The 112,021-nt window shown below is 45.7% G+C and overlaps 2 protein-coding genes across 12 annotated transcripts; one reads left to right on the top strand and one right to left on the bottom strand.

Annotated features, from left to right (window-relative positions):
- Positions 1 to 332: 332 nt before the first annotated feature.
- PTPN18 (protein tyrosine phosphatase non-receptor type 18) lies at positions 333 to 63,487 on the bottom strand. Of its 4 annotated transcripts, XM_053295861.1 has the most exons (18): positions 63,251 to 63,487; positions 37,153 to 37,261; positions 35,600 to 35,676; positions 34,159 to 34,254; positions 32,202 to 32,240; positions 31,993 to 32,061; positions 30,069 to 30,131; positions 28,554 to 28,696; positions 27,256 to 27,322; positions 24,675 to 24,788; positions 23,674 to 23,751; positions 21,163 to 21,252; positions 10,670 to 10,749; positions 7,851 to 8,182; positions 6,804 to 6,886; positions 5,145 to 5,172; positions 2,579 to 2,683; positions 333 to 836 (listed from the first exon to the last, which is right to left on the bottom strand). In XM_053295861.1, exons 1-18 carry the CDS (start codon positions 63,341 to 63,343, stop codon positions 769 to 771), a joined length of 1,734 nt encoding a protein of 577 aa, XP_053151836.1. In that variant the 5' UTR covers positions 63,344 to 63,487; the 3' UTR covers positions 333 to 768. The 4 variants fall into 4 exon arrangements, with proteins under 4 accessions (XP_053151836.1, XP_053151834.1, XP_053151832.1 ...); XM_053295859.1 differs by lacking the exon at positions 24,675 to 24,788 and having other exon boundaries at positions 21,163 to 21,246; positions 63,251 to 63,398; XM_053295857.1 differs by lacking the exon at positions 21,163 to 21,252 and having other exon boundaries at positions 63,251 to 63,398.
- A 19,993-nt stretch (positions 63,488 to 83,480) lies between these two features.
- LOC128347881 (vacuolar fusion protein MON1 homolog B-like) lies at positions 83,481 to 110,417 on the top strand. 8 transcript variants are annotated; one of them, XM_053303123.1, is made up of 6 exons: positions 83,481 to 83,841; positions 94,438 to 94,542; positions 99,224 to 99,676; positions 103,351 to 104,149; positions 106,610 to 106,757; positions 107,627 to 110,417. In XM_053303123.1, the coding sequence occupies exons 2-6, from the start codon at positions 94,458 to 94,460 to the stop codon at positions 107,843 to 107,845; spliced, it is 1,704 nt and encodes a 567-aa protein (XP_053159098.1). In that variant the 5' UTR covers positions 83,481 to 83,841; positions 94,438 to 94,457; the 3' UTR covers positions 107,846 to 110,417. The 8 variants fall into 8 exon arrangements, with proteins under 8 accessions (XP_053159098.1, XP_053159104.1, XP_053159101.1 ...); XM_053303129.1 differs by having other exon boundaries at positions 99,224 to 99,556; XM_053303126.1 differs by having other exon boundaries at positions 83,481 to 83,795.
- The last annotated feature ends 1,604 nt before the right edge of the window (positions 110,418 to 112,021 follow it).

The following is a 112,021-nucleotide window of genomic DNA, read 5'->3' on the forward strand; positions in this document are numbered from 1 at the left end:
AGGAAGAAGAAATGAAAGTCTTCCCACTTGACAACTAGAAACTAGGCAATGGGTCAACTTCTTGTACAGTCCTTTGCCAACTGTAAGGGTTCTGTTCCCGGAAATCCTCACAGTTGGGTGAATTTGCAGTAGATGAGCCATTGAAACCAGTGGCAAATGGGGTTAGGGGAATCGTGATCACAGAAATACCAAAAATAAGGTAAAATATAGATAGAATTGCCCCCAGACCCATGACCCCCCCAAAACCCCAGCCAGAGGAGGAGAATGCAGAAAAGGGAAAGATTAGGGAAGCTGAATTTGGTTCAGTGGCTGCCAATTAGAAAACAATTACACAAAGTAGCATAAATTTATTTAACACAGAGTTGGAGGTTTTTGGCCCTGTATACACCTAGCACTGGGCTTAAAAATTTTGTGGGCTAAAATGTTCATGCCAGTCTCATTCTTGGAGCTCCACTGCTGGACCCCATTCAAGATCTGGTGAAAAGGAATGGAATAGTCCTACATCCCAGAATGGGAAGAGAGTGTAAGGTGCCATAGCTGGAGGATTCCAAGTTCTGCAACATCTCCAAGTCCATCTGATCTGGCCAACTAGAGTCCCAGGATGTAGTGATTGCAGCCATCTATTTTGGTTTGTGCTTCCATGGGTGATTTGCATGTTGCACATCCACTTCCTAAGACGGGTTGAGCATGCAGCAGTTTGGTCCAGTCTGTATTGTTTCAAAGTGGAAGCAGTGTCCATATCTGTTCCCTTTCACTCTGAAGTGCTTCTTACACTCTGCTCCATTCAGCAGGAGGATCTCTTGGTCCCTTGGGCTTCCCAATGCGGACGTTAAACCCTATGAGATCAGAGGGGTGGGGGTGACAAAGATGGAGGAAGCATTGAGAGATTTGTGCCCCATTCCTTTTGTGGTACCCCAGGCTCAACTTGCCTGGCTCAACCCTAACCCTGCCACCAGCCAGTCTTACATGGCAAGAATTGCAGTAATGCAAGCTGCTCAAGGGGTTGTGTGTGCGTGTGTGTGTACACATTTTTATACACTTTTTCTCTTAACACAGAACAGAATCTGAAGAACATACTGAAAATCTCTGGTGGCAGATTCTAATTATTCTCGCTCTTCACTGCCCATGTGGTTCCCTTGGGACACAGAAATAATTTTTTCATTTTCCCCCTCTCCTATGTCATGGCGTATGTGACCCTTGCCCATTTGCTTTTTGCTTCTAAGCAGAGTAAAACTCCTGATACAGAAGCACCTTCTCCTCCCTGGCTTCTGCTATGAAGGTAACAGCTTCAGTAAAAAGACAGCAGTCTTAAGCTGTCAACTAAATTCTCCTCACTAGTAACTAGTGAGAGAATTTTTAATAGAGCTATTAAGCTTTGCCCGTGCTAACTGGGCAAAGAGGCACCTTTTACTGTGGTGATTCTCTTTATTTAGCAGGGGGAGAGTAACTGGCCCTATCCACCCCCAGCACAGTACCTCCAGTGACTGCTGCTGGTGTCTATCTTGTGTTTCTTTTTAGAATGTGAGCCCTTTGGGGACAGGGAGCCATCTCATTTGTTTGTTCTCTTTGTAAACCACCCTGAGCCATTTTTGGAAGGGCGGTATAGAAATCGAATTATTATTATTATTATTATTATTATTAGTCCATTTTTAAAAAATCTGGGTTAATAAAACAACATACATACATGTTAACAGATTAAATTTGGATATAGGTAAAAAAAGTTCTGAAGCAAGATATACTTTGTTTTCAGATTATATGTATATCGTTGCAGGTATTAACTGCATTTCTCCACCCTTAGTCTCCTACGTGAGGGGGAAGGAATGCCTCTTAAGAAGGTGCTTCCCATCTGCAGTTCTTATTTGTGTTTTATATGGAATACAAACACATTTGCTTTACTAAAGAGGTGACCCAGTTAAACAGTGATGTCCTTACTTTTAGTTAATAAATTTATGCCTTTTAAAATAAGTTGATGCAATTAAACTGACCTCAAAATCTTTATCAGTGTGGTTTTGAGAGAGCCAGTGTGGTGTAGTGGTTAGAGTGCTGGACTAGGACCGGGGAGACCCAAGTTCAAATCCCCACTCAGCCATGAAACTAGCTGGATGACTCTGGGCCAGTCACTTCTCTCTCAGCCTAACCTACTTCACAGGGTTGTTGTGAAAGAGAAACTCAAGTATGTAGTACACCACTCTGGGCTCCTTGGAGGAAAAGCGGGATATATATAAAATAATAATAATAATAATAATAATAATAATAATAATAATACTGGTGGCAGAATAATGTACAATTTAGAAAACTGCTATTCATTGATAGGCCATGTTAATAATTCTCTCTCATTCCCAATGGCTATAACACACTAGTACAAAAATGTTTTCAATCAATAAACCGAGTGTGCTTTAATGTACAACCTTGATAATTTAACCAACCAAAGCTTTAGTCGGGATTCTGCTCCTGTATTAATATATATAATTAGATCCCAAATATCTGAGTCAAAAACAATTCTTCCCCCTTCCCAATCCCCATACAAATACACCCTTCGATGTTATTCCTGCCTTGGCTCAAATATCCCCTTACTCACCCATTGCATTGGTAGAGGCCCCTGCAGCATTTGGGCCTCCCCTGGGAATGGCATCCCCTACATCCTCGTATGCCTGGGTAGGGACAGTCCGTGATGATGGCGGAGCTGTTTTGAAACAGATGTGCACGTTAACTCTTGACATACAGCAATCCATGACAAATATGGTGGAACAAAATTTCCCTCATACCTGGAACACAGGGAGACCCTCCTCCAAACCTGCTTGAAAGGTGACTTACTGCAAAGTCGACTTTGAAAGTAGGCTGCAGGCTGGCCCCTTTCACTTAAAGCTTTTGTAGTAGCTACAACTGAAACGGTCACTAAGGGAACAGCACAGTTGGAAGCAGCTCAGAATGCATATATTACTTGGGGCTGCCTGTAGAAATTCTGGGCCAAGGTAACCCAATATCTGAACCAAGAGAAGTAGGATTCTGTTACCTATATGGATTAAACTAGTGTGCCTATGTGTGCTTATAATATAGATATTCATCATTCATTGAATACTGCAGAGGTAATTCTGTTTCTGCTAGCATGGGGAAGTGGAAGGAAGGGACTACAACAAATACTTATTTACCGCTCTTCAACCAAAGTTCTCAAAGGGGTTTACATAGAAATACATCTATAAGGTGGTCCCCTGTCCCCAAAGGGCTTGCAATCTGCAAGATATTCCCCTCAGGTGATTGAGCCGCTCTGGGAAGAGCAGAAGGTTTCAAGTTTCCTCCCTGGCTTCTCCAAGATAGGGCGGAGAGATTCTTGCCTGCAACCTTGGAGAAGCCGCTGCCAGTCTGTGAAGACCATACTGAGCTAGATAGACCAATGGTCCGACTCAGTATATGGCAGCTTCCTATGTTCCTAATCTAAAAAGAAACGTAAGGCAGATACCAGCATCAGCCACTGGAGGGATGCGGTGCTGCAGTTGGATCCGGCCAGTTGCTCTCCCGCTGCTAAATATAAGAGAATCACCACACAAAAAGGTGTCTCTTTGTTCAGTTAGGGATCCTATGCACAACACGAAAGCATTCACCTATGGCCACTAGAGAGCACTTGTGCTTCTGAGATGATATAATTCCAGCAGGAATTTCCTACACAGGTTTTAAGTCCATCTTACTAATGGGAATCTTTCTCCTGGCACAACTTGCAGCTGGTTAAAGCATGCAGGCCCTACTCATGTAATAGACTGCCCTTGGCAGTCATAAGGCCTATTATGCTCAACATTTGTACAATCAATGCACAGCACACACACTGGTACAGCTCTTTACACAAGTACAGGCCTTCACTGTATTGTGTTGCATTCAGGTACAGCAGGTCACTTCCTGTTTGGACCATGCATTTGAGGGACCTGTACCCAGGTTCACTTTAAAAATTAAGGCAGGTAGAGTCACACAGACATATGTATGCATGTACAGACACCTTAACACAGGTATAACAATGACTGAATCGGGCTCATGTTTCAGATGGTGGGGGCATGACCAATAAGGCCTCCAAAGAGGATCTTAATGCACCAATAGGTTTGTACAGGAGCAAGGGGTCCTTAAGGTAACTTGGGCCCAGACTGTTTAAGACTTTAACCGTCTCAATCAGCAATTTAAATGAGCCTGGAAGCCAATGACGTTGCTGCAAAAGTGGCATTGCACAGCGGGTAGCATTCAAGCCTTTGAGGGAGTGGTGCCGTCACAAAAACCACCTCCTGTTCGTGGAAAGAGTTGTGCTGAGACAAAGACCTCTCCTGTTCACAGAAGGATCTGTTGGGTGACCACAACTCACATTCTACTGAGTTGTGGTCACAGGAGATTCTAACAGTGTAACTCTGCCTTGCCAAAGGCTTGGGTGTGCCACTTCCTGCAGGGCCAGCACGCCCACCCCCCCGCAGAGCCACGTTCTTGAACCAGTTGTAGTTTCTGCCTTTAATGGTTTCTGCCTTGGATAGAGCATCTTACAAAGGAACATGGGAAGTTGCCTTATATCAAGTCAGACAATTGGTCCATCAAGCTCAGTATTGTCTACACCACGGATTCTCAATGTTAGGTCCCCAGATATTATTGGACTTCAACTCCCATAATCCCCAGCCCGTGGCCTTTAATTAGGGATTATGGGAGTTGAAGTCCAATAACATCTGGGGAACCAATGTTGAGAATCCCTGGTCTACACCAGGCTGCCTCAATTTTGGCAGGGGTGCACTTTCCCTGTCCAGTTCCTGGCTCAAGATTAAGATAACCAAGACAGACTGTGGCAAAACTGAGGTGGAAGCCAGAATAGGGACTAAGCTAAATGAGATGTTAAACATGTCACTGTCTAATTACGAGCTTATTTTTTAAGATAAAACATCAGTTGCACAGGGGTCCAATCTGGATAGGTACAATGATGCGGAGGTAGGGGATGTTAACCCCTGCATCAGCTTCTGCACCATTTTCTTCTTGAATTCTCCCAAAGTTTCTATGGGCCACAGAAGGTGCCATTATAAGAAATTATTATCCAAATTATCTGTTAAGTGGAACTTCGTTCAGAAGGTGGCCAAATCCCACTATATTGAAAAGAGTCTGTATATTATGTAACCCCTTTCCCCTCTCACCTTTCTTCCCAGGTGATGACGTAAAAACCTAAAGCAAGGGAGAGGAGGGAGAAAAGTGTTAAGGAAAGTAAAATCTTATTTCTCCAGGTGCTCAGCACTCTTGATCCCAGACCCAGCCCCTTCACAGAGAATGCAGGAGTCATGGTTAGGACTCTGCGACTCCAGGCTCAACTGTCTCCAGCAACTTGAAAATCCCCTAAACTTTGCAATTTCAAGAGACTGTGCTAAAAATATATTTGAGTGGCACACTTTATTGTTGGGATGGAGAGCTTCCCTATAAGGAAAAGGTAAGAAGGTTGGGGCTTTTAAGTTTAGAAAAATAAAGATAATTAAACAAGGGGCATGGTCCACCAATCATGAATGGTGTGAAGCCTGGAGTGGATAGAGAAGGCAGTTTTCACTTACTAGAACTTGGAGTAATTTAAAAAAAATATTGATTGGCAGGAGGTTCAGAACTGACAAAAGTAGTATTGCATCACACAATGCAGTAGCGTATAATAGAGAATTCACTATCACAGGAGACAGTGATGGCCTTCAGTACAAATGAATTTTAAAAGAGGATTTGACCAGTTCAAAGAGGAGAGCGCTGATCAGCAGCTATTAGCCATAACAACTGAACCCAACCTCCATGTTCTGAGCTGCTCTACCTCTGATGACCAGATGGTGATGGTGGTGGGGAAAGCAGGGCAGGGCCTCTTCCAGGGGTGGCCAGCCTTTTCATGAGGCGAAGTTATTACTGAGCTGTACCAGAGAGTGTCACCTTAAGTGGTGCAGTGGGGAAATGCTTGACTAACAAGCAGAAGGTTGCCAGTTCAAATACCTGCTGCTACTATATCGGGCAGCAGCGATATAGGAAGATGCTGAAAGGCATCCTCTCATACTGTGCGGGAGGAGGCAATGGTAAACCAAAGAAAACCACAGGGCTCTGTGGGTGCCAGGAGTCAAAATCGACTCCATGGAACACTTTACCTTACCAGGAGAGTGGCAGAATGCCCTCCACCACTGCTCCTGCAGTAACTCTTTAGGACCAATCTGACCCTTGCAAGCTTTGCAAGGAGTACAGGGAGAAGAAAGAGGTCTGCCCTCTTCTCTTCAAAAGAAACTCAAGGAGAGAAGAAAAGCCTGCTGCTGGCAACCTCCCCACACCATGTTCAAAGCCTTCAAGGGTCAGTTTTGAGAGAGGGCTGGCCCTCAGCAAGGGCAAGGCAGCATGGGGAACCTTGTCTCTTGCACGGCAATGCCTTGGTCTTCACCAGGCTACTTCTATTGTGGGTTTTTAAGAAAATCAGTCGCCCAGTCTGTGAAACTTTTTGGAGCTTTGTTTCCCCCATCTCTATAGGTCACTAATCTTCCTTTTCTTCAGATGAGCATATTAAGGGCTGAGATTACTTGTTCTAGGGTAAACAATGAGTGCAGACCCCAATGGCCCAACCTCAAGCCAACCTCTAAAGCAGGAGTGGGCAAACTTGGCCTTTCAGTTATTGTCGAACTACAAATCCCATCATCTCTAGCCACATGGGGATGATGGGATTTGTAGTTCGACAATAACTGAAAGGCCAAGTTTGCCCACTCCTGCTCTAAAAGGTTTTCCCAAAGGCTTCTCATTGCTGCTCTGGTGCATTGGGAAATTGGCAGGAAAACACAATACAAATTACGTACTGGAGACATCAGGTTCCTCAGAAGGGTTTTCCCAAGACCGTTGGTATGAGATGGTGAGGTGGTACCTCTGGAACTGACATCAGCTGCAGAAGGGAAGAGGCGGAGCAAAGAGAATAAAACCCATACGTTCCATATATGGGCTTTCTGAGACCTGCAGATCCATCACCTCGCTGGTCCCTCTGCCACCCCTCCCCCCCATCTCCAGTAGTTTGAGAAGTTTGAGACTTGATTGAAAGTTTCTCAGTAGATGGTAGCTACCTTACTGTACAACATTTGATTAGGCTTTTCTTCACAAGAAACATCTACCCTCAGTACATATTTTGAACTTTAAAAAAAAAAATTCTAGACTCCCATAAGAACGTGCTTAGTGTGTGCTAGACTTGTGTGCCAAAGAGAAACCTTCCAAATAACCATCTAATCAAAATCCTGCCATGTGACCCATTTTCTCTAGTTCAACGAGGACTAGACTCTTGTTTACCTGCATTAGAGGCCATATCAATGGAGTATACAGAGCTTCTGTAGCCAAGTGGTTCAAGAAAACAAACACCTAGGACACCCTTGTTTCAAATGTCTCCTCTGCAACAGCCTAGCCTGGGGCATGCTTATGCAGAAGTAAGTATCAACACATTAAACATTTCCAAGCAGACACAGGACTGCAACCTAGGTAACTATAAGCTACCACTATTCTCACAGTGTCATCCCTCCTCTTCAGATCTACACTATCAGATAATAATACCTACTCACTGTCCTACCTACCTACCTAACAAGGCTATTGTACTGAGATAGTGACTGGCATGATGGACAGTGATTCATCAATGGGATCAGAGATGCAGCAAGGCCAGGTACCCGTCAGAATAGTTGCTCTGCAGGTTTGATGGGGAGGCTAGTACATGGAGAAGGAGATGGGGCAGTCCAGGGACAAATTTCTGGCAGGGAACAGCACTTTTACAGGAAGGAAAAGGATGCAGAAATCACTGCCCAATCTCCTTCCCCTCTCCCTCTTTTTACATCAACAACAAATTCTTAAATGCACACCCCAGATATTACCTGGAACAGACGGGGCAATTTGGGTGTATTCACAGGCTAAGCCTGGAGGTGGCCGTCGGACCGGGCTCCCAGGCAGTGAATGGCTGGCTTGCAGTCCAGCAAAGGCGTTGGGGTCGATGGCTGAGATGTCAGGCACATTACTGGCCCGAGGCTTCACGGCAGCATAAAGAGGCGCCTCTCCATCAGGCTTGGTCCCATTGGCAGAAGAAGCTCCTGCTCCACCTCGCCGGGCTTTGTTCACCACAGCGTAGGTATCGCCCATGTCTCTAAGGAGCTTTGGTGGCAACTCTGGAAGTGCTGCAGGGGTGGGGTCAGCTGGCACCGAGATACTTCTAGAGCAAAGAAAACAGAGGTCCAAATGTAAGATTGTGCTCTCTGTGTGGGCATTTCGTTTGATTATGATTTTTAGGGGCCATGAGTCAGGCTAGCCAAGTTTGTAAAACAACTGACATATTTGTAAAACTAATTTTCTTAAGTGATTTCTTTCAGCAACCTTCTGGCAGAATTTTTTTTTTTTTGTAGGGAGGGGGGGTTCAAAATGAGTTGGGAATAAGAGTTGCTTTAAGAAATGTACACCCATAAAGGGTTATTGCTATTTGTCAACTGTAGTCCAGCTTAGGATCAAGTCTAAGGAGCTCCTTTAGAACTGTTTGGGTTTTTCTCAGCTTCTCCAGGAGCTTTCCCCTACACACTGCTTACAGCTTTCAGGGTAAATGTTGAGCAAAGCCACTTCGAATTACACTTGTGGCATGAGAGAGGCAGCCCTTCCCCTCTTCTCTCAGGTTTTCTTTTGGTGCAGGTTCACATTGCATGCCCCGGTGTTTTCCTTCTAGCCAATGCGGGGAGAGAAAGAGACAGAGAGTGAGCTCCTTGGGTAGGAACACAATGTTGCCTTCAAAACCTCGTGTCCTAGACTGGGAACATTTGTATACACTAACAGATTTCTTCCCTTTCCCCCAACACATGCGTGGTGTTTTAACCAGTGAAAACCTGAAGCAAGCAGACTAATATTGTTCCAAAAAGTCAACTTGATCAAACACATAGGATTTACTTTTGTGACTAGAATTTAAAGAGTTTGTTTCCTTCAGCTAGACAAGCCAGTTCGATTTGCATTTCTAAAGAGCTATATCTGCATTCCTAAAGAGTATTGCCCTCTTATCATATTAATGATTCTGCATCAGTGCCTCTCTCTGTTTGCTCCGGTGTTTTCAGAAAAACTCATTTAAAAGCAGCATTTTAAAAACCCAGAAATACATTGAGATAAGCTAGAATTTGGAAGACAAAGCCCGATTTGTCTGAGGAGTGCTTCCAAGGATCTCAAATGGACTTTGGAGTAAGTGCACACACTTTCTTCCGAAGGAGATTCGTGGTAACAGCCCTGTGTGGAAACGCTCCAGGAAGCTTTTCACATGGGGCTTTTGGAACCCTTTAACTCACACCTCCTCCGGAATGGAGGGGGTGAGTTCACATATCGGCTAGATTTACCCTGAAGTCTCTGTGAGTTATCAGAGAGTAGTTCACACACAATTTGGGTTTTTCACTGTGCATTAGAGTGTAACGCAATTGATATTCGGGGTAAAAAAATCCACTATATGTGTCATTTTTTTGGGACAAATACGAGTTTGCAGTAAAGCCTTCCCGTAAACCCACGGTAAAACCTGCTGTGCATAAAAGTCCCAGGTCAGGGAACTGCATTATTTACTTCACCAGCTGGTCCTCCTCCATATCATGGAGATGGAATCATCAGCTGGAAGGGAGCCTGCAACTGTATTTTAATTCTTCCTTAACGGCCAAAAATCAGGTCTGGAAAAATCATGGAAAGGCAACACAAAAATCCTGGAATGCAATAAGCTGGCAAAAACAGTAGCTGGATTCTCTTTAAAAAGTGAGTGGAGAATAGCCATTCCAGACTAAACTGTAGGTGTGAAAGCAACCCCGATTAGTTCACTCCATTCCTAGTCTTGAAGCCTGCCCGATTCAGCCCTACTCTCTGACTCTGCTTCCTGCGCCACTTTCTGTCCTTCTGATCTGTCTGCCTGAAACTAGGTGCAGGCTTCTAGATCCCAAGTATCCCAATTAGACGGGTTCATGGGAATCAGGAAGTGGCAGAGGAAGAGTTGAGGAAAGGCAAGCTAGTTCAATAAGCTCTATTTAAAACATTTATCTTGAGGAGAGTCTTAAGGTGTATGGGGAAAGAAGCACTTACATGGCCATCTAATCTCTAGGGCCTCTTTTACCGATGGAGCAATTCCCGTGTCTCTCGGAGATGCCCAGACCTTAGCTTTATGGTTTACAGGCAGCCTTACCACTGAATACCCAGAACTGAAAGACATTCACTATTCCTCTTCTAACAGCTGCTGTATTAAGTCATTATTACATACTGTACATCATGTCCAGTACGTGTACAGTACATCATGACAGTACAGTATGTGTTGAGTCGACACTGACACGATGGCACAACTTTACTTTACATCTGAAGTCTGCCTTTCCCCACATAATGGACCCATGATGGGCAATAACTTTCCATTAGCATTCAAAGCATAAAACAAGACAATGAACAATTAAAAATTCATTAAATCAACAATCTTAACATACAAAAATGTATAAACATTAAAACCCACAATACAGTATTATTATAAAGGCTTTTTGAGGGGGGAAAGGCCTTTTGACTACTTCCTATCCAACAGGTATAAAGATTGGGCCTTCCTAGGGAGATAATTCCACAACTAAGGTGCCACTACAGGAAAGGCCCCACATTTCTGTACAGCCACAGATGCTGGGCTGCTATTCATAATGATCTATTCCCCAGCCCTCTTTACCGGAGGATGGTGCTTCGTTTGAGCTGGGGCACAGCAGGGTGACGGAGGGAGAGCGCGTCGTCATATAAAGGAAGACGGTTCTGTGCAAAGCAGAAGAAGAAAAGAGAAGTGAGGGATGTTTTAGATCAGTACAGCTGTTTGAGCTTCCTGCTGCCGGAAATTTATCAGTAAGTCACATTATATATTAACTCTATATGATCTAGTGAGAGGGGAGAATGAGAGCTCCAGATTGCAACCCATGAGTGTCATCCATTCATGCTTTAAAACTGCCCATCCATTTTTCAGTCCTCTTGTAAAACCCCAAATTCTCACCATGTGTTTCTGAATGTATGGATTTACCTAGGGCTGTTACTTAACATTGTTGTGCCTGTCAGACCACAAGGGAAGAGTTTTTCCCGACTTCACTATCAAATTCTGCACAAACATCTGAAGGTTTCTTGTCACATGAGTGAATCCACTAACATACAAAACACTTCTCTGCACAAAGAAAATGAGATGGCAGAGAGCAGGGTTCTAGCCTAGCCCTTTCTCTGCCAGCTTTCTTTCTTTCTTTCTTTCTTTCTTTCTTTCTTTCTTTCTTTCTTGTGCAGACTGCAGAGGAGCATTCAATCACGGGAATGCCACCACTGTAGTCTGAAGCAGGGCACCTCACAACCAGGTTTACCACCCCCACATCTGCTGTTTGTGGGAACTCAGACTTAGAGGCTGCCTTTTCCCACAGGAGCTCCACAGCTGTGATTTGTGGGTCAGGCCCTGCTCTGAGGGGACATCCATGGCAAGGAGTAAGGCCTTAACTGCAGCTATTTATTTATTTATTTATTTATTTATTTATTTATTTATTTTATTTTTGCATTTTTATACCGCCTTTCGTTAAAATATAGCCCCAAGGCGGTTTACAAAAGTTAAAAACATACAATAAAAACACAATAAAAACAACATGCTAAGAGTATAAAAACATATAAAAACAGGCATAAAACAATACAACAAATAAAAAACACACAGAAGCAGCAGTAAAAACGATTATGTAAAAGCCTGGGTAAAAAGCCAAGTCTTTACAAGCTTTCTAAAAGCCATGATGGAGTCCGAGGAACGAATGGCCACTGGGAGAGCATTCCAGAGTCTGGGGGCAGCAACAGAGAAGGCCCTGTCCCGAGTGCACGACTCATTGTCGGCACCCGGAGCAGGGCCCCCTCAGATGTCCTCGTCAAGCGGGCAGCAACCCTTGGGAGAAGGTGGTCCCTCAAATACCCCGGGCCCAAACCGTTTAGGGCTTTAAAGGTCAAAACCAGCACCTTGAATTGGACCCGGAAACGAACCGGTAGCCAGTGCAGCTCTTTCAAAATGGGGGTGATATGTTCCCAACGGGCAGCTCTGGATAAAACCCTCGCTGCCGCGTTTTGCACTAGCTGCAGTTTCTGGATATTCTTCAAGGGCAGCCCCACGTAGAGCACGTTACAGTAATCCAGCCGTGACGTGACTAAGGCGTGGGTAACCGTGGCCAGATCTGTCTTCTCGAGAAAGGGACGCAGCTGGCGCACCAGCCGAAGCCGTGCAAAAGCACCCCTGGCCACCGCTTCCACCTGAGCTTCCAAAAGCAGAGCCGGGTCCAGTAGTACCCCCAAGCTGCGTACTTGCTCCTTCAAGGGGAGTGCAACCCCATCCAGAACCGGTAGAATCTCCTCATCCCGATTGGCTCTCCTACTGACCAACAGTACCTCCGTCTTATCCGGATTCAATTTCAGTTTGTTAGCCCACATCCAACCCATCACGGCCTCCAGCCCCCGGTTCAGGACATCCACCGCCTCCCTAGGATCAGATGACAAGGAGAGATAGAGCTGAGTGTCATCCGCATATTGCTGACAACTCAGTCCAAATCCCTGGATGACCTCTCCCAGCGGCTTCATGTAGATGTTAAACAGCATGGGGGACAAGACCGAACCCTGCGGGACCCCACAGGCCAATGGCCACGGGGCCGAGCAGTAGTCCCCCAGCACCACCTTCTGGACCCTCCCCTCAAGAAAGGACCGGAACCACTGCAACGCAGTGCCTCCGATTCCCATACTCGAGAGGCGGCCCAGAAGGATACCATGGTCGATGGTATCGAATGCCGCTGAGAGGTCCAGCAGAACCAACAGGGACACACTCCCCCTGTCTAGTTCCTGGCGTAGGTCATCCACTAGAGCGACCAAGGCAGTCTCAGTCCCATACCCGGGGCGGAAGCCAGATTGAAAAGGGTCTAGATAATCTGTATCATCCAAGACCCTCTGCAGCTGGGACGCCACCACACGCTCTATCACCTTGCCCAAAAAGGGAAGGTTAGACACAGGTCTATAGTTGTCCAGGCTGGAGGGATCAAGGGAGGGCTTTTTTAATAGAGGTCTTATCACCGCCTCCTTGAGGCACGATGGCATCCTGCCCTCCCTTAATGAAGCATTAACGATCACCTCCAGCCATCTGCCTGTCCCCTCCCTGGCAGCTTTTATTAGCCATGAAGGGCAAGGGTCAAGAGCGCACGAAGTCGCCCGCACACTGCCCAGGATCTTGTCCACATCCTCAGGCCGCACCAACCGAAAAGAATCCAACACAATGGGACCAGATGGTACCAAAGGCACGTCTGCCGGAACTGTCAAAACTCTGGAGTCCAGGTCAGCACGGATGCAAGCGACTTTATCTGCAAAGTGACAGGCAAACCGATCACAAAGAGCTGTAGATGGCTCCTCCCCCATTGTCCGGGGGGATGTGTGGAGCAATGTTTTCACCACACGAAACAGCTCTGTTTGCTTGCACTGAGCAGACGCAATGGAGGCGGAGAAAAAACGTTTCTTCGCCGCCCCCACCGCCACGGCGTAGTCCCTAAAATGGGTTCTAGCCCGTGTTCGATCGGATTCGTGACGACTCTTCCTCCAGCGTAGCTCCAGCCGTCGCCCGAGTTCATCGCCCTAAGCTCCGAGGAAAACCAAGGAGCAGAACGGGCTCCACCGAGCCGGAGAGGGCGCTTGGGGGCAACCGTGTCAACAGCCCGGGCCATCTCTCCATTCCAGAGATCAACCAAGGCGTCGACAGGGTCACCATCTCTGGACACTGGAAACTCCCCGAGGGCCGTCTGGAATCCAAGCGGATCCATAAGCCTCCGGGGGCGGACCATCTTAATCGGCCCACCACCCCTGCAGAGGGCAGACGGAGCAGTCAAACTAAACCCCACCAGGTGATGATCTGTCCATGACAAGGGAGTGGTCTCAAATTCCCCCACCTCCAGATCATTTATTTCCCAGTCGGCAAAAACCAGATCCAGAGTGTGTCCCGCCACGTGGGTAGGGCCCGATACCAATTGAGACAGGCCCATGGTTGCCGTGGAGGCCATGAAATCCTGAGCCGCACCCACTAGGGGGGCCTCAGCGTGGACATTGAAATCCCCCAAAACAATAAGCCTGGGGGAACCCAAGGCCACCCCCGCCAGCTCAGGTAGGGAGACTGAAGTGCAGCGGGGTGGTCGGTACACCAACAGAATCCCCAGCCTATCTCGGAGGCCCACCCTCAAGGACAAACACTCGAAATTCTGAGATTGCCTGACCGGGCACCTGGAAACCGGGAGGGTCTCTCGAAAGATGACTGCAACACCTCCTCCCCGACCCTTGAGGCGGGGCTGCTGCACGATCTGGAAACCTGGAGGACAAAGCTGAGAGAGACCGACCCTGCCCAGCGCATCCAACCAGGTCTCCGTCACGCATACCAGGTCAGCACGCTCATCCACAATCAGATCGTGGATGAGAGATGTTTTTGCGTTAACTGACCTGGCATTCAGCAGCAGCACCCTAATCCTCGAAGGAGTGTTCTCAGAGCTCCCTAGGGTCAGAGGGTTGGGAGAAGGGCCGGAAAAAGGAACAGGCCTCAATTGCCTGGACCGTTTTCCCCTGTAACGGCCTGCCCAACTCCCACCGCCATACCTCCCTCTGCCCGCTACCTGTGATATTGCTGCCCCCACTCCAGACCCACTTATTTGCTCCCCCAGACACATCTCCCCAGACTAACCCACCACGGCTTCTTGGCTTAATTAAAAAACAAAACAAAACCAGGCTTGCGTAGTCTCCTGCTGACTTCTTAAGTTGCTCCAAGGCTGTGAAATGACCTTCCAGAGAGGTCCACAGCTGCTCTCTACTAATAGCCTTTTGAAGAGTTTGTGAAATGAATATCTTCTAACAGGGTTTAAAGTAAAGTGTGCTGTCAAGTTGATTCTGACTCCTGGCGACCACAGAGCCCTGTTGTTGTCTTTGGGAGAATACAGGAGGGGTTTACCATTGCCATCTCCCGTGGAGTATGTGATGATGCCTTTCAGCATCTTCCTATATTGCTGCTTCCCGATATAGGTGGTTTTGTTTTGTTTTGTTTTGTTTTTAGTGGACTGATTTTTTAATTGAGGCTCTGCATTGCTGCTGCTATGCATAACTGTCTTCATTGTCTTTTTTTGGGGGGGATGGGGTTGTTACTGTTTATTTTACTATATGTTAATAGATCAAATTATTTTGGTAAGCCACCCTGCACCTTCAGTAGATGAATATAATATCGGCATAGAAAGGTTTTAAATAAATAAACAAATTTACATTGTAAATCATGGTGACTCCATTTTGGGGCCTTGACATAATGTCTGGAAGACTGACCAGGGTTATTTCTGAGAGGTTGCTTAGGGTTAATTAAAAATGGTTAATCAAAGTTCATTATAGTTCAGTTCATTATAGCTCACAGTAAACAACTTTGCAGTTTCCCCCATTGCATTCTCAGTTTTGTTGCAGCTGATTTGTCAACTTCTGTCTTTTACTGTAGGCTTTGCACAAAGGTTTTGCTCATTGATTGATTGACTGATTGCATTTCTAGACTGCCCCATCCAAAGGCTCTCGGAGGTGCACAATAATTTTGTTTTGTTTTTAAACACACACCATTAAAAACAAACACCATTTAAAGACACACTGCTTAAAACAATATAAAACAATTTTAAAACAATTCAGAGCCATTTAAAAACCAATTAAAATACTTAAAAACAACTTAAAAACCTTGGAAGGCTAGGCCAAACAAGTAAGTTTTTAGGGAAAGGCCAACAATGAGCTTAAATTACAGATATCTGCTGGATATAACAGCACTACTCAGAGAGCAGTCAATTTGGCAAGAATTTGGCTGAGTCCTGTAGCACTTCAAAGCATAACCTTTCATGGCTTAGGGAGCTCATTTCTGAGTGGACTAAAGTTCACAAAAGCCCGCAATACAACTGTTAAGTTTTTCATGTCCTTCAGGACTCTTGTTAAAACAGATGAATAGGAGTCCTCTGAAACATATTACTAAGTCTCCAGTGTTCCCTCTCTCATCTGAAGAGAACTAAACCTTACAGCATTGCTTCTGGGCTCCTCATCACTCAGGGGAATGTCTAACAATATGCTCACAGTGCACCGATCTAGATTGAGGTTATTAGCTCCAGAGGAGGAAAAACCCCGACCCTCGATTTTGCTCACAGCCAGCCAGCCAGGGAATATAGTCAAGTGCCTGCAAGAGTGGAAAGAGACTCCAGCCAGTGTTAATAGGTAGGATTTGGGATCTAAAGCTGGGAGAAATTTCTTAAACAGCAAAGTGCACAAGGCAGGAGATGGGTTTGGGCTATAAATAAGTTTGGAGAAGCTAGTCAGCCACCTCTTTCTAGCCGTGAGTCTTGGCCGCAAAAAAGGAAAGTGAATGAGGGACTTTCTGATGGCACCCTCAGGAGCAGTATCTCAACTCTCTCCCTTGCCCACCTCCATGTCCCTGCAAACCCCATAGAAGGTACCTTATAGAAGCAGAGCCACCATATTCTTGCCAAATATCATAATTTTCACCAGGTTCATAATGTTCTTAGTGGGCAGGCATGTGAACGATAGCACAGTGTATATGTGAAGAAGGAAGTATATGAAAAAAGGAACTTCCTCAAAGTTACTGCAGAGTAGCAGAAGGGGTGTGTGTGAGAGAGAGAGCGAGAGCAAGAGTGAGCGCGAGTGCAGCTGCATCTCTCACGTGAAGTTGCATCTCATGTGAGAGAGAAAAACTGAAAGGGGGGGTATGTGTGTGTATGTGTAAGAGTGATGAGACAGACACAGCTGAGTTTTTCCCATGTGATTGATTGATTGATTAAGTGCCATCAAGTCGGTGTCAACTCTTAGCGACCACAGAGATAGATTCTCTCCAGGATGATCTGTCTTCCACTTGGCCTTTAAAGTCTCTCAGTAGTGCATTCATTGCTGTCATAATTGAGTCCATCCACCTTGCTGCCGGTCATCCTCTTCTTCTCTTCCTTTCAACTTTTCCCAGCATTATGGACTTCTCAGGGGAGCTGCATCTTCACATAATGTGTCCGAAGTATGATAGTTTGAGCCTGGTCATTTGTGCCTCAAGTGTGAATTCTGGATTGATTTGTTCTATGCTCCATTTGTTTGTTTTCCTGGCTGTCCATGGTATCCTCAAAAGTCTTCTCCAGCACCGAAGTTCAAAAGGGTCAATACTTTTTCTGTCTTGCTTCTTCAAAGTCCAGCTTTCACATCCATAGAGTGTCATCGGAAAAACCATTGTCCGAACTATTTGAATCTTTGTAGGTACAGACATGTCATGGCATCTAAATATCCTTTCCAAGGCCTTCATTGCAACCCTGCCAAGTCCTAGTCTGCGGCATATTTTTTGACTGCTGGATCCTTTACTGTAGATGGCTGATCTTAAAAGGCAGAAGCTATCCACCCAGGGGCGAAACGATAGGGGGGGCAGGCAGGGCACATGCCCTGGGCGCCACTTGGCAGGGGGCGCAGAAATGCCATGTGGACCCCCCCCGCGCTGCCCCCCCAATTTTTAATTTAGCTTGGGCGGGCCGCAGCGGCGCCCCGGCGAGCTCAGCTCCGGCCGGGCGCCATGCTGTCTGCCCGATGACCGACCTCTTCCTCCTGGCATGCCTGCCCCACCCCCGCCACTCGCGCATGCGTCAAATCACTGGGTGCTGCATTGCACGCTGTGGTGGCTGGCGGGAGTAGAGCGTGTGTTTGCTGCACAGCGCTGCTGGCCTGGCCGAGGGAGCCGGCAATGACTGGAATGGCTACGGGCAGGGGGTGGCCCCGGGGGTGGTGGCGGCTGCTGCCAGCACCATGCATGGACCCGCTGCGGCAGGCTTGGCCTACAGCCCTGCCGGAGACTACCACCCGCACCCGCACCACCATCACCCCGCTCAGGGCCCTCCGGCGCCCTCCTGCAGGGTCCCCCCTTCCGCAGGGCTGATGCAGCCTCTCAACCCGCTGCCCGGCTCGGAGCAGCTCTCGCCTGGTGGCCAGTGGCGAAACATCTGCGAGTGGATTCGGAAACCCACGGTGGGGGGACCCAGTAAGGCAGAAAGGCAGGCGCCGCCGTCGGGGGTTGGGGGCGGCGGCTCTGCTCCAGAGAAGCCCCGAGCAGCTGAGGGTTGCCTGGAGCTTGCACCTTCCCCTGGAGGGTGGGAAGAGCACGCAGATCTGTTCCTTTCATCTGCGGCGGGACGAGGGCAACACGCTCTGCATCTGCAGAGAGACGCGCTTGTCACGCCTTTTCCTTCGTAGGTCCCAGCCAAGGAGAGAGAGCTCCGTTGTAGGGGCTGAGATTTCTGATTGCCGAAGGCTTAAGCGGCCCTCTCCGTAGTGGGGGACTGACAGCAGTCCACTGGGGTCCGTGCAGGGGGACGCAGGGATCTCTTGGGCCAGTCCTTCTGGAGAAGGGGCTGCTGCTGCTTAGACATAACTCTGCCCCACGGACTGAAGAAAGGAGCCCGCGCCGTCGCCTGCGTTGCGCAAGAAAGGGTGACTCAGGCCGACCCTTAACTCTGTGAAGCCGGAGCACGCGGGTCTCGGCAACCCAGTAGCAGGCTATACTTGTGTGTGCTTAGCGTCCGGCTCCCTTGCAACGGTGCAAATATGCCCCATTGAAATGAAATGAATAGGACTCCTTTGCTGCCAAGTCAGCTTGCGGGGTGGGTGGGTGGGTGGCGTTCAGTTTGCCACCAGCCGCCTGATGATCGTATGCTCACTCAGTACAATGTTCAACTGATTAAGATTGAGCTTACTCTCGAGTAAGTGTATGTTTAGGATTGCGTTCCTTCGATTTATAGGAGCCAGTCGGAGCTTCAATTTATACGCCGGTCTCTTGGCATTTCTTGGCGCTTAAGGCAGCAGTCCTATGCACACTTGCATGCAAGTAAGCCCGGTTGAACTCTGTGAGGAGTGGACATGCTTAGAATTGGGCTCTTACATGAACCAGGCTTACACAGTTAATGAGGCTGGTATGCAGGAATGGATCAACCTCTCAACCCTGAAAGATGGGTGTCAGATGTTGGGGGGGCGCAATTTCAGTGCTTGCCCTAGGCACCATTTTCCCTAGTTACGCCTCTGTATCCACCACTTCATTGTCTTCATGGTCAGTTCTGAGGCTGGTTGCTGTACTTGCCCATTTACCTGTATTTCTCACAACCCTCCAGGGAACAGCAAATTTTTTGGGGGGCGGGGGCGTTTAGATTAGGAATGTGGCCCAGGGTATGGTGTTAAAGCCTTCTCCCCCAGCACCACTGCTCAAATGGAATTTGGGGCCCCTTCCTGGTACAGGTGCATTAAAGAAAAGCAGAAAATTATTAGGATATCCAATCATGGGTCTCCCATTTTGTGTGTAGTTTGGCCCACAGAGAGACAGCATGAGGGCTGCAGTCCTGTATACACTTACCTGGAAGTAAGCCTCACTAAACACAAGGGGATGTACTTCTGACTAATGATGCATACAACTACTTTACATGAGAGGAAGGGAACGGGGTCATAATTGTACAGTACTGGCATACTTGCCAATATGTCCCTATTTTCCCATTCACCTGAATGGGAAAATAGGGGCATGTTGGCAGGTATGTACTGGGAATCCAAGACCAGCCTTTCCTTCCTTCTCTGAGAACTTTCATACTTAATGACCATTAAACTATAATGAGTAACATAATCATTACAAGAACATAAGAACAGCCCTGCTGCGTCAGGCCCAAGGCCTATCTAGTCCAACATCCTGTTTCACACAGTGACCCAACAGATGCCTCTGAGAAGCCCACAGGCAAGAGGTTTGTGCATGCCCTCTCTCCTGCTGTCGCTCCCCTGCATCTGGTATTTAGAGGCATCTTGCCTCTGAGGCTGGAGGTGGCCTATAGCCACCAGACTAGTAGCCATTGATAGACCTGTTCTCCGTGAATTTGTCTAAGCCCCTTTTAAAGCCATCCAAGCTAGTGGCCATCACCATATCCCGTGGCAGAGAATTCCACAGATTAATTGCGTGCTGTGTGAAAAAGTACTTCCTTCTGTTGGTCCTAAATTTCTCGGCCTTCAGTTTCATGGGATGACCCCTGGGTCTAGTGTTGTAAGAGGGAGAAAACTGTCTTTCTGACCACTCTCTGTCAGGGCCAGACTGGGGGCACTGAGAGGGCGATGGAATGTATGTGGGGAGGGCGCCGAATTTTGAGAAGAATGGGTAATTAACGGTGGGAGTTGGGGCACAGGGGCACCCTGGGGTGGGGCGCACCGGGAATATGCCCTGTTGCCCAGTCCGAGCCTGCTCTCTGTACTCCATGCATAATTATATACACCTCTATCATGCCTTGCCTCTTTTCTAAACTAAAAATCCCCAGATGCTGTAGCCTTGCCTCATAAGGAGGGTTCTCTAGGCCCCTGAACATCTTGGTTGCCCACTTCTGCACCTTTTCCAGTTCTACAGTGTCCTTCTTAAGGCACAGTGACCAGAACTACATGCAGTACTCCAAATGTGGCTGCACCATGGATTTGTATAAGGGCATTTTCAGTCCCCTTCCTAATGATCCCTAGCATGGAATTGGCCTTTTTCACAGCTGCCGTGCACTCTTGACACTTTCAATGGGCTGTCCACCATGACCCCAAGTTCCCTCTCCGACTCCTGGTCAGTCACTGACAGTTCAGACCCCATCAGTGTATATGTGAAGTTGGGTCCCCCACCCACGGATATGCATCACATTACACTTGCTTACATGCATATATTAAGCTGCAATATCATCTCCAGAAATTTGTTTTAAAACTTAGGAATTCAGCTCAAAAGCACAACGAAATACAATCAGTATACAATGGATATGCTTTAAAGTGTTCTGCTAAGACTGATTACAAATCATGGGAGTTTTAAAAGGTATATTTGTGGCTCTTTTAAAATTAGCCTTTGAGTTTGGACTCCTTTAGGCACATAGTGGAGAACTGATTTTAAGATTACTCAACAGCAGTCAAAGGTAGAAACTGGAAGGGGGGGAACAGCTGAAGGCAAAAACAACCCGAACATTTCAGAGTCACAGAGGGAATTAGCCTAGAGTGGCTCAGGCTGAAGATAAGGCCAGTTTTCACATGTGAATAAGGAAACACTGCCTCTCTGTGGGTGGAACTGCAGCAACACCAGCGCTCCTCTGTGTTCTGTGTCTGTGTGTCTCTTACCTCTTTGAGGTTTTCATAATTTGGGTTGCAAAAGCCCAAGCAAGCTCGGAACATTTCAATGACCGCGTGATATACAAACTCGTACTGCTCCTGCCAAGAAAAGCGGTTGTGGAGATGAGAGGAGAGCTTCTTTTAATCTCTAAATAAAAGTTAGTTTCTAAGGCCCAAAAGGTTCTGCCACCCTCTAGTACAGGCATCCCCAGACTGCAGCCCTCCAGATGTTGCTGAACTACAACTTCCAGCATACCCAGCCACAAAAAATTGTGTCTAGGGATGCGGGGAAGTTGTAACAGCAACATCTGGAGGGCTGCAGTTTGGGGATGTCTGCTCTAGGGTCACATGGAACCCAGGGTCAAGATACTCTATGCAGGTCAAGGGGTGAGATTATGAAGTCAGGAGCTAGCTCAGCTCTCAGAGGCTCCCTCTGAGTTCTATGGAACAAAGTAACCAGGCTGTATGGGAGACAGTTGGTAGGGAGCAAAACCCACAAGGATCTGAGAAGAGTTTTAGTTCCCAGCCAGGTGGAGTCTCTGAGTGCACCTCTTAATTTTCTTCTAAGTGGGTCATTGAGGTCATTCTGTCTAAGTAAGCCATTGAAGCCATTCACACCATCAAAAACTGTGTTCTACCCGGGTTTGGGAGCTTTATATCCTCCCAATTTCCAGTTATATGGAAGCAAGGTAGGCGGAAAACCTGGATAGCTTTTCTTCCTACCTTGCTTCCACACAATCACTTCTACCCATGTTTTCCTCATACCTTGCTTCCACACAACTGAAAATTGGGAGCACATAAAGCTTCCAAACCCGGGTAGAACACAGTTTTTGATGGTGTGAATGGCCTCGTTATTTCATATAGGAAAACTAAAAGACTGCACTTGCAATGACTTTGCTGTTTGAGCAAAACCCTCTCACAGCTCTTGACAATATGTGGCTCATACCCCAGATGCAGGGACCTTCTGTGGGGAGAGCACAGAAACACATTGCACCCTCCATGGAGTCCCTGCAATCCACAGGTCCTTCCTCTACAGAATCATGGCCCTTTGTAGTGACTGGCTTTTCATTAATTGCTGTGGTTCAGTGACAAGCTGTGTGTGAATCAGGTAGTACACATGATGATTAAAAGGGTAGGAGAAGCATCCTACCCTAGCTTGGCTGTTGTGCTCTCATTTTCTGTTTGTGTGTGAGTAAAAAACAAGGTTGGAGGCTCAGGCAGTGATCGTCTGTTAAGCGTCAGCTGGGTAGGGGGGCTCCTGATGATCTAGGAGGAAAAGCCCCCCTACCCAGCTGACGCTTAACAGACGATCACTACATGAGCTTCCGAAAGGTTTTTTTGACTCACACATGAGGAGAAAACAGGAGTGTGCACAGCTCCCAAACTAGAGTAGGATGCTTTCTCCTCCCTTTTTAATCACTGTGTGAACTGTCTTACTGAACTGTCTCAATCTTTTGGTCCTTCCACTCTCACATTCAGTCAGTTTCTCATGCATACCAATAGATGTGGCAGTTATTATTTCTCCTACCTCCCATAAACACCGTGAAGGCACATGTCTGTAGCATGGTTTGACTCTGAACATTTCATGTTTTTCTTAACAACCTCAGCCAAAATCTTCACCCTCTCCCTGTGGTGTGTGTGTTTGTACATGGAATAGTAGTTTGCCACATCTAGAACATATGCACAGATATGTTCTTAGACTTTGTCTGCACTTTTAAACATTCCTGGATTTTAATTAATTAAATTAATTTAGAAATCTGGATCTTGGATGTAGAATAATTTCTGGCAAGAAGCACATGCATGGAAATTGCTGAAAAGCATACATTCCCAGTCACACGTTTTGGGTTGGTCCTGAAGGAAGATCTGGATGTTTTAGTTGTTGGATTTATGGAGCTCTCAAACAACAGCACATTGTGAGTGGGGGTCATCAAGTGTGCAACTGGGGAGTCTCCAGCTCACTGCTGTCTCCCCAAGACAGGGAGCCAAATGAGCCATCAAAATGGAGGGGACACAAAAAGCAATAATGTGGTTTACATGAGAAGCCCTACCTGAGCTTGCAAGGCTTACCCAGGTGGGGCTGCTCATGTGGAGCACCAGAATTGGTCCCAATCTCAGAGCTCTTCACCGGGGGTAGCCGGGGTTTTGTACCCGGGCTTATAGAGCATGCCCTTCAACCCCAGTCCCACTCCCTGGTTGTATGAATGTTTGGGTTGCCTGTAGCCCCGGGTGGCAAGAGCTCTTGGCATCGGATAAATCCCCCAATGCACCACACTCCTCATGCAGTGCATGGTGGGTTTCAGGAGGCTGCAGCCTGCTCCCGCCCCCTTGCCAATTGTGGCCATGTGGCAGGAGTGATCTCAGAGCAGCCAGGATCATGTGGGGGAAGGTAGGTTGCGTCTTGCTTCCCCAGCTTACCAGGAACAGTTGTTTGATGTTTGAATGACCTTACTGTTATATGAACTAGAATGTTATATGAACTAGAATAGGAATAAGGATGGCAGCAATAACTGTGGGACTCACCTGGGTCTGCACAGCTGCCGGTCTCTGTTTCCTCATTTCTAGGACAACATCAAAAATGCTGAAATGTGGAGGGATTCTCTGAAAGACAGGAGAGAACTTGACACCTGGGCATCAAAGCATCCTCAAGTTAAGTACATTAATCTGGATCTGTCCACACATTTGTTACTCTGTCTTGTTACTCCCCTTTCCACTCACAGTTTCCACTCAAAGTTCTCCCTGACCCATATCTTAAAGGCAGGAAAGCTGGCAGGTGTCCTGGAACCACAACCCTAACCATTAAAAAAACCAAACACCTTCCTTGCAAATAATAATCTCAGGCCCTGCTCATGACCCCGCCACTAACAGAGATTTGGTTGGCGGGGACTAGAGACAGGGCCTTTACGGTTGTGGCCCCTCGGCTTTGGAATGTCCTCCCTGAAGAGCTTTGCCATGCTCCCTCCGTCAGTGTTTTTAAAATACATCTTAAAACACACCTTTTAAAGGAGGCTTTTTAATATAATTATTATTTTGTTATATCTGGTAGGTTCTTTAGCTTTTTATAATTTTCAGTTTTAATTTGAACCTAATAATTGTTTTTAATCTGACTTAATTTTTTTTAAAAAATTTTTATTACTTGTATCTGTGTCTATCTTATTGTTGTAAGTCGCCCCGAGCAGAATTGCACTGGAGGGGTGGGGTATAAATATTTCAGATAGATAGATAGATAGATAGATAGATAATCTAGAGATCAGAGAGAAAGTTTTAACAGAAACCTCTTTTTGATGTGCTGTTTATCCATGTAAGAAGCTTTTTTATATGAGGAAGCATTCCAAAAATAGGACACGCTCCATGTCTTTTATCCCCTCTCCTCCCAAAACCTTGCTTCCTTGGCAGGAGCCAAGTCTGAGATGGAGATCTGATACAAAGGCTTGCTGTTGGAGATGGAGTTCCAGTGCATCGACCTTTTGCACCAACTACCTTTTGGCACTGGGAGTAGAGGTAGTTAGTGAGCGTCTCCTTACCTGTCCCTTCTTGCCTCTATGACCCCTGCCTTGACTCCTCAGGTACTTCCTGTGCTGAGTCAGTTCTCTTCCTTTCCTCTTAAAGAGCAGATGGAAGCAGCTCTCTCTTCCTACCTATTCATTAAGGAGTTTATACTTAGGATAGGTCTTTCCTATTTCAAATGTACTTAACCAATAAACCTATTTAGTTAGGAACATAGGAAACTGCCATATACTGAGTCAGACCATTGGTCTATCAAGCTCAGTATTGTCTTCACAGACTGGCAGCGACTTCTCCAAGGTTGCAGGCAGGAATCTCTCTCAGCCCTATCTTGGAGAAGCCAGGGAGGGAACTTGGAGCCTAGATGTTCTTCCCAGAGCAGCTCCATCCCCTGAGGGGAATATCTTGTAGTGCTCACACATCAAGTCTCCCATTCATATGCAGCCAGGGCAGACCCTGCTTAGCTATGGGGACAAGTCATGCTTGCTACCACAAGAACAGCTCTACAATTTAGTTTAGATTGTACTACAATCTGTACCAGTTTAGATTGCACTACAATCTCCATGTGTATCCTTAAAGTAACTGCAACAGCTCAGCTCTGCACTACTCTGTAACTGGAGTGGGCAGCTTCCTTCCTCGCGACGGCTCATGTACTCTTCTACTGTCAGTACTATCGTGACATTCGGCATAAGCTTCTCTCCCCATATATTAGCGCATATCCAGGCGGTACTGAATCTTCTTATCTTAATTTCCTCTTGACAGATCAGAATGACTTTAGATCCTATTATGTGGCCAAGTTCTGCCTCATAGCTAGCAAAATTCGTTTAAAGTTTAATAAGAACGAAACACTTTAGCACCTGTATGTATGTTGCGTCCACTTGTTGGATGTGCTGATGCCATACATTGTTTAGAATACAATATGGAATGAGATTTAACACTGTTCTGTATCAGGCTCCCAATTTTGCTGGCTTGCCCCCTTTAGACTCAGTATCATTCTGATACCAGTGTTGATTAATTTTTACATATAGTTTTATGTTCATAGTCTTAACTTTTAGCTGCTTCTACTCACTATCCCATGTTTTTAGGTAATTTTATAGAGATCCCTTATTACTTTGTAGGAGTAAATTGTCTTAACTGTTTTTTGTTTGTTTTGTTGTTATGCTGGTCAAAGACCAACATAAAGACATAGTAACATAGGAACAGAGGAAACTGCCATGTCCTGAGTCAGACCATTGGTCCATCTAGCTCAGTATTGTCTTCACAGACTGGCAGTGGCTTCTCCAAGGCTGCAGGCAGGAATCTCTGAGCCCTATCTTGGAGATGCCAGGGAGGGAACTTGAAACCTTCTGCTCTTCCCAGAGCGGCTTCATCCCGAGTGGAATATCTTGCAGTGCTCACACATCAAGTCTCCCATCCAGATGCAACCAGGGCAGACCCTGCTTAGCTATGGGGACAAGTCATGCTTGCTACCACAAGACCAGCTCTCCTCTCAAGACCAGATCTCCTCTCTAAGACTATGCTATGCTATGCTTCCTCTTGGTGCTTTGCTAAATAATTACAAACCCCAACACATGTTACATCATTTTCAGCTGCCCTTGAAAATGGTTCAGAAGCTTCAATTGGTTGAGATACGACCACCAGGTTAGTGGGGGCAAACCAACAGGAACACATCACACCTATACTGTGCCAGTTCTCTTGGCTGTCAGCCTGCTTCTGGGCTCAGTTCAGTTTTAATTTTTAAGGCCCTTTATGACCTGGGACCATGCTACCTCATGGACTGCCTACTCGTATATTTCTCCACCTAGCAACTGAGATTTGCCACCAAGGCCTTGCTCTCTGGCCTGCTATTAGCTGGGATCTATTTGGTGGGTACCAGGGACAGGGCCTTCTCACTCGTGGCCTCCCTGTTCTGGAACTTTCTTCCTAGAAAGTTCTGAATAGCTCCCTTACTCCATGTATTTAAAAGCAACTTTAAAACTTTTATTGTTGTTCTTTTGTTTTGTTTTGATGACAATGCTTTATTTTAAATATTGCTTTGATGTTTTATCTGTGAGCTGCTCTGACTTTTAATGAGGAGCGGGATATGAATCCATCAAATATATGCATAATAAGATGAATGCCAAAACCCTAGCTCTTGTGTCAGCTCCCATGGCACAGGCAGCAGGAGCCGGCCAACTGGGTCTACTCTAGCCTATGTGCAGATGCACAAGCATGTTCAGTCATGCTCCCCACCACTTACTGTGATCTCATGCTGATTCATAGGTCCTTGTGCTAGATCCTACATGCTTGCTTTGCTTAGCAGCACAGTTGCTCATAGAAATAGGCCAGAAGCAACAAGGCCAGCGCACACAGACAGACAAACAGATCAGACCCAGTTCATATTTCTTTGTCTCCTCTCTAAGAGTCACGCTAAAGGTTGTTTTCTGTAAGTGCTCCAGGAAAGTGTTCTTGGTCTTTATTCAGTACATATCAGCTTATCAAACTCCCAACTTGGCTTGGGAGGATTTTTTTTTTTTTTTTAAATCTTCTGCTCATACTACAGGCACCCCTCACCCCGCCCGGCTGCTCTGGGAGAAAATGCTTCTATTTGAACCAAGATACCTGTTTGAGAAGCAGCTGCCGGATGTAGTCTAGTGTACAGATCACACCTGTCCGTCCACAGCCTGCACTGCAGAATAGAGGAGGAAAGGAGAAGACGATGGAGCCAGGGTGGTCTATAAAATAACTGAGCAGTTTCACACCAGTTCAGGTCAGGAGTTGCAATGCAAATGAGAATATGGAGGGGGCAGCTTGTTCAGCAAGGCAGGAAAAATATCATGAGCCAGTGGGGCCCCAGCTAACTTTCAGGCTTTATGAGTCATGTGACAAGAGTACGAATCAATTTGCACCGTTTCTAGTTAATCTGGCAGATACCAGGGCCAAGTTAGATGTTCAAGGAAATAAAGTGTTTCTTAAATACATGCTTTCCCCTTCGCCCTGTAAGTTTTTGGTTTTTATTTATTGCTAATTTTTTTATACTGCCTTTCATTAAAACAATCTCCAGGCAGTTTACAAAACAGTTAAAACAATGTAAGACTATAAAACAGTTACACAATAAAAATATTAAATTGGAATATCAAACTACAAATCTAATTGAAAGTTCTAAAAACATACACAAACAATAGGACCATAAAATACAGAGCAGCAGCAAGAAAAGCAGCACGCATCTAAAAGCCTGGTTAAAAAGCCAAGGAGGCTGTTCTCACGAGCAGCCAAGCCCAGGCCTAGTGCAGCTAAGCCCAGCCTTGGCTGCCTGTGGGAACCTATGACCAGCTCACAAGTCTATGGTTCACCGGCTACTTACAGCCAGTGCTGACATACTGACGGGCACCCGCCTGTTGCCGTGGGGGATTCCCACAATGCACCGCACACTCATACAGTGCAGTGTGGAATGTCTAGGAGCCGGGACACGTTGTTGTTCTGACCCCTGCACCTCTGTGTTGCAGGCATGTAGCGCTGCTCATCTGGGAGCCATATCAGTCCACTAGACCAAAAAACCCACAGTCAAAAGAGGACAATACTTCTATTGGGATAAAGTCAGAAAGCAGCAAGTCCCTGAGTTCTCTAGAACCCTTCAGCAGGCTAGATGTTAAGCAAAAAGATCACGTGCAAGGGAGAAAGGGCATTCTGGAACAGTATCTAGAATCTAAAAATGGAGTGAAGAGGATTTTATACAGACTTGAATCGGTCTGATAGGCATGAGACAGTTTTACTACACACCTAGACTGCTGGAATGAAGCAGCAACAAATGGTTTGGGAACAGAAATTCCAGGAGTTACTCAATCCAGTTCCCAGCACTTAATCAAAACACACATCAAAGAACCAGTTTCTCTCTAGGAGAGCAGCAGTCTCAATCCTACCTGCAGTGTATGCAGACAGGCACAGTGTCTTCACCCTGTTTATGCCTCACTTGCTCGATCATGGCAAGGAAGTAGCCGTAAGTGTCTGGGATGCCCCGGTCTGGCCAGGCAATATACTGGAAATGGGAGACAACCCGTTCCTCCTGGGATGGAAAAGGGAGTGATCAGTACAGCTCCATTGATGCTGCTTCCTGTGGCATGCTGTCCCTCTACAGTGTCCCCCTTTGGATGCTTTAACACAGAATGCGCTACTGCAAAGGAGATCCCTCACGCTGCTTTCACTCCCATGTCTGGTTACTGATTCAGATTTTACATTTGCATTACAGACCAATGTAAGGAAAGGCCACTGTAAGCCTCATATGTGAAAATACCCATGTGCCACTGGTTTAAATTAATTAATGTCATGGTTCCAACCAAAGAAATCTGGGAACTATAGACCTGTGAAATGGCTAGGGACTTTTAGCAGAGACTTCTCAGCACAAACTACAGTTCCCAGGATTCTTCAGGGGAAGACATCAAGACCAGACTTACCATGAGGTGGAATGAGGTGGTTGCATCAGATGGCAGATGTGGGGTGCAATTAAATGGGTGAGTGGTCTGTCTGTCTCTCTCTCTCTATATATACATATAACTGTGAGGAGGAGCAGTGTGGTGAGGGCTTCATTTAGATTTTCTGCCTCTGGTGTCAAAATGTTTTGCAGGTTCTTGAAACCAGGACAGCAAAGCCACTTTCAGACTGGTTTTGTCTCTATGCCCATGGTTGCTACATCACAGTAGTTTCCCTTACCGAGTCACGAATTTTCTTCCCTCCCCCCACCCCAACTGCAGTGCTTGCATCACATTGCCCCTCAATACAGGCAACATTCCTTCCTTGGTCAGAATAAGAGTCAAAACACACATTTTGTGGGAATGCAGGCTAAAGAGGCAGGCTTCCAACTAGATGCAGCCCTTCTTCACCAAGACGGGCTGCACAAGGTGGGGGGATCCCAGCTGAGATTGCGGCACCTCAGGGGAAGGTTCGCCCTTCCTCCTTGCACATTCCACCCCCCACCCCCCACTGCCCATAACCTCCCGCTCCTCAGCAGTATTTTGCCCTTGAAGTGAAATAGTCTCTTGGAGGTCAAATAACTCCTTCAGGGGGAGTGCCTGAGGGTGCCTGAAGGTGGGTGACCAGTCCCTTTTTCCATTTGTTTGCAGAATGAGTTTTGTTCTGGGCGGCAGTATCAAGGCAGTGTGCGTGCATGTGCATTCAGAGTAGGGCCTTCCTGGTTCAACCTGAGCGGGATCTAACATCAAAAAACTTGTGTGAGAGCACATGTGAGCACACTGGTGACCACCTGGCTCAGCCATCCCTAAAGCTAGTCCTGTGCGGAGTTGTGCACTGTGCTGCTCCTCCCATCCCAGCTACAGCAAGTGATTTCAGGGACCGTGAGCAGGGGAGTGCACACCCTCTAGGCCTGGACCTGCATGGCTCCCCCTACAGTCCTATCTTGATCTACAGAACGATAGCCTTACCTTTTGAAATGTCAGAGTCAGCTTCCGCAAAATGACATCTGGATTGAGTTCCTGCTCCTTAGCCTGAGAGAGAGACCAGAAAACACGCCATGAACAACCCTGCAACCCATATGTGCAGGAGAGGTCTCATTCTTCCAGATATGCTGCTGTCTGAGGTGCAGGTGCAACTACAGAACACTTGCATAGAGTGGTTCAAAGTTATAGGATTTGATTGTAAACCACACATTCCTCCCACTGCTTACCCTTAAAGTGTCTTGGGAAAATGACTTTCAACACGGAATCAAAGGAGTGGATGAACATATGGAAATGGAAGCCGGTTATTTCCTCTTTGGCCCAAATTAAGGAGAACATTCTCAAAGTTTTCCATAGATGTTACCTGACCCCAGTAAAAACAGCATATATCCAAAAAGACTGCTCTCCACTTTGCTGGAGTGGTTGCGGGTTGAAGAGAACCTATTTTCATCTTTGGTGGACCTGTCCTAGAGTCTCATCCTTTTGGACAGAGGTATTCATGGAGATGAGCAGGATTACAAACCAGCAAATAGGATTATGCCCCCAGCTTGTGTTAGTAAATGTATTTTCTGGGATCAATACAGACGTGATATTAAAAAAAAATTAATTGTGTATATGGAAACTGCTGCCAGGTTAGCTATAGCCAGACATTGGAAAAAATCAAACCACGTCGATTAATATCTGGTACAAGAACATATGGCATATTGTGATCTCAGAAAAGCCAACCCATATTATTCGGTCCCGTCCAAACCAGACTACAAATAATGCTTTCTATGTAATTGGGTCATGTTTTATTCTTTACACTAATCGATTTTTATTTTAATTTAATTTTTATTTTAATTTATTTTAATTATAATTTTTATTTAATTTTTAGACTAAAATTATGGTTGTTTTCCAACCCTAGGCAATATTAGAGTTTGGATGGATTGATGAATCAGCCTTTGTCATATTATGTGTTGCTGTTTGTGTTTGGATCAATATTGTTTAGCATTGTAAATTTGTTTTAATAAAGGTTTTTTTTTTTAATTAAGAAAAAACGAACGCTTGCATAGAGTACATGCATGTTGTTGTTCTAGTGTGGAGCTGCAGCATCTGCACAGTCTGGCTCTGTGTGATTGACACTGCAGGAATGTCTAGATGACAAACTTAAATCAGTTTAACTTCAGTGGCTCTGCCCAGCCACCCAACCCTCCCCTGTGAAATCAGGACTCTTGCCAACATATGGAAATCAGTTGAAGATGGTCCTAGTTAACCTGACAGGAAACAGGTTTAGAACAGACCAAAGGGAATGCAAAGGGAATATCTTCTTCACACAACAGATACTCATCTTATGGAACTGGCTGACACAAGGTGGTGGTGGTGGTCACTTATTCACACCCAGACTAGATGATTCACCCATCATGCACCTGGGGCCTGCATGCTTGATTTTTCAAGCATAAATAGCAGCCACACAAGGCTCTGATCTAGACTGAGATCACAGCATGGATGGAGAAGGAGCTTTTAACCAAGGAGTTCTCAACCTCAGGTCCCCAGATGTTCTTGGAATACAGCTCCCATCACCCCTAGCCACAATGGGGGCCTATGTGCTTGATTTTTCAAATATAAGCAGCAGCTGTGTGAGGCTTTCATCTGGATCGAGACTACAGCATGGTTGGAGAAGGAATGTTGGAGAAGGAACGTTTAACCTGGGGGTTCTCAACCTTGGTCCCCAGATGTTGTTGGACTACACCTCCTATCATCCCCAGCCATAATAGTGGCCATTGTGGCTGGGCATGATGGGAATTGTAGTTCAACATCTGGAGACCCAAGGTTGAGAACCCATGCTTTCACCTGGCCTTCCAACCAGCGCTGACACTCTGCTGACACTTCTCACACTACTGCTTATCTGCCTATCCAGACTTCATCATCTCACCTGTGCTATGGAGAAGGGTCCAAATTGCAAGGTCTCCTCTGCCAAAGGCCAGTACCGCTCACATTTTTTCTGGAGAAAGGAAAACAAAGAAGTTTAGCTAAGACTCTGGGATGGCAGCAACACCTCCCTGTTGAAGTCACAAGGCTGGAGTGCATGACACAACAAGTTGTTCCTCCTGATTCTCGATACCATCCATCAGTAGGTCTCACCTTGCCCATTTCCACTTCCCGGCATGCCATGACGATCACCTGCAATTAGAGAACACCATAAAGGAAGGAACAGCACTCTGCTGATGTGAAATGCCTTGCTCTGTGATGGGCAGGGTGGAAAGAGGGCTTGTATATTGCAAGGACACCTCCTGGAGCTGCTCTCAGTTAAAATAAGGTGACACAGCGTCACAGGTGTGGGACATGTTTTAGCCTGACACTAACAGAATGGAAAGCCTTTTATACATAAGAATGAATGGCAGTTCTTCTCCTATATGGTGAATCAAAGCGGTACAGTCAAGTACACAGATGGGTGCTAAGCCTTCTCCTTGCCTCTGATGACCTCAGGTTTGCTCATCACCCAGCTTGGGTCACATGCAGATTGTTTACTTTTGAGGAAGGGCTGTAGCTCAGGGGTACAGCACTCATTTGCATGCAGAAGGTCCCAGGTTCAGTCCAGGTAGGGATGGGAAAGACCTCATCTGCAACCCTGGAGAACCACTGCCAGCCAGTGCAAATGATACTGAGCTAGAAAGGCCAATGGTCTGACTGAGATGAAGGAAATCTCTTATGTTAAAGCATGCAATTGAAAGCTGAGTGCCTGCGGATTAAGTCACTTATTTTGAACTGGTTGCTATTTGTGTATGTTTAGGAGTCTGGTTCTGGTTCAAGACAACCCAGAGATTTTAGATTTGAGTTCAATCACAGAACAGTGACAGAACCTCTTTCTAAGCTGGTTTTTGGGTTTAGGATTTGACTTCCTGGGCTTTCGGTCAGTCTAGAGTGTGATGAGATGTCTAATCTACTGAGTCCCATTTCGTTCCCAGAACTAGACTTAAAACCCAGAAACCCAGTGCCATGACCCCAGATCTGGGACCCCCTCAACTACAGAATGAGGTGGCAGTTCTGGGAATGAGAGAGGGTGAGAAGACTCTGAGACAAGGCTACACAACCAGTCTTCCAGCTGCTCTTGGACTACAGCTTCCATTATTCCCAGTCATGGTAGCCAATCATCAGGGATGATGAAAGTTGTAGTCTAACAACAGCTGGGGAATGAAAGTTGTGCAGTCCTGCCCTAAGACCTAGTCCCCAGGCAACCCCTCTGCCAGCAAGGACCTTTACACACAGCGGGCTTTACCGCAAGTTTAAGGGGAGGCTTTACTGCAAACTTGAAGTTGTCCCCAAAACCCGACACAAATAGTGGATTTTTTTGTACCCCGGATATAAATTGGACTACACTCTAATGTGCAGTAAAAAACCTGAATTATGTGTGAACTTCTCCCCGATAACTTGCAGGGACTTCGTGCTAAAGCTGGTCAATATGTGAACGCACCCCCTCCATCCTGGAGGAGATGTGAGTTAAAGGGCTTTAAAAGCCCCATGTGAAAACCTTCCAGGAGAAAGAACAGCAGGAAAACCAGGGGAACCCGAGTCAGCACCCCCACCATGACTCAAGGACATGTCCTTGCCTTCACCCTCTGACTCAGATAAGTCCCTTGAGGACCGGCCAACCCAAGCAGAGGTCATCCAGAGCCACCAGAGCCAGCACTTAGAAAATTGTCAAGGCCCCTTTAAACAACAGAGCCTTCCTCAAGGAAAGAGTGTGGCCTGTCCACCCTATCTGGGCAGCAACTATGAAATATGGCAGTCAGCTCCAACCATCTACTGGAGCAAGGGTAGGCAACGTTGGCTCTCCAGCTGTTGAACTACAACCCCCATCATCTCCAGCCACAATAAATAAATAAGTTGTAAGTCAACAACAGCTAGAGAGCCAAGGTTGCCTACCACGGCACTGGAGCAACATCCATCTCATGCCTGCTGAATCCAGCTGGCGATCTGCTGCTTGGAGTTATTTGAGGTCTTGACTCCTGTCCTGACCCCCTTTTCTCCTGGAGTTGTCCAAGGTCTGCATCCCTCCCAGTTCCTGGCTTGGTCTGGAACATCCAGCTATTCAACTCACCTTCACCCTGTACTGCCAAACCATATGCCAGAAATCAAGCACCGTGTGCGCAAGAGGCCCTTGTGTGGCAATGTAGCATCTCTTGTTGTCCACACCCTAGGAAATCAAAGAGAATGGCAAACATCAGACAGTCCCCTGCTTTTTGCCGAACTTCCCCTCCTACAACTATGTCTGGGAATGGCCCAGCACTGATGAGAACAGGAAAGCTCTCCATACAAAGGAAAGGCTGGGCGACTTGCTCTCTTGTGAGCTAGAGCAAGCTTGCATTTTCTATTTGCACTTTATTAACACAAGTGGCATGCTGTTGTAAGTAGCATGGCCAATGCTAAGCTATGGTTGTGCACATATTGCCCACTCCTATCATATTCATATTCCCCAACTGCAGCTCTTAAATGTGGAAGATTTGACTCAGCCCTTGAGGGGGGAAAAAAACCCCTTTATCTAAACTTAGTAACATAAAAAATTTAAAAACATTATGCATTTGGGATTCTTTGTACTTGTCTCGTGGTTCTGGAGTCTTTAGGGCACTTTGCTATCATATTGTTAAGCTCTTCCCTGTAACCATGAGGACTAGAAATCTTATTTATGTGATACTCTGGATGCTCTGCATTGTAGGAAGAGCCTGCACTGTCTCTAATGCAGTGAGCTCACACTGTATGCCAGAACATGCTTCAGAAATTAAATAATAAAAAGCTGCTGTGAACCTAAAGAGTAGGTTGCCTGTTCCATCTCTGCGTGATTCACTGCCCTGGCCATGCCTTTTCCCAATCAGCCTCTGTTGAGGGTGGTTCAGTAAGTTGCATCTCTGCATCAAGTGTGATTGGGTCCTTAAAACACACCTGATGCAAAGATGCAGCGGAATGTCCCACCCTCAGAAGAGGCTCCTTGTTGTGTCTGTGTATGAGTTGTTGCTCTGGGCTGCCCTCCTCCTAATCACAAGGCACACTCTAATCTGTGACTCTTGCGGAAACGCAGGAGGTGGGTCATTATTACTCTTACTCTTAATTTGAAACAATGCTGCACCAGCACCCCCAGCGATTGGTAACTTGGGACACACTGCTTCAGGGTTTCTTAACCTTGGGCCCCCAGATGTTGCTGGACTAGAACTCCCAGAATCCCCAGCCACAAAGGCCATGTCTGGGGATTCTGGGAGTTGTAGTCCAACAACATCTGGGGGCCCAAGGTTAAGAAACCCTGCACAGCTTCATGTACTCTGCCTGAGTATAAGAAGCTGCCTTCTAATAAGTCAATCCATTGGTCCACCTTACTCGGTATTGCCTATATTGACTGGCAGTGGCTTTCCGGGATTTCAGTAAGAGAAGGGTCTTTCTTGGACCTCCTTAGAGATGCTGAGGATTGACTCTGGGACCATCTGCCTGCAAAGCAAGGGCTCTGCCATCGCTCTACCACGGCTCTCCGGTTTGTGTCAGATATTTGTTACCTGGATGAAGTTGGCATTGATATAATCTGCTTGCCCTTCTTCTGTCAATGCATTCAACACAACTCTGGTCTGATCATCTGTAAGAGACACACAAGTGGGAGTGAGTGCCGTGGAGGAGCTGAAAAGGCCAGGGGAACAGCGAGGGAGAAGTACATGAGTTGCTAAGTGTCAGACTATATCTCTAAGGTGGCAGGAAACAAAAAGAGGAATTGCAAGATGTCTATTCCTTGGACCAGAACTTGCATGGCACAGCCCCCACATCAAATTTGATCAGAACCCTGTGAAGACAGTGGCTCAGCAACCACACCAGGGACTATGCTGAACTACTTCTGCTGTCTGACTCCAGCAGCTACATCTAATGTGTCTCAGGGCATCGCTTATAGATTACTGGGCACCTAGAGCAATTAGGTTGTCCATAGAAAGCAGGGCAGGCCCATCTCTTACATCAATGAAGTATTTGTCGGAGATTTCAGGGAACCCTAACCTGCACTCCAGACCCTACTTCAGGCCCTCCCAGTTGCCTCTGTGACCCTCAGAGTAACAGTGGCACTGGATCAGGAGCAACATGCAGAACCAGAGTGCCTTCCTGGCTGCCTGAGGTCTCCCTTCCAGTAGGCTTACTTGGGAGAAGCACGTACAGGGCCATTCCCAGATGGCGGGCTTAACCACAGAATTAAGTGGGGTAAAGTAGAGTGAGTTATGAGGCAAGATATTAGCCACATAAAAGCGCAATAAAGATAATTTGAAGAAACCTGGGGGCCGTTCACATAGCGCTGCTTTAATAGGATACCCCTTTATTCTTTCAAATTTCCCCCCATGCACCGTTCATACCGTGCACCATTCAAGTCCATGTAGGGCATACCACTTCCTGAGTGAGCCACTCCCAGTGGTATTTTATGGTGAACATAAGAACATAACCAGGCTTTTCTTAAAGCCTCGCTTTCCCCTATTTTAAAAATTTATTTTAACATATGCTTGGTGAACTTGTGGAACATTGTATGCACCTGCCCTGCACAGTAAGTCCAAAAGAGGAAATTGCAGGCAGAAGAGGAGGGATGGGAGGAAGCTCCCTGCTCTAGGGGACTCCCTGGCTGCTGGTAAGTCTGATCTTTTATTAGCTTGTTTGGTGGGGGTGCGTGCAGTCCCTGCTCTCTCCCTTCTGTCCCTCTTTCTGCCCTTTGCCCTTCTTTTTCTGCTTTCTCCTTGCTTTTTGCCTTGGTGTTTCTGCTTTCTCTTCCCACCACCAACTGTTTCTGTTTTCTGCCTTTTGCCCCTGCTTCCCGGCTTTCTGTTTTCCTCCATTCTGGCAGGCTCGGGTAAATACCCAAGCCCTCTGGCGTGGAAGAGGGGAGGGGGGTGGTGTAGGCCCTTGCCTCGGTTACTGGGTTCTCCCCTGTCCCCCTGCTCCAATGCCCAGCAGCCATTACTGATTCATGGATGAGGAAGGTGGCATTAAGATGGAAAATTGCCCCCAAGCCAGGGTGCTGAGATGAAAGCCATCCCTGGGAAGGGAAACATGACGTTTCCCCAGGCGCCACCGACTCCCAACTCACACGGCAGGATGTCTTTGTAACGGTTCTTCTTGATGTTCTCCTTGTTGCCCCCAGCCGCTGTTGAAATGCCCTGCTGTTGCCGGAATGCTGCAGCCCTGGCCTTGATCTCCTGCCAAGAGACAGAAAAAACTGCACACATTATACAGCATTTTAAAAGAGGGTAATGACTGATGAAGACCCTAGGAGACAATGATGGAAAAGATTGCTTCAGGTGGTTACAGCTGGTGCTGATGATTCAGCTGCTGCTCTTTCACCAGTAGCATCAAAGTGCTAGGCTGCCCAAGAGGATGACCTGGAGCTTTTACACACATGGCTGTTAGTTCAACTCTCCTCCAGAATGGAGGGTGCAGCTTCACATATCAGCTGGATATACCTCAAAGTCACTGCGAGCTATCAGGGACCAGTTCAGACACGACTCTGAGAGAGACACAACTCGGAGAGCTGGTCTTGTAGGAGAGGAGAGCTGGTCTTGTGGTAGCAAGCATGACTTGTCCCCATAGCTAAGCAGGGTCTGCCCTGGTTGCATATGAATGGGAGACTTGATGTGTGAGCACTGCAAGAGATTCCCCTCAGGGGATGGAGCCGCTCTGGGAAGAGCAGAAGGTTTCAAGTTCCCTCCCTGGCAACATCTCCTAGATAGGGCTGAGAGAGATTCCTGCCTGCAGCCTTGGAGAAGCCACAGCCAGTCTGTGAAGACAATACTGAGCTAGATAGACCAATGGTCTGACTCAGTATATGGCAGTTTCCTATGTTCCTATGTTTCCTATGTTCCCTCCAAATTATGGCTGAGCATTCTGGCTTAGCCCAAATTATGTCCAGTGTAAAAAAATCCTCTTATCTTCAGTGGCTTTTTCTAAAAAACCCCAAGGCTTCTGTTATGCCCTGACACTTTTCTGTGATGTGTGGAGGGGCCATTGCCAATAATTCGGCTTCTTTCGAAACTCCGTGATCTTCTGTTAAAGGAGTCTGACAGGAAAACAGTGAGCCAAAGGAAAAGGGCTGCCTCCCTAGCAGGTTCCCCACCCCCACCCCAACTGCGCTCCATCCCTCCAGACCCCCCTGCTCCCTCACCGCCCAGCCCCAGTGACAATCCCCAGCAGGCAGGGCTCCCCCCACAACACGCTCCCTCCCTTGCACACTCTTGCTCTCGCCCCCACATCTGGTGGAGAGGAGCACAGCTTTCCACAGCGGGGCGGGAGGACTGGCAAGCAGCAGCAGCCCACACATGATCTCCACTGAGAGAGGGCCATCTAGCTCCAGCCTCTGCCTTCTCCCAAGGAAACTCTGCCAGCAGCTGGCAGGAGGAAACCATGGCTGAACTGCAGCGCTGGCGGAAACCCTCTGCCAAGGGGCAGCTCCTTCTCTTCTGCCTGCTGGGCTTGGCCTGCATGGTGCTGACTCCTGCCACTGGCCAGAGAGCTCCCAGCCTCCCCACTGCCCACCCCAGCTGCTCCTGCACCAGAGACACCAAGGTGATCCCCAAGAACCTGCCCAGAGATGTCATTTCCCTGTAAGTGGGGGGAGCTAATATTCCTTGAGGGACCAGCTTGAAAAAACCCAGAGAAAGCAGTGGGAACGCACAAAGGAGAAAGATAGCAGGGAATGCAGGAAGGAGCCGATGGCTATGTGAATGGTCCATCTAATCCCCCAGATTAAAATGCCTCAAATGTACTGCGAAGTAGATTCGCTCCTCGGATACCCCACAGTATGAAGCCATGTGTGAATAACTCCCTGGAATCAAGAAGAGGGGAAACATAGATCAGCTCTCTCCCAATCACAATAGTAACTTTGGGTCCAGAGCTTTCGATTGCATTGCAGCAGAAGGTGGTAAAGGTGGTAGAGTCCTGCGGTGGGGGAGTCGACTGTACCACTTCAGACTGCATGTAAAGACTAGGTTTTTTTTTTTTAAGTTCCCCATTTAAAGAACCAACATCCAAGAAGTTTTTCACACTGAGCTTTTAGTTCGCATCTCATCCAGGTGTTCACATATTGGCCAAATTTACCCCCAAGTCCCTGTGAGTTATCAGGGAGCACTTTGCACACAATTCAGATTTTTCATCATGTGTTAGTGTGTCACCCAATTTATATCCGAGGTTAAAAAAAAATCCACTTTTTGCATCAGTTTTTTTGGGGCAATGTAAAACTTGCAGTAAAGCCTCACAGAAAACCCACAGTAAAGCCTGCTGTCTGGCAAAGCTCCTGGTAGAAGACTGGCATATCCAGGAGAGAGGGTTTAGCCCTGTGCTAGTTTGCTGAAAATCTCTTGGGATGGTCCATACTGCAGATTTTCCTAATAACATTTGAGTCCAGAAGAGGACTTGGGGAGATTTGATGACACACACTTACTACTACTCTGTCAGAGAACTATGTTGAACTTTTAATGGCACTTGGTGCTCTTTATGAAATCCTGGTTCCTCCTGTTAAAATGGATACTGATGTCTTTTGTTGGCTGTGTTGATTATTGTTAAATGCTGTTCTTGTTTTTATGTATTGGTTTTAATTGCTATTTTCTTCCTTGCCACTTGTTAGCCACTTTGAGACTTTGGTGAGAAGGTAGGATATACGTTCCTAAAACAATAACCTTGTTCCTAATACCCCACCAATGAAAAGCACTCTGTCTCAAAAAGTGCCATGGTATTTTTTTTATTAAAAGACTTTTCTCATTAACTGGATCTGAGTTTTGCTTTGAGATACTATCATCTGAAAAGTGGGATATAAGTTCCCAAAATAAACAAACAATCTGGGCCTCTTCATTTTGCTTTCTCTCAGTGGTGCAAAGCAAGCAGTGTAAGTGTGGGAAAGACCCATGTGATTGATTCCTGCTCACATGGTTCGGTCATTTAATTTCTCAGCTACTTGTCACGCCCTCGATCTCCAACAGCGAGGAGGAAGGGGAAGCTGTCAACTTTCCAGGCGATGCAGGAGTGTCTGGGGGCAGAGCCCGGCTGTCAGTGTTCATGAAACAGCTGTGGATAATGACTCTGAGCAGGCACAACAACCTGAGGCAGCAGAAATCGTGAAAGACCAATCGGAAGAAGAGCTATGCAACCAACCCCCGCTGACCCCCCAACAGCGGCGTGTCACGAGACGCAGGGATCAATCGGAGACTATTAGGAAAAGCAAACGCCTCTTGCAGAGTGCTGATAACGATAAGCCTTAAATCCCTGCCAGCTGGGAGCTCTCGTGGCTTGCACTATAAATCACGTCGTCAGTCGTTTTCCCTGTGAAAAACAACATTCGTCAAACTATATGTCGACAGCATGCAGCCAAGTCCGGTCAAGACCTTGACACTACTCTCAGAAAAGCAGCTCCCACAAAGTTGGGATAACATCTAAAAGGCAGCTAGAGATGCATGGCAAGGAGCTCTAGAGGGCAGAAGGCATCTTGCCACCTTGCTGGCACCCCAATAAATTTCTGCCTGAGTCAACCGTCTGACCTCACCTCATGGAAGGGCCGCTCCGACTACAAAAACATTGAAGCACAGCTAGGCTCTGGCAGGTCTGCGGGGAGAGTGGGCTTAGCCCACTCTCCCTGCAGATGATCAGGCCTGCAGCCCTGGGTAGCCAGATCAGCCGCCCACACGACTACCGGCTCTGTCATATAGCCATTGGGGGATGCGGGGATTGGGGGCCATGTGGCCCCCGGAAGTTCCAGGAGGCCCCACGTGAGTGTGTGGGGCATTCTGGAGGGTCCCCCGAGGCCGGGAGGTGGCTGCAGCCTCCCAGTCGGAGGTCTACTCGTGTGTCTCCATGCACCGCAGTGGCACACGAGCAAAAAAATAAGGTTAACAGAGCGCTTGCTCCGTTAACCTCTTTTAAGGGGAGGGGGAATTAGGGTGGCTAGCCGCCTTGGAACCACTGGGCTCACCTGCAAGCCCGGTGGTTCCAACGATCAGTAGAAAGCAGGCGAGGTTCCCTTAGCCCTCTTTCTACTGATTGTGGGAATAGCTCCTTTATGACAGTCTTTCAAGATCTGCTCCCCACTGAGGGAGGGTAGCAAGAAGCATATGTCAGGCCTGTTCAAGGGTAGTCCTCTCATGAGGCAACATGAGGTGGTCACCTCACGCAGCACGTTACTGGTGTGCCAGCATGGTTACAGGGTACCAAGATATACCACACCCCTTGCTGCTGTCATCGGAGCAGCTCTTTGAGACTTATTTGATGCTTGCAGGCACTCGGTCTTGCAAGTTTTCCAGGGAGTGTTAGAGCTTGCAAGAAGAGGAGGCTGCTGGCAACCTTTCCTCCTCCCCATGCTCAGTGGAGGGGCTCAGTGGGCCTGGTGGTGGTGGGGTCATAGGCTGGCTGAGGTCAGGGGCTTTAGAGGTTGCTAGTCAGGTTGGACTAGGATGCCTTTGGAGGATCAACTAGGAGCATGTTTGCTTCTGGGGACTCAAGCTCTGCAGTGGCTAATACAGACTCTTGCCACTCAGTCTTCCTCACTGCAGAGGCTGTGTATAAGGCACATGCTCACTCTTCTTATCTATGTGCAGAAAGCATGTTGAAGCCTTTCTCTTCAAACTGCAAGAGGGGGGAAATGTTGGAGATGGACTTCTAGTGCATCAGCCTTTTGCACCAACTATCCTAATGACCACTAGGGGCATTGGGATTAGAGAGTGAGTAAGGGTCTCCCTAGCTGTTCTACCCGTTTCTACTCTATGACCCCTGACATGACTCTACAGTATTTGCTGTGCTGAGTCAGAATCCCTTCCTTTCCTCATAGAGAGCAGATAGAAACATCTCCCTCTCTCCTTTACCGATTCATTATGTAGTTCTATAGATTAGGATTAGGTCTTTCCTATCCAATGTGTACTTCACCAATAAATACTTAGTATTTAGTTCTACAAGAGTCTCCATGTGTCTTCTCTAAATAGCTGCAACAACTAAACTCTGAAACTACTCTGTAACTGGAGTGGGTAGCTCTTTAGTGCTCTGCTAATTAACTGGGGGATAAAAATTAAAAACCCCAACTGAAAATGGATTTATGATTTTCTTTAGCCCTCTGGTTTGTTACAAGCCAGAAGAACACACAATTCCACCCATCAGAACAAGAAGGACCAATGCAACACTTCCTTCAAGGAACAGAAAATGTTTTCTAGTTTAGTAGCCCCCAGAAGATGACTGATAGTCTACAGGAAGTGGCCAGATACACACTGTTGGTTACACTCCTGTTGAGTTTATTCTTAGAGCACAGAAACTTCCTTTGATGTTGCCAAGATCACCAAAGCTGGTTCTGCCTGTACGATGCTTGCTTGCTTCCTCTCCTAGAACTGGTTGGGACAATAGATTATTTCTTTCTGGGAGTATGAGCTCCACCCAAGGTTTCACCAGGTCAGGTCAGGTGGGATGTTATATAAGACAGTTCTGTCACTGAGGCAAGCTGGGGTTGGTATCATGCCATGAACTGATGGATCAGAGTCTGCTGGTTTAAAGCTGGAGACTGGAGTAGGCATGCAGTATTTCCAGACAGAGGGCATTTTTGTAATAGCTTGTGTGGGTTTGCACCAAAAATTGCATACAGAGTCATAGCTGGGTGGGTGTCTACACCTAGCAGTACTTGTACTAGCTCATCCCACTATTTTCTGCCTGCATCAAGGTGGAGTGTTGGGAAACAAGGTGGACTCGTGTTGGGATCCCTCTCCTATCTTCCCACTACCACCCGCTCCCCCCCAATACTTATTGGACACGTGTGGAAAGCAAGACATTTACCTCTTTCAATTTAAATTTTATTGGCATGCACTTGTTTACTGCACTTCTGGTTTACCAAATGCATATAACATCCCACTCCCTGAACTTCTGCCAAGATACCTATGAAGCTTGGAATGGAAGAAACCATGTTTGATGAGGCTGATGTGGTTTTCAGTGTCTCCTGGTTCTCAGAACATTGTTGCTGATCACTTGATAAACTACTTCCTGAAATCCTACGGAATTGTTCCCCTGTCTCCTGCCCAATTCCTTTAATGACTTGGTAGCAAATTTTGGGGGAGTAAGTCCCATTGAACTTAGAGGGACTCACTCTTGAGTAAATATGCATTGATGGTACTGTTGAGGCCACAATTTCCTCTTTTTAAAAAAACAAAAAACGTGAAATTACTGCTCTTGTGATTACTGGTGGGAGGAGAAGGAGAATAAGTGATATTGCAAATACTGATACACACATATGGGGAACATAGGGGAGCAGAGGAGGAGAAGGAGGTGGATTGATTAGTGTTGCAGTTTGAAGTGGAGGGCATGGAAGGTGCAGACAGTGGTTGCTGCTGCTGCTGCTGCTAAACTCTTCTGTCCTCACCTTTCTTTCTGATGCTTCAGCCAAAGCCTATAATAGGAAATCACTTGCTTCTAAAACTTTGTGTCTTGTCAGAATGGGATGAAAAATTCATGCATGATAGACCATTGTGAGCACTATATATATATATATATATATATATATATATATATATATATATATATATAAAAAATTCAAATTTCATGCAGATAGATGAAGAGCTTTCTGTGCATGCACACTTTAATGTTCTGAGGCTTGATTTTTTTTGCTATTTAAATTAAAATTGCCACAGTCTGAACAATCAGATGGGAACAATGTTTCTAATGCCACTTTCATGTGGTTTAGAATGACACCTGTTTCTGTACATTGAATAAGACCAGCAAGTTTCCTCTGGAGCCAAGCCTCCTGGATTCTCTGGAAAAGGCATGTAGTGTGGGCTCTTGGAAACATTGCAGAAAAATCCCAGATGGAAAGCAGGACCCAGTTTATGCCACAGTTCATCTACAGCACATGTGTTCAGTTCAATCCTGTAAGTAAAGATACAAGTGTAAACCGCCCTGAGCCATTTTTGGACGGGCAGTATAGAAATCGAATGAATGAATGAATGAATGAATGAAGTGCCTCTGAGCAAGTGCAGAATGTATTCCCTTTACCATAGGGGGGAAGAAAGAGAATCTCCCGATACCAGAGTTCAGGGAAAGCACTTCTAGATCATAAAGTATGGTTTCCAGTCAGATTTAAACTATAACAAATTAAGTCCTGATGGAAGATTCTCACTTTTAAAATGGCAAACCTGACACACTTCCTTGGAAATAAACTGTATGGAAATCAATGGGACAAAGAAGTACACATGATTATGATCAGGCTGTAAAGATCTTAATGGTTCAGCCCCTCTGTAGTTATCTTTTTGCTTTTCCATTTCATCAGGAAAATTTTAGATTTGCATTCTGTTGCTGTTTGTTGAACTGACTCTCTTCTTCAATTTCTTCTACCCCTGCTAACTTGGCAAAGAGGCACCTTTTAACATGGTGATTCTCTTTATTTAGCAGGGGGAGAGTATCTGGACCTTTCCACCCCCAGCACAGTACCTCCAGTGACTGTTGCTGGTATCTATCTTAAGTTTCTTTTTAGATTGTGAGTCCTTTAGGGACAGGGATCCATCTTATTTATTTGTTATTTCTCTGTGTAAACCACCCTGAGCCATTTTTGGAAGGGTGCTATAGAAATTGAATAAACAAGCAAACAAGCAAACAAATAAATTTAGGCCTCGGATCTTGTGATCTTGTATTCTTCCAAACATCCTTTTCTCTTACAGCTTCCTAAATCGAGAATGTTCTTTCTGGATCTACATACTATTAGGATGCTGCAAATCTCTCTCTGTTCCCAGAACAAACCTGCATATTAGCTATTGCAGATATGAGCCCTGATCAGACTGCAAGTTTGAAAATATTATTGCTGGATCTGCAAGGAAAACTGTGGTGTGCAGATGAACAAAATGATGCGTAGTTAAGCCAACTACATGTCAGGACAGGATGCATGTCCTGAACATAATGACAGTGTGCAGGGAGGTAGAAATATCTGTGGGAATAAAGGGGCAGGTTTCACTTGTTCTTACTGCTTTTGTCATCTTAAGGGAAAATGTTGCAAAGTGTATAGTTCAAATTCAGCTCTACTCCTGCACGACTAGTATTGCATGGCAACTAGTGCCCTGGATAGGAATGCACATCTCTTTTTGCATCAAAAGGCCCACTCAATCAAGGTAGTAGGCCTGGATGAGCAGTGCAAAGCAGATGCACATCTAGATGCATGTTTGCACTGACTATACACATGGAAGCTTGTTTCTGTAGGCAGATCTCCCATTATGACTTTGGGCCTGGGTGCATCTCTCTTCTCTTTCTTTCCTTTCCTAAATGTTGCATTTCCTTTCCTTAAAATAAATCTTCATTTACTTCTCATATTCAGTTAAATAAAGGATGTTGTTTTTTGTCAGCTCAGCTGTGTTTAATTTACCATCTGGGAGTTTGGGTGCATGAGAGCCAGTGTGGTGTAGTGGTTAGAGTGCTGGACTAGGACCGGGGAGACCCGAGTTCAAATCCCCATTCAGCCATAAAACTAGCTGGGTGACTCTGGGCCAGTCACTTCTCTCTCAGCCTAACCTACTTCACAGGGTTGTTGTGAGGAGAAACTCAAGTATGTAGTACACCGCTCTGGGCTCCTTGGAGGAAGAGCGGGATATAAATGTAAATAATAATAATAATAATAATCTAGAAGTACGCAGTGTTAGTAGTGAGCACACTGTGGAAATGCACTCCCACTCAGGGAAACCTGCTTGCTCTTCTTTCTTCTGCCTGGCTCTGCACAGTACTGATTGGCTGGGAACCAATAATGCTGTAGTCATCACCTACTTATCCTCTCCTCCCTACAACATTTTTTCAATATTTAAAAAAAGATGATGCCAAACGATGCTGCTTTAAAAAAAAATAAGAAGACAAATCTACATTGAATAATTGAATACATTGACTTACATTCTGCACAGTGCCCCACTGATTCAAGAGCGGGTTGCACTCGCTAGTTCCATGCAACTCAACAGCCCATCCTTCATGCTAGCAAAGGCGGAAAGCTTCCATTGCATCATCACTGTTGCAGTGATGCTCCCATTGGGAATAATGGGAGAATTATTGCAGTCCTTGCCGCCATGGAGTCTCTCCTCCTTTGCTAGCAGTCAGGACAGGCTGTTGACTCGCACAGAATCAGTGCACAGCCCTGCTCTTTAATTGGTGGGGTGCTGCACAGGATGTAAGCCACTATGCTTTAAAAATAAAAAAGCAGAACACCACCCGAAGCAGGGGCAAGGGACAAGACGGAATCAGCATTCTGTTTGTTGGCCAGTATGTCTGTCAAATGCAGGGGCGTAGCAAGGTTGAAGTGGGCCCTCAGACAAGAAGTGAAAGAGGGCCCCGGGGTTCCCTGCTGCCTCCTTCTCCCTCTTCTCATGTCTTTGCTGCTGAAGAATTATGTGGACAGGATGAAAAACAAAACGTTCTCGACATGCCCTTTCTCACTCTTATGCAAATGCCATCATAGTCCCGAAGACGCTCTGATCAGGAGTGATGAGAATGTCAGCTTGCAAATGAGTCAAGGAGGCGGGAACCCGGGGAGACTGAAGAGCAGGCTGTTTCGGAGCCAGTGGGTGCCCCCCCCACACACATGGTGCCAGGGACATTTATTCTCCCTTGTTCAATTATTATTTTTATTATTTTTAACGGTTAGTGAAAGTGAAGGGAAGCTGTGCTTGAATTACAGGAGAACAAGCTGCTGTGGACCCTAATTTGTATATACACTGTAGTATGCACCCTTGGAGCATACTATTATTTGCATGTTCTTCCCTTTCCCGTCACTTTCCTGTTCCCCTTTCATACATAATTTGCTTGGGACATTTTAGTTTTTGAAAGGTGCCTAGTATACTTTGTGCGGACTAAACACACCAGGCCATACGGTAGGTCAGTACTGATTTGAACTGAGCGTTCCTCTGATTTCCTCTGAGTTGCTTTACCTAGTTTAGTATCTTGTCAGTGAAGGATATCACGTGAGTTTCCCTCAGAGCCTTAACTTCCTCTCTTTGCTTTCTCCCACAGCCAAGGAGGAGTGGCAGGTGAAGTAAACAGTCTGTTCAGCCCGCTCCTTTCTTTTCACCTTGGGCTGCCCTGGAGCTTTCCCAGACAGCAGGCTTTACCGCAGGATTAGAGTACTGCAAGTTACGGATATTTCAAATTTGCCTAAAAAACCGACACAAAAAGTGGATTTTTTCCTACCCTGGACATAAATTGGGCTAAACTCCAATGGCACTTTCCATACAGGGCTTTTAGCTTGCATCTCCTCTGGAATGGAGGTGTGCATTCACATATCAGCCAGATTTACCGCAACATCCCTGCAAGCTATCTGGGAGCACTTCACACCCGATTCGGGTTTTTCACTGCATGTTAGAGTGTAGCCCAATTTATATCCAGGGTTAAAAAAATCCACTTTTTGAGTCATTTTTTGGGGGGCAACTTTGAACTCGCAGTAAAGCCTCACCGTAAAGGCTGCTGTGTGAAAAATGAAAGCAATGAGCAATGAAAAGCCTGAATCATATATGGAGTGCTCCCCAATAGCTCGCAGGGACGTCAACTTAACAGCAACAAATATTTATATACTGCTTTTCAACAAAAGTTTCCACAGCGGTTTACATAGAGAAATAATAAATAAATGGATCCCTGTCCCTTGAAGGGCTCACATTCTTAAAAAAACAACACAAGATAGACACCAGCAACAGTCACTGGAGAGATGCAGTGCTGGGGGTGGATAGGGCCAGTTACTCTCTCCCTGCTAAATAAAGAGAGTCACCATGTTTAAAAGGTGCCTCTTTGCCCAGGTAGCTGGACAATATGTGAACGCACACTTAATCAACGTTTTAAAGAATGGTTTATCAAAGTAAAACCTGCTCCAGGCCCAGGAAATTGCCTTTCCCCCTGCATTATTTTTGTCCTTGCATCAGAGGCAGACCTTCCGCATGTGTCCTGTGGCCTTTGCCTGCGTGGCCTCAGTGCAAATTTAGTTAATCTTTCCCCAATACAAATTCATTTCTCTTTGCTGAGAGGTTACAAATGAGGGCTTTGTCCGACTTGCAAACATTTACCACCATCACCGCCCACTGCTGAAACTATTTGCCTCTCCTGTCACTCAGAGCTGCCCTTCCTCAAGTCCTTCACTGGCTTCCCATTCCCTTTCCTATCTAGCACAAAGGCTGACTTTGCAAGCTCTCCCCACTCTTGCGCCCACCCTTCCTACTTGTTTCCCATTATATCTCTGCCACTCTACCTCTATTCCTTTTATTATTTCTTGTTTACACAGTCAGACAGGTGTTATTGACTGGTTTGTTTTATCCAGACATCGAGTCCTTCCCAAGGACCTGGGATGGCTGGATTTTATAGTCAATTGTTATAGATATCATCGCAGAATATAGGCTGTTCCCAGTAAAGCTGCTTTTTGTATTTGGCTGGTGGTGATTTCTGTGGCCCCTATGGTGTTGAGGTGCTCTTCAAGGTCTTTTGGAACTGCACCCAGGGCACCAATTACCACTGGGATTATTTTGGTCTTTTTCTGCCACAGCCTTTCAATTTCAATCTGTAGATCTTTGTATTTTGTGATTTTTTTCTATTTCTTTTTCTTCTATTCTGCTATCCCCTGGTATTGCTATGTCGATTATTTTGACTTGTTTTTCTTTCTTCTCGACTACAGTTATATCTGGTGTATTGTGTGGCAGATGTTTGTCTGTTTGTAGTCGGAAGTCCCATAATATTTTTACATCTTCATTTTCTTCAACTTTTTCAATTTTATGGTCCCACCAATTTTTGGCTACAGGTAGCTTGTATTTTTTGCAGATGTTCCAGTGTATCATCCCTGCTACCTTGTCATGCTTTTGTTTGTAGTCAGTCTGTGCGATCTTTTTACAACAGCTGATTAGGTGGTCCACTGTTTCATCTGCTTCTTTACAAAGGTGGCACTTGCTGTTTGTGGTGGATTTTTCTACTTTGGCTCTTATTGCATTTGTTCTTAGTGCCTGTTCTTGTGCAGCCAGTATTAAGCCCTCTGTTTCTTTCTTCAAGTTGCCATTCTTAAGCCATTGCCAGGTCTTGGTGATGTCTGATTTTCCACTTATATTGTGCAAATATTGACCATGCATGGGCTTATTTCTCCATTTTTCTGCTCGGTTCTTGACTTGTTCTTTCTTGTAGGCCTGCTTTCTTTCATTGGTGTTGAATAGTTTCTCGCTATTGACCATTTGAAGTGCATCTTCTTCACTGTCCTTGATATATTCTTCAAGGCCTCTTTTCTCCTCCTCTACTGTTTGATGGACTTGCAACATTCCTCTTCCACCTGAGCTGTGAGGAAGGTATAGCCTATCTACATCACTGCGGGGGTGTAGAGCATGATTGATGGTCATGATTTTCCTGGTCTTACGATCTAGCGTCTCTAGCTCTGCCTGGGTCCAGTCTATTATTCCTGTACTGTATCTTATAACAGTTATAGCCCAGGTGTTTATGGCTTGTATGGTGTTCCCGCCATTGAGTTTGGACTTGAGGATTTTTCTAACTCTCCTGATGTATTCACTTCCAATTTTTCTTTTAACTTCAGTGTGTGCAATGTTATCAGCCTGGAGAATGCCCAAGTATTTGTAATGTTCTTTCTCTTCCAGGTTCTTGATCTTGCTTCAATTGGGCAGTTCTATTCCTTCTGTTTTTCTTATTTTTCCTCTGTTCATTATTAATGCGGCACACTTGTCTAGTCCAAACTCCATTGCTATATCACTACTGAATATACAAACAGTGTTTAGCAATGATTCCATTTCTGACTGGGACTTTCCATACAACTTCAGATCTTTCCATACAACTTACTTGATGTTTTAGATGTTTGGTATCCGAGGCCTGTTTTGTTTAGTATTTGTGAAAGTGGGGTCGTGGCGATTACAAACAGCAGAGGGGATAGTGAGTCCCCTTGGAAAATGCCTCTTCTAATGCTAACGATTATTATTATTAATTCGATTTCTATACCGCCCTTCCAAAAATGGCTCAAGGCGGTTTACATGAGAAATAATAAATAAATAAGATGGATCCCTGTCCCCAAAGGGCTCACGATCTAAAAGAAACATAAGACAGACACCAGCAACAGTCACTGGAAGTACTGTGCTGGGAGTGGATAGGGCCAGTTACTCTCCCCCTGCTAAATAAAGAGAATCACCACGTATAAGGTGCCTCTTTGCCAAGTTAGCAAGGGATTTTTAGGCAGCCCAAAGGTATCTTGCTTGAACACTATTCCGCCCATTCTCCTTTGCTGCACCCAGTTATGCATGGGACACTCTCTCTGAATACACAAGTCATGCCGCCTCTCCCTTCTTTCAGAGTCCTCCTCAAAACTCATCTTTTCCATATGGCCTTTGGTTTATCTAACCTTTTCATCCTCATTCCCAGAGGGAACCAAGTTTTATTTATGTGCAGCAGCATCTGCGCACAGTCATTCCCTGAGAGCCTTCTTTTTCTCTCCCCTCCCTCAGTTGCCTTCCCCATAATAGTTTGTTTGTTTGTTTGTTTGTTTGTTTGTTTGTCTGTCTATCTATCTATCTATCTATCTATCTATCTATCTATCTATCTATCTATCTATCACATTTGTATACTGCCCAAAACGTGAATCTCTGGGTGGTCTACAACAAAGCAATAAAAACAACAAATAAAAAGGTTAAAACATTACAACAATGTAAAATGTTAAAATGCTTAAAAACACAATTAAAACAATATCTAATTAAAAGCCTGGGTGAACAAATGCATCTTGAAAGCCTTTTTAAACATTGTAAGAGATGGGGAGGCTGGTGGCAACTGCAGACGAACCTCTCAAGATGATCTCAATGGGTGGTGTGGGTCATAGTAAATAAGGCATTATCTTAAATTCACAAGGCCCAAGCTGTTTAGGGCTTTATAGGTTGTAAACAAAACCTTGTATTTTGACTGGAAACTTATCAGTAGCCAGTGTAGACATTTTAAGATAGGAGTGATATGGTCTCTCCGAGATGACCCAGAGACCAACCTGACAGCCGCATTCTGAACCAACTGCAGTTTCCAGACGACGTACAAAGGCTGCCCCACATAGAGCGCATTGCAGCAATCAAGTCTGGAGGTGACCAGCAAATGTACTACTGTTCTGAGGTCATTTATCTCAAGAAACGGATGCAGCTGGCGCATCAGCCGAGGCTGATAAAAGGCACCTCTGGCCACTGCCTCAACCTGGGACACCAGGGAGAGTTTTGTGTCCAGAAGCACCCCCAAACTGTGTACCTGTTCCTTCTGGGGGAGTGTGACACCATCCAGAACTAGCAGTTCAAAATCTTCTCCTGAGTTCTGACCCCACACAATAAATACCTCCAGAGGCGTATCTAGGGGAAATAGCACCTAGGGCAAGCACTGAAATTGTGCCCCCTGTCCAAACATCTGACACCCACCTTTCAGATCACTTTACCATAATATCAGCTCAAAAATACAAGTCAAGCTCGTTAATCTTTTAATATTTCAAAAACTATTTAGCAGTGGACATAGCCAGACCAAAAAATGCTGGAAAACTACAAATTTCAGTGTGCTGGGGCTCATGAAATACCCAAATACTATGTGGAGGTGTACTTGGAAAACTAAACAGAAGTACCTGTCTAATTCTCTATGCATTGTAGCATCACTGTTATGTAAGTTTTAAAAATAAATGGAGAATTTGACTTTTCCCAGATACTCTGAAAATAATTAAAGGATATGTAGAGTAAACTGTGTCACTGCTTGGAATATATTCTAGTCTTCCAGAAAGACAGTTAAAATGAGAGAAAGAAAGCAAGAAACTCCCAGTGGGCCTTAACAGTAAGGATTTCACACTGACTCAAAGACAAACTCATGATTAATAGCCATATTATTAAGACATCACATTTAACTCACTTATCACAAGAAGCAAAGTAAGAGTAAATGAATACAATCCTAGCTCATAGGCTTCAGCTCAGTATTCACAAGCCCTGATTCTCTGTACATAGTGCCAGGGGCGTAACTATAATAGGGCAAGGGGAGACAGTTGTCTGGGGGCCCAATGCCTTGGGGGCCCCCCAGAGGCAAGCCACATGACTGACTCCCCCAGCTGCGCACCCGCCCAGGGTTCCTTCAGTTGTATTCATCCTCTGAAATTGATGTGAGTGTTAAGACCTGGAGCTACCAGAACAGCATGTCTTTCTCTAGTAACATTAAATGACTTACATCGTCCACAATGATGATGTTCTATTGTGGCACATAGGAGATATATATATATGTATATGTATATATATATATATATATATATATATATGTATATGTATATGTATATATATATATATATATATATATGCTTTTTGTTACCACTATTCAGTCTCATTTAAGATTTCTTTACTTCATGAGCTGAGCTTCAGTGGTGGGGGGGCATTTTCAGATCTTGTCTCTGGGCCCACTCCAACCTTGCTACACCACTGCATAGTGCCAATCTGAAAATGTGTACAGTGACTAAAGGCCATAGGGGGTCTGAAAAGGTTCCCCCTCCCCTCCCCCCACTGGCCTCTAGGGCCTCACAGGGACCATTTGAGCATGTGGGGTGGCCATTTTTAAAAATACTTTTTAAAAAAAGGCCACTGAAAACAAAATGGCCATCACGCATGCTTAAATGGCCTCTGCGAGGCCTGGCATGGCCTAGGTCCTCACAGAGGCCATTTGAGCATGTGCAGTGGCCATTTTGTTTTTGGTGGCAATTTTTTTTAATTCTTTAATTTTAGAAAATGGCACCCCTCTTAAAGTGGCGCCCGGGGCACGTGCCCTGCCTGCCCCACCCTAGATACGCCCCTGAGCACCTCCGTCTTATTTGGATTCAGCCTCAGGTCTCTCTTCCAGCCCATCACTGCCTCCAGGCAGGCATTTAGGGAGGTTATGCCTTCTCCTGATAATGTTGACATGGAGATAAAGATTTGGGTTTTATCAGCATACTGATAACACCCTGCACCAAATCTCCTGATGATCTCTTCCAGTGGTTTCATGTAGATGTTAAACAACATTGAAGACAATACAGTGAGGGACATCATACTGAAGTTCAGATTTTGAAGAACAACAGTCCCCAAGGGACACCATCTGTAATCTGCCCAAGAGGTAAGAGAGAAACCACTGCAAAGCAGTGCTCCCATCCCAAACCCCCTCAGATGCTCCAGAAGGATACTATGGTCAATAGTATAGAAAGCCGCCAAGAGGTCCAAAAGGACCAACAGTGTCACACTTCCTCTGTCAATTCCCTACTGGAGATCATCCTTCAGGCCAACCAAGGCAGTCTCCACCCCATAGCCCTTGTGGGCAGGAGATGACAACAAAACAACTTTTTGTTGTTTATGAAACTCTGCAAAGTGCTGATGGTACTAAATAAACAATATTATCATTTATTTAAAATAACGCTGCTGTGCTGAAATGTATTTAGCGGTCAGGCAGCTTTGATTGGCTTAGATACTGCACAGTCCCCTGTAACTGTTGGTGGAAGAATGAGTGTGTGTGGAAAGCCCATCTAATGCTCTTTCTTTGTAAAGGTGCAGAGCCTGTAAGCCACCTTTACCATATCCTAAGGGAAAGTAGCCTAAGGGAACCGACCATTTCCTAGGGGAAACTTTCCTAGCCTACCATTTCCCAAGGGAAAGTCCTACAGCGTCAACGTGATTTTTAGGAGCCACAGAAGCTCTGTGTGTTTGCAAGCAGGGTCAACGGGCTTTTTTCCACACTCATATAGCCAGTGTGCACATCCCATTCTTCCTTTGATGGGGTGCTGCCCAGTATCTAAGCCATTCTAATATTCCTCAAGCACTTTTCTTTAAAAGAGCTGGTGAGTGTGTGGCTAGTGGCTAGAGTGTTAGAACTAGCAAGGCCTGGCTTCACACTCCTACTCAGTCCTAAAGCTTGCTGGGTCTAACCTACCTCATACGGTTGCTGTTAGGAGTGGGTGGGTGGGAGCCTGTATACTGCCTTGAAAAGTGGGGAAAGTGGGAATAAAAATGTATTAATAATGATAAGAAGTGGTGTACAGCTGGCGCTCTTACCCCCTGGACCCCTGGAGTTCTTACCCCTGGACTTTTGGGCCAAGTCCAGGGCCCTCCAAATCCTCTTTAGTCTGTCCTGGGTGGTGTGGTTGCCGCCCCACACTGCACGGGGAGGCCAAGCGTGACCTTTGCTTTAGAGATGGGGGAGGGGGACTGGGGAAAGAAATATGTAGGATGGAAATATGTTATGTTGCATGTTGAAATGTTTCTGCTCTTGCATATTTGCACAAATTTACCTGCTTTATATTCTTACATTCTTGTGAGTTCAGTTGCTATTTGTGCCCTCAAGAACCCATGTGTTAAAAATACTGTGTGTGTCATGGGGTGTGTGTGTGTGTAGGGGGATGATGCTTAACTTGCAGTGGTGGGGTGGGGTCCAAAAGCCTTTAGGTCCAGGCTCCACAATTACCTAGGTGTATCTCTGTGCACACCTAGATGAACACTAATAGCAGGAACTATGCAGAGCAGCGCCACAGCTAAACAGAGGTAGTGGTGCTTTTTATTTGGGAACACAACAAAGAATACACCTGAATCTGGATTACTTCTGTATTCAGAACCTGCAGCAGCTTATTATTTAAGAAGATGCTGCTGCTCCTATTCCCAGCTATGTGGACAGCCAAAGTAATAGAAAAGTACCTTTCTGCCGTGGTTGGTTTTGCAGAAGTGACCATTGGGGGCAACTAAGTGCCCTTCCTTCGCTTTCTCCAGATCTAAGCTCTGGAGCCTTTTTTTCATCTCCAGTGCTCAACTTTGAACCATTCATTATTATTAATAAAATAAAATACAATACAATTAATAAAGGCACTGAGCGCATGCAGAGTGCTTTCCCTTCATTGCTGGGTTATTATCACCAACTGGAACCAAGCCACTGCACAACTGGAACCAAGGGTAAGGGCTTTCTTTCAGGTGAGGCTGCCAACTTTTGGGTTCAAAAATATTGGCTCTGGCTGTGGGCAAGGCCTAGGAGAAGAACTAGGGTAATAGAGGATTTGGAGGAGGTCAGAGGCAGAGCCCAGAGCAGGGATTTCTATCCTTGTATCTCCAGCTGTTGTTGCATATGAAAGGGAGACTAGAAGTATGAGCACTGTAAGATATGCCCCTTAGGAGATGGAGCCGCTCTGGGAAGAGCAGAAGGTTCCAAGTTCCCTCCCTGGCATCTGCAAGATAGGGCTGAGAGAGATTCCTGCCTGCAACCTTGGCTGCTGCCAGTCTGTGAAGACAATACTGAGCAAGAAAGACCAATGGTCTGACTCTGTATATGGCAGCTTCCTATGTTCCTATGACCCAAGTCTGGGAATCTGTGGCCTAGAGGAATCTGGAATGTCAAGGAGGGCAGAGCCAGAATTTAATCTGAAGAGTTTGAGGAGGAAGAGGAGCCAGGCAAGTTACAGGCAGAGTCTGCCAGCGTCTGGAGTTTCCTGGCCTTTCAGGTTCTAAAACTGGCTAATCAGCAGAACACAGTTTTACTGGTTGGACCAGTAAAATACTGGCTGGTCTTTCCAGGGCAAACAATATATCTTCCAGGCAGGCTAGAGCACAATGGTCTGTTCTGGGTTGTTGTTTTTTTTTGCTTGTCCTATGTTGAACCACAGTCAGCAACATATAACACCATACCAAGCAGAAGAAGGTCTATACTCTTGGAAAAACTTTCTTAGTTGTTTTCTTCCCAAATTCCTGATTGTCCCTGGGTCTTTATTGGCCTCTTTCTAACACAAGACAATGAAGCCATTGTCTCTAAGGGGACAAGAGATAGTGTAATTACTATTTGTGCAATGCTCAGGAATTGGGGCAGGCTGTACAACAGCTCAGAGCTATGAATGCAAGTGGTACAGACCATAAGGAGAGCTAGCAGCCTCACCAGGCCAGGCATGTGAGCTTGCAACCTGCTCCGGCATGTAAAGAGCAGGGCTAGCCTAGGAACCAGGATGCCTGGGTTCACTTTCTGTCTCTGAATGGGAAATGAGTATAATGGCTGTAGCTGTAGCGGCAGTACCCAGAGCTAGGAAGAATTTGGCCTATGTGGCCAACACTGGGTGGGGAAGTGGGATCCAGAGACTGTAGATGGAGAAAGGGTGGCTGTGATGGAAGCTAAAAGTGTTTTTCTATACACACACACACACACCACAACACACATAGATAGTTTTCCAGAGTGTGTTTTTCCTGTTTAAATCTAGAGTTAGAACTACTGATATTACAACTTCTGGTACTTGTGTGGGGCCTGCAGGCAGAACCTTCTGGATCAAGGGCACGGACCTCAGCAAGCCCAATGGCAAAGCCCAAGGGACAGAACCCTGTGGTTTTTGGTGGGTGTCACCCCAGTGGAAAAGCAGCCATTTCACCTACAGAGCACAGCTTTAAGAAATAGCTTGGAGTTGGCAGTGGGGGTGGGGAGGACGGCCTTGCCCCTTGTTTTTCTGGCAGCTGACCTGAAGGGAAAGCCCCCACTCATGCCACTCTTTTTCTGGTTGGTTAGTACCCTATTTATTTTTTTAATCTGTTCCATTTTTATTATTTGACTAGCAAAATGCCTCATTGTGACAAATGGTGCATGTATATGTGGAGGGAGGCATAGCGTTAGACATTATTTGGACCCCTTTGGGGGCGCAATGCACCCCTGTACGCACTGCTCCCAGGAGACGCGTTGCAGCTGACAACCTTGCAGGACCACTCCATGTCAGGAATGGAGTGCAGGTTTTGCCTTCTGCACAGGTTCCAAATGTGGCCCTTTCCTTTCCTCCATAGGACTGAACGGCAACTGTTCCTCTGTATGGGAAACAGCAGTGAACTTGGGCAACCATTGGGCTGGGTTTAAACCGGCTCCTCACCCTGGTGACCCCAGGCATTGTGAATCCAGGCTGCCTCTTCATTTCCCTAGCCTCCTCCTGGGCTCTCTTTCTTAGTCATGCTACATTGTCATGGAATGCTGGGATCTAGAGTTTATATGATGAATGTCTGATAACTGGTGAGTGTTCGGCATTCCTGTGGGTAGATTAATAGTCCCAGGCAAATTGTGGGTGTCCAGAAACTCAGTGCACCAGTCAATGTGGCTGATGATAATCTAAATGTGAATGTCAGCATTCATGTCTGTATGTATGAAAAGTGGGGAAATAAGTATCTGTGTTCAGGCATGTGGAGAATTCATCTGAAATTGTAAACATTCACATGTGATTGTTCTGCGCTTATTTATACCCCGCCTTTCTTACATCGTAGAATTCAAGGCGGTGTACATGGGGTTCCCAAGCAGTCAATAATGTATATATTCAAGAGCAAAGCTGCTCTGTGGCTATGTTGAGCTTTTCTTTTGAAGAGTCTTAACAATTGCATCCACATGCCAAAACTAATTGTCTCAAAGGGCATCTCTGAAGCTTTAGATGTTAGGATGGCACTTAGATGCAGCCATCTCTGGGTTAAATTAGCCAGAGAATAGTTATGTACATGCAGAAGCAGTGTGGGAAGCAGTTGCCTCAAGTGGCAGATTTTATGCCTCATTTGGACAAAGTGAGAGGAAACAGATCAGACTGACAGGGAACAAGATACTGGATTTTCTCCTTCACAGGCCCCATTGATTAAAAAGGGAGGTATGCAAGAACATAGAAATTCTTCTGCAGTTCTCTGTTATTTCGAAGAGACTTTGAAGGTAAACTATGTATGGTCTGATGGTACATGACACACCTACCTTGCTGAAGCTAAGCAAGTCTAGGTCTGGTCAGTTCTTGGATGGGTGACCACTTGGACACCACATGTATGTTGTCTCAAGTTCCATGATGGGAGAAATGTAAGAAATAAACTATTGGTAGTGGCGCAGTGGGGAAATGCTTGACTAACAAGCAGAAGGTTGCCAGTTCAAGTCCCCGCTGGTATGTTTCCCAGACTATGGGGAACACCTATATCGGGCAGCAGCCATATAGGAAGATGCTGGAAGGCATCATCTCATACTGCGCAGGGGATGGCAGTGGTAAACCCCTCCTACCAAAGACAACCACAGGGCTCTGTGGTCGCCAGGAGTCGACACTGACTCGAGGGCACAACTTTACCTGTAGACTGTACTATTATTGGTGAAAGAAGGTGCCATTCAGATTTTCTACCTCAGGAGTTAACTGACATGGGGTCAGCACATCGTGATGCTGTGAGAAAGACACAGTGTGAGAAAGACACCTCTTGTGGTGAAATATAATATCTTCATTTTGGAACACATGGGTAAGATGACATGAGGAAACAACTTCTATTTGCTGCTTGTCTTCTAAACATTGGGATTTTTGGAGCTGTAGGGTTGGCAGTGAAATTTCTGAATTCAAACTGGTGTACATGGATTTGTCTCGATTTTTCTGATCCTTGGGATCAAAGAGATTTTAATTGGCTCAAAACTTCATTTGAAAAGGAGCTGGGATTTGCCAGATTGATCAGCTGCAGACATAATGCTCAAAGGAGAGAGTGATCCCTGGCCCACTCCCAGAAACAAAACACATTCAGGGGCCAAAAGAGAGGTGAGGGTGAAAGATTAGTATTTTTTTTAAAGGTCAAATGCAGCCTCCTCCCCAATTGAGATAAGGATCACAGTGAGCACTTCACACACTATTGAGGCTTTTCATAGCACATTAGAGTGTAGCCCAATTTATATCCGGGGTAAAAAAAAAATCCACTTTTTGCATCGGTTTTTTGGGGCAACTTTGAATTCACATTAAAGCCTCACAGTAAACCCACAGTAAAGTCTGCTGTCTGGAAAAAGCTCCAGGGCAAAACATATAGGTACAGAATAAGGATTGTATCACCAAGGAAGAGCTTCCTCCCCACAAAAGGAGCCACACAGTTCATTGATCCCCCCTGCTCCACTGAGTCAACTCATCCATGATGTGACCAGTTCAGGCCTCTCTTGGCACATGATATGCAGCAGCAATCAATTCAGGGGCCAGGGCTGGGTGGATGTGTAAAGACTCACCATCTCAGTGTCTGGCAGGACATGGAAAAGCAATGCTGGCCTAGTCAGCTGGGAACCACCAGCATCCTCTGGAACAGGCAATTCCACAATCAAAAACCAGTTTCACACGGTTAACGGTTACTAGCAAAATGCCTGTTATTATGAGGGGAAAGGTTGTATATTGCAGTGTCCACTTGTGTGTGTGTGCGTGTATGCATTGCCTGCCTATACAGAGACACATTGCACGCACACTCAAACACACCACAGGATGCCTCTCAGCGAGGGCCTTCCACCATAGGGCAAAGATGAGCAGCAGGTTTTGCCTTCATAGAAACAGCATTCCCTAGGGCAGTGTTTTATAGGTAATGCATCCTCCCATATGTGTGAATGGTAACCATACACATATGGTGGCGGGGGGGCGGGGGAGTGTGCACTTGGAGATACTGCTGAGGTGAAGACAAATCTTGCTCTCACTGCTGACGACTCCAAGCAGTGGGAGTCAAGGTCAAGATGGGTCAAGGCCGTCATCTTCATAGCCCCATCCTCCTGGCTTACAATTCTTGGTCACATTATTATTACTATTATTTACATTTATATCCCGCTCTTCCTCCAAGGAGCCCAGAGCGGTGTACTACAGTTTCTCTTTCACAACAACCCTGTGAAGTAGGTTAGGTTGAGAGAGAAGTGACTGGCCCAGAGTCACCCAGCTAGTTTCATGGCTGAATTAGAGAGTGATAGAATGTCGAGGGGCCAGTCCACAAATATGCATTCACAACTCTCCCCCTCCAGACACATTTTTGGACCTGGCAATCAACCTAGAAGCTCTGGCTTCTTGCCTCCCTGACTAGCTCAACATTTCTGTTCATTTTTTAAAATAACAAACCGGGCATTTCGATTTGTTTTTAATAACCACTTATATGCTCACTTTTCCATTATTAAAAAAAAACACGCCCTTGACATACAACAATCTAAAACAAAACAAAACACACAGTCCAATGAAAATAAAAACCAGATGAGACAACAGTTAATCAGATCGCTAAAATAATATTCTAAAATAAGTTCAGCAGCAGGTACAATACTAGCATTAAAATGTCAGGAGTAAAAGCATCAGTCAGTTAGCAGATAGAAGAAGTCTGTGCCCAGTACACATTTTAGTGCTGCGTCAGAAAGTCAACAGAGAGGGAGCAAAGTGAGAGTTTGGACTCCCACCACAGATGGGAGTTTGGACTCCCACCACAGATGGATGTGAGACACAACCACAGAAAAGGACCCTCTCCTGAATCTCAACCAAACCTCATCTTCAGACAGCAGTGGGATGCAGAAAAAAAAGGTTATCCTCTCCACAGCAGATGTTAACATATGGGCAAATTTCTATGGCAGAAGGCAGTCCTTCAGGTAAACTGTTCCCAAGTTGTTTAGGGCTATAAAGGCCAAAACCAGCACATTAAATGTGGTGCTCCAAATGTAAACCAGTGCCAAACCTGTTTAATTATCACAGCTCTCAAACAAGATACCAAGGAAACTGTTGTCCCACAGAAGGGCATGGCATTCTCATTGCTTTCACCAGGTAGAAGAGTCAATATCCAGATTTGAAATAAAACAACACCTTGCATGGATGTGGTGCTTTCAGAGTGTTCAGAATATTTAATTATCTAAGTAAATCCTTATAATAAACCTGCAAGGTCAGTATTGTTGTTCCCATACTGCAGATGGAGGGGCTTAGACTGAGAGAGAGTGGCTTGCTGAGGAACTCATGGCAGAGGCAAGGTTTGAACTAGGGACTCTATAGTATAAGTACACCCTAGGACACACTGAGCCCTTTCTCACAATCCTGTGAGAAGGGTTGAGGGGGGGCAGTGGGGAAGGCAGCAGAAACTCGCCTTCCCCGCAGACAATCCTCCTGGAGTTGCTGGGTGTGCTAGTCGTGCACCCAGATGGTCCGCGGCTGTCATGGGTAGCACGGAGGTTGGGACACGTCGAAATCCCACAATGCACCACACAAGTGCATGGTGCATTGTGGAGATCCCCTTGGCGATGGCCAGGAGTCTGCTCCAGTGCCAACGCTGGCTGGGAGCAGCCAGTGCTGACACAGAAGTAGTTAGCCCGGGGTAAGGGCACGCTCATGCCCTTAACCTCGGCTAACTGGTGGGCTCCCTAGGTAGGTTTGCTGCCAAGGCACCACTGGAAGCCTCACAGCTATCGCTGGTTCCCACAGGCAACCAAGCCTGGGTTTAGGTGCCCTAGGCCCAGCCCAGTCTTTGCTGCTCGTGAGAAGAGCCTCACTCTGTTTCACCTGAAGTCCCTAAAATGAAAAACAACTTTCTCTCTGACCTTGTAATCAGGTCTGTAGCTAGAAATGTTGTGGTAAGGGGCCTAAGGGGGCAAGGAATCATTTCAGAAAATACAGGTAGCCTAATGGGCCACCTAATGGCGCAGCGGAAAAATGTCTTGACTAGCAAGCCAGAGGTTGCCAGTTCGAATCCCCGCTGGTATGTTCCCCAGACTATGGGAAACACCTATATCGGGCAGCAGCGATATAGGAAGATGCTGAAAGACATCATCTCGTACCTCACAGGAGATGGCCATGGTAAACCCCTCCTGTATTCTACCAAAGACAACCACAGGGCTCTGTGGCTGCCAGGAGTCGACACCAACTTGCCGGCACACTTCACTTTAATGTGCTTTAAAGTGATTTAATCATCCGGGCTCTTAGAAGGAAGCAATGGGGTAGACTATTGCCTGCATTATTTTCCTTGCCTCCCCAGAAGCAAAAGAGACTCACTTCTACAATGAGTCTCTTTTATTGAAACAATAAAATGGGCCACATAGCTCAGTGGCAGAGCATCTGTTTTGCACACAGAGGATCCCAGGCACAGTCCCTGGCAGCATCTCCAGGTAGGGCTGGGGAAAACACTTGCCCCAGCAGAGCAGCTGCTGCCAGTCAGCCTAGACAATACTGTGCTAAATGGAGCAATGGTCAGACTTAGTTTCTGGCAGCTTCTTATGTAAGAAGAACATAATGCAAGAATCCAATGTAATGTACATAAGCTTGGAATGTTCCCGAGAAGGAACCCTGGTTGTAATGGTTCACAGAATGCAGTTGGCCCATCCTAAGGGCAAATGGGACACCCATCGTATAGACTAGTCCTGAGGAGGCTCCCAGCAGTTGCTTCTCTTTGCCGCAACTTTTCTGCAGACTCTTAGCCCCAGCCTACCTGCTCTGCAGTGTCTGGAAGGGAGTATACAAAGGAAAGCTGGGCATTTGTTAAGAAATGGATTGAAGGCAAGTCTTGTGGCTTTCTAGACACCACAATATGCTAAACCCCCTCCTTATTCTTGCAAAGGCAGGATCATTAGCTGAGCAGCAACCGGGAGGCAAATCTTCTAGAGGGGACAAAATGACAGGACTGCAGATGGGGGAGAGTGGGAAGGAGTAGGCACAGGGTTGGGCATGACTCCAGGCAGGGCTGGCATCAGAGGGTCAGTCAACGTCCCTTGGAGGACATCTTGCGGTGAAGAAGTATGGTGGCCCCCAATGCAGCCACTGAGAAATGTGCTTCAGGCTGCTCCTGCCACCAAAGTATGCCTCCCCTAAATCCTTGTGGGGGCTTCCTTTGCTGGTGAGGGTGGCAGTGGGCTAGAGTCTTTCTTTGCAGCATCGTTGTTTTTTTTTGCCAGGCTGCATGACCATGAAAGAAGAATGAGGGCACTGCGTAATGTAGAAAAACGGTGGTGGCCTCTGAGGAGTACGCTTTGGACCACTGCTGCTCCTGCCACTAAGGAAAGCATTTTCTAGGGCTTGGGGAGCCCACCAAGGCACCTGGCTGAGGGTCCCCGCAAGGCTGGAGCCAGCCGTGACACCAGGGCACCTACATTATCTGACCAGATCCTGGCACACCAACTAACACAGGATGAAAACCAAAATGGCATGCTCACTGTGCCAGTTCTGCCAAAGTAGTTGCCAAGTAAGGCAACTGTTGTCCCCTTTCCCCCAGCAGGTGCATAACAGAAATCCAGCCAGCGTAGCTTTTCCTGGAATGGAGATGCAGGGGTGGGAGAGGATGCACCTTTTGGTTTCTGCTTATTATGCAGCTGGTAAAGGAAATAAGAAAAGGGAAAAGGAGGCAGCAATGGTGTTGCCAGCCCAGTCTCAGTGTGGAGAAGTCCTGCTCGCAGTAGACAGGGAGAAACAGGGCGCCGACTCAGGGAAAAGTGAAGCCTGCTCTTAACCTGAGCCATCCTCTTACCTCCCCAATAATAGGACTCACCTGGAATTCCTCCACCAGCTGCCCCTTCTCCTGTCCTGCCTTGGCCTCCACCTGGGCTAGGAAGCCCTTCAGATTCTCTGTACAGCGGCTCATCCCTCTGCTCAAGAGAGGGATCGACGCAGAGTTGGAACTGAACGCGTATGAAATGCTAAGAGGAAGTTCAGGTCCCTGAACCACGCCTCCCTGATGTGGCTGGAGGGATGGGCCCAGACCTGTCTGGCACTCTGCCTGCTCTTGGGAAAGGGAATGTGGCTTTTCTGCACCCAGCGATTAGGGTGTGAACTCCAGGCACCTGAGGCACATGTGGCCCAAGCAGCACCAGCAGAAGCCTGGGCTGCTTTTCTTCTGTGCTCTTTCTGACTGAGAATTCTCCTCTTTGCACAGTTTCTGCAGCACTACCTAGAAACAGCTGCAGCTCAGAGTTTGAGCTCTGTGGAACACATGCAGAGGCATGCACCTCTGCCTGTCTGACTTGCTTCTAAGGAAGTGTGGACAGCTCCAGGCATTTTGCTCCCTCAAGTGGCCATGCTGTTCTGTGAGATTTGAGAGGTGCAGCTCAGAATCCTTAAATGTTTCTGGGGTGCTGAGGTGCACAAAGGGCATACGAGCTTATGCACCATCGAAGGGTTACCTGCCCCCCTCATCTTCATCATCATTACCACCACCATCATCATCCACTGAAATGAGGCACAGCAATCAAACTGTACACGGCTTCATAGGTGCCCTAGACCAAGCCTGCTCAACTTTACCCCCCACAGAGCTGTTTTTGGACTATAACTCCCATAATCCCCAGCCACAGTGGCCAATAGCCAGGGATTATGGAAGTTGTAGGCCAACATCTGCAGGAGGGCTGAAGTTGAGCAGCCCTGCCCTAGACCATTGGTGTTGCCTCAAGTGACAATGCTTACCATCTTTCCCCAACTATTATACACCCCACTTTAATAACAGTGTTAATGGTTATTGTTATTATACACATCACAATAACAATTGTATACAATAAATTGAAATATTGTCTTTTCCCAATTATAATACTCTTCTCCCTCTTCGTCTGAGATGTGTGTACTATCTGGAGAAATACATTTTATGGGGAAGGGTATACACTCCTATCTGGAGATGCTGGCCATCAAACTTGGGGCCTTCTGCATGCAAATCTGATGCCCTGCATGGAGCCATCTGCCAGATCTACCAGTCATATGTTGGCAGGCCCAGGGTGACAATGTGCAGCTGGGAGGGCAGGCTGACCAGCCAGGCAGGCTAACGATGACAAAGGCTGGCTGAGGGACAAAAGGGCTCTTCTCTCAGCTGCTAATGCAGCATGCAGCCAGGATGCCATGGGACGACGACTGTAGTGCTGAGTGTTGCAATGGGTAAAAGGCGGTAGGTTGCTTGTGTTGTTAGACTGGCCAGTCAGAGGGTGCATCCAGGTGAGAAGTCTTGCCACATTTAATTTCTTGTTCTTTTTAGTCTCCTGGTACGAATGCCTATATATTTCCCAGATATATAATATAACTTTTATAACTTTTCTCCTCCTGTAACTGAGGGTGTGAGCCTTTTCTTTTCAAGCATGAATTTTCACAATTTAACAGTTTAAGTAATTTATTCACTGCTCTATATCCAAAGCTCCTGGAACAGTTGGCAAGGAGGAATCCCCCCCCACACACACATTATAAAAGGCAAAAAGGCACATTTCAAAATTATGATTCTCTTATATTTATCAGGAGGAGAGCAACTGCCCCACTTAGCCTCAACGCAGTGAGGCTATTTTCACGATGGGGAAAAACCGGGCTAAAGAAGCCCAGCCCAGTTTTTCACCATCTTGAGAACCCAGTGGTTCTCTGACGGCTAGCCCGCCAAAGTAGCCCTCCCCTTAGCCTAGGTTAGCAGAGCGAGCGCTCCGCTAACCCGGGTTTTCAGATCGTGTGCTGCCACGACGCAGCTCCGTGCCACAGTGACAGATGAGGAGACCCCCGCTGGGAGGCTGCAAGCAGCCTCCCAGGCTTGGGGGTCTCTCCAGGATGCCCTGAGTTCGTGCGGGGCATCCTGGAACTTCTGGGGGCCACGCGGCCTCCGATGTCCGCAGCCCCTGTCAGCTCCGTGACAGAGCCGGCAGTCGTGTGAGCGGCTAAGCCCGCTCTCCCTGCAGAACCCTCTCAGGTGCTTCACACTGATCATGTGAAGTGCTTCAGTGTCTCTCCAGTGGCTGTTGCTAGTATCTGCCTTGTGCTACTCCGTTATGGTTATCCCCGATTGAAGCTCTAGTATGTAAAGAGGTAAATATGCAATCGCAATGGGGTACCTATAGGGATTTGTTATGTTTTCAAGAAAAGGACTGTAAGTTAAAAAGTTTAATTGAAGTACAAAATTTGGTTAGTAATTGATTTCAGTACCATCCAGGGGCGTAACTATAATAGGGCAAGGGGAGACAGTTGTCTGGGGGCCCAATGCCTTAGGCCCCCCCCCAGAGGCAATTCACATGACTGACTCCCCCAGCTGCGCACCCGCCCAGGGTTCCTTCAGTTGTATTCATCCTCCGAAATTGATGTGAGTGTTAAGACCTGGAGCTACCAGAACAGCATGTCTTTCTCTAGTACCATTAAATGACTTGCATCATCCACAATTTTACTATGCTTTTTTAACCACTATTCAGCCTCATTTAAGATTTCTTTACTTCATGAGCTGAGCTTCAGTGAGGGGGGAATATTTTAAAATCTTGTCTCTGGGCCCACTCCAACCTTGCTACACCCCTGGTACCATCAGTTAAATGAAGTTTATAAGAAGGATCTTAAAGTTGGATTTGAGGCTCAGATGTCGAGATTTGAGAAGGAGCTGTGTGAAAATGATGAAAAATTAGTTTCAAAAATGTATAAGCTCTTGCTTTTGGAGGAGACAAGAGATGAAGTGGTTAAAATGACTATGGTAAAATGGGCTCAAGATGTGGGGTATAATATAGAAATGGCAGCCTGGGAAAAATTATGGAAAACTGATTTAAAGTTCACTGCATGTTATGTTTTAAAAGAAAATTATTATAAAATGATGTATAGGTGGTATTTGACGCCTAAAAAAACTGGCATTAATGTATAAAAATGTTTCAAACAAATGTTGGAAATGTGGACACTCTGAAGGAACTTTTTTTCATATGTGTGGTGGTCTTGTAGGAAGGCTAAGGCCTTTTGGGACATGATATATAATGAGTTAAAGAAAATTTTCAAAATGACATTTCCTAAGAAGCCAGAATCCTTCCTGCTGGGAATAACGCAAAGGGGTGTTTTCTACAACCAACTTAACATTCTTTATGTACGCTACTACAGTGGCCAGAATAATATATGCGCAGAAATGGAAGAGTAATGAACTGCCCTCAAAAGAAGATTGGCTGATAAAAATTTTGAAATATGCGGAGATGGCAAAACTTACAGTACTGATAAGAGACCAAAATTTGGAATGCTTTAAAGAAGATTGGAAACCATTCTTATTATACTTAAAGAACTATTTTCCTAATATTGATTTTACAACAGGGTTTGAAATTTAGTAATATTAGCAGGTTGGGTAGATCAAAATCAAAGTTTGTAAGGTTTAAGATATATGTTTTGAATTATTATTATAGCAAGGGTTAATTCTATAGTTGGTGATTCACGAGGAGGGTGAGCGGGAAGTCAATATTTGTTTAATGTGATGTGAATGTTAAGATATTGTTAAAATCAATAAAAATTTAAATTTTTTTTAAAAAGTATCTGCCTTGTGCTGGCTTAAAGATTGTGAGCCCTTTTGGGATAGGGAACCATATCATTATCATTATTATTTCTATGTAAACTGCTTCAAGATCTTCTTGGTTGAAAAGCAGAATATAAAGAAGAATATATATATATTCTAAAAAACCAAATAAACCAACAACAACCAAAAAAAAAAAAAAAAAAAAAACCAAATAAACCAACAAAACAAGAAAACTTGCAGCTGGTATATAAAATTTCCAGCGTAAGACTTCTGTTAAAACAAACAGATAGTATATAAACAGTTTTTCCTGCTGATGCCCAAAAGAAAATAGAGTTGGCACCAGGCAACGCACCTGGAAGAGTGAATTCTAAATTTGGCATGCCATAACTGAGAAGATCCTATTTCTGGTCATCACCTGCCTTATTTCTCATGGGAGAGGGACTGGGGAAGGGCCTCGGAAGATGCTCTTAATAACCAGGCAGCTTCATGCAGGAGGAGGTGATCCTTTAACTACTTGCTTCAGGGGGTTCTCAAACTTGGGTCCTTATATGTTGTTGGACTACAACTCCCATCATCACCCCCAATGGCAGCCATTGTAGGTGGGGATAATGGGAGTTGTAGTCGGGGCATTACTAGTTACTTAAAAGATGGGGGGGGCATGCCCCATGGGCCATTTCCAAATGTTTGTAGTCCAACCACATTTGGGGACCCAAGCCTGAGAACCCTGGACCTGGCTGATCCTTCCTCTGCATGCATACAATTCCCAGTAATACTGAGAGTGCTGAAATCGGGGGGGAGGGGGGCTTGAGACGGAAGTGTGAAATTGCTGGCTCCTGGGATCATAAATTAGCCTTGGTTTCGCTTTTGATAAAAAGAAGAAAACCCCCCACTGAAATAATTAAGAGGGATATCTAAGCATTTTCTGTTTTTTAAAAAGAGAAAGACTTGGATAATGAGGGAAGTGGGCAACCATGACCAGGAAGAGGGGTGACCTGGGTCTCCTCTCCAGGCCAGTCATGGGAAGATTTGAAACTTCTTTAAGATGAGATACAAGCTTTTACACAAAAGAACTGTGAAGTGTGTTGTGGACTGAAACCACAGGATATATCTTCTTGCACAATTTCCCACCGCAGATCTCACGGAAAACGGCTGTACTTGATGTGCTCTTGCTCACCTAACCATACTCACGTTCTGCTGAAAGCGAGGAGAGAACCCCAATGTGGAAACCGAAGTAACATTTTTAGAGCAGTGAGGCCAAACACTCAGTTGGTCCAAACACATTTAGTCAGGCCAAATATACCTTCCCTCTTGAGGGTGGGGGCGGGGGCGGGGGAAGGAGGCAGCAGTCAGGAGGACAGATGGTAGGCCGCACCGCTCCAAGCAGCTTGTCCACATCCTCTGACTTCCCTTCCTCTGTTATGACTCACTGACCTGCCAACTTTACTTCTTCTATTCCCCCCCCACCAGAATAGCCACCCCACAGTCAGACACACCTCCTGTCTCCCTATCCCACACATCTGAAACACCTAGGACCTATAAACAACAGAAGCCAAAATAACACCACCTGGCCGGCCCTTGCCCTTGTTGCCCCCCGAAGTGGCTCCCCCAAAGGGGCAACCCCCTTTGGTGGCGACCCCGCTGCCACAGGGCAGCAGCCCTTTTATAAGCCCAGAAAGGTGGCTAATCTAGGCAGATAGTCCTCAGGAACTGCTTTCTCCCTCTCCCTGGCCCTGATCCCGCACAGACTCACCCACAGGGCAGCAGCCACAGCCCCACACGTTAGAGGGCACACAGGCTGGCAGGCTGACAACAGCAGACCAGCTACACAGGCTCTCACCACTGGGCAGCAGCTATCCCTGGGAAGCAGATGTTAAGGTATCTTCCTCCCTGCAAGGTTCCTGGCCATATGAGCCTTGGGCCTGATCTGTAGGAGTTCCAGTGCATTGACCTTTTGCACCAACTATCCTAATGACCACTAGGGGCATTGGGAGTAGAGATAGTGAGTCAGGGTCTCCCTAGCTGTTCTACTTGTCTCTACTCTATGACCCCTGATATGACTCTTCAGGTACTTCCTGATGAGAGTCAGAATCCCTTCCTTTCCTCTTACAGAGCGGATGGAAACAAGATTAAGGATTAGGTCTTTCCTATCCAATGTGTACTTCACCAATAAATACTTAGTATTTTATTCTACAACTAGTAGCTTTAAGCCCGTTACATTAATGGGCGCTAGAAGAGGCAACTTCGACAACTGCGCCCAGTCAGTGGCCGCGATGAGGGAGGGAGGGAGGGAGCCCCACCAAGGCCCCCGGGGCCTGCTGGTGGCGGGGAAGCGGCGGGCCCCGTGGAGGCAGCCGAGGGAGGGGGGAGCGGCGGGGCTCCCCCGCAGTGGGCCTCGGCCCCTCGTGGTGTGAGGAGGAGGAGGGGGACCCCACCCCACCCCACCCGTGGCTGCAGGCCCAGGAGGGCCCTTCCGAGCCCACTGGTGGGGTGGTGGTGGTGGTGGAGACTGCCGAGCAGGAGCCCACCCGCCTCCCTGTCCTGGGAAGTGGCCCTGCAGAGGAGCCCCTCATGTACTAAAGTAATTCTTAAGTAATTAGAAATGCACCAGAATGTTATTTAAATAGTAGGCTTCCCCCGCCGGCTCCTCCTCCCGCCTGGCTTTGGCGGCGGCCGCTTCTCCTCGGCCTGCCGCCTCCGCTGTTTTGCGGCCTGGCCCTCCGACTCCTCCGGCCGAGGCCGCGGCTCCGCCACCGCCTCGGCCAGCTTCCCCCGCCACCTCCTCCTCCCGCCCGGCTTCAGCGGCGGCCTCTTCTCCTCCTCCTCCCTCCTCCTCCTCCCGGTCTGGGAACCAACATGGCTGCCTGGTGCCTGCGGCCGTATCTTCCTCGGCCGTTCTGGGCATGCGCTCCGCTCCGCGCATGCCCAGAACGGCCGAGGAAGACACGGGCGCAGAGACACGGGCGCACACCCTGGCTCTTTATTATAGAGGATAATCTCAATGTATCTTCTCTAAATAGCTGTGACAACTAAACTCTGCAAACTACACTGTAACTAGAGTGGGTAGCTTCTTTAGTGCTCTGCTAATTAACTGGGGGATAAAAAATTACAACCTCCAACATGATCCAGCAGGGCTGTTCTTATGTTCTTAGTAAAATGACCAAGATAACATGGGTGGTAATGGGTCACGAAAATAGTCAATAGGTGCAATGAACTAAGGTAAAGTGTGCCGTCAAGTCGATTTTGACTCCTGGTGCCCACAGAGCCCTGTGGTTTTCTTTGGTAGGATACAGGAGGGGTTTACCATTGCCACTTCCCACCCAGTATGAGATTATGCCTTTCAGCATCTTCCTAGATCACTACTGCCCGATATAGGTGAACATACCAGCAGGGATTCAAACTGGCAACCTTTTGCTTGTTAGTCAAGCATTTCCCCACTGCGCCACTACCAATAGTTTATTTCTTACATTTCTCCCATCATGGAACTTGAGACAACATACATGCGGTGTCCAAGTGGTCACCCATCCAAGAACTGACCAGACCTAGACTTGCTTAGCTTCAGCAAGGTAGGTGTGTGCTAAATATCCCAAATTCTGAAGCCATCTAGTCAACATTCATCTTGTTTGGTCCTGGTTGCAGTAATTATGGAAATCCATAATAGGATTTTCTATATTTAAATATTTGCTAAAACTAGTCACACGTTGCATCAGGACTTTAGTGACAGGGAGGAGAGGCTTCACCCTTTCCCCATACTGTTTTTCCAGTGAAGATCCATAAGAACATAAGAAAAGCCCTGCTGGATCAGGCCCAAGGCCCACCCAGCCCAGCATGCTGTTTCACACAGTGGCCCACCAGATGCCTCTGCGAAGCCCACAGGCAAGAACCCAGGGCATGCCCTCTCTCCTACACTGATACTCCCCTGCAACTGATATTGAGAGAATATGTACAGCTACAGTAGAGGCTGCAATCCTGTTCACACTTCCTTATAGGTTCTATTGGACTCAGTAGGACAATTCTGAGTAAACATGTATAGGACTGGACTGCTCAGAGAGAGCTCTTTTCCAGAAACCAGAAACCAAATAGATATGAAAGGAAATCTTTTCCCTGACCTCTGAGTCAGTCACCTGTATGGGGAATATATGTATCTAGAGGCTATCTTGGACTCTAGTGTGATCTGTTCTTTCTATTATTAAATCATCATGGGCGAGTGACTGTGTATGGAAACTTCCATCAGATGCACTGTAAATGAAATAATGTGATTTAAGAACAGAGGTAAGAAATGTAAAACTCTGGTAGTTCTAATTTCCAGTGCTTTCTGAACTGAGAGGTAAGGCTAAGGATCGCATCTTCTGCCCTGGAAGTCTTTATTTTCTCAAAACTCAGATGTGTGAGGACTGTCTGTGCTCAGAGGAGGCACATTCCTCTTCATTGTTACTTCATGCATTCCAGAGATGAGGCTTGCATTACGGTACTCCTTCTACCACATGCACACAAAGGCTGACAGGATGAGGAAAATTATTCAAAATAGTCCTGTTAAAATAAAATCCTTTTAAATTTTCATGGGATTACTTTGAGTAATTTTCCACATTCTGTCCCCCAAAAGTTATTGCACTAAACTGTCCCTAGGATTTGTTGATGGCTCATTGTTTATTTTTGTTTGTTTTTATGTACATTTTCTTTTCTTTTGTAACTGTAGTTACAACTTACAAGTAATCAGAAGCAAACTTCCTCTGTGTACTTTTTTCCAACTGGGTGGACTTCTAACTGGTTGTAACGCAGTATGGGTAAAAAGCATGCACTAAAGTCTTCCAAAGAGAATTTTATTTGGGTCCAGTTTTACAAATAACACACTAACAGGATATGTACCTGATGAGCTACATAAAACAACAAAACACCATAGGTTAACATAGAAAAGTATAATATAGGTTACTAGCTGGGCCGGGCGCAGAGCATCTGTGCCTCTGGCAGGCCCACCCACTCACCCAGTGCCGCCTTCTTCCCCCATCAGTCCGCCCATGCCTTTTTCTTTCTCCCCCCCACCCCGCTGCTTTTTGGCCGGCCGGGCGCCAGCCTTCTCCCGCCTCCCCACCGCCAGTTTCTGGCTGACCAGCCGGCTGGCTTCTTGCCCACCCGCCTGACGCTTTCTGGCTGGCCAGGTGCCAGCTTTTCCTCCCGTCCACTACCCCCTTTCTGGCGGGCGGGTGGGCGGGCTTCTTCTCCCGCCCCCCTGGCAGTTTCTGGCTGGCCAGCCAGCCAGCTTCTCACCCACCCACCACTTTCTGGCTGGCCAGGCACTGGCTCCTTCTCTCTCCTGCCGGTTTCTTCTCCCGCCCACCGCTGTTTTCTGGCCAGCCGCCCGCCATTTCCCCCCCTCCTGCCCATACCTGTGGTTATCTGGCAGCTTTTTCTCTTCTCATGAGAGCTGCTTTGCATGGGATTAGCAACAGGTATGTCTTAGAGAATTAAATATAAAGAAGATACTGACTGAATCAGATATAAATCAGTCTAACTCAGTAGTGTCTACACTGCCTGGCAGCAGCTCTCATAAAATACCCTGCAGAGTTTCAGGCAGTGGTATTTTCCAACTCCCAGGGAGTTATTCACACATGGCTTCATGCTGCAGGGTAAATGTTGAGCAAAGCCACTTCGAATCATACTCACGGCACTGAGGGAAGCACTCCCTCCCCTCTGCTCTTGGGTTTTGTTCTGATGAAAGTTCACATGACATGCCTCCATGTTTTTCTTCTAGCCAATGGCGGGAGGGGGGAGAGCTTTCTAAAGAGCAACATCTGCATTTCTAAAGAGAGTATACCTCTTATCATGCTAATGATTCTATGTCAGTGTAGCTTATAACCAGCATTTAAAAAAACCAGGAAATACACCGAGATAAGCCAGAATTCACATGTCAAAACCCGATTTGTGTGTGGAGTGGGTCCAAGGATCTCGAAGGGACTTCGGGGTAAGTTTGGCTGGTGTGTGAATGCACACACCCTCTTCCAAAGGAGATTTGGGGTAACAGCCCTGTCTGTAAAGCCTGGAGATACCAAAGATTGAACCTGAGAGTACCTTCTGCCTATAAAGCATACTAGCTGAACCGGGTGCAGAGCATCTGAGCCTCTAGTTCACCTCTGCAGCCATCCCCCACTGTCCCCCCTACTGCTGTCACCTTCTTCTTCCACCTCCACTTCCCCCTCGCCTACCCGCCTGCCCACCAGCCAGCCAGCTTCTGCTGCCCCCCTGGTGCTTCCCCTGCCTCCCTGCCAGCCAGCTGGCTGCTAGTTCTTCCACCCACCCACCCGCTGCTGCTGCTGTTTTCTTCCTGCCCGCCCGTCCACCCTCTTCCCCCACCTGCCAGCCAGCTGCCGTCACTGTTTGCCGCCATTTTGTTTCTCTGCCGGTTGGCCGGCTGCCACCACCATTTTCTTCCCTCCCACCTGTCTCCATCGCTATCCAGCAGCTGCTCGAACTCTCATGAATGCTGCCACTCATGGGATTAACCATGGTTATGCCTAAGAGAAATATATATAAAGAAGATGCCCTTTCACTGAGCTACAGCTGCTAAAAACACAGTTCTAATTATAACTGTCTAATTAGAGTTCTAATTATAACTAGTTCTTCAAAGGAAAAAAGGGGACCTCCAGTTTATAAATGAGGAAAAAAACCTGTAACCTCAACATGTCTCTGTTTGAGTACCTAGAATAGATATCCTGTATTCGTGCCGTAGCTCATGGGAAGGTTGAACAGCTCTTATTGTTACAAAATCCTTCCTAATGCCTAGCTTAAATCTGCTTGCTTGTAATTTCAATACTTTTGGGTTCTAGTCCTGCCCTCAGGAGCAGCAGATAACAGTCAGTGCCTCCTTCTATGTGACATCCCCTCAGATATTCGAAGAGAACTATCATCTTGACTGGATGCACCAGGAGGGCATATCTGTGCTGCTGAGAGCTTTCTTAATTGTGCAGCATCGTGGGAAGTGAATTTTGATGATCTGTTGTACCTCCAGGAATGCCCTGCGCCATCCAAAAATATGTCTTGGGCGTGGGTGGGGTGGGTCACACATCCCACAGGGACATATTTTCGGGTAATACAGGGCACTTCTGGAGGCAGAGCAAACAATTGACATTTGCTGCCCCCCTTCCCCACAGTGAGTGTAGGAACAGCAGTAGTGGGACAGGTCCCTGCAGCATGGATGCATCTTCCTGGCATAGGAACATAGGTAGCTGCCTTCTACTGAGTCAGACCATTGATCCATCTAGCTAAGTATTGTCTACACAGACTGGCAGCGGCTTCTCCAAAGGCGCAGGCAGGAGTCTCTCTCAGCCCTATCTGGGAGATGCCAGTGAAGGAACTTGTAACCTTCTGCATGCCAGCATGCTGGTGCTCTCCCCAGAGCAGCCCCATCCTCTAAGATGAATACCTTACAGTGCTCACATATATCTCCCATTCAAATGCAAACCAGGGTGGACCCTGCTTAGCAATGGGGACAATTCATGCTTGCTACCACAAGTCCAGCTCTCCTCATGGCATTAATCAGGATGTCAGCCAGTATGAATGGTTGTCAGCCAGTATGAGGTGTGAATTCTCATTCTATCATAGCAAATGAGATTTTTTTCAATTAGACAACTCTCATGACCCCACTTTCACTTTTTCACACTCTCAATTACTATGAATATGAGGAAGTAATCAATTTAGCACACTTCACCTTATGAAGACAAACCTCAGAATTCACCAAAATTCACCCCTCTGCCCAATCACTCTGAAATTGGGGACGGGTGGTAGCCTCCACCCATTAGGCACTATCTACCAGCCCACCCCACTCCTTTGGGGCAGATCCACTTTCTGCCCCAATCTGCCCCAAAGACACCAAAACTTCAAATATTCCCAAAAAATCAGCCCTCTGCCCAATCCCCCTGAAATTGGGGTGGTAGCCTCCACCCATTAGGAACTACCACCCCACCCAACTCTTTTGGGGCAGATCCACTTTCTGCCCCCAAACTGCCCCAAAGTAACTAAAACTTCAAAAATTCTCAAAAAATCAGCCCTTTGTCCAATCCCCCTGAAATTGGGGTGGTAGCCTCCACCCATTAGGCACTACCACCCCACCCCACTATTCTGCCCCAGTCCCCACTTTCTGTCCCAATCTGCCCCAATCTGCCCCAAAGACATGAAAACTTCAGAAATTCCCCAAAAATCAGCCCTTTGCCCAATCCCCCTGAAATTGGGGTGGTAGCCTGCACCCATTAGGCACTACCACTGCACCCCACTCTTTTTGCCCAGATCCCATGCTATGCCCCCGAACTGCCCCAAAGTCACTAAAACTTCAAAAATTCCCCAAAAATCAGCCCTTTGCCCAATTCTCCTGAAATTGGGGTGGTAGACTCCACCCATTGGGCACTACCACCCCACCCCAAAATCTTGCCCCTGGGCCCCTTTTTTACCCCCGAATCGATTCAGATTCAGATTCGGCTTAAATCCGAATCCGAACCGAATCAAGGGTGATTCGGGTGGCCCATATTCGGGCACAAAACAGAACAGGGGTGATTCGGTTCGGGTCCCGAACCGAATCACCGAATTCCCAAATTGCACACCCCTAGTTTTGGGTCCCTAGGATTTCCTGTTGCAGCCATGTCCCTTTAAGGCAAAAGCTATCTGGACAGAAAAAAACAATCCATGAATTTCTTGGAGGCAGCAACCTGTAGTGAGGTGTGCTGAAGTGGCAGAGCATTTGCTAGAGAGAGCTTTCACTGCTTAGCTCTATGGAGGCATGCCCAGCACATGGATGTGCTGCGTTTCCTTGGGAAGGTGACTGGCACATATGTGCCACATGCATGGTTGTATGTGTGTGTGTATGCATGTGTGTGTTGCTTACAACCTGTTTCTCCTGAAAGTGTCTGAACTTGTATTTTTGAGCTGATACTATGGTAAAGTTATCTGAAAGATGGGTGTCAGATATTTGGACAGGGGCACAATTTCAGTGCTTGCCCTAGGCGCTATTTTCCCTAGATATGCCTCTGGAACTTGGACCAAACAGGGCGTTGCATTGGCAATGCCAGTCCGAGTTCAAACCAATCAAGCCAGGTTCGGTTAGAGCTGGTTCGGAGGTTTTAGAGACCATTTTAGATGTTGTCCTCCATTTTGTGTGACTTGTGTTGCTTGGTTTCATTGGCTGAGCTCTTGCTTCCCTTATTGGCCAGATGAGTCTGGCTCTCTGGTAGGCTCTGCACTGTGCCAATCCTTGAGAAATGGCACCCTATTGGCCAGGGGGAAGGGCAAAGGTGGGGGCTCCCAAAGGAGGGAGTTTCAAATCCTATTTAAAGCCAAGCCTCTGGCCTAGCAAAATCACTCTGGCTGTAGTTTTTCTTGGCTTCCTTCTGGCCTGCTGCTGGTGTGGTGAGAGAGTCTACCTGACAGACCTGGCTGTATTCCCCCCACCCATTCCCTTCTGCCTGTTTTTCTGCCCCGCATTCCCCCCTGCTTCAAACCCTTTCCCCCCTGTTGTGACTAACGTTTGTGTTTGTTCTCTGCTGCTGGTGTCCCGCCCCCCCCACCGTCTGAGTGCGTGAGTGTATGTCTTTTTCTCTCTCTCCCCTGGGCCAGGTGGGGCAGGCCCTTTGGTCTGTGACTTCTCTCTGGCCCATTTCCCTAACCCCCAGTCCCCACTCCTTCCACCACCATTTTGGCTTCTGTGGCTGGCTGCTGCTTTTAAATCTGTTGGCTGAGTTGATAATTAGAGAGTCCTCAGTTCAGCAGTCACTGCCAATTGTTTTCATTTTATTCTGGGTTTTTTTTTTGGGGGGGGCGTTCCTTGTTTTCTGGAGCAGGTGCTTTTCTTTGTTAACCCTTGTCCTGCTATGCTTAGCACACCGCCTGCACCAGAGTCCAGCAGCACCTCTCCCCACTGTCCTCCCATTTCCTTCCTTTTCTTTTTCCCTCCACCCCTTCCCCACAGCTATTTTTTCCACATCAGCCTTTTAATTTATTTTTCTTTATTTACTGGTCTAGATCTTGGACACTACACCAAGGAGGAAGTGGCAGCCATACTTGGCCCCAAACTGAGGAGTGGATAGGCAGGTTGCCACACCTCTGAAGGGGGTTCATTGTGACAGACAATGGCTCCAATGTTACAGCAGCTGAAGAGTCAGTGTTGGAGTGTGTGCAGTGAAGATCCGCTGCATGGCACACACGCTCCACCTGACTGTCAGGGATGCCCTTGGCCTCAAGGAGGCGAAGGCGTCCAGGGAACATGGCCGCCCCATGGTAGGTGCTGTTGCTGCCATGGCTGCGCTTGTGGAGACGTCCCACAAGATTGCAGCCCACATCCACCGAAGTGAGAAGTCCAGTTGCCTGCTTCGCGAGCAGCAGCGTGTCCATGGGCTTCCACCTAGGATTCCCCTTTACAAGTAAAGGGGGATGCCCTCTGCCTAATGGGGGGATGGCAAAAAGGGAATCTTGGAGGAGCCCTAGCTGCTGCGTCCAATGTCGCTGTGGTTGCCTTTGCTGTCCCTGCCAGTAGGAAACAAATGGTAAAGATTCCCTTTTTGCTGCCTTTAGGCAAGGGAATCCACCATTACTTGTAAAGGGGAATCCTAGTTGGATTCCCCTTTACAATTATTACCCAGGAGCCAGCTCAGCCTGGCTCAATGGCTGAACTGGACCAGATCTGGTTCAGTCAAGACTGAGCCAAGACCGAGCTGAATCCAGAACTTCAGATTCGAACTGAGCCAACCAAATGGTTGGCTCGCACACCCCTATACTCCGCTGCCAGTCTGTGAAGACAATACTGAGCTAGATGGACCAATGGTCTGACTCAGTACATGGCAGTTTCCTATGTTCCTATGAGGGCCCGTATTCTTTGAACCCTTTTGCTCAATTATAGCTACGCCCCTGACTACCTAGCAGCCTAAATTTGGTTTCCAGGACCTCCTGACTGCATTTCCCAACACTGTTGGTGTTAAAGTGCACTACGACAGCTGACTCATCCCCAGCATTGCCTAACAGCCTATCTAGATGCTGCCTGACATCCTCAACCTTTGCACCAGGCAGGCAAATCACATTGCAGTCTACACACAGGTCACAAATCCATCTCTATATGCCAGTAACAATCGAATCACCCACTATTAGGAGGCCCCCAACTCCCAGAGGAGTATCCTCTGTGCAAGAGGATATGGGTCAAGGAAGGGATCCCTTTCTAAGGGAGCATTCCCCTCTTCCTCAAACTGATCTCTTCCTTCCCTCAGACCTTCATTCTCCATGACAGCAGAGGAGCTGTCACCCTGGGTATTGGATGTCTCTATCACATCCCTGAGAGTTTCATCCACATACTAACATGAGTTTCTCCAGGTCAGCCACCTTGGCTTTGAGAGAATGAACTTGTTCCCTGAGAGCCAGGAGCTCTTTGCACGGGGTGCACTGTGCACACCCACAACTTCTGCCCCTCAGGCAGATATTTATATGTGCAATACACTGGGAAGCACCCCTCCCCCTGCTGGCATTCTACCTTTATAACTAGTTTTATTAGCTATTTAGAATATATGGAGCTTGTTTACTTGAAAGCTAGGTCTTAGCTGCAGTTGTCAGTTTATTATTATTATTATTATTATTATTATTATTATTATTATTATTCATTCAATTTCTATACTGCCCTTCCAAAAATGGCTCAGGGTGGTTTACACAGAGAAATAATTAATAAATAAATAAGACGGATCCCTGTCCCCAACGGGCTCACAATCTAAAAAGAAACATAAGATAGACACCAGCAACAGTCACTGAAGGTACTGTGCTGGGGATAGATAGGGCGTTACTCTCCCCCTGCTAAATAAAGAGTTTACGATTTGCCTTCCAAGAAAATTACAAAAGTAAAGTAAAGATGTGTCATGATGGGTGTAAAGATAACCATTAGGAAATTCCTCTTCACAGAGTTCCAGGTAGCAAAGCTCCCCTGGTCTGAGCTTTGTCTTCTCAAGAACTGCTTCCAAACTGAGCCTCCACAGGAATGTGGCCCCTCCCACAAGCTTACCTGCAGCTAATCCTCCCCCCCCCTCTGCACAACAGAAACGGAAACTGCCCTGCCAAAAACCAAATCCTAGAAAAGATTAGCCCTAACAGAGGAGAGAGACAGTGTGGTGGTTAGAGTATTGGATTAGGACCAAGAAGACCTGAGTTCAAATTCCCATTCAGCCATGAAACTCACTGGGTGACTCTGGGCCAGTTGCATATATCTCTATCAACTACCTCACCAGGTTGTTGTGAGGACAAACATAACCATGTACACTGCTCTGGGTTCCTTGGAGGAAAAGTGGGATATAAATGTATAAATAAATAAATGAATAACTTATTTTGTCCTTTCCCCCTTGCTTTCTTGTTGATTTAGTTATCTGCTTGCTTGCTGCTTTAGGAAAGAAAACAAAAGTTTGCTACCACCCCTGGTCTGAACCTTGTTTTCTTCAGAGCTGCTTCTAGTTCAGTCCAGGGACAGCTTTACTGTGGCATGAAATCGGACACATGGGTCCCTTGGCTTGGTGAGTGGCTTCCCCATGTGGTGAGCTATCAGAACTGCAGGTGAGGATTTTTAACAGAGATTGGACAAAACCTTCCCTTCTGAGGTTTCATCTTTTCTCAGCAGAACAGGAAAGTATAAACTGCTTCCCCCCTTCCTTCTTCCCAATTCTGCTTTTGCTTTCCTGGCAGTAGCTTGACTTTGGCCCCTGCCCTCGCTGAAATAATAATCAGATCCACTCTCTTATATCCACTCTAGCAGCCAGTATTCAGCACCTGGTTATTGTGGCATTCTTTTTAAAATAAAACTTGTTTCTTTCTTTTGAAAAGTCCTGGCCTCAGAAATTCATTTGCACCCACCCCGGGGTACTTTACAGCAACACTTCACTATCTGGACCTGATCCAAAGTTCTGCATGTTTGTTGATTTGGTCTCAGTTCAGCTGGGTCTCCTTTATCAGGCAGATAGCTGCCTGCCTCCCTGGCTGGTCAGAGTTTGCCACAGAAAGAAAGGGTTCCTCTAACATCTTAGTATTTCCTCCAGCTTTCAAGAGTAATAACCTCAGAACACCTTTGATATCCTTGCCCCACACACAAAAAAGGAGTACATATGTGTAAGAAACACTAGTCAGAGCAAGCATGGTAACATCACTTGTCGCAAGCATAAAAATGTTCCAGGCTGCCATTCATTCAATGGCACACTGAATTCAATTTAGTAATGGCTGAGTTAACAGAATCACGAGGATCCTGGTTAAAAAGTTAATCAGGATTAGGTGAAGCCTGGCTATCTATCCGGGAGCATTTCTAACTGGGGCTTTTATTTTTATTTATTTGTTTATCAAATTTGTACACTGCCTCAAACTTTTGTCTCTGGGTGGTTAACAATAGCATAAAACAAGTTAAAAATATATACAAAAAACTTAAAACAATTTAACAATTTAAAAATAAACCAGGGAGTAAAACCTAAAAAATTCAGGAAGCTGAGAAAGCTTGGGAGAAAAGATGGGTTTTCAGGTGTTTTTTGAAAATTGCCAGAGATGGGGAGAATCGTATCTCATCAGGGAGTGCATTTCACAGTCTCAAGGCAGCTCATTTTGCCTCTTGAATAGATGGTGTGCATTAACATATTGGCTAGATTTACATCGAAGTCCCTGCGAGCTATTTGGGAGCACTTCACACACAATTTGTGTAGTTCATTGTATGTTAGAGAATAGCCCAATTTATGACCCGGGTAAAAAAAATTCACTTTTTGCTTTATTGTTTTGGAACAAATTCACTCAAAGTAAATCCATAGTAAAGCCTGCTGTCTGGAAATGCTCCTGGTTAAATAGTGGGTAACTGGAGTGGTTTGACAAAGATTGCCCTGCTCTGCAGGGCACACTAATCCTGACTGACTTTTTAATCAGGATCCTTGTGATTGTGTGAATTCAACCAATATAATTTACAAAGTACACATAGAGTCTGTATCATTAACAAGAGTCAGCAGCACATGGATGGAATTCAGTAGCAGAATGAGTAACGTGTGCAGCCTCAAGCCCAACAAACAAATTTCAGTTGCACAAGTCATCGTGTGTAAGCACAGTGCCAGAGTTAAGAAGGTTTAGCATTAGCAATACAATCAAGAATGGAATGAGGGGTCTTAAGCTGCAAGCTGACAAAGCTCAGCAGCACAAGATCCGAAAATGCACAGAGTCAGCACAGTTAACAGGATTCAGTGGATAAAGTTCAACAGTTCCATTCTAGGTAAGGCTCAACAGTGCTGCCCATTAAGGGCAATAACTGAATACAGTTAATAGCATCCAGCAGCACAGATGATAAATCTCAACAGCTTGATTGTTATAATGGAAACATCACAGTGGCAGCCCAATGGGTAAGATAGGCTGGTACAGTTCAACAAAACTTGGTTGACATGGTGAGCAGCAGCACACCCCTAACATTAGGGACCCACACAGCATTCCTTCAGTTGTTTCCAATAGAAGGAGCATGGTTGCCCATGTTTTTAAGGCATTCCACAGCAGTCCTGTGACTCTAGACCAGGGCTGCTCAACTTTGGCCCTGCTGCAGATTTTGGCCTACAACTCCCATAATCCCTGGCTATTGGCCTCTATGGCTGGGGATTATGGGAGTTGTCCTTTTGAGGAGCTGTAGACTTCTGAGGATACCATGGGCAGCCAGGAAAACAAACAACTGGATCATAGAACAAATCAATCCAGAATTTTCACGAGAAGCACAAATGGCCAAGCTCAAACTATCATACTTTGGACACATTATGCGAAGATCCAGCTCCCTTGAGAAGTCCATAATGCTGGGGAAAGTTGAAGGAAAGAGAAGAAGAGGGTGGCCAGCAGCAAGATGGATGGACTCGATTAGGACAGCAATGAATGCACCACTGAGAGACCTTAAAGGCCAAGTTGAAGACAGATCATCCTGGAGAGACTCTATCTATGTGGTTGCTAAGAGTCGACACCAACTTGATGGCAATCAATCAATCAATCCAAAAACAGCTGGGGTCCCAAAGATAGAATGTTATTAAGATCACAGATCAGTCAAAAAAGAAAAAACAGACAAACATAGACATTACATAAAACCCGAACGAATTTTACATACAATATGGCAAAACCTTGCCACATTATAAGAGTTCTCCTTACGACAATTAAACAATAAAAACTCTAAGTAAAATTCATCAGAGTGTCCCGGGACTTTGCCAGCAGGAGAGCAATCAGTTTTAAATGATAATCCCTGTAAAGTTCGCAATACGAAATTGTGTGAGAGGTATTTTCTATAGCACCAATTCCACATGGGCATATCCTTAAATTGAGTGGAATCCCCTATATCTGCCATCCCTGACAGCTGATGGTAAAGCATTAAGACGGGCAAGAGTGAAAGAACACCTAAATTTGGGGACAATTATGTTCAAATATTCTGCTGGTTTAAATCTAAACAATTGATTACCTAGAAAATTCCCATTCTTTAATCTAGCTATTTCCTCCTGAAGTTCCATGTCCATAGTACGCTGTTTAACTGCCCTCCAGGCCTGGTCAAGTCTTAGCCTGAGAAGTCCCTGACAGGAAAACCCAAGTTGCAGAAGTTTGGTATTAACCACAGTGTTCCACTTAAACTCAAAACTATCATGCATTACTAGGGAGGCCAAGCCCATATTAGTAAATGAGTTTTTAACCAGAACTTAAGAATGCATTGCCAATAAGCCTGTTCAACCCTCAGCAAGCCAACCTCCCGCTTAATAAGAGCATCGGTGACACAACAGGGCACCTGGAGAATGGCTCTAATAGATGTTGTTTGAACAGCCTCCAGTGAGGTGAAATTACTTGGGGGCCCTGGATGAGCACCATAAAGGAGCTGAGGGTAAACTCTGGTGACAAATAATCTTATTGCTGCGGGGATGAACCAGGCCACCCTCGTGAAATGAAATTGTTTTATTTTGTTTATAGAACATTGAGCAGCTGGGGGCCCAAAGTTGAGCAGGACTGCCCTAGACCATAGGAGCTGTATTTCAAGTTGTGCATTAGCCCCAGCGGGTCCCTAGCATGCCCATCATGTCAGCCAGCCACTGACCATAAAGTACATATAGTGCAGAAACATAACAGCATGAATAAGATTCAGTAGCCCAGTTGTGAAAGTGAAACAGCATAGTCAGTGGCACAAGCACTAACTAAAGGAGAACAAGGAGGTCAGGGTGTAGGCAGGTTGGAGGCGTTCCCACTGCGCCTCCGTCGCCTTCACAGCTCTTTAACCCGTCTTTTCGGGCTGAGCGCTACACTCAGCCCCGCCACATCTGGTGTGCGGCCGGCATCGGGGCACGCACATGCCGCCCATCACCCTCTGCCCAGCTGATGAGAGTTTTGTTCACTGATTGGGTACATCTTTTCTCTCCCTTGCTCCCCAGTGCCGGCCACGTCCTCTGACTAGCTATACTGCTGACGCAAATGCGAGGGGCGTGGCCAGCACCGCTCAGAACGCAGATGCACCGCCCCTTGCCCTCTCTCGCCGAGCCGGTTCTGCATTCGCCGGCTGGGTGCGCTGGAGGAGTGAAGAGCTCGCCCCGCCCCGCCCGGCAGTCCTTGGTGTCCATTTGTCCCCGGCCCCAGTTCAGTGGTGGCTACGTCACTGACGCGGCAAGTCGTTGGGACTGAAAATACATCGTGAGAAGATATAAATTTTCCATTGAGGAATTTAGGGGGTTCAAGGAGCAAACAACGAAAAAGCTACAGGAAACAAACTGTCAAATAAATTAATGGAAATATTGCAAAGGTGGACAACAGGCAGCAATCAAAAGAAGAGATTGAGAAGAAACCTCACAAAGAATTTAAGAGTTTAACGCGATTAAAGGTATACAAGAAGCAGTGTGTAAGAAGAGAAAGTTTAAAGACGGCAGGTATATGAAACCATGTAAACATCAGAGCAAAGTAATTAACTTAGAAAACAAAAGTAATACAGAATTGCTGGGGAAATTGAGGTTATGGTATACCTAGTGTATACGACTGCATTATAGCAATATTGGCAGATTTAATGGAAGAGTATATTCAGTGTTATATTCCAGCAAGGGGGACGTGGAAGAAAATATTGCATGATTGGATCTCCAACTCCAGCCCCGACACAAACACAGCAGATTTCCGTGCCCTTCCTCTGAGCCAGGAGAAAGGGAGGGGAATCTGCGTCTGAGCCTGAGAGAACAAGATCCGGCACCGTCGATCTTATTCCCTCCCAGGCTCAGACAGCCTTGCAAGGCAGAGGAGAGAGACTGTCAGAGCCAGGCTTTGTTGACAGCCACACTCCAACAGTCAGAGCAGAATGAGGACTTAATGCCTGCGCTCTGCCATCACGCTGCCAGGGGTTCTGTAGCAATATGAGGCAGCACACACGCGCAATCTTCTTCCTGTTTTTTTGGCAATTCGACCACCTTCGGGGGCTCTGTGTTGAAAGAAACGAACTTGGAGCGGAAGGAGTTTCCCCATCAAACTTCCCTTTCATTTGTCGGTGACCGCATTTTGCTTCCAAACCAATTCCAAACCAAAGGGCTATCGACTTTGCTATTAGAGGGAATGACACAGGAATTTAATATTAATGGTCTCTGTTGCATGCACTCCTAAAACTATACATAAATACTCAACAACCACACTGCCATCTTCTGGCACTATTGCTAAAGCTTAGGAACATGCAGCAGTGAACACACCAGCTAATAGCTGTCTTCCATCCATTTGTCCATGGTAGAAGATTTTTTTTCTTATGATCTCTACAATAATTAAAGTAAAAAAAACAAAACAAAAAAAAAAACAGTGGTCTCACTAGCAAGCAAGAATTACTGGATTTTATGTGTGTTTTGACTTTCTTCAGTATTTGTTGCTCAACCAGAAAAAAATTAAGATGTCACTAAATAAAATAAATAATAAATAATCTGTAATCTGAAATTTAGATAATTTTGAATTATGGGAAGAAGTACAGTGTGTATATATACACACATACTGTTGTAAATCCAGCAAATAACAATTACTAAATATGACATCTGAATGTGTTTTGTTTGATCAATGTCTTTGAAGGCAAAGCTTCCTGAATGCTCAAAACAGAAATATATTAGGGAATCATCTTCATTTTATCCCATGTCTGGCTGGTCTTGCTCTGTGCTGGAGTGCTGGCAGCCAGGTAAAAGGGAGATTCAGATTGCCCATTTGGGCCATTAGATGTAAAAAGGTAAAGTGCCTTATTTTTTAGGAGATTTGAACAATGAGGGTGCTTTAGGTTTAATGAATACTAAATTCAGCTTTCTGTATATATTTAGCAATAGGCAAAAGAAGCTCAAAATGTGTGGCTTCTATTCTGCTAGAGTATTTCTGAAGCAAGGCTATTAGTCACTATACATCACATGTCAAGCATCTTCCATAATCTCCTGGTTGGCAACTAAATGTAAGCACAGGCTGAAACACCAGCAAGACTGGTGCCTCTTGGTGACTCACTACCACACAAAGGGCTCTTTAATCTCCTCTTCTTTTGAGTGAACAGAGGTTTCGGCAGAGTTCTTCCAGCCACTTACTCCCATTGTCTTTGCTTGCTCATGGGAGTCAGTAGCTAAGATGCTTAAGAGGAGAAGCCCCATGCAAATGATATTATGTACATGCAGTGGTGGGGAATCATGATCACCTACCTGTTCTAGGAGTACCCAGTGTCAATGCACTGAATGGCACATATTCATCGTGGTCTCGTGTATCTATGCGCGCACGCACACACACACACACACACACACCAGTAAATGTAGGCTCCTTTCATTTGATCTGTATATTGCAAAATTGGAGTGTACAGATTGTGTGATTCATACTTCTATGACACATGCAGGCCACTATGCAGATGTGACATCTAATATGTGGTTACTGGACATGTTGAGGGATGGGGCTGACCCGTACAATCCAGATCTCCCCCACACCAGGATGTAGCAAAGTTGAAGAGGGCCCTGGGACAAAAAGTAATGGTGTGTCCTTGCCCCCCACTCCTCCTCCTCTTTCTTGAGGCATGAGGCCGAGAACAAAGAGCAAGCTGTCACCCAATCGGCAGGCCTCCCTTCCCCTCCTTCAGGGGCCCAGGTTCATTGCCCCCCACTCAATTTTAGTTACACTCCTGATCCAACTACAACTATGACTACAAATATTTATATACCACTTTTTAACAAAAGTCAAAGCGATTTAGAAAAATAAATAATAATTTGTTTTCTGTTTTTATAAATAATAATTTCTGCTTTCCTGTTCCCAAGGGGCTCACAGTCTAAAAAGGAACAAAAAGTAGACACCAGCAACAACCACTGATGCTGTGCTGGGGTTGGGTAGGGACAGTTGCCATCCCCTTGCTTAATACAAGAGAATCACCACTTTAAAAGGTGCTTCTTTGCTCAGTCAGTGGTGTCTCCCCCAATGCATAATGTCACCTATATGGGGCTTTTGCCAAAGTGTCTGTTGCTGTACACAGGGGGACATGGTGGGGTTAAAGAGCCATTTCCCTGTGTCTCAGCTTGGCATAAAACAGTGCAAGTGCATTATAAGGAAGGACTTGGGATGAGTCCTTAAGACAAGTTTTGGGCAGTATACAAATATGTTAAATAAATAAAAAAATAAGGAGCTGGGCTGAGGGTAGATTGGAAGCCCTGGATGGAGGCTGATCTGAGGCTCTGGTCATCATTTCCCCATTCCTAGCCTAATCCATGAAGCAGTCATGTTTGCTTTGTGCTGTAATCTCCCACACCCATGTCCGCCCTCACAGCCTGCTACAGATGCCAGCTGTTACTTTTTTGGATACCAGCCCTGTCTTATGGACTGATTGATTGATTGACTGATTGATTAAGTGCCATCAAGTCAGTGTCAACTCTTAGCGACCACATAGATAGATTCTCTCCAGGAATCTGAGTGGTGTATTCATTGCTGTAGTAATCGAGTCCATCCACCTTTCTGCTGGTCGTCCTCTTCTTCTTTTTCCTTCTACTTTCCCCAGTACTGTGGACTTCTCAAGGGAGCTGGATCTTCGTATAATGTGTGCAAAGTATGATAGTTTGTGCCTTGAGTGAAAATTCTGGATTGATTTGTTCTATGATCCATTTGTTTGTTTTCCTGGCTGTCCATGCTATCCTCAAAAGTCTTCTCCAACACCAAAGTTCAAAAGCATAAATGTCTTTTCTATCTTGCTTCTTCAAAGTCCAGCTTTTGCATCCATAGAGTGTCATGGGGAAAACCATTGTCCGAACTATTCTAATCTTTATAGGTTTAGACATGTCACGGCATCTAAATATCCTTTCCAAGGCCTTCATTGCAACCCTATCAAGTGCTAGTCTGGAGTTATAGTCAGGAGTTATTCCACAGTTAGTAGTACCTGCATAATTGCATTTTTGTCTTTGTAACAGCACAGAATGATGCAAAATGGCAAATAATAGACATATGCCTGAAAACGCCATTTCGGATGATAAAACAGGCACTTAAGCAAAGACATAACAAGAGTCCATTTAGATAGAATATTACTCGTAAACAGAGCGATACCATCCCAGTGGAGATGGCGAAGGGTCCCATCGCTGTTCCGCATGAAAACAACAGCCCATGATGCCACGATCAAATAATCAAACTCCTTTACAATCCCATGCGCATGTAACACTGAGAAAGAGTGCACAATATCACTCTTAGCTCGTTGACATGATAGATGACGTAATGCATTAGTCACACACATATGCCTAGGTTTCACATCTATTGGTTCAAACAAGTAATTTCTTCACTGGTTGGTAGGAAATTAGAAAGTGCCTTTTGAGATTGGCTGAAGTTCGGAATAATCCAGCCCTTTCTTTTTCTTCTCGGGACAATTTGTGATTTAGCGACTGATTCAGTCGGATATAACTGACCCGCCTTTCGCCTTCCTTTTGTGTGTTCTGATTAGCCAAATTCTATGTCGCTCTTCCCGGCTTCTTAGGTTTCCCTTTGCTTTTTAAAAAAAATTGATGTCAAACACATCAGGGGCTTTTATTGGTCTTCGGCTTCATATTTGGACTACGCGGTCTGTGATTGGCATTCACGCTTCCCAGGCCACGCCTCCTCCATGCCACTCGTCCTGTGACTGGTAGAAGAGCCTGTCAGTCTTCCTTCTTCGCCCAACCTCTGCCACTTCAGGTCAGGAAGTGTGGCTGGAGGAATCCAGTGGATTCTGTGCTACGACAGGGAGGCGGCGAGCAGCTCCTGAGCAGATGGTGAGGGAAAAGACGGGGGGATGGGGAATCGGGGTCACTCCTGTCCCATAAAAGGGGGAGCAGATTGCAAGGTCTGCATGCACATGAGGTTATCCCTTCTTTCCAGATGGGATGGCCTTAAGTGTTTTTCCTAAACTGGGTTGGGCTGGGATTCCCCTAGGGTGAGAAAGCACGTAAGAATTGCCCTGCGGGAATCGGACCAAAGTTCACCTGGACTAGTTTTTGGTTTCCAGCAGTTGCCTCTGCGAAGCTCATACATAAGAAGCCGGGTTTGAAGATGCTGGCCTTCCCCGTTTGTCCCCAGCACTGGTATCTGGCGGTATGCGTCTTTTGCAAATGGAGGATCTATTTCGCTATCCTGGCATACCCACAGCTCATTGCTATGCATTTGCTTACTCCCTTTAAATACCTGTCTAAGCTAGTGCCCATTGCTATATCTTGTGGTGGTGAGTTCTGCAGTTGGTTAATTGCTTATGTGACTTTAAGCTTAACATAACCATTGTGCAAGAGAGTTGCAACAATTCAATGAAAAATTATAGCAAAGATAACTATCTTCCTAGCAGGATGGTTCCTGATGGAAATATAGAAAACTGGATTTAGTCACTCTTGACTAATGTTCGTTAAAGATCTTTCAGAGGCAGTAATGATGGAATTAAGCAATGTGTGAAGAAATATCTCATTTCTTAGGCTTGGAGCTGTCTGCCAGTTGGTTTCATCTTGTGACATGGTGTGAGTTCTAGCAGTATGGAATTTCTTGTTAACCAGTCAAAGAAGAACTTTTTAAAGTGGTGGCTTTCATAGGGGGATCGCAACTATCACTGTTCAACACAGCATAGTATCCCTTCCAGTGGCTGTTGCTGATGTGTGTGTATGTGTTTTTGCGAGACCTTTTGGTACAGGGAACCATTTTGCCTTCTCTTTTGCTATGAGATTTTGTTATTGTTGAAAAGTGGCATATGCATTTTCTTACTGTTATGAGAGAGGGAGATGCTTAATGGGGGTAGGTACCTTGTGAGAATGGCAAAGAAGATCTGAATTGCCTCCAGCTTGCTGTGGTTTCCTGCTGTCCAACAAATCTTCTGGCTAGTGTAATGACAGCTGCTTTCAGTGTGGAACTGAATGAGCAGCACTGAGACTTTTGCACTGGAGTGCTGGGATCTCATGTGGAGATGCTATTCTGTGCCTTATGAGCTTCTGTAATGAGTTGGCACTTAATATTCAGGGCTGATGTGTTTATATGTGGATCTTGGCTTGTGAGAAAGATAAAAGTTTTTTGGAACGGTAGTGGCTTTATTGGTTTTTATCCTATCTTGCCTTCATCATAGAATTCAAGGTAGTGTAAATGGGGTTCCCTGGAGGTACAGACCAGGCCTAGACTTGCTTATCTTCAGCAAGGTGGCTGTATCATGTATCTCAGACCGTGCTGGGTCCTTTGTCCTACATTGGAGAGGGTTATTTTGATCTCTCTATGTGGGTGTTTGTAAAGGTGTATTATTGTGGAAATGTATGGTAGCATAACTGTTCCCCTGTTATGGAAGACACTGCATGTGGTCTCATGTCAGTATGGACCCATATGTACATTTCTACACTATTTTGATGAACGTATAATCTGTGTACAGTGTACATATGAACACATCTCCATGCACACTTACTCACACATTATGCTGAACACATGCAGTGCATGTCCTGACTGTATCCTGCATTTGAGAGGCTCTGTAGCCAGGTTCACTTTTAAAATGAGAAACATGTACATGCAGGGCTTGGGAAATCCACTAATCTACTTGTCTGTGACAAATGAAAAATGATGACTGATGAGTGGGAATAAATCCAGATGAGTAATGTACCAACATAGTTCAATGATTAAAATTTTTGTCTGGCTGATGAATGGAGCCAACATTTCTTGATCCCTGTATACATGTGTACAGACAGCAGAATGCAGGTACAGTACAATGTATGAGTAGGGTTATTGTCAATTGGCATTCAGCAAGATCTGTCACAGGGCTATAGAAAACTGGCTACAGGTTGCTTGTTCAGTATTGAATGGTTTAGCACACCCCTCAAAGTGGGGTCAGATTGATGATGTGTTTTCCTCAATGACTGATGATGACTCTTGGGAAAAGGTTCAAGTGACACCAGGTTCCAGAAAGGGGTCTAGCACATGGGGTAGCATTGCTGAAACGATTTTGACTGCTCCTCTTCAGGTAACTTAGTTCTGCTTAACTTCCACCATGCATTGGCTGCAAAATCGATTGCAAAGTGTTGCTTCTCTGAACTCATTCTTTCAGGAGTTAGTACTAAGGCATACATTTATTATGTCCATGGTGCTGTTTTTTTCCTTCACAGGAGTTAACAACATGGGTGGTACCCCATATTGTAATTATTTTGACAGTGATCATGTGGTGTTCCAAATAACTTTCTTAAAGTCCCTTTGCTCATCCCTTGCAGATTACATAGGAAGCTGCCATATACAGTGATGAATCTGCCTCGTGGCTCTACTTGTAGGTGTTTCAGAGTTGCCAGGATTAACAATCCTTGGGTCAGGGATCTCCCCCCACCCCCATTTATAGACTGCCCATCCCAGAATGGCTTAGGGCAGTTTACATCAAAAATTCAAATGATTTAAAATTTAACATAAAAGCCATTAACATATTAACATAAAACACGTTTAAAAAACCATTTAAAACCAACCACATAAAGCCAATGTTGTTAAAAGCCAGGCTGAAAAGATAGGTCTTTATGGCTCTCTTAAAAGCTTCCAAAGATGATAAGCCTCTTATACTCATGGGAAGAGTGTTCTACAACCTAGGGCTGACAACTGAGAAACTCCAATCCCAACTTGAAACCAGATGAACTGGTGGCATCCAAAGATGGACCCCTCCTGATGATCTTAATGAGTGGTGGGGATCTTGCAGGGAAAAGCGCTCACTTTTTTTTTTTTTAAAGAACACTTTTACAAAAGTGCTTAAGGGATGTGGATGTGTGGCTTCTTTGTGATTTGACAGGCACAGGCTAATCAGTGCTATGCACAGATGGTTTCAGCTACATATTTGCAGAACTGAAATTTTCAGAGCTTGGTTCTGCCATTGAAAAAAAATGCATGGATGCAATGTAGTGAGAACACATCCAGATTGGCTCCACTGCTCTACAACACCATGCCTGCTTCCACTCTGTATCAGTAGCTGTTGGCCTTCAGGAGTGCAAGATCCACACTTATCCTCAACCTGCAACATGAGACTAGGGATGTGCGAAACGTTTCGGATACCAAACGTTTTGTATCCAAAACAGCCTGTTTCGGGTGTTTTGTAGACAAAACAAAACACCCATTTTCCAGATCCAAAAGTTTTTTATACAAAACAAGACGTCCCTGTTTCGGCTACAAAACGTTTTGTTGTTTCGGACCTCCATTTTGTGGTGATCTCTGAGTCAGTCTCCATTTGTGTTTGACATCTCTTTGAATTTCCCACCCTTCCACCCTTCTGATCGGTGACCTAAATCATGGGCTGACCTGCTGACAATTCCCTCCTTGTTCCTCATTGGCTCTTTTGCTTCTTGCCACTCTTTACTGACCCCACATTGGCCAGGGGAAGGGTTGCTAATCCATGGGGTGCTGGGTTCTGCTGTTTCTGTGGTGTTCTGAGTGTAGATTTTCTGGTAGCATATGAGAGTGGATTCTTGTTTTTCACTGAAAATCTCATATGCTACCAGAGAATCTACAATGAACACCTCAGAAACAACAAAACCCAGTACCCCACGGGCTTGTGGGTATGGGGGTGGTTGGCACCCTATGTGCACTACACAACCCCAGTGCCCCCCAAGTGGAATTATGGGGCTGCTGAAACCTAAACCTCCATTATTGCCTATGGGAGAAATCTTAGACATGTAAACTTCATCAAATCACAAAAGATCAGCCCTTTGCCCAATTTCTTTGAAATAATTCTGGAAGTTTCCTTGCCCCCATTGGGCACTACCACCCACCACACTCCACTCTGGGTCATCCCTTTCCCCTTGATTTGAAGCGATACATTTGCTGGAATCTCCATTATTCCCTATGGGAAAATTCTTAAAGATGTGTAAACTTAAAAAATTCACAAAAAATCAGCCCTTTGCCTAATTCCTTTGATATTTGGCTGCTAGCTTCCACCCATTGGACACTACCACCACCACCCACTCTTTTTGCCCTGGGACCCTTTTTAAAAATCCAAATCAATTTGGATTCGGATTCAGAAAATTTGGCTACAAAACAAAACAGGGTTGATTCGGATTCAGAAAACTTGGGTACAGAACGGGGGTGTTTTGATTCGGATAAAAATCGAAACAAGAAAATTCCAAAATGCACACCCCTACATGAGACACCACTTTTTTTTTTAAACTGTGGGAGTCTCTCTCTTTCCTCTTTGCCACAGTGTGAACAGATGCAAAGGAGGATAAAGCTACTGTGACTTAACTTCTGTTGTGTGGAAGAAGGAAGTTTGGCAGGTGCAGCTTCTCTTGTTATTACAGGACAAACTGCACCTGCCAGAGTTCTCATTTTGTATCCAACTGTTAAGGGCCCTGTCCTCCTTTGTATCTAGTGACCCACTCATCCCACCAGTGTTCCCTCTAAGGTGTGTGCACACACATGTCTTTGTCTGCTCAGTTAATTTTTGATCCCACTTAGGCAATAGCGTCTGGGGGCTAGGTGGGCGAGAGGCACCTTTAAGAGTAAATTAGGAGGTGCGCCACCTTAAGTAGTGCAGAGGGGAAATGCTTGGCTGCCAGTTCAAATCCCCGCTGGTGTGTTTCCCACCTATATCAGGCAGCAGCCATATAGGAAGATGCTGAAAGGCATCATCTCATACTGCACAGGAGGAGACAATGGTAAACCCCTCCTGTATTCTACCAAAGAAAACCACAGGGTTCTCTGGGCGCCAGGAGTCAGAATCGACTTGATGGCACACTTTACCTTTTACTTCTGCTACTGCTGCACCTGAAAGCTGCTCAAAGCAGCAGTGTGCTGCCCAGCATTCACTGTGGTGGTGGATTGGCTCCGCCATGCAGCTGGCAGAGGCCATTTGTGTGGCCAGCCAATGGCCTCTACGCATGTGCAGAGGCCAGGTGAGTGGCGGAGCCGATCCCGTCACAGGACAGTGCACCACTGCTCTGAGCAGCTTTCAGGTGCAGTGGTAGTGGAGGTAAGCACCTACTAATTTACTCTTAAAGGTGCCTCTCACCTGCCTCCCCGGCAGCACCTCCACTGGCTGTTACTGTGCTCAAGTTGAATGCACGTGAGCACACACTGCCTTGATACTGCCACCGAGACAAAAATTCATTCTGCACACAGATGAGAAAAATTAGAGAGAGCACTGCACCCCACTCCCAGTTTCTCCAAGAAACAAACAAACAAACAACACCAACAAACAACCCAAGTTGTTCTGGTAACTACTAATCTGCCTACTTTCCTTTCACTATAATCTTAATTGATAATTTCCATCCTTACAAGTTAGCCCACTTGTGCCTCAAACGTTCATGCACCCACCATCTTGAATTGGGGCAGATGACATCATCACAAACTATTGAGGAGTCCCTGTGTGTCCCTACAATTGTACCCAATTTAGTTCATATTGGTCCAGGCATTGCAAATTCGATAGCAGGGGACAGACACACACAGAGTGCCAGGTGATCTTAGAAGCTTACTTTCCTTAAGGAAAGTAGGCTAAAAAATGATGGGGTATACCACTGGTGTGACATCTCCCCTTAAGTTAGAGTGCAGGCTGCTTTATGTCCTGCCCAAAGTCCAGTGATCTAAGTGACAGTTTATCCTTTTAATCCTGTCCTTTAGGAGTTAAGCTCTCTCTCTCTCTCTCTCTCTCTCTCTCTCTCTCTCTCTCTCTCTCTCTCTCTGTATTAGTAACCAGGGCATTTCCTGCTGCCTCCTCTGAGGCATCCATGCTTGGGCATGTGATTGAGATTACAGCTGGGAGGGCAGGCAAGTCTGATAGATTGACTTTTGCACTCTGTAAAGGCTTTCCCCTGGACAGCCAGGAACTGTCTGAGCTGCTTTCATTTCTGTGATTTGTATTTTCACCTTCCAAACTGAAGGAGTACAGTTGTGTTTGCTGCTTATTCTTTGGGGGTGGGGGTTAGGATATTGTGGTGCTTAGGTGCCAGCATTCTAATTTCTGTCTCTGATTTGAGAAGCAGGGTTGGGCCTGGTGTGTGGGTGTCAGAGCACTTGCATCCTATTTTCTGCTTGAGGAGTTTTCTCATGTTTGCTTCTTGTCCTGGTAGGTGCTCTCCGAGATGTAGAGATGGAGACAGAAGACCCTGGCTTACCCTCTAAGGAGGGGATGGATCTTGCTGAGCAGAAGGCTGGGCTAGACTCAACAGAGGCAGGTGAGTGGCTTCAAGTCTCATTGTCTGTGTAGTGCACGGATCATAGCTGCCAGTGGTGGCCGGTGGCCCCTGAGAGTGAGGCGGGGGACTAGGAAGGGCAGGTGATAGACAAAGCTAGGAATAGTGAGAGGTGGATCCAGTTCTGGGCTTCTCTTTCTCTTGCCAAGCCTGGCTGCCTGATTGACACCGACACACACACCAAGTGTCGTCCCCCCCCACCCGCTCTCTCTCTCCAAGATGTTCTTATGTTCTCTAAGAACATATGAACAGCCCTGCTGGATCAGGCCCAAGGCCTATCTAGTCCAGCATCTTGTTGCCCACAGTGGCCCATCAGATGCCTCTGGGAAGCCCACAGGCAGGAGTTGAGGGCATGCCCTCTCTCTTGCTGTTGCTCCCCTGCAACTGGTATTCAGAGTCATCCTGCCTCTGAGGCTGGAGGTGGCCTATAGTCACCAGCCTAGTAGTTGTTGATAAACCTCTCCTCCATGAAGTTATCCAAACCCTTCTTGAAGCCATCCAAGCCTGCGGCCATCATATGGCAGAGAATTCCATAGACTATGAATGGTGTGAAAAAGTACTTCCTTTTGTCAGCCCTACATTTCTTGGCAATCAGTTTCATGGGATGACCCCTACTTCTTGTGTTATGAGAGAGGGAGAAACATTGGTCTCTATCAGCTTTCTCCACAACATGCATGCTTTTACAGACCTCTATCGTGTCTCCCCTCAATTGTCTTTTTTTCTTAACTAAAAAGCCCCAGGTGTTTTAGCCTTGCCTCATAAGGAAGGTGCTCCAGGCCCCTGATCATCTTTGTTACTCTCTTCTGCACCTTCTCCAGTTCTAGAATGTCCTTTTTGTGGTATCGTGACCAGAACTGTACGCAGTACTCCAAATGTGGCTGCGCCATAGATTTGTATAAGGGCATTATTATACTAGAAGTTTTATTTTCAATCTCCTTCCTAATGATTCCAAACATGGAATTGTCCTTTTTCACAATTGTTGCACATTTAGTCAACAGTTTCAATAAGCTGTCCACCACAACCCCTGGATCCCTCTTCTGGTCAGTCACTGACTAGGGATGTCAAAATACTCAAAGTATTTTGGTACCTCTATTTTGAGGCACTGAAATTATTTGAGCTGCCCGAGCCAAATAGTTTCTGCAGGGGCGAGCACACATAAGAACACTCAAGATGCCGTTCGTACATGCTCAGATGCCATTTCCTTTCCAATGCTGCCCAAAGACTGCTAGGAACAGGGAACTGATGCAGCCAGAGCAGCGTGGCTTTTTCAAACAGACAGCCCAGCTGCTTAATACAAACAGCACTGTGGTGGGGGACGGCAGAGGAATAATGGATGGGCAGGTAAGACCTGCCTTCCTCCAGTTAAAGTGATTGCTCTCCGTCCCACCCGGATGTGCACGAAACGCTTTGTAAACATCACTACCACCAACAGCTCATACCCCATCAGTGTATATGTGAAGGGTTTTTTTTGTCCCAATATTCATCACTTTACACTTGCTAACACTGAACACACATTTGACATTTTGTTGGCTACTCCTCCAGTTTAAAGAAGTCCTTTTGGAGCTCTTCACAATGTGTTTTGGATTGCACTATCCTTAATAGTTTGGTGTCATCTGCAAATCTGCTTACCCCAACTTCTAGATCATTTATGAATAAGCTAAAAAGCACTGGTCCCAGTACAGATCCCTGGGGGCCCCCACTTCTTACGGGCCTCCGAACCGGTTTGAACGACCAGTGATGCGCGCGAAAGTGCATCATCAGGTACGTCCGGTGATGACAGGACTGAGGAGGCAATGGGGCGGCAGGGAGGTACACTACCGCCCTGACAGTCCCTTTCCAAACAGAGCTCTGGTTGGGGGAAAGCAGAGGGAGGGATAAGTGCACCCTCTGCCACCCTTAAAATCACCCCCCCCCCCGCTTTCAAACCTCCCCTGCCTGGTTCTGTGTACATCCCTATTATCCACACATCTGTTAACATTCTAGAAGAACTCCAAAAGGTTGGTGAGGCAAGATTTACCTTTGAAGAAGCCATGCTGGTCCTCCTTCAGCAAGGCCTGTTCTTCAGTATGCTTAACAAACTTTTATCCTTGGAGAATGCTTTCCATCAGTTTACCTGGAACAGATGTTAAGCTAACCAGCCTGTAATTTTCCGTATCTCCCCCACCCTGCCCAGATCCCTTTTTGAAAACTAGTGTTACATTGGCTACTTTCCAGTCCTCTGGTACAGAGCCTGATTGTAGGGATAAGATCCTACAACCTATATTTTTGCAAGGAGGTTGGCAATTTCATGTTTGTGTTCTTTAAGGACTCTTGGGTTGATGCCATCTGGCCCTGCTGATTTGTTAAAAATTTTCAGGCAGTTTAGAATGTCATCTCTTGTCACTTCTGTCTGACTCAGTTCTTTAGCCTCTGTCCCTGGGATGCCGGGTTCAGGCACAGGTATACGTTCAGTATCCTCTGCCGTGAAGACAGATGCAAAGAACTCATTCAGCTTCTCTGCGATCTCCATATCTTCCTTAATAACCCCTTTCATTCCCTCATCAAATGTTCTAACTGCCTCCCTGGCAGGTTTCCTGCTCCTGATGTATTTAAGGAAGTTTTTTTTAATTCCCCTTGATACTTTTAGCTTAATGTTCCTCAAACTCTCTCTTTGCATCCCTTATTGTCTTCTTACGTTTCTTCTGCCTGAATTTGTGTTCCTTTCTGTCCATATGGGCAGACCTTCCAGTTTCGGAAGGAAGTCTTTCCCTCCTTTATAGCTTTCTTGACTTGTTAGCCATGCTGGCATCCTCCCAAACTTTGTGGTACTTTTCCTCCTTTTGGGTATGCCTTCTAACTGGGCTTATATTATTGTGGTTTTAAATAAACTCCATGCATCCTGGAGTGAAGTGACTCTCTCAATTTAGCCTTTCAGTTTTCTTTTCACCCAACTCCTCATTTTAGAGAAGTTTCCTCTTCTGAAGTTTAAAGTGTCTGTGTTAGACTTCCTTGGTGATTCTCTCCTCACATGTATGCTGTTGCTTAAAGGTCCCATGACACTGACATCTCACACCAGCTCCTGTGTACCATTCACATTAAGTCCAAGGTCACCTTCTCTCTGATTGGTTCCATGACCAAGTGTTCTAGGGCACACTCATTCAGCACATTTAGAAATTTGGCCTCTTGGTAACATTACCTGAATGTGAATGTACCCAGTCTATGTGTGGGTATTTGAAGTTAACCATTGTTACAGCTGTCTCTTTGACACCTCCCCAATTTCCTTCTGCAACTCCCAGTCACTATCAGTGTTTTGGTCAGGAGTGGGAATAACACATCCCTGCTAACACATTTCCTTTCAGGTCTTGTATTGCCCTCTCTCACTTGAAGCCCCCCCCCCCGCCATTCACCAAGCCTCTTTCTCTGTCTTACCAAGCCCTCCCTCTCTCTAACCAAGCCCCACTCCATCTCTCATACACAGAGCCCCTTCTCACCAAGCCTCTCTTATCTCTCACACCAACTCCCCTCTCACCAAGCTTGTCTCTCCAACCCCAACCCCCCAAGCCTTTCATTTCTCTCTCCACCCCACTCTCACCAAGCTTCTTCTTTCTCATCGGGTCTCTCTCTAGGTGTCCCCATCAAGCCTCCCTTCTCTCTCTCCCCAGGCCTCTTTCCTTTCGCTCCCTCCCTGCCCTCCCCCAACAAAAACAAACACAAACACAGGAAGATCATACTTACAACAGCCAGTTAATTCTCCTGAACAGAGAGCTTCCTCCAACCCCTCCCCACAACTTCCTGTTTTGCTCTTACTGGCTGGAACAGCCTGCTCATCAAACTGCTTCAACCAGTCTGATTCCTAGGAGGCACTGGCCTGGCCTCGCCCCAAAATGGCTGTAAAAATGGGTGAAAAAATACAATTCCTTTTGGCTTCAGGGGCTTTATTTTTAACCTGGTTTTTATTTCCTTAAGTGGGTGATGCCAGGAGCTGACCACTAGGGATCAGAAGCTGGAGCAGCCTGATTAGGTTAGGAGGGGCTGGAGAAAGCTCCCTGCTAGAGAGAGCTCTCTAGCTTCTGGTAAGTCCAATATTTTGCTGGATCCTTTGTTTGGAATGCAGGGGGCAGGCATAGCCCCGCCCTGCCCTTACTGGTTGGCCACCCTTGATAGCTGCTTCATTGTTTCATGTAGTGCCACCAATGTAAATGAGTACGTTGTAACACTAATAAAAAGACAGGTTCCTGCTCCAAGGAACTTGCACTCTAGAGGAAGAAATAGCAGAAAGTGAGGCCAAGATAATGGGAGGTACATGAATAGCTGTGGTCATATGTACTTAAGCTTAGTTCTAGTGGGCCTTGGGTTAAACCAAAAGCTGTGTACTACAGGTGGATTTGAGGTAGGAGGAGAGAGGTAGTACTACTATACTGTTTTGTAGGTGAGTTTTAAGACTGAGGAGCAGCATGAGATAATGGGGAATGTCACTTTAGAGAACAGAAGACTTTGGGGTGACTACTGAGTGTGGTCAACAGGGCATGTTTGCTGCAGACGTTGCACTAGGAATCACTCACGAAGTGTTGCAATCTAGAGTAGCTGAGTTGCCTTTTCAGGAGGTAAGGGCTATGGAAGGAGCAGGGAGAAGATTAGATAGGCACTGAATGATTTCACTGACATTTTTAATATCTTGTTCCAGGTGGAGATGAGCCCCTTTCTGTCTTGGATGAGCAAGGGGAGCCCCCAACAGCCCAAAATAATGGACCCTTGAGTGTGGTAGATGGCAAAGGGGATGTGCAGGAGGAGTTGAGTGATGCTCGGGAAGAACTGAGTGACAAGGACATGTCTGATTCAGCCTCCACTGATAACACCTTGGAGGATTCCAGCAAGTTTAACCGGCCTATCATGATGGACAGTGGGCCCTCTGAGGAGGAGATAGCACAGCATCGCCCTGCTAGCCATCGGGATGAGGATGTGACGGCTGAGAGCTGGCGGGCACACAGGAAACATGTTTTTGTCTTAAGTGAAGCTGGTAAACCCATTTACTCACGCTATGGCAATGAGGAAGCCCTGAGTTCCACCATGGGGGTCATGATGGCCCTGGTGTCCTTCATCCAGAGTGGGGATAACTCGATCCGCTCCGTTTATTCTGGTATGGCAAGAGGCTGGGAAATGAGAGTCAGTCCGGTATGGCTGAATCAAGCTGCATCCTAGTAGTTTGCCTTATTTGAGTTATTAGGCTTTTTCAACTACTGGTCCTTGAGACCATGACTAATGTCTAGCCATTTTAGAGACTGCTGCATTTCCTCTGACATTTTAGCAGTGTAGGCTGTGTAAACATTCTGGGATTCTTGGGCAGTAAAAGATTATCAAGTTGTTCATGATAACTCTGTCTACTGTGTTATGGGCAATTTCATGCAAGTACAGAACAGCACAAATGTGATGATTGGGTGCCAAATCTGAGAGTGTCAATTGTTGTGCTTTTAAATAACAACTTTCTAGTACAGGCATTCCTTGACCTATGAACACCCAACTTATGAACTAATACTTACAAATAATACTCCATAATGTATTACATTAATGAAGTCCCCAACTTACTAATGCCAACCTGCATATACAAACAAGCCATTCCTCAAAGGAACTATAAGTGTTCGAAGTTATGAACATCCAACTTACAAATGAACTTTTGGAATGCAACCTTTTTGTAAGTTGGGGACTCTCTGTACTACTTGTTTGTGGAGATCAGTGTTCTCTCTAATTTTTTTCATCTGTGTTTGGAATGAGTTTTTTGTTCTGTGTGGCAGTATCAAGGCAGTGTGTGTGCCATTCATTCAGTGTGGGGCCTGCCTGATTCAACCTGAGGGGGATCTAAAATTAACTGAGCAGACATCAGAAAATTGTGAGCGCATGCACATGCGCACGCCTTAGAGGGAACAGTAGTGGAGATGCTCTTGAAAGCATGTGGGGAAAGCCTGGTGACATCTTGGAAGAAGTCAAAGGCGATGCTGCTGAATAAGAGTTCAGATGGTCAGAGGACAGGACTTTGGTGTGAACCTTGGTCTCATGATCATGAGAACAGACTCCTTTCCTGTTCTCATGATTAACTGAAGCAAATTTAAAACATGGAAAACAAAAAAATGCAGAATAAATTATGTAAAATAAAGATGAATATGCAACTTTGCTTTTTTATACAGGTAGCAGATTCTCCCTCTTTGTTTAATACAGAGTACATAGACCTGGTATGCAACCCATGTCATATGGTTTTATGGGATTATCATTTGAAGAGTAATTGGGTGCCTTCATTGTGCATAAAACTAAATGATGGTTGGTAAAACTGGAGTTGCTGTTGTTGTTACATTTATATCCCGCTTTTCCTCCAAGGAGCCCAGAGCAGTGTACTTAAGTTTCTCCTCACGACAACCCTGTGAAGTAAGTTAGGCTGAGAGAGAAGTGACTGGCCCAGAGTTACCCAGCAAGTATCATGGCTGAATGGGGATTTGAACTCGGGTCTCCTTGGTCCTAGTCCAGCACTCTAACCACTATACCACGCTGGCTCCACTTGGCATTTGGCTTACAGACCTCTTGCTTTCTCTTCTGTAGAGACCACAGGCCTTAGTGCAGCACTATAGGAACATGAGAAAAGTCCTGCTGGATCAGGCCCAAAGCCTATTGATTCCAGTATCCTGTTTCACACAGTGGCCAACCAGATGCCTCTGGGAAGCCTGCTGGCAAGAGCTGAGGGGGCATGCCCTCTCTTCGTACTATGCTGAGACAAGTCTATCAGTGACAATTAGTCATGTTTATATGCTATCTCCAGAGCACTGTGCCTCTGAATGTCAGATGTTGGGAGTCAGCAGTGGTTATTTGCCTTCACCTCCTGCTTGTGAGCTTTCCAGAGATATCTGGCCACTGTGGGAAAGAGGATTTTGGACTAGATGAACCTCTCATCTGATCCAACAGGGCTTCTCTTATGTTCTTTATGCCTGGAAAAGGGGAAAAGTAATCTTTAAGGACAGGTGTGTCCTTAAAGGCATTATAAAGGTAAAGTTGTGCTGTCAAGTCAGCGTTGACTCCTGGCGACCACAGAGCCACGTGGTTTTCTTTGGCAGAATACAGGAGGAGTTTACCATTGCCATCTCCTGTGCAGTATTAGATGATGCTTTTCAGAATCTTCCCTTATTGCTGCTGCCCGATATAGGTGTTTCCCCAAACTACTTAATTTTAGGATTTGGATGTACTGTATGTATCCATGCTCTCAGTACACATAGCAAGGTGCCCACTTAGGGTTGGTTTTGGTGTGCACTTCTGGTGGTGACCAAAGCTCCAGTCTTTATGTGGAGGTCTGAGTAGTTTTGGTGGGAAAACCTGCCTTGCCCCTTCCCTGAGACACTCTCTTTGCTCCTCCCTAAGCAAACATATTCTCTCCCACATCTAAAGTTCCCCTATGAAAATGTTTCTTTTTGGTGGAGTCAAGAGAAGACTTCCACAACCATATCTCTAATAACTATTGTTGTGCAGCTACTAAAAATGTTCAGAATAGATTCCTTTGTTGAAAGAATTCATAAACTGAGCAAATTGACAAAAACTGGAATATTTGCTTACAAATGGTAACCTAGAGATCACTTAGCTATTTTGTCTTAGCTGCTGCGAAATGTTGACTGAAAATTCTTGACAGTCATAAACTGGATATGGCATTCTATCAGATGCGATCTTTATATGTTATGTTCTGCTGCAGATTGTTTAGTGTTACATAAAGATAATTCTGAACTAATGTGTGTTTAACTGAAGCAATACAGCTTTCTTCTATCTAGTATTGATCAGTGGGAGGCAAATGTATATCACTGGTCTGGATACATTTTGGGACTACATATTGAATAGGACTTTTTATGTACTTGACTGCACATAAGACCTTTGGAAGGAATGGAGTCCAAGCTTTTTGCTTCTGAGGAGTGTTGACTGTGGTGTGAGATTTGACTGTCTTGGGGCGTATCATGGTATGGCTCAAATTTATTTTTATTTAGTTGCCCAGACTAGACTATGCTAGCTGGAGAACTTAGGGTGGGGGACACCAATGATATATTAATACAAAATGTCTTGTCATATCTTAAAGACTAAAATGCATGTAGCATAAGCTCTTGTAGTTTACAGTCCATATTAATAGGTAGATTTCTATCTCTGAAAGTAGAATCTATACAATCTAAGGTAGATAATAATAAAAGAGCAAAGATCACCACTTAGAGCTACACATATCAGGCAGTATATAAATATGATAATTTTTTAAAAATAAAATGTGTAAGTATAGTAATATAAAATGAAAGTTGCTGTTCTTTTAAGCCTTTTATCAGAGTAGTGTGTACTCTGTACTAAAAACAGGTGGGGTGGATTGTTTCAAGGTAATCCAAATTCTGCTCCAAGAAAAGTCCAATTGTACAATCTGTATAAGTTGTGATCACATTTTGTATATCTTTTGATTTTTTTGCATAATTTATCTTAATCATTTATACTAGTCATGGGGAACAGCAAGGAACTATTCAGGGCACTTAAACCCAGGTGCAAACTGCAACTATAAGATATAGAAACGTGCATTTAGAAAAATGCACATGTCTATCACTGATCTGGATACATTTTGGTCTGGTCTGGATACATTTGAGATTCTCAGGAAGTTAAATTCTGTGCCCAGTGCTGGGAAATACAACACATGTTCTGTGCTTCCATGAAATCTTGTCAAATGCACACAGCTGTCTTGCACCTAGAATGGGTGGGCTTGCGTGGGGAGCTGAATTTGCTACATCTTCTGACTGGTCTTCTTCATGCTTTCCATCACAGATGATCGCAAACTGATCTTTGTGCAACAGGGCCCACTGGTGCTGGTGTCTGTCTCACGTACCCTGCAGTCAGAGCAGCAGCTGCGCCAGGAGCTTTTGTATGTTTACTATCAGATTATCAGTATGCTCACCCAGGCCAGTATCACCCGCATCTTCGAGAAGAAGAAGAACTATGACCTCCGGCGCCTGCTCACTGGCTCAGAGAAGATTCTTGACCGCCTACTAAACCTGGTAGAGTCAGACCCTTGTTTCCTGCTTGGTGCTGTGCGCTGCTTGCCTCTTCCAGCCTCCCTGCGTGATTCCCTGGGTACTCTGCTCCAGAAGGCCATCACACCCAATTTGGTCTTCTCCATTCTAGTAGCTCGCAGTCAGCTGGTTACCACAGTACAGGAGAAGACAGTCATTGATGACTGCCGGCTAGAACCCACTGATTTGCACCTTTTGCTCAACCTCATTGGGGCAACCTCTGCCTTCCAAACTGGAGAGATCTGGACACCTATCTGCTTGCCGTGCTTCAACCCTGACTGTTACTTTTATGCTTACATTTCATACTTGGATGCAAAATGTACTGTCTGCCTCATCCTCCTCTCCACTGACAAGGAGTCCTTCTATTCTGTCTTGGACTGCAAGAAACGCATTGAGGAGGGCATGAGGACTCAGAACTACCTGCAGGCACTATCGAGTGACCTGAGGAGTCCCTCCTACAGTGTGGGGCTGGTAGGAGTGCCGGATCTCCGGCACTTTATGTACAAGCCCCTGGATATACCTGATAACTATCGGCAGCTCCCTCAGTTTACCAGGTAACTGTTGGTTTGAGTGCATTGGTATTTGCTTGGAGCAAGGTCCTCTTGGAATTGGGAGGATACTGTGATGCAAGGAATAGGATAAGGGTGCAGTGGGGGAATGACCATCTTTGACTTGGTGCTGAATGCCACTGGATTCCTGTGGATGACTGGGGCTTAGTGTAGCATGTTACATTAAGATAGTATGAACTTCTATGTCTTCTTAGAAAATAGAACTGGGCTTATTCATGACCTACAGTTCTGTATGTGTGGAATGTCACATATCTGCCCTACTAGAAAGGCGTCATGAGAACCTCAGAAAATGCAACTAACTCTAACATGGCGCAGAAGTTCTGTCCCTAACTATTAACACTGTTTGTGTGTTCTGAAAAATTATGTCTCAAAATCAAGAAGACTTAATTTGGAGTGAGAAAAGTTGCTAAAAGAAATTTGGAGTGAGAAAAGTTGATTTTGAGACATAATTTTTCAGAACACACAAACAGTGTTAATAATTAGGGACAGAACTTCTGCGCCATGTTAGAGTTAGTTGCATTTTCTGTATGTTGCTCCAAAAAAGCTCATGGTAGCATGCAAGGGCCCTCTCTTCCTCCATCTCATTTTTTCATCACAACACCCTTATAAAGCAGGTTAGGCTGAGAGAGAGAGTGATTGGCTCAGTGTCCTGGTGAGCCTAATGGCTGAGTGGGAATTTTAACCTTGGTCTCCTCTTTCCTAGTCTATTACTCTAACTGCTACATGACTCTGGCTTTTATACCAGCTACCTTTCTTCTATTTCTTATCAGATACCACTGATGTCCTTATTAATTAATTAATTAATTAATTAATTATTAAAACTTTTATACCGCCCTTCCAAAAGGCTCATGGCGGTTTACATTAAAACACCATTATAAAGGCATAAAACAATTATTAACAATTGAAACATCATAAAACAATTAAATAATCATTTAATAATTTACTTATACCTCTACTTCTGCCTGAAAGGTCTGTCTTAGAATATGCTGTGTAGAATGAACCAATGCAAAATAAATAAATGGTTAATAATTTGTACAGTTTTTGAGTGTAGGATTTGTGGCCTTGAAATTGGACTATGAATTATCTTGTATCTCAATTATGGACTTGATTTTCAATCCCCACCTGATCCTATTACATGTAGTAGTACATTTCATCCTTCTCTGTCACCTGATCTTACTAGATATTGCAGGTGTCTGTGGGCCATTCCACATGTTCAGATATACCACTTTATGCCATCTCATTCAGATAGCACAAATACACACTTGGTGGCAAACCTGAATTTGGTGCCAAGTCATGTGTGGATCAGCTCTGTCCTGCAGCCGTGGTCGGTTTATAACAGCCGAATGCAAATAACTACCAAATTTCCAGAAGCTGTTCTATCCCAAAATTGGGTGAACAATTCAGTTGGGCTCTTTTGTGTTTGCTGGGTTAAGGCAGATAGACTTTGCTCTTCAGATGGGCAAGCCTCTAAACAGATGGTACACCTCCTCCTCTCCCTTCCCCCTTCCCATGACTCCCAGCCAGGGCTGTGGGAAGAACTAAGCTGGCCTTATTCAATTACAGCTCTAAATAGAGCAAGTCATGTGTTTCTTCTTATCAACAAGAATCTGTGTGGAAGCAGGAGCTGTTCATGGGACTAAAAGGCTGCAGGGGGTGGGGTGGGAAACAAGGGTTGAGCATCATGAGATCCTAGCTAGCTTGTAAAGTATTGAAAAAGTACAGAGAAATTGGGAAGCAAATGTCAAAGAGCTCAACTGTTTCTGACACTGATGCATCTTGGAATTCGAAAGGGATATTGGCAAGTCGGAATCACCAATGTTCTCAGGACTGTTTCTAATGCTTTTTCTTGTACCTGAAAAAACAGCAACATATATTCAAGCAGTCATGTGATTGCTTCATGCACCCAACTTGCAGTTCCTTGAAGACTTGCCAGCATCTGATGGCCGAATCCCTTGACCACTGTGTTGCACTGTGGATCAGGGGTGGGATGACTGCCTGCCTCATGCTGGCTCTTGAGCTATGGTCAGCCTGCCATGGGCATGTATTGCTATGTGCAGGATTAGCTTTTGGAACAGTACTACGAAAGCTTGGGGAATAATGATTGCTGTAGTGTGTCAGGTGATCGGTGGCCATGGCTTAGAAACTGGCACAGGTTTACATTCCTTGCACTCTTCCATGTCTGCGTTCTCCAGTGATCATGTGAATAAGCTCTGAGCATGAACACTTTTTGGAACCATTGTTAGATCTTATATAGGCTGGCTTTTGATGATAAATTTGGGCTTATATTCTCATCCTTTCTGGAGAACGTTATGGTTCATTGATGGATGCATACAAATTCTTTGGAACTCTACACCCCTTCATTACAGGTATGTATGAAGATCTCTAGGTTCTGTGGCCTGGTCCATAGTAAGTTGTATACCTATGTCATTTTTTCACTCCCTATAGCCCAGAATTGGAGGGGCCATACTGCAGTGAGAGTGAACGCCACCGGCTCTTTGACCTGTATCACTACCTTCACAGTCGTATCCACAGTACCTCGCGCCCCCTGCGTCTCATCTACCATGTAGCTGAAAAGGAGACTCTTCTGGCTTGGGTGAGGAATGGGTCTGTGGGGGCTTCAAATAGGTCACTTCTTGTAGTTGTCTAAGAGCAGAACTTGACATTCTCAGAAAAATAGGGAGGGGGTGTTGTATATCTGCATGTTCCACTTCACAATGTCAGTTACTAAGTCTGGTAGTTTTTGTTAAGAGTCTGTTATCTGACTCCTAAATTTTGGGGCTGGCTCCTAGATCCAGATAAAACTTGTCAAGGCCTGGTTGGCTTCTAAGCAGGGAAGGAATTGCCCTGTGGGAGAGGGAAGGAGAGGAAGCGCAGGAGCCTAAGGATCCTTAGAACTCCTCATTCATATACTGCCAAACCATGGTTTTGCATTGCATCTGAACAACCCCAATGTGTAGATGACCTGGCTGGTATCTGTAAACGATGCAAACAAATTATGCAGTACTGCTTAGATACTCGCCAGTGACCCCTGCCCTCCTTGTGTAAATTGGAATAACTGGAGCAAGATACTTCTGTGAGTCGCAGCAACTCGGCAAATGATGTTTGGGCTGTTTGATGGACTGCATTGAAGATAGTAACTCTTATTACAAAGTTTTAGAACTTGTAGAACTGTTTTCTGGCATTTAGTGGATTAAGATTCTTCTTTTTGTGTTGGGAGGCTAGATAGTGGGATGGGGATAATGCTTTTAGCATTTTTCTGGGTTCTTGAAGGTTGGTGGCATCTGGTGGTTTGGATAGTTATGACTCATGAGACTGTAGGGTAGTAAGGGCTCCTCTTACTTGACTGGGAAACAAAAGGCTTCTGCTGCTCCCCAACTAGTATCCTACTGTATTTGTAGTCAAGTAGTCATGTGATCTCTCTGACCTATGGAATGATGCTGAATGCCTTTCTTTCTCCTGTAGGTCACCAGTAAGTTTGAATTATATACCTGCTTCAGTCCCTTGGTGACTAAGGCTGGTGCCATCAATGTCCTGACCAAGCTGCTGCGCTGGATAAAGAAGGAGGAAGACCGGCTTTTTATCCGCTACCCACCCAAGTACTCCACCACACCCAACCCTAGTAAAGGAAGCAAGGGTGGCCGAACTGATGGTGCTGAAAATGGCTTCTTTGGGGTTCTCTAGGCTTAGGATTTCATCCATCTTGGACTGCGTCATGTGTGCTCCTCCTTGCAGAAAACTTTCTTGATGGAGGGACTTCTATGAGGAGAGGAGAACTTCAGGTCCCCATTCCCCACCCCCCGCCAGACTCTGAGCAGAAGAATTACAGTTTTTTCAGGTCAAGCTGTCTCTGGTGAAAAGTTTGGCCTGTTCTCTTTTTAAAATTTCACTTCTGGTCTTGAGTGCCATGCCTTTTAGGGAGGCATTGGACCTGGGCAGAGACTTTCAGGTAGCCTGTAGAGATGGCTAGGAGGTTGTGGCTCTTATATGCCACTTCCACAGATATTTGTGGAAAGCTAGGGGGTGGCACATGGATTCTGCCTGAACATATTTTACATTGATGCCTATTCTGGAACCTTTTAAGCTAGAGTTCTCCATTAATGAGTGCTCACAACACTGATATTGTCACTGGGGAATTGTATCCTATTGCCTCTCCTCATCAGCAATTTTTATAGCATGCTGAATTGCCACTTCTGTTGCTGAGACAAGAAATGGCAGGTAGAGAGTCTGACTTGCTCTGTTTCTCTGTGTTCAAAATGACAAAAAACAAAACACAAACCCCAGCAGGACAGCTCAGTGATCAGCAATAAAGATTATCTTAGATGTTGGGAAATGCTTGACAAAAATGCAATGCTTGGTTATCCATAGTTGGTGTCTTTCTAGAGGGATTGCCCCTCTGGATCAATTAAGTAGCTACTGCAGGCTGATCAAGAGATTGGTGTTTTCAGTCAGCACATAATCAACCTAGAACAGCCGAATGTTCATTGTAAAGATGACTTGGATCAGTTGAATGCTAACTTGAGAGCACTGAAAGTGAAGAGACCTGGTTCCAAATAATCTTGCATCCTGAAACTATCCACATTTTAAATTTAAAACTCATTTCATCCTGCCTCTTTTGGACTCTAGTTCTCTTTTGAATTAGGGAAGCTGCTTCAGTCTTTTGTTCTTACACCACAAAAGAGTATATGTGTGTGAAGGGTATTCTGCATTCTTCTGGTACTTGATGTCTGTCTGATGGCTCAGTTTTTAATATGTAACCATGATGGAATGATGGCACATTTATTTTTAAGATCTTATATTGGAACTTAACTGGCTTTGGAAAAATGGTCCTGCCATTCACCATGACTTCCTTCCCTACCCCATGTTCTCCTGTTTTTAAAATGAAGTTCCATCTTGGATTGAAATGGGTGCTCACAAGAAATTCGCAGGGGAATTATTGTATTTATGCTTGAATGACACATTGCTCCTGTGAGCACCATTACTCCCCCCCCCACCCCGCGTGCTGGGATGTCACCAGCTTTCACCTAGCACTTGTGTTTCTGTTTGTAGATTTGGAGCTGGGGAAGAACAAACAGACCTGTGGTGAGCTTTCTCCTTTGGGCTTGGTAATGGTAAAGAACTCTCTTCTCATTGCTGTTGCATAAAAACAAGATGTGGAGTTGTCACCAGTTGTGGCAGCTGCCCTTCTCAGAGGGAGACTTAAAACATCTCACTTATAAGCAATTAACAGCTGTATTATTTCCCTTCCTGAGCAAGTGCTCTTCTGCTGTGTAAATCTGTGCCCTGTATAAATTTGCTGCTGTTGTTTCACTGGGTCTGTTTCCCTGTCTTTCCAGTTTGCTAAAAAGAAGTTTTATTTTTGTCTACTGGGAAGTATGAAGGGAATCTCCTTCAGTGGGCAATTCTGATACCCTGTGTTGTCTCATGGTGAGAATGGGGTGATGTGCAAGCGGGGAAGGTTTGGTCTAACCTAGGATGCTTTTGTAAGTGTAAAGAGTAATGTTGCCAGTTTTGATGTGGACTGAGCCGGAACTGGATTCTTCCCTCATTGCCAGTGCTGCAGTGATTGGAGGAATGATGATATTTTGCAGAGCTCGTCTGTGGCTATTGGATCCCTCCTGGTACTTGCTTGCTTGCTCAGCTTGCTTCTGGCTGGCATTTCTCTTCCACCTTGGCAAAAGAAAATAGCAGTGATTCCATGCATCATGTGGCTGATTGACAATGAGGGTTTATATTTCTGGCTGAATTGTACTGAAAACTGGAAGCATCTTATTAAATACAAACACAAGCCATTTTAAAATCAGTTCTGTCTTGGCATGTGTCTTTTTCTTTCTCCATCTGCCAATGTGGTTAGCAAAGGTTTTTCCATTTAATTTGTCAGGACTGATTGCAGGCAGTAGTTTTAAAGAACCCTTTATGGTAGACTTGCAAATAAATAGGACTGACAATTAAATGAATCTTGGGCTTTTAATAAGTTGATTTAAATCTGCATAATCTGTGTGAGGGAATTCTAAAAAGAAAAATAAGATTTGTTTTCAGATTATGTGCCCCAAGGCCTCGTATCAGAAGAGGCCTTCTCCATTCTCACACATGGGAAACAATGATTCTTCTGGTTACCATTTTGCATGTTTTAAGTACATTTGTTTTTTTAAAAATCTGCAGTCCCATTTCATGGGAAGCATCATTTTAGTTGAACTAACTGATCAATTAAATACTGCAACTGTACAAATAAAGCCTGAGAGTTTGCACATCTAAATTAATTCTTTGTTGCCTAATGGGGAGTGTGGGGTGGGGGAAAAACCACTAGTTTTTCTAAAGCTTTCTTGCCTAATCATCTGGATGTAACATTTTTAGCCTACTTTCCTTAAGAAAAGTAAGATTATGAGATCACCCAGCTCTCACACTCTGTGTGTGTGTGCCCCAATCAACTTCGCAATTTCTGGACCAATATGAACCAAATCAGATACAGTTGTAGGGACACATAGGGACACCGCAATGGCATAGTGTGTGATGATATCATCCACCCCATTCAAGATGGTGGATGTGTGAACATTTGAGGTGCAAGTGGGCTAACTTGTGAACTGCCTAACCGATTTGGACCAAATTTAGTCCAATTGTAGGGACAGTGAAAGGAAAAGTAGGCAGGTTACTTCTTACTGCAACTTCTTGTTCTTAGTGGAGCAGGGGAAGGAATCAAACAGAAGCTTTGTATTTCTAATGCTAGTGTTGGTTTATTGAAGCTTCATAAAAGAGACAGAAATAGATAAGTAGTTATGTCCTAACTTAAACTCTCATTCACCCCACTCATAGACACGGCTAGTTAGCAAATTAGTTGGAATCGTGCTTTGGGAGACCAGCCCAAGCCGCCTTCTTCTTCTTCTTGCATACTGAGAGCCTTTCTCAAAATTATGCTGCTGGGATGCTTTTTATAGGCAATGACTATTGCGTGTGGGTCTCCATCTTCCTTCATATTTGAAACAATCTTTTTGGATGCTGACTATCGCTCTGTCCCCCAGAAAAGTAAACTATCTGGTTGTTTCTCAGAAATTGTCTCATTATGCTCTATGACTTTGGGGACACAAAGACCTCTACTTTTCCTTTTGGCTTTGTTTGTTTCCCGGCACTAGCTCCTTGCCTCCTGGTAACTTTCACCCACCCATTCACTTCACACATACATTCTAGTTATATATGAAAATGGCTTTTATAAGAACACATCAAGAATAAGTGTAACATTGGTGACATGTAAATGCTATCATGAGACTGTAAGGCTGCAAGCAATAGAACTACAAGCAGGATGGCAGAGTGGCAAAATGGCTCTGTGTATGTTATATAAATTTCCCCTGACTGATTGCAGTTGTTTCAGTCATGTAACCTGCCCCAGAGTTGATTGCTTGTAGTGCTTGTGCATCTTTGTACAGTACTGTTACTATTGACCAGTTTGATTACTGCCAGAATTTCACTGCATGGTATACTTCAGAAAAGTCAGCAGAATGTTATAAATTCAAATGCCATCAACCAAACTATGGCATTTCACAGTGGTGGTGGGCTTTACAGCCTTGATGGAAGAACTTGAGCTGTTGTAAATAATGAATCTATGTTGACAAACACCTTAAACTTTCTGAGACCTGGGATTCTCTTTGGTTTCAGAACACTTGTGGTGTGCATGTGTAATCCAACAAAATGTCTAAAGAGCAATCTGCTTCAGTTTGGTTACACACTGTGAAGCTGATGCCCAACACTGGCTTCCTTATATGTATACAAACATCAAGATGAATACTCTCTCCGCTATTTCCATGTTAATGTGTGTGCACACTCCCCCCACCCACCCACCACCCTTCCTGACAGGAGTCCTGCAGTGAG

Source organism: Hemicordylus capensis, chromosome 2 (genome assembly GCF_027244095.1).
Source record: "Hemicordylus capensis ecotype Gifberg chromosome 2, rHemCap1.1.pri, whole genome shotgun sequence".
Lineage (NCBI taxonomy): Eukaryota > Metazoa > Chordata > Lepidosauria > Squamata > Cordylidae > Hemicordylus > Hemicordylus capensis.

What these genes read in the sequence shown, in the direction of transcription:
- PTPN18 (XM_053295861.1), bottom strand. Translation starts at nt 63,343, where the DNA reads ATGAGCCGCTGTACAGAGAATCTGAAGGGCTTCCTAGCCCAGGTGGAG. An exon ending in TTTGGCAGTACAGGGTGAAG is followed by an intron (nt 32,241 to 34,158) that starts GTGAGTTGAATA and finishes CTCTAATTGCAG; the next exon opens with GTGATCGTCATGGCATGCCG. An exon ending in ATTATGAAAACCTCAAAGAG is followed by an intron (nt 10,750 to 21,162) that starts GTAAGAGACACA and finishes TGCTTTGCACAG; the next exon opens with AACCGTCTTCCTTTATATGA.
- LOC128347881 (XM_053303123.1), top strand. Translation starts at nt 94,458, where the DNA reads ATGGAGACAGAAGACCCTGGCTTACCCTCTAAGGAGGGGATGGATCTT. An exon ending in GATCCGCTCCGTTTATTCTG is followed by an intron (nt 99,677 to 103,350) that starts GTATGGCAAGAG and finishes TTTCCATCACAG; the next exon opens with ATGATCGCAAACTGATCTTT. An exon ending in CAGCTCCCTCAGTTTACCAG is followed by an intron (nt 104,150 to 106,609) that starts GTAACTGTTGGT and finishes CACTCCCTATAG; the next exon opens with CCCAGAATTGGAGGGGCCAT.